The 117819-nt window shown below is 40.6% G+C and overlaps 6 protein-coding genes across 18 annotated transcripts in view; 5 read left to right on the top strand and 1 right to left on the bottom strand.

Annotated features, from left to right (window-relative positions):
- The first annotated feature begins 3135 nt into the window (after positions 1 to 3135).
- ctnnd1 (catenin (cadherin-associated protein), delta 1) lies at positions 3136 to 48326 on the top strand. 12 transcript variants are annotated; one of them, XM_079812370.1, is made up of 21 exons: positions 3179 to 3229; positions 23844 to 23995; positions 26187 to 26258; positions 29489 to 29614; positions 29722 to 30005; positions 30270 to 30545; positions 30637 to 30892; positions 31052 to 31274; positions 32006 to 32198; positions 33388 to 33505; positions 35731 to 35884; positions 36274 to 36291; positions 37199 to 37264; positions 37363 to 37490; positions 38054 to 38204; positions 39828 to 40023; positions 40177 to 40367; positions 40479 to 40526; positions 42061 to 42143; positions 42408 to 42506; positions 46223 to 46321. In XM_079812370.1, the coding sequence occupies exons 2-20, from the start codon at positions 23849 to 23851 to the stop codon at positions 42465 to 42467; spliced, it is 2790 nt and encodes a 929-aa protein (XP_079668496.1). In that variant the 5' UTR covers positions 3179 to 3229; positions 23844 to 23848; the 3' UTR covers positions 42468 to 42506; positions 46223 to 46321. The 12 variants fall into 12 exon arrangements, with proteins under 12 accessions (XP_079668503.1, XP_079668505.1, XP_079668497.1 ...); XM_079812374.1 differs by having other exon boundaries at positions 3206 to 3517; XM_079812375.1 differs by lacking the exon at positions 3179 to 3229 and adding an exon at positions 20176 to 20241.
- Positions 48327 to 57104: 8778 nt separating this feature from the next.
- LOC307123735 (uncharacterized protein) lies at positions 57105 to 58453 on the top strand. The gene is made up of 2 exons (XM_079812409.1): positions 57105 to 57811; positions 57913 to 58453. The coding sequence occupies exons 1-2, from the start codon at positions 57106 to 57108 to the stop codon at positions 58218 to 58220; spliced, it is 1014 nt and encodes a 337-aa protein (XP_079668535.1). The 5' UTR covers position 57105; the 3' UTR covers positions 58221 to 58453.
- A 1595-nt stretch (positions 58454 to 60048) lies between these two features.
- On the top strand, positions 60049 to 65459 carry timm10 (translocase of inner mitochondrial membrane 10 homolog (yeast)). Its single transcript, XM_079812418.1, has 2 exons — positions 60049 to 60286; positions 64774 to 65459. Exons 1-2 carry the CDS (start codon positions 60216 to 60218, stop codon positions 64967 to 64969), a joined length of 267 nt encoding a protein of 88 aa, XP_079668544.1. The 5' UTR covers positions 60049 to 60215; the 3' UTR covers positions 64970 to 65459.
- Positions 65460 to 67137: 1678 nt separating this feature from the next.
- Positions 67138 to 101577, top strand: unc93b1 (unc-93 homolog B1, TLR signaling regulator). 2 transcript variants are annotated; one of them, XM_079812391.1, is made up of 13 exons: positions 67138 to 67407; positions 67776 to 67914; positions 69864 to 70005; positions 70415 to 70568; positions 71276 to 71437; positions 73833 to 73962; positions 74200 to 74293; positions 82694 to 82818; positions 84151 to 84333; positions 85802 to 86075; positions 86207 to 86325; positions 87456 to 87578; positions 99489 to 101577. In XM_079812391.1, exons 2-13 carry the CDS (start codon positions 67795 to 67797, stop codon positions 99738 to 99740), a joined length of 1878 nt encoding a protein of 625 aa, XP_079668517.1. In that variant the 5' UTR covers positions 67138 to 67407; positions 67776 to 67794; the 3' UTR covers positions 99741 to 101577. The 2 variants fall into 2 exon arrangements, with proteins under 2 accessions (XP_079668517.1, XP_079668518.1); XM_079812392.1 differs by having other exon boundaries at positions 67219 to 67407; positions 67783 to 67914.
- A 914-nt stretch (positions 101578 to 102491) lies between these two features.
- cryba1l2 (crystallin, beta A1, like 2) lies at positions 102492 to 109231 on the bottom strand (the record flags this gene model as incomplete). Its single annotated transcript, XM_079812419.1, has 5 exons — positions 102492 to 103103; positions 107613 to 107755; positions 108143 to 108284; positions 108709 to 108827; positions 109163 to 109231. The coding sequence occupies 5 exons, from the start codon at positions 109229 to 109231 to the stop codon at positions 102956 to 102958; spliced, it is 621 nt and encodes a 206-aa protein (XP_079668545.1). The 3' UTR covers positions 102492 to 102955.
- A 6843-nt stretch (positions 109232 to 116074) lies between these two features.
- Positions 116075 to 117819, top strand: part of crybb1l2 (crystallin, beta B1, like 2) — a 4060-nt gene continuing 2315 nt past the window's right edge. Inside the window, exons 1-4 of the mRNA XM_079811852.1 lie at positions 116075 to 116127; positions 117020 to 117123; positions 117322 to 117440; positions 117534 to 117666. Of these exons, the coding sequence (XP_079667978.1) occupies positions 117025 to 117123; positions 117322 to 117440; positions 117534 to 117666 (351 nt within the window). The 5' untranslated portion in view covers positions 116075 to 116127; positions 117020 to 117024. The remainder of the gene's footprint in view (positions 116128 to 117019; positions 117124 to 117321; positions 117441 to 117533; positions 117667 to 117819) is intronic.

The raw sequence follows: 117819 nt of genomic DNA, 5'->3' as shown, positions 1-117819 counted from the left end.
TGTGTGTGTGTGTGTGTGTGTGTGTGTGTGTGTGTGTGTGCAAGAGAAAACCTGGATACTAAAAGTATGTAAATAAAATAAATAAACATGCTTCTGTCATGCACAGAAGCATGACACTAAACTGGAAACAGACATAACACAATAAGTGATACTCCAAACATACTTGATAAAAAAAAACAACTATAATATAATATAAAAAACACTATAATACTGAAACAAAAAGTGTAAGTATTATAGAATCGTCCAAAAAGCACATGCACTGTTAAGGCTAAACAGTCATTGGTCAAAATCTGGAAAAATGTCAAAGATTTTAACAACCATTGGCCAATATTTTTTTTAACATCATAGTAAAATTGTTAGACTTTCTCAATGTAACTTACCTCTCATCTGAGTTTGGGAAGAGCAGACCAGAAAAAAATTTATATAATATAGTAAAAATAAACATTTTACGATCAGATCATTCGTGAAGGTTCAGTGAGAGGTGCATCTGTAGTATCCTCTGATGGACACTAGATGGAGCCAAGAGAACCCTAACCAGTCCTCTCACGACTCGCCTGCTCTGCTCAACATCGTGAGTCATCTGTTGTGCGCACCATGCGGAGTTTTATCTTATTTCATACATCGCCACATTTGGCAGATATAATCATTCTGCAACTGGTCCTAACCTCTCTGCGTCCCCTTCTTGTAAGCTCATTGAGAAACAATGTGTAATTCCTTACAGCTGAGTTTGCATTCATGTTGTGTAGATGGCATATGTCCCCTGCCAGAATCCTCTACCTATTTCTGTCCTGAGATATGAACAATGTTAGATGGTTGCTTCCTTTTATATTTTTTTATCCGAGTCTCCTAGATTCTAGCTCCTCATTGGTGACAATCTATTTGATGATGTTGAGGGATGTTGCATTATGAGTGAAATATGCCACATTTTGAATTTATACAGAAGAGCTGGTTCCATATTTGTGTTGAAGACTCCCCACGTAATGTTAAACAAATCTGTTTGAGCTCCAAACTAGTATAAGGTCTCTGTTGTCTTGCCAGAAGTCGCTTACTTTTTAAAATTTTTTATCAGTCCTTGAAATGGTCATGGATTCCACTCTGACCTTTAATGGTGGCATTCTGAGAGAACATCGGGAACTATTCTAAGCAGGCACAGAATAAACAATTGACCCAAATGGGCATTCACTAGTCACTACTGTTCAAAAGTTTGGGGTGGGTAAGATTTTATGCTCACAATGCTGCATTTGTTTTGCTGCAAATGATCAAAAATGCAGTATACGGAAATATTGTAAAAATGTATTACAATTTTACATAACTGGTTTCTATTTTAATATATTTTAAAATGTGATATATTCCTGTGATGGCAAAGCTGAATTTTCAGCATCATTACTTCACTCTTCAGTGTCACATGATCATTCAGAAATCATTCTAATATTCTGATTTGTTGTTCAAGAAACATTTCATATTGTTAGTGCTATAAACAGTATAGTGTGTTTTTTTGTGTGTTTTTTTTTGTGGTGGAAACTGACTTTTTTCAGGATTTTTTAATGAAAAGAAAAGCATTTATTTGAAATAGAAATATTTTGTAACAACATAAATGTCTTTGTTTCTCTTTTTTAACCAATTTAAGGTATCCTTGCTGAATAAAAGTATTCAATTCTTTCAAAAGCAAAAAAAATAATGATCATACTGACTTTTTAAAAATATTTTGACCGGTAGTATATGTTGAATGGCCACTTTGGGGCCTAAAACTGGATAATGCATGAAATTAGTCTCAGTGTAGAAGTGTGTCATAATAAAGAAAATACATAAAAATAATATATTTTTTTGTTTTAGGTGGATTAGGGTTACATACCCCTTATAATGCAAAATATATTAATAATTTCCAAAAGCGTAAACCAAAAGAAAAAAGAAAATACCAAAAGATAGCAATTAAGCAACTTTGCATCATATTCATTATTATTAAATATTTGATAAAGCCTGATAAATGGAATATTATCTGTTGTGGTGATCCTATAGCCTCATTTGATTTGTGATTAAATTGCTCCCCATACTTGTTAGGGCTAGTTTTAGCAACAAACTGCCCAGTGGCTAACAATATGCCATGTGAACTTTAACTGAGATTGATGAGCAACATCACATGGACAACTGTGGAATTCTCTACATTGTAGCTGCTGAAAGTTTGTGTGTGCCCTAGAGTCAAGGGAGTGACCTATGAACCTATAAGGCGCTATATGATGTGTGCTCCATATATACTTGCAGGTTAACTTTGACTCAACTCCATATTGACTGGTTGTGTCAACTGAACTGAGTTTTAATATCATCTTGATTTCCTGGGTGGGGAACTCAGTGTTCCTGTAATCTCCCACGTTTAAATGGAAGGCTCAGATGACTGATCAGATATGACTGATGCTTCATTGGCTCATAGAGACTGATCATGACTCATTCTGGTTTAAGCTGATAGGAAATGAGTTGATTATTTATAACGTTTGAACTTCAATTTCAAGTTTAAAAGGAGAGACAAAACACAGACAATTTGTATCAACAGATATTTCATTGGCCTTTAAAACCCTTCTTTGCTTGAACAAGACACCCAGTATTATGCTGTAATTCTAAAATAGTCTGTTTCTCAAACCTTCAAGTGACACATCCACCTCAGGAAGTCTTCTGAGCGACAGACAGAAATGATGGACTTAGATGGACCATGGCATTAACAATTCATATGTTTTGAATGCAATGTCAGTTCTGTGCAGTGGTGACAAGTGAAGGTCCATCAAGATAATCAAAAATACAAAAAATAAGGTACAGTACAGCCTTGTACACAAGGTTGTTTATTTATTGTTGTTGTTTTTATTTTATTTAAATGTACTATTGTTTTTTGTTCCCCATAAACTATTCCGTTTTGTTTGGATTCCCTTCACTCGATTCCAATCAATCTAACAATCAGTTGCCGCGAAAAGTCGTTGTTTCGTGGCATATAATATAAAAAATGCAGGTGTCTGACACACAATTCACACGACAACGAATAGCGGGGTTAATGCGTTTAAGTTTAAAGACCCGTTTTTGCGGTGTAATATTACGTTTTTCTTTCGCTTGCATATTAAAACAAGTGTGTGTCCCCGCCCAAGCGGTGTCGGTGAGCTGAACTCCTGTTTCACAGGGGAGGGGTCAGACGCTTCACAGTGGGACGACGAGCAAAGAGAGGAGTGAACAAGGGGAGCGAGATAGATTGGTGGGTTTTTAAAAAAGACTGCTTAAATTTGTTCATCTCAGGTTTCTTCTTTGTTTTGTTTCATCCAGGGGTAACGCGTTACAGGCCACGCGTTAGAAAGCCAACTCTAATAAAATAGGACAGATGCGTCTAGCGTAGCGTGGGGCTGAAACGCCCAAATATAGAGCAGCAAACGTTTGGAATTACAATCACTTCCTACCGCTTGGAAAATCTGAAACTGGCCATAGAGAAGCCCGTTTCGATAGGCCACGACCTCACATCGGGACTTTAACGAAACCAAAAACAAAGGTAGACACTATGGAAACTCTTTTGTTTGCTCTGATCTCTCTGTTGGCTTTCTTTGTTGTTCTCTGGTTTTCCCTGTTTGGCCTCTTAATTGTGGAGTAGAACAAAGTTAGCCAGCTCTCCATGTTAGCAAGGCTAGTGGAGTTAGCTGTCGTGCTAATCCAAAAGGCACGAGCGTGAGGTTCATCGGGACGGAGGAAGATTGTTTCCCTGAAATTTCTTAAAGTTGATTTTTAAATCGAGTGCATAGTCTTTTCCTTCTATTGTAATGCAGGCTTCGTGGAAGAAACATTGCTTGCGCAGCGTTTCGTTGTGTTTTCATCCAACCTTATTGCAGATATCCAGGATAAATAGAACCGATAAAGTTATTGTTTTTTGAGAACTCTTGCTTTGTGTGCGAGTAAATATTTTGATAATGTTAAAGCCACCACTTCAGCAAACGAATCCCGAATTGGCTTCAGTGCCTCATCTTTAATGTGGCGATTACAATAGTTTATAACAGTTACACCTCAGTGAGACTTTTCCTCAGTGTTTAGATTTAATTGTAGATGCTGTCTTTATGATTTTTTTTTATATGTGGACAGTAATGCATTTGTGGGTGAATAAATGGCAGTGAGGGTGAAGTGTTCACTGCAGTGAAGTAAAACAGGTCAAGGCCCATTAACACACCTGGTTTTGCGTAAGTCACCTGACCGTTTTCAAAATCATTGTTTTTTGATAACACGAGTTGCAAAATGTAGTTAGCCAGTGTATTTTGTAGTTAAATCTAATGCATTAGATTGTGACTCTTAATGAATTACTGGCTTAAAAAACTATATACAAAAAAAAAAGATTTCCAAGTGAGAATTAATGTATGAGTTTAAAATTGTGATTTTGTAGCACAGTGAGTATATTGGTTCATTCATATTGGCTGTTTTGTACTCAAATATGTAGTATCACTTTCGCACTTACTGCTGTACCTGGACTCATCACTCACAGGTGCAACGACTATTTCTCAGGTTTACCTGGTTGACTCCGAATAGTGTTTTTTTTTCCCAGAAGAGGGCGAAATTCAGTCAGTTAACTCGTCGGATAAATGCAAAAATCATTACGAAAAAAAGTTTGGAAACCTGTTGAGTTAGTATTTTAGTGAAAGGGTGTGTGTAGGTGGGGGATGGGAAAGGCGCGGTTCAGTGTGTGTGTTAACAGTGACTCTCATTTACACACAGCCCGCGTGAAGCAGCAGGTTAAACTGTGTGGATGTGCGTAACTTCATGTCCATTGAGTCAAATGTGAAACTCAGCGTGAGTCAGTGCCGCTCATGATGCTTATCAGACTCTGAGCAAAAAGCCTCAAAGCAGGAATGTTTGGGATTTTTTTTGATACTCGTCTACCATGACCTGAGAAGGCCGGTACATGTGTACACTCGCCCGGTATGAGACGCCCCCCACCCATCGAGGAGGCTTGATTCTCCTGACCGTTAGGCTACTAAAGAATTTCTCAAAAGCTGTGAGGGGAGGTGTGTCTTTGAAGACGACTCCTCAATGACGGGTAACCAAATAGTTTGACCGCTGTAATGACCGGCTCTAATGTGAGCACCATGCAGGGTGTGTCTTTCAAGCGCGGAAGGACACAGCGCTGTTATTAAAAACACTGTTTAATCATTTCTTAAGTGACGTGCATTAAAAAAATACAGTTAACGTTGCATATCTGTACATGATGTGTGCGCCAATTGAAAAACATATCAGTAAAGTAACTTAAAAAGAGTATATATATAATTTTATTTTTTTTAAATAAAAAGCTGTAAAGAACAACCTGGACCTTGCACGTTTAAAGGTAGGGTAGGGAATTTCGGAGAGGGTATCAATAGCAAGCTAGCTTTGAAAGCACTAGATCCCACCCTCCCTTCAGAGCGCTCTCTAAAGTCACACCTCCATTAACAGACACGAATGTTAAATTCTCATGTCTCAAAGCACATAACAATACAATAATAATGAACCTAAACCACTTACAGAGCTCGTGTACCACCTGACGGCTGCAGATTAATCTGCAGTTGATGGTGTTGACATAGAAACGCATAATTCCGAGTCTGAGGATGTGAACTCCGGATAGAATGTCACGGGTTGCAGTCTTATTTTAATTTTTATATATTTAGGCCACTTCTATGTAGTGTTGTCAAAAAAAATCTGAAATATTAAAAATGTGACGCTTTGAGCGCTGTAGAGCGGAATTGTATACGCCTCTGATGGCCCATTGTGCTCAAGCGCAAATATGTCTCTGTTTGGCTTCAATCACATTTGTTGTTGATATTATTATCATTTATTATTTTAAATTTTGAAAAAAGTTTTGAAACTCTAAAAGAACCTTTCAGGACCTTGGCCACTAAGTGTACAAATCTGTCTATGAAGTTTAGCTAAAGTTACAGATCTTACAGAATAAATTCGACCTTTTGTAATTTATTACATTGCTAACTTTTTTAATTCATATTATTATTTATATATTATATAGTAACCCTAACAGTAAGATGCTTTACTTCATGTTAGTGATGTGTATGGTTACTTTCCTCTACATTTAACCCATCTAAGTTAGTGAACACGCTTTAGGAGGAGCGAGTAGTGAACACACACACATACTGCAAACCGTGGGCATACACACACCCGGAGCAGTGGGCAGCTCAGGGAGCGATTGGGGGGTTTCCAGTCTGACTCTCTAACCATTAGGCCACGACTGCCCCACAACTGTTAGGACAGTGGCTAGTCACAATATATGGCCTCTCATATCTTTTTTCTTAAAGGGATAGCTCACTCAATTTAAATTCTATCATTCACTCACTCACCCTGCGTGACTTTTCTTTCTTGTGCTTTTTTCTTTTTTTAAAGATTTTTGTTTACCAAACAGTTTTGGTGACATAGACTTCTGTTGTGTGGACAAGAGACGAGACATTTCTCAATCATTTATTCCACAGAAGAAAAAGTCAAAGTTTTGAAATATGAGGGGTATTAAACAATGACTTTCCATTTTGGGGGAACTTTTAATTGAAACTTTACATATTGTCAACGCAGCTTATTTAGCAATTAAAGAACGGACAGGATAGATGGTGTGTAAAATTAACTTGAACCTCTTATCTTATTGGAAAACATATTTGAAGAGAACCAACCATCCAGTCTATTTATTACTGTCAAAAAAATTGTTTTTGAAAACTAGTTGATGCCATCGAACCCAGTTTGTGAGAGATTGTTAGTTTTGATTTACTTTTTTTTTTTATAGAAGTTGAATAGGAGATGAAGAAAGTTATTCTTCCAAATGTATATGGAAGTATTATGTACTCATAAGTTGTTAATATGATGATCATTTATTAAAGTTGTTAATAAATGATCCACTCCAATATATGAATTATGTCTGTTGAACCAATTAGATAAAGTGCTTTAGCACTTATTGCATTTCTTGCAAAGGAAAGAGCTGTGTGGAGAGAAAAAGTGCTAGTAATAGTCCTTCCAAGCAAGGAGTCCATGGTTTAAAAAAAGCACATCCTCTTTTCCCTTAGTGGTTACAGCACTATACTTTGGATTTTCAAATTCCAGGCAGTGTCATTACAGGAAAAGACAAGACGCTCCGCCCATGGATTGTTACCTTTTACCTGCAGTAACGTTCTCCGGTTGATGTTTGAAAAGTGTTACGTCACCGGCACTCCCATTTCCTGGTCTATGCGGTGTGACTGCAAGCTGTCTGAATGAGAAGTAAAGGCTATACTGTGTAATGACTGATTAACATGTCCGTGCAGAAAAGGTCAGTAGATGCTTCCCTAATGCTTAGAGACTTTAACACGTACTGACCGTGGCTAGTGTTTCGAGTTATAGTGGGTTAAAACGCATGGCCGATCGTAGATCAGTTGGCTGCCTGTGTACCAAAGTTCACTGAGCATTAGTTTGGAGCCAGGCCAGTGCTGATGGTGTTGCTCTTTACATTTCAGGCTCAGCATTGCCTGAGTCAGCAGGAACCAAGAAGCATGCGTGATGTTTGGTGAAATAGTACTACAAATGCTATTATTGGAATTCTCACACTGGTATGTGCATTTTAAAAGGTGTTTTCCTACCCGAGACACCTGTATTGACTTTGTCTCAAAGTCACTCCATATAAAGGCACATTATAGTCAGCTTATTGTTTTTCTTCCCATAATCCACATATTTGGGGCAGAAGTCAGCAGCTGTTGTCTGAATTGCCTCCCACATGCATATGATGATCATATTTGACTGCCTGCTGCAGCTGCAGTCTGTTATACTGCATGATCTATTTACTTGTCCTTAATGTGTCCTGTTATACTCACTATAAAGTGCTATCTCAGCCCAAGGTGTTTAGACTTTGGATGCTTAGTGGCTTAGGTGTCTAATACCTCTGCTATCCCATTAGAAATGAATTACTCCGGCTTATGTTTAATACTGTAGGAGTTCTGGAATCAAGGGGTTTTGATGATGCGTTGATGATGTGTGTCAGGGCACTTTCTCTGTAATCCCGCCAGAGCTCAGGGCAGTGTTGGTGGGGTTTTGGTGCACGATGAATCACACTTTCTTAATTTGGACTGCCATTTGACCAGATGTGGTGGTGTTTTTTTTTTGTGCCAGTGATGCTGGGTTTTTGTTGCATAGTTCAGCACACTGAACTCTGCAGATATATTGTACCTGTGGTGTTAAATCATGTTATATGTGATTTTTTTTTTTTTTTTTTTGCCCAAGTTTCAGGGTGTTCTAGGTCAGGTCTATTTAGAGAGTCGTCCCATGGCAGTTTTCTCCTTGGAAGACGAGAACTCTTGCAGTTGGTGTAGCGTCCTGTGGAGGCCTATTTGTAATGCACACAGGCTGTTTCCGACACTTGAAAAATGCAGCATCCGTAGGTTGGAAGGCATCAAGGCCATGTTCAAGTCCAATATTTGTGTAATATCCTGTCTGCTAGGAAGCCTTTAAGTTTGTGATTTGGATGACCAGTTTCCTTATTCCTGATACCATCCTACAAAATCGCTGTCTGTGAATTCATTGATTGACTAGTCAGCAAGACAGCTGCCTTCTGTTTCGGACTTGGCTAAAGATTATTTTTTTTTGTCAACCACAATCCACTAGACATTACGCCTATAACACAACACTAGTTGTTTTATGGACTTTATAGTGTCTGAGTTTGCAATGTGTCACTTCCTTGTGTCATTATGGTTAAGTAGTTACATCAAAATTGGCATGAAATGGATATTCACCTTTATTTATACTATAGGCCTATATGTTTTCTTGATTCCTCTTAATGATCTTATTGTATACATTTTTTAAAAAGTTTTGGACCTTGTAATGTTTCATCAAAATTATATGACTCAGTCTTCCTTTGTAACAAAAGAACTTAACACGTACACATAATGTACACAGGCTCCTTTCTTTCAGTCGACCACAAGGTCATGTTCATATCTGCCTCCATCTAGTCAACAACCGATGGGTTGATCTAAATTGATGATCATTTTTACTCTGATGTACATCACAATATGGAAGAAATGGTGTTTCGCTACGTCTGTTAGATTGTGACTTGACTATTTTTTGCAACCTCTTTCATTAGGGCTGGACAATAATTCAATATCAATATATATTGCGGCATAATTTTTTTCAATAATGGTGATATGATTTTTAAACACAATTTCGATATTTCCATACATTACAGTAGGGCTGGGCGATTAATCGGAACCGAAATATAGAACCTCTAATCAACGTAAATTTCCCATAGTCACGTGACTCCGCCCTGTCAGTCACATCAAGTGCAGTTTGCAGAAAGATGCAGTACTCTGCATCTTTCACGGAAATTAGTTACAACAGTTATCTTTGTTTATAGATGCTCACAATTACTATGGTAATTGCATGTTTTATACAGGTCAGTTAATCGTCGTTCTTATTGATACACACAGAGACAGCGCACGCAAGCCCCGAAGCCAGATCACGTTCACTTGCGTCCTCACAAAGCTTTATCATTTGTATGTGTTTTAAGGCCTGCCAGTTTGAACACTGAAGCGATTTTAGACCATCAGATGTGTATTTTGTTGAACTAATGCCTGATATATTGTGACACACGAACACTCACAGACAGTAGCTCGCACTTCACGTGAAGAACGCGCGCAGAGAGCAGCGCGGTAACTCATTGTCAACGCTGCCCTGTGATTTATCAGTAAAGTAGCTTAGAAACTCAACCACAGCTTCATAATTAATAGAGACGGTATGACTAATTCGCACACACAATCACTCCCTCATTAATGCATTCAAATAAATGTAATGTAGGCCTGTGCTAATTTATCTGATGTCCAACAAACAGAAATCTGCCCCATAGACAATAACTGCTGAAAAGTGAACAGTTCTTCAAGTATTTTAAAATCACAAAGAAATGCACTTTTTCCTTACAAAAAAATATCCTACCTTTTTAATAGTAGAAAATATTCACAGTACAAACCTTATCAGTTAACAATGAGGGAAAAAAGGAAAGCAAAAACAAAAAAAAGCAAAATCGTTCATTAATCGTAAGCGAGGTAAAATGTTCAATTAATCTAGGTTTTTATTTTTGGTCAAATCGTTACAGCCCTACATTACAGCATTTCTCACTGACTTGACGTTCAGGGCGCAGCCGTCAGAAAGAGCAGAACACAATTGGCTACTTGCTTGATGACGTACGCCACAAAAACGCAGCCAGTGCTCAGCAGCAGTAGTAGGATCTAACAGCAAGATCCAACGCGGCAAGTTTTAGTTACAAAATGAGTCCACAAGTAAGGAGAAGGCAGAGGAAAGCCTAATTCAGTGGCGTGGAAGTGGTTCGGCTGTATAAGATCTGATATTTAAACTACAGGTCTCAGTGTGATGCGCAGGGTGTAACAATACAATGCATCGATGCCAAGCATTAAAAATCGATACGTGTTGGTAGGCTATTTATGCATTTAAGAGGCACATTTGTTTTAAAACTCTCTCCACATTTTCACACAATGTCAGTCTATGTCAGCGTTACTCAAGGTGTGGGGTGCGCCCTACTGGTGGGGAATAGACAAACGGGAGGAAATTTGGTCTTTTTTTGAGCCCATCTTTACCCTTTTGAGCGGTCCCACATGTGGGATTTTTATTTCGGTGCTCCTAAGATGAGATGTGCTGCACTGGTGGAAACATCATGAGACCTTGACACCACGACTGTCAAGACGCTCGCACACTGTGTAGAGTGGCGTGGGGCTGGCGCTATGCAACGCATCGCCGCAAGTGTAACTGAAAATAGGCTATGTCTTAGATGCTCAAAAACACAATCATCTTAATTAAAACGAATGAGACTAAATGCTCTTACCAGTGCTCAGGTCGGTCTCTCATATTGCGGTCTTTGATCTTGAAATGAGCTGATATAATGCAGCTCATCTGTTGCTTTCGTTGACGTTCAAACTCCGTTAAATGTGCATATAGCTCAGGCCGGGAATTGAAGATTGGATTTATATTCATTTTGTAGAGAGGTGTATGGTAAGACAAACAGCATGTTTTTTTTTTTTCAATCAGCCCATTTTGTTTGTGAGCGCCTTTGCGAGCAGCCTGCCTCAGCTTGTAAAAAAATACATATTTTAGGCTAAACGTTTAAATTAACATTGTGATGCTTGAAATGTTTTATATCTATGGATTTTATTATAAGCAAGAGACAAATCCAGTGTTGATTTGAGAGGCTAAATTGATCAAACATGTGGTTAACTCACTGTCGGCTGCTGGCCGCTGTTACTTTAATTAAAACAAAAGAATGCTTCAAACATTTTTCTAAATTAACTTAATAAAGAAACAAAACGAAATATAACTACTTTGACATTAAAAACAAAACTGAACTATTTTAATGGCTGCAACAATGTGTAGGCCTAACAGGGAGGATAAAAAATAGAAGGAAAGAAAAACACTGGCTTCAGTCAGACTCAGGCTGAAAATTTTGATAAGCTGTCGGACACGGGCTGGGCTAGGGCCTCAGTGCTTGATAATAAAAGCACTCGCTCAGTGCTTGAAACCTACTTTAGCTTTTCTTCTAAAGCTAAATGTAGCCTATTTCCGATTATAAAGCTTTGAAGCAATCCGTGTTGTAAAAAGCGCTAAATAAATTAAGGTGACTTGACATATCATGCATTGTTTTCAACCACATAATGTTTATTTTAGGTTTCAAACATTTAAATACACATAAGTAGGCCTACTAGTAAAACAATACATTTAGAGTTTGTAAAATAGGCCCACACACTGGTGTCACTAGAAGCAGCAATAACAATCCATTCAAAAATAATTTGCTGACGTTTTATTCATATCAGATACACATAGTGTAAGTACCTAAAAAGTTTACTCTATTCTTCTCCCAGTTCACCGGTCACTTACTTGCATGTGTTTCGGGAGAAACTGATAAATTCACGCGAATCCGACTGACAGGACTCTCTGAACGGTGACGCAAACAAACATAGGCGCCCATCTCACGTTATAGATCAAAATCAAGATAATTTATGAAGGTTTTTAAATGGCAAAACACATTCTCTTACACAGAAACGCATATACATTTCCCTTACATTAGTTATTTGTAGTTATTCATGATCCCTCAGCCTCTCTAAAATAATGTGATAAAACAAACAAGTTTATTTTTAAACTGCATTATGGTCACAACAGAACAGAGGAACATAAAAATATATTAAAGTTCTGATAAATAAAATGTATAAAAACTATGAAACGCCAACACTCATAATGTGGTTGAGTGGTGTTTCGTCCGTTTTTATAATTTTGTCAAATATTCATTTATCGGCAATCATAAATGCCGATACCGATAGTTTGGAAAAACTTTGTTGGGGCGATTGGGGACAGGTGGGGCTCGGAACCCTTCACTACCTCCAAAGTGGGGAATGACAGAAAAAGTGACAGTGCTTCACGAAAGTTTATCATATGCTCCTGTTTAAAGCCTAGTAAAAAGCAGCGCACACTCATCTGAAATAGAGCACAAATAGGCCTCTGAATTGAGTCGTCTTTTATTTATTTTTTGTGCTTCAGTAGATAAAGGTCTGTGGTTTTGCATATAAGGAGAATAGAGCGCTGTGAATCGTTCTTTACACTGAATGTTAAAAGAAAATGCTCAATAAACTGTTGCATAGGAGCGCTGCACGCTGTGACCCTGTGTTGCTTCAAGCGCATCATTCTGCACACGGGATGCGCATAAGTGCTTTATGCCGCTCTGTATTGAGGGTATGCACGTGACGTCACCATCAGCTGGAGTGACTGAGGCTTTTATATAGTTCATAGCGATATCGGAATTATATCGTATCGACTGAAATTAAAGGGATAGTTCACCCAAAAAGGAAAATTCTGTAATTTACTCACCCTCAAGTTGTTCCAAACCTGTATGAGTGTCTTTGTTCTGTTGAACACAAAAGATGATATTTTGAAGAATGTTTGTAACCAAGCAGAGAGAGCAACTATTGACTACCATAGTATTTTTTTCCCCTTACTATGGTAGTCAATGGTTGCTCTCTCTGCTTGGTTACAAACATTCTTCAAAATATCATCTTTTGTGTTCAGCAGAACAAAGACACTCGTACAGGTTTGGAACAACTTGAGGGTGAGTAAATGATGACAGAATTTTCATTTTTGGGTAATATATCGTGATATAAATTGTCCATATCGTCCAGCCCTGACTTTCATTTGAATTAACCTTTTTTTGGACACCACAATCCAATTTTTTTGGGAAAGTTCCTCTATCAGAAATCACGTACATGTAACCAATAGGGCTGGGTAAAAAAATATTGATTTCTTGATTTTAATCGATTCTCATTTTTACGAACCAATATCGGTTCTTAAATCCCAAGAATCGATTGGTCTATCCTGTTTCAGTTGATGACATTGTACGGAACATTGTAACATGCCTCCTATCCAATAAATCCCACTAATCTTTGTGCTTTTTTACTTTTGATATGAAACACTGTCTCAGATTTCAAATTACATCCATTTTAATTAAAATAATGCTGCTTTGGCGCTGTTTAATGTGGCGTGACAGATCGCAGTAACGCCTCAGAGTAAGTTTAAAGTAGTAACCGTAAAGGGATAACATTGCGTAATTGAATATTAATATAAAAAGACGTTTCTACAGGATAAATGACAGTAACAGGTTACTTTGTCCATAGCGAATGTGTGTTCCTGCAGAACATTCCTCTTATCTGGTAACACTGAGTTTGTGATGTAGGGATTTAAACTGTCCTTTTGCGTTGTAACTTTTTTTTTTTTGCGCATAATGTATAGCACCGATATACCCTTACAAAAATTAACCATGGTTCTATTAGATAGTAAAGCCATGTTTTTTTTTTGGTGTATTGATTACCATTTGTATAACCACACGAATACCATAGTTAAACTATGGATTGAAGCAAAACTATGGTTAATTTGGTTACCATGGAATAACTACAATAACCCTGTTTAAAGTCCCTGTAAAGGCAATTCTGAGATTTGTTTCTAAACACATTATAAATGTTAGAAATGTATTGCTGAAACACATTACAAAGACTGTGAACTATGAAGTACTGAATTCAGAAGTTAGAAGTTACTTTTAACTCGTTCATCTCGACAGCTGTAATGGTACTTTGCATGTGTTACAAAGTTGGTAATAATGATGAAGACGGACTCGGTGTGACTGGGACTCGTGTTTATTCAGAACTCTCAGATACAAACACAATAAACTCGCGCTGACTGACAGCGCTCTCATAACTCAGTAGTTACTATAAATAACTTTGTTAGCAATCGCTGAGCTCCATCTCAGGTACATTAGTGATGTCCGGTTCGCGAACGATCTTTCTTTTGAACCGGTTCTTTTTAGTGAACCGAATCAGTTCACCAAATCGGACTGAATCGTTCTAAACGGTTCGCGTCTCCAGTCAGCGCTGATCCATAATTTACTAAAGTTACTAACTTTCTGACATGAGTGACAGTCCCTCCGACTAGAAATAGACTAATAACCTGAAGTATATGCTGTAACTACAACAGTTCAGACATGCTGAGAACTGATGTGAAGTGAACTCAGGTCCATCCGTCTCTCTGGCAGCAGCTCGTGCCTGCTCGTGCCTCATAGACCAAGTTAAACCACGCCCCCTCCGCTCATTTAAAATGCAAAGATGTCAGCCAATCACAACAGTGGGCGTTTTTACTGAAGTCTCACAGCAGACACACCTCTTGAAGCATGGCATTCAGCCACAGGGCAAACAGCAATATTGAAAAAATGCCTTTTATTTCTAAATTATGACATTTTATGATGTAAAAGTCATACTAACAATATAAGTACACCTCAGGAAACATTATAAAATAATAGAAAAATGCCATGCCATGGGACCTTTAACAACAGAGTGCATAGTCCATTCCATGACTGTTTGTCTTATATTTAATACTGTAAAGCTGTTTGCTTTAAAGCAGTCTATTGTATAAAGTGCTATTTAAAGTACTGAACTGCAGAGCTGGTGCATTCATATCCACATTGCTATGATCAGATGCTTTCGTTCTGCTGCCACCGCTGTTAATTTTGTTGTGTTTATTTTGTTACTGAGAGGAAAACGTGCTGTACATATTCTAGCGAAACGCTTCTCAGCAGCGGCAGCAAGGATGACGTCGGGATGTTAAGTGAGCTCTCAGATTCAATGCGTTTCCCGAGTATTGTATTTTAACTTGGCAAACAAAATGGCTCCTCGATTTCCTTAGTGGCTTCTTTATAGCTGAAGCCAAAATGAGTCCACACTTCAGCTCTGTATACCGAGGGAATAATTCTATCGTCTTGTGAGCTGGGTTTGCTACTACAAACACTAGCGAGGCACGCACCTTCACCTTGTGCTTCTCCGGCTCCGCGTCAGTTACGTTCTGAGATAACACTGCCATCTAGCGGTTGGGTTTTATACAGTCTGGTTTAAGCCAAACACAAAGCCACGAGTGTTGGACGCAATCGATACAGAATTGCCAAACATAATATCGCGATATTCACGTGTATCTATTTTCTTACACCCCTAATATTCACCATGTATGTTTTCATAGCACTCAGCTGACATGATTGTTTGAAGGACAGCATTGGGCAGGATGTGGAATAGTGTGTGTTGTCAGTAAAAAAAGGGCTCTTATCCGATTAATTGGAAAAATAATCGGCCAACTAATGGATTATCAAAATAATCGTTAGTTGCAGCCCTAGTCACATTTACCTCAGAAAAACCATATCCAGTAACCACAAACTTGTTAGTCAGCTAGAAAATTCACTCTAGGAGCATTTTGATAAATATATGCACCACATTTGATATTCATTATAATGTTTAATGTTCTTCAATATTTAATGCGTGTTTGAAGAAATCAGTAAAGTTATGACAGCCACCATTTAAATGTTTGAATTGGATTGTAATTAAGTTAGTATTCTAACTTTATTATTATAAAAAAACATCCTTGAGTGTAATTTAAGTGTTTGTATACAAATTTAATTTAACCTTCAATATTACCACCAACTGACAATCATGTATAGTTTACAGCATTAGTTGAGAGATTATTTTTCTTCAAGAAAATTTGCCATGTACTGTATCTGATCTATATCTCTATCCATATCCAAAATAATCAAAATTGAAATCGAATCGTGAAATTAGTCGTGAATACCCTGCCCTAGTAACCAATCATGGACATGTTGTTTGTAATAATCGTACCCAAAGATTACAATTAAGGAGTTTTGTTAATATTAATGCTTTCTGCTGGTCATTATCGTGGAAAAAACAAACATCCATTCTGTCATCATGAATAGGGTTTATTTTGTAATGATGTCCAGCTTACTGTACATTAGCACACTTTACAAACGACTTGCTATATGAACAAATGCACCGGAAATAATGATGCAAGTTAAAATGATAATGGACCGAGACCACAGAGTGATACAAAAGTAACATTACATAAATGCAAAAATATTTGACCACGAAATGTTGGGATTGTCTAATCAAAGTCTACTAAGAGCCGTATATTACATATAGTTTAGACACACCCTTCTGTGTTGTACTTTATGAAGAGTCCATCAGAAGTCTTTGTTGTCTAAATGATGCATGCATCGGAGCGAAACGGTCTGAGATGTGAATGAGTCATCGGTTACACACTCTTCAATCAGATGCTTAGGGAAAGAATGAGGACATATGTCATCGAGAATGCAGCGAAAGAGCGACATATAAGGAAAAAGGAAGGGAAATGTGTTCCAGTTATTTTCAAGCTGCCAGAGGAGCTGAGACAGGATCTGACATGCCACAATACGAGCTGGAATGTGTGTGTGTGTGTGCGTGCTCATTCCTCGCTTTCTACGAGAGTCTGTTTGCTTTGTGGGGAGGGAAGTCGAAGAGAGTTGGAAAAACAGTTTCAGTCCTAGTTGAAACCGACTGCTGCGTCTGTGTTTTCAAGGACAATGCGATCACACCCACCCACACCCCCCCCAGCAAACTAAAGTCACCACGGCATATGCACACCCCGCTGCTGTCCCTCTCTCAACCGATTCTCTGTAGTGGACACACATTTGCTATTGTTCTGTTAACCACTAAGCAGACAGCTGCAAATATTTCCTCTCTATCTCTCTCTCTCTCGCTCGTACGCCGTTGTGTGGCGAGAGAGAGGAGAGCGCTCGTGTGCTGGGTTGAGTTTGCTGCCTGAATCATCAGTGGGTACAGCAGTCGGTGGGGCGGAGCTTTTCCTATGCTGCTGTTTTGGACATTTTGGCCTTGACTCCTGCTTGCTTCCATTTCAATCCCGCTCTCATGATAGCCACTGTGTGTTTTGGGGATTCTTTTTCGCTCTTGGATTGTTGTGCTTTTGTGGTCTCCTTAAAAAAAGTTTCTGACATGCACAGTAGTTTTTCTGTTTATACTTTAGCGGATGCATATAAATGCTTTATTTTTGCAGTTGGTTTCTTGCAGATGTAGGGAAGGTTCAAATCCCTGCAGATCCGTAGATAAAGATTCAAAGCCAAGATTAGTCCATTTAAACTGCCATAGTTTTTTTAAAAAATTGAATATTGCTGTATTATACATGATTTATCAATGCACATGATTTTTTTTATAGTCATGTGTCCTCATAATCTGAATCTCTTCTCTGATGACATGTTTTACTGGTGCAAGGGCGGGACAGCCTGTCACTCGCATGACATCACGGCAATGGCAAACCACAACCCTCCAATGATCCAGTCATTTCCTGATGGACAACATCAAGTCCCACCCTACTTTGTTTGGGATAGGAAGCGGTTTCATGCTGACTTTAATTATACCAGGTCTTTGATTCAGTATTCCTATAAAGATCCACCTGTTTTGGAGTGCTTTGACTAGGTGTTATGCGACTTGTGATCCACTTAAAACGAACGGTTATTTACTCACGGGTGGATGACGTTGTTGAATGGAACACATTCTAAGATGTTCTGAAGAATGTTCATGCTGTTCTTTTCTATACCCTTTTCCAAGCACCCTAAATGACTAAAGTAGACTAATGTCCATATGGCTCATGCTTCATACTTCAGTTTTATGAAGACACAAATACTGTCCATATTTACTCAACCTCATGTTGTTCCAAAGTGTTCTGAAGCTGAAATTTAAGCATTTTATTCACTGATAACCTTTCCATCACTCAAAGCTTTTGTCTCTCATTTGTGATTGTGAGGCTTTGTTCCCTATTCTCCATTATGAAAATGCAAAGGTTGCATTGCGAGCTTTGACTTGGAGAGACAAAGTTTGGCTTTCACTGGACACGCACAAACGTGTCAAACTTGAAATCTTTGATTTCTAACTATTCTGCACTATATCCATCCTATTTTAGGGGGGCTGTTATAAGGCTAAATCCTCCCTAAAGCCCGGTGCACACGGTGCGATTTTGGCCGTCTGAGACAAATTTAGCAAATCCTAAGATTCCTCTGATCCTAGGCTGAAATCTGAAGTCTTTGATCGCTAGTTTGACATGTTCTCAGACAGCTGATTAATGACCGTTGTGATCAAATTTGACCTCAGACGAAGTTCTGACAGTTTCCGAAGATTTGGCGCACAGTCCTGTAGGTTGACTTCTACGACGACCGTCATATTGTCTTAGTTTTTCAAGACAAACCATGACTAAAATGAGCGCTAGAGATTTTCTTTTTAGCCACCATTTCAATCCCGCGTGTAATGCAGCTCACTGTCACCGAACTCGTCATTGATTTATATAACTCCGGACGAGTTTTCTTGTATGCATCCGTATTTAACGCGCCTTGAATATTGATGCAGTCTGACATTAATGACAACTTGGATCTTACAGTGTGATCTGGCTTACAGCGCGGGGTTCATGTTCGTACAGTCTGACATGGAACAATCGTAAAGGACTACTATAAATCACACAGTGTGCTTAAAATAGGCCTAGTGCCTTCCCTGGTATTTAGTGGATTGTGTTTAACACACAAAGATTGATCATCAGTTCCATGCACACAGAGATATAGATATTCTCCAATGATTAAGAAAAACGGCTCCGGTATCAGATCTGTATTATTGGCTGGTATTCAGAATTTTCAGTATCTGAATCGGACCTGTTATGACAAAGGTATCGGTGCATCGCTACTACTACGTTAAAAATACTTGGGTTAACTGAATCACGAAGAACACCCAAGTTCTTTTCTAAAGTATAAATCGATTTATTTAACAGTTCAAATGATTTTTAAATATAAATTGAAATGTAAATGTCTTTGCTGAAATGATACATGTTTAATTTACGTTAGGTATTTTACTAATAGTGTAAAATTATTGGCTTATATCGGCCACCCTGCTAATCCATATCGGTCAACCCACTACCAGATATGACTTTGGTCATAGTACAGTAGTAATGGTATGGGGATGAGTAAATGTTGGCAGAATTTAATTGTTTGTGTGAACTATTCCTGTAAACCGTTAACTGGTTGTACTTTCATGCAGGTGAGCATTGGGGGAATTTGGTTATCACGTTTGCCTGTTTATCACTTGTTTTGTGGCAGTTTTGGATTAAAAAAAAAAGTATTTTTCCATTTGGTGCACACTCACACAAACACCTGTTTGTGCATGTTTTTTATGTTTTGATTATCTTTTGCAATGAAGCATAGTAATGATTCATGGACAAGGGCAGGTGCAGCTATGTGCTTGTTTCTTTCACTTTGGCTTTAACTGTAATCTTGAGCATTTGGGAAGTTCAGTTGTAAATGATCGGAAATAGTTTGTTCCCTAAAATATTTTCTCACTTTCTTCCCTTTATTGTCATAATTGTAAGCTAATATACATTGTGCCAAGCCATCATGCCTTCTCTTTCTAGGTAGTTCTTCCCAGGAAGCTTTTAAACCTCAACCTGTAGCTCGGATTGACTCATCTTCCTGTGTATGACATCAGTTATGTTTCAGAGTGCATCACTGTGCTGAAATCCGTGCTCGGATCAGCTCTCCAGTGCTCGTTTTTTTTCCCACCTGCTGTTCACACGCAGCATTTGCACCTCACCCAGATAGCTAGTGTTAATGAGCAAATGCAGCGTGAAGTCACATAAGTTATTTATACAGTACGCTACTGATGTCACGATAAGTTCCAGTGAGAGGTTCTTACAAGAGAGCTATGTTTAGTAACAAATAATATGTCCTGGGGCCCGTTCTTCGTACCTCGCTAACTCAGTTTGCTGGATATGATGACGATTTGACATGATCTTGCATTGTTTGGTTCTTCGAAGCTCATCCTGGACTTGCTGTCATAGTAACAGGTCCGTAAGCTTAAACCTACTCGGGAGCAGGTTTATTTCATGTAAACAGGATTAGATTGCATCTTGAGGTGATACTTAAAATCTGTCCCAGCCACTGCTACTTTATTACAAGAGTGCATTACTGAACCAGGGGCAATAATAATAATTTTAAATAATATAATATTTTTATATTGTATATGAGAATGTATAATACTATAGACACAGCCACTTGATTGAGCGATTTATTTGTGATGGAATAATTGCTTTATATAATTGTTTTTATTGGTTTACACATGTTGTACAGTTAATCTGAGCCGTGCATTGTGATCACGGATATTATGGGAGTGGCTTGATGCAGCGCAAGAGAGGATAATTTGATCTTGATCCATAAAAAACGTACATACTGTCACGTTACAAATCTGCTTCAAATAAAAAAAATTAAATTACAACATTGAAATAAAAATGTAAAGGGTGTACAAATACTGTATAAAATCGTGAATATAAATAATTGGTAATCATGTAAAAAAAAAAAAAAAAAACATTTACCATTTATCTATTATAACTTTTATGTTGGTTTGGCTGTTTCCTTATAAAGGTTCAGAAATTCGTGGGGTTTTTTGCCAGGTGGCTTTTTAATCATGATGTCATTACGTTGCTGTCTTGACGCCAGCCAATCGCTGCATTTAATCCAGATATTTTAATCCAATCCGCAAATCCGTTTGAAGAACCAAATTAGCCAGACATCAGTTATCACGATTAAAAGATCTGGGATCTGTCAAATCATCTTAGATGTATTAAGCGAGGTACGAAGAACGGGCCCCTGGACAGAAGAGTTCAGTTGTTACTGGAGACGCAAGATCGACAAACTTTAAATCCTTGATTTCAAACTATGCTGCGTTATATCCAGTTTAGGGATGCACCGATACCACTTTTTTTTCTTCAGACCAAGTACAAGTACTTATATTTGGGTACTTGCTGATACCGAGTACTTAATACCATTACAGTTCTTCTAACAATGTTTTATTTTTATAAGATGTTTTTCACTTTCTGACTGTAACAAAGTAAATACACAAATTGATGCTGTTGCTGACATTTTAACATTCAACTTGGTGTTTTCCTAAACAAACATGGCACTGCTGCCCATTTCACATAGATGTAACCTGTAACATTCAGTGGATTCCAGTACCACACAACATGGTAGCAGAGCAACTGAATTAAATTAGTATATGTTACCATAGCCATACAGCCCTTTTTGGAGATGAAAAGAAGCTTCTCTGCATTATCAGCTATGAGCCTGTTTCTGTTTTCATCTACAATGTGTGACACCGACTAGTCTCGCACATCCTTAGCTCAATTAAACGTTAGTGCTGCTGCAAGACGACTTGGAAAATACTAGTCGTTTACATTTTTATTTTTTTTTGTATTTAAGGTTTTGCTTTAAATATATATTTTTTACAAAGGCTATGTTTAAATTAATGTCGTGTTAATGTTATATCTTGGAATTAATATATTATTTTGAAAAGTGTATATCTGCAGCAAAATAAAATAATTGAATTTTACCTCAGGTTTTGCATGCGCGTTGGTTTTCTCTGGCGCTCGCGGAGGCTTCAGATAAACTCCACTCGGATGAAGGAGGATTTTGAAAGCTTACACACAGTCATGTCAAACTAGTATAACAATTAAGCTTGCTTAGGCTTGTTATACTACCGGGGTTAGGCTACTCATTGCGCACATCCCTACTAAACAGCCTTTCACTTTCGGCAGTCACTAACGAGAGGTATCTGCCTCACGAGCGGTTAAGCTTGGTTTATACTCGCCGCGTCCGCACTAGCCGAGACCCCTTTGCACTTGGCACCGCGGTGTGCGGGTGTGCACGCCGAATTATGTACCGCGCGGCTCCGCATCCGAAGATGCGTTGCCATAAAGTGGTATCGGGTGCGGTTGTATCGGGGTAGTTTTACGAGTACGAGTACTTTGCAACAGTATCGGACCGAGACCCGAGTACTGGTATCGGTATCGGTGCATCCCTAATCCAGTTGTTTACTATATTTACACTGTTGTCATTTTTCACTGTGTTCTGTATGTACAATTACGTTTGTTTGTTTACATGGGTCAAAAACAATGTATTGATTGTAGCAATACATTTATTGAACCCTGAAATATTAAAGGCACAGCTAAATGGGACCTTTATAACAGTTGGTTTGTGAAGATTGATTTAAAATTTTTTTAAATGTAAAGCCTATTAAATGTTAGTCGATAGCTTTCAATTATACTGTAATGTTGAATGGCTATAATTAATGGCTAAAAATCGAGAGAAAAAATTGAGACATCAGTAGCAGTATTGGTATCGGTTATACTGGCCTTCTTTCATAGTGCTTAGTAAAAAGATGCCATTAATTTAATATTTAAAATATTCTGTCTTTGTTGTTTCTACGTTTATTTTGGAGATTTAAATGTGAAAGTATTACAAAAAATATATTAAACTTAAATGTATGCAGCTTTTTTTAAATATATTTTTTTAAATTGCAATTTTATTACAGGAAAATGTGAAATTTTTTTATTAACTTTTAATACAAAAAATTTAATTAAAAAATATTGAATGACAGCACTAATCTCGGTCGTCAAATATCTTAAAGCATCATGGTCTAAATTTTCTCTTTTTTTCAAATTTTTTTTGTTTAAATTACAACATAAAACCCATTAAAACACAGCCGGACGCATTGCGGTAATAATAATTTATTTTCAATTTTATTGCACTCTGCTGAAACATGTTGGAATCACACATTGTGCAAGGTTTTACTATATTACACATTTTATCTTTAAAATCATATATTTTAATCATATATATATATATATATATATATATATATATATATATATATATATATATATATATATATATATATATATATATATATATATATATATATATATATATATATATATATATATATATGGTAAACTTGAAGTACTATATAAATACATGATCCCATCACTGACTGTGCCATGGTACCGATGCTGTGCTAGTTAGAGTTGGCAGAATTTTCTTAAGCACAAAAACAGTGAAATATGACAGTGAAATGGCCTCCGGAAAGGCCACCACAGTAGAAAGGCCAAGTTATGGCTTTTTTTTTTTTTAGCTGGAGTACTTTTCTTTGGAGCCTTTTGATTTGAATAGACCTTGGCTTATTCCTTGTTGTGTCTGCACTCGTCTACTTGCCTCTACACGATCTCTCTTCTCACACAGCATCTGAATCACTCTCCTATAATATGCGAGCTTGAAACCGGTCTGGTTTCCTCTGTTTTGTCACTCAGTGGTGGCAGCGTGATCACGCCTGCGTCTGAAGCGCTTTGTTAGCACCTGTCTTGCTCGCACTCTTTTCACAGTTTTTACTTTCTGCCTCTCATGTTCTCTCTATCTCTCACATTTCTTTTCTGTCTCTCCCTGTTACCGTTTCTTGATTTAGCTTGCCGCATGGGGCACATGGTGCACACCATCTCAAGCTATGTGTTTGTCTGTTTGACTGCGTGGAGCGCATGTTTCTTTGTTTTCAGGGCACTGGAGTGCGCAAGGCGCTCGGTCTCATGATGCGAGTGTGTAACCCCTGTCCTCTTTCTCTCAGTGTGTATGGAGCAGTGTGAGAATGCAGCATCTCTCCTGGCCTCCGTGCGAGAGCAGGAGATGCAGTTTGAGCGTCTGACTCGAGCTCTGGAGGAGGAGAGGAGGAGCGTGGGGCCCTCCGGTACCCTACCCCGCCCCCTCCCCACCCTGCAGGTAACGCCCTCCCAGCCAATCACGCAGCAGCAGGATTCCCCGCATCATCACCCTGCAATATCTCACCCATGCCGCAGCACTCTGCACCAATGCGTCCTAGTTGGCACCTCAAGGAGCATGGCGATTAACCCATCCTTCACCGTTGCATTCAGTGTCCCCAGAACCCACCATTTGCATCCTTTCCTCTTGTCATCATTCACGTCATGTCTTGTGGCATCACAGAATGCTCTGAAGCCACACTTAGCAAAGCAACGTTTCCATTGCATGTTTCTTCATGTCATCAATTTGTCTCACCACTTTTTTTGTTGTTTGTTTGAATGTCAACCCTGTTGATTCTCACAAACGCATGTCTGTACATCGTACATGTGTCATTAACCTGTCTGTTTGACTTAGCCGAATGAATGTTCTTCAACGAAGAGGAGTTTCTCTCCCGTTTACTCGCTGTCCTCATGGTGAATGTCCCGCTTATCACAGAAACTTTCTCAACACCCAAACCCCCTTCCGCTGATGTCTGAGAGCGGAGAGATAACAAACCGGTTTAGTAAGACGAGTCTCCCCTTGTGTGTAGAGGGTTTCAGAAAGCTCTGTTTTTCGTGGAATTTGCTCAACGTGAACACATCAAGTATCGTCTTAATCTCAGATTTCTCCTTTTACTTCACTGTGTAGACCAGAGGATTTCTTGGATTGGTTGCATGATCTACTTAGACACGCCCCCTCCTTTAAGGGCGTCGACTGTGCGCAAGCAAGTTGGTACTCTGAAAGTTTCATTCCATGCTAGTTAGTTGCACACACAACTTCTTATTTCTGACTCTCAGGTACATCAGACTAACACATCTCACAAAATTGGAAGGAGTACTTAAACTAAAAAATAGATAATTTTGATTTTGTATACTTTAATTTTACCTTTTTAAGTTTTACCTTCAATCAGGTCAGTTTTAGTATGTTAAACTTATTTCAGTTATTTGCCAACATTGTTTTTAAATATTAAGTTTTATCTAATATCTAATATTTTTATGTAATATTTCCACTTATATATTTAATATACTGAAAAAGCAGTAACGACACTGGTTCCAACAGTGTTCTCTTACAGAGAACTTTGGGGGACTATTTATTAAATAATAAACAGGTACTTAAATGTCAAACTCATATAATGCTGCAGTCCAAACATTCTGGCTGCCACATTCATATTCTTTTAACACCAAATTTGAGTGAATTGAAAAGCTTTACTTTTCTGTCATAGCTCTCATATGTCATTTACATTTGTGTACATTTTAAATACGAAGCATGAGAACCAGTGCCGTTTGACATCATGGATGCTCCACATTTGAATTCGACGTGCTCCACACAAATGCAAATGATATTGAGAACTATGACAGAAGGATGGAAGTTTTGATCTGTTCATCGCACAAAGCTACCGCGTGCTTTAGTAGGCTTGAAGAAACCGTGAGTAAATAACACGGTATTTATTTTTGGGAGAACTATTCCTTCAGAAAAAAATCATCGCTCCTGTTCTTTCTCCAGCACACTTTCTAACACACACACACTCGCACGATAAGAAGCTGGTCAGCAGTGTTTGGAATGCCACCATCGTGTATATCGCCTCTCTGTTGACATAGTTGTGTAGATATTAACATGCTGAGCAGGCTCAGTTCCTACCTGCTGACAGGTTCCCACAAGCCCGACTGTCAGCTAGGATTACCATCTACTTTTACGGCTCCCTCTGTGGACCGGGAATAGTACAACAGCCCACTTTTCCCGGTTTGCGCATAGAAAATTTGTGCTTTAAGTGTGAATGGTACTGCATGCCATTGTGTAAAAGCATGAGTAATATTATCCGGTAGTGGTCAACCCCCTTCACATTCCTGGCATTCGTTCATTCATCCATCCATCCATCCATCCATCCATCCATCCATCATTCATTTCCGCAACACTGTCATGTTTCTCTTGTGCAATTGTCTCATTAACTTGAGTTTTTAGTGTCTTCAGTGTTGTTTATCCTTTGCATGGACATTATTAAGATCATGTTTTTCATATGCTGTAGTAGTATTTACTAGAGGTCCTGCCATAATCTGTGCTCATTCTGAATGTTTAGCAATGTTTAGAATGTTCACCGCCATGGTCACTGGCCACTTTGACGCCTTCCTCCTCTGTTTTTGTTTCTGTCATAATTTTTCTCTCTCTGTTTCTCTAGAACGGCCGTGTCACTGGTGATGCAGAGTTAGAGCGGCTCAAATTAAACGAGGGATACATAAACGGGACTCAGGTTAGTAAAATAAATCCAGTTTTGCAAGATGATTATTATTAGGGCTGTCAAGCGATTTTAACATTTTAAATCTAATTACACAATGTGGCGATTTAATCTAATCGCACATCAAATTTGGCTGAGAAATACTCCCAAAAAATCAAATAGACATTACAAACAGTAGCTTTAGAAAAAAATATTTTTGGATGAACTGTTTAATTTTTGTTTTTATTAATATGGAAATATAAAATTATATTATAGAGAAACTGCCAGTAGGTGGCGGTCTAATAATTTGTTTATTCAGGAGTTAAGTAAATTGTTCTCTTTATGAAAATGGTAAATGCATAATGGTTCTCTTTATGGTCCATTAAATCATTGGTTCACCCAATTCGTTCAAGATGTGGATTCAGAAAAGAAATGCCACTGTGTATTGCTCTCAATTGGAGATGAACAGTTCTGCTTTGTCTTTTATATTTTCATTGACAAAACTCAGCAAAACAGACTAAAAACAACACAATGTTGTCTAAAATGACACACTATAAACTTTATTTATTTTATTAAACCGTTTTATAAGATCAGAATTGCATTTGCACTAATGCTTTTCTGGACAGAAAAACGGAACTTGTGAGATAATGCTTGTATGTCATGACGTAAATGTGAGGGCGTTCCAAACGGGGCACTGTTCACATGAATTGGTAATGTGAAAGCTGTCATGTAAGCTCAGCTGAGCTCAGGGGTACCGAATTCGAGACTGCCTAAAGGAGGTGGTCTTTGGAGTTTAATTTGCGCTCGAGCTGTGCCGCTATTCACGTGAATGTGAAAGCAACACTGACTCGGGTGCGCAAGAAAAGTAACCTGCACATACGTTTTATCAGATGGCGATGTATTTGGTTCACTAAAATGCATGTTTTAGTAAAAACAGCCAAGTACCGATACCTGTATTTTCATTGCATTTGTAATTTTTATATATATTCCAAGTATAACATTTAAATATACAAATTTTAATAAATAATTGATATATCTACATTTAAATATATATATTTTTTATATTGGGTAGAGAAACCAAAAGAATACGTTGGATTTATTCGTTAAGCAAATAGGTGTTTCCTTCAGTTATTTTCATGCTTAATTATGCGTGTTAAAATTTATTGTATGAGCTTTTGTTTCTGTTCACTGTTCTTTTTATTGCTCTCTCGCATTTCATACAGCACACATTTTAAGATCACTCCAGTGCAGTGACCCAGTAATCACATGACGTTTTCCTGTAATAATATAGGGAACCACGTTATACATAAATCACAAGGTTTTTATTTTTATTTTTTTACTTGCGCTTCAGAAACAATTTAGTTTTAATCCAACTGATGCATGTGTACGGAGTAAGCGATCAGATAATGATATTGACAGATATCTCTGTTTGTTCTGTAGTCTTTGTTTCTTTGTCTGGACACAAACACTTCCTGTTGAATCCTGGGCGTCCGTATACTTAAAGGTCCCATGGCATGGCATTTTTCTATTATTTTATAGTGTTTCCTGAGGTGTACTTATATTGTTAGTATGATTTTTACATCATAAAATGTCATAATTTAGAAATAAAAGGCATTTTGTCTATACTGCTGTTTGCCCTGTGGCTGAATGCCCTGCTTCAAGAGGCGTGTCTGCTGTGAGACTTCAGGAAAAACGCCCACTGTTGTGATTGGCTGACATCTTTGCATTTTAAATGAGCGGAGGGGGCGTGGTTTAACGAGGCACGAGCAGGCACGAGTCTGCCAGAGACAGATGGACCTGTGTTCACTTCTCATCAGTTCTCTCAGCATGTCTCAGTTCAGGGTGAACTGTTGTAGTTACTAGAATATACTTCAGGTTATTAGTTTATTTCTAGTCAGAGGGGCTGTCACTCATGTCAGAAAGTTAGTAAATTATGGATCAGCGCTGACTCGAGACGCGAACCGTTTAGAACGATTCAGTCCGATTTGGTGAACTGGTTCGGTTCACTAAAAAGAACCGATTCAAAAGAATGATTCGTTCGCGAACAGGACATCACGGAGACGGAGCGATTGCTAACAAAGTTATTTATAGTAACTACTGAGTTATGAGAGCGTTGTCTGTCAGCGCGAGTTTATTGTGTTTGTATCAGAGTTCTGAATAAACACGAGTCCCAGTCACACCGAGTCCTCTTCATCATTATTCTACCAACTTTGTAACACATGCAATGTACCATTACAGCGAGATGAACGAGTTAGTAAGTTTGATTAAAGCATTATTTCTAGATATGTTCCAATCATATGAATAGCGTCAGTGATGCGCATTGAGTAACTTACACAGCGCAAACAAAGACACAACAGCAGTAATCGAATGTAATCCAGTTTATTGTGGGGAAAGCTGGCTAGCCTAGCCCAGATACCCTCACGCTTACCCCCCTTCTGCTTAATCTCACGCCGCGTTTGGTGCCTCCGCTGTGGGCCAGATGCAGTACTGGGGGTCGGGGATGTTGAAGGCCGAGCTTCGGCGTGTGTGAGGTTTATCTCTAAAGATGTTACTGCTGATGTTAAACAGAAAAGACTGTATGCACATTTTAGAACAGATAGACGCGACGAGGACGTACAAAACACTGACTCACAAGATAGAAAACACGAAAACACCGTTCTGTCTGGAGAGAGAGAAGCCACAGCGTGTGCACGAATAATAAATAATTAGCTACACATCAGAAATCAATGATCACAGATCAGAAGGAACTGAAGAAAGACTTCTATTTTCATTTGTACATCCAAACACTGAGAAACTGCCAGTTCACTCGTTCACAAGTAACGTTAATGATCTCTGGAGCGTTTGCATGGGCGTGCCAGATTCTCTGGGCGGAGGAAAGGGAGGAAACCGTTCCTGCTTGGACGTCAAACCAGGAGACTTCAGGATTGGCTAGTCTGGCCTGTCATTTTCTCAAAGGCAGAGAAAGACAGCCAGAACTCGGGTTTACACCGATCAACATTTCTATCCACTTGGGGACAATATTCAGGCTAGGGGAACTCATATTAATGTTGAAAAACCTCATAAAATGAAAATTTCATGCCATGGGACCTTTAAAAGATAATTTTGTGCATAGTTTTACACTTAATTATTTTGCTATTCGAACTTGCTATTGTGTCGTCATTGATGTACACCTGTGATTGCCAGATGGTTTGTTTGTGTGAGTGGACACACTTCCTATTCTTGGCTTATGCTCACTATTGTTCTTTGTTTGTGCGCCTGTGCTACAGTACAGGATGTTGGACCCTGGTCATATTGTTGAGTCGGTCACAGTCGAGGAGGACCCCCATGAAGTTATGCCAATTATTTCACTAGAAACTAATGATGACGGCACCACACGTCGCACTGAGACCACAGTAAGTTTGCTGTAGCCATACAATACAATTTAACTGGTGATTTTATTTTGTCAAGTACGGCCTCACTTCTTTCAAGTTGGAAAGATAATTGCACTTTCTCTTATCAGGTAAAGAAGGTCACAAAGACGACCACCACACGAACAGTCATTCCCTCAGTCTCCGACACACTTTCCCTGGATGGCACTGGTTCAGTCACTGGGATACCTGGTTATAATACCCCAATGGACCGTGTGTACAGGCCACCAGCTGGCCCCATGGACTACCCCACCGCTACTGTCCCCCGTAACTACCACTATGGACCTCCAGGTGGCTATGATGATTACCGCAGCGGCCCTCCATCTGAAGCCTACACCAGCCTCAGCCGAGGGACACGTATGGATGACCGCTATAGGTCTGTGCCTTTCAAATCAGCTTATTATAATGATTTCTGAAGGATCATTTGACACTGAAGACTGGAGAAAATTAGGCTTGGCCTTCACAGAAATAAATTTACAAAAAATACATTTTGAAAGATATAAAAATAGTAATTGGCTACTTATTACAGTTTTTTACTGTGTTTGATCAAATCAGTGTAGCCTTGCTGAGCATTAATTGTTTCTCACTTTTGACCAGTAGTGTAGGTGTACAAATGAGCTCCCCCTTTCTTTTTCTTTAGGCCTGTGGATGGCTACCGGACACTGGACTCCGCCTACCGCACACACAGCCGGCCGCAATTGGACCCGTATGCGGCCCAGCCCCAGGTAGGACGTATGGGCAGTGCTATGGAGATCTCTGGCTTGCAGCGCTTTGTCCCAGAGCCCTACGGCCTGGAGGATGATCAGAGGAGCCTGGGATATGATGAACCCGATTACGGCATGGGGCCACCCATGCATTACAGCACAATGCCCCGGCTGGCACATGCACACCATCCCCCACCTCCACGCCGGACAGGGTTAGTGTGTTCTGTTACATGTTAAGCGAATAGTTCAATTTATTAAGGTTGGAAAAAAAAAACGTAATGTGCTGCTGCTTGTTTCGTGTAGGTCATATGAGGGCACACTGGATGGTGATATGAGTGGAGCTGGTGATATGTATTATTGGGGAGGAGGAGCTCCGCTGGCTCAGGGAGAGAGAGGGAGCATGGCATCATTGGACAGCACTCTTCGTAAAGGCCCCGCCCCCACATCATGGAGGCAGCCTGAACTTCCTGAAGTCATCGCTATGCTCAACTACCGTCTGGACCCTGTCAAAAGCAATGCTGCAGCTTACTTGCAACATCTCACTTTTAAAAATGATAAGGTTAGTGCACATTTACGCAGGATGCTCGTCACAATATGCTGGGTAGGCCCTCCCACATAGCTGTGATTTTATCACTTGGTGCTGGAATGTGACTTGGTGAGGATGGCGAAGTCACTCAAAGTACATGGTGTAACACACAAGTTCCATGTTTCTTTGCAGGTGAAGTCAGATGTAAGACGAATGAAGGGGATTCCTGCCCTCGTGTCCATGCTGGATAACCCAAAGAAGGAGGTCCATTACGCAGCATGCGGAGCTCTCAAGAACATCTCATACGGACGAGATCCAGATAACAAGATAGCCATCAAGAACTGCGATGGAATTCCCGCACTGGTGCGGCTACTGAGGAAGACGAGAGATCAGGATCTTACGGACACTATAACAGGTACACACTCTTTATATATAACAGGTCATTTTTACACTATTAAAGTCACAATTCGCAATCTTTGCTTCTGTGTTGTGACATACAACTTAGTGAAACAGATGATTGAAAAAAGAAATCGATTTGGCAATTCTGGCATACCACCAGAGAGAAGTCTGTCGTTTCACAACCTTTTGATTAAATTACAAGCTCAAAATATAAAATGTAAACGCATGCTTTGATTTGCTCACTATGATATCAGTAACATTATAAAAGGAGGTGAATTTCTATTGTAGTTTTGTTGGATGTATTAAATAGATTACAAGTGACAGTAAAGACATTTATAATGTTACAGAAGATTTATATTTCAAATAAATGTGATTTTTATTTTTAGCTTTCTATTAATCAAAGAATCCTGAAAAACATATCACAGTTTTTAATTTAAATCCGCATATTCGAATGTTTTCTGAAGGATCATGTGACACTGAAGACTAATGGCTGCTGAAAATTCAGCTTTACCATCACAGGAATACACTTTAATACATTAACACATTTTAAAATGTATTAAAATAGATGTTACTTCACAATATTCATTTTGACAGAATTTTTAGTCAAATGGTACCTTGATGAGCACAAGAGACTTCTACCAAAAACATAAGTCATGTCCTTTTTGAAATTTCAATGGCAAGACAATTTTCAGACAAGATGGATTGTCGTTTACATCGGGAAGTAACTGATGGCTCATCCTCTGTCAGGCACGCTGTGGAACCTGTCATCGCATGACTCTGTAAAGATGGAGATCGTGGACCACGCGCTGCACGCCATGTCCGATGAGGTGATGGTTCCGCACTCGGGCTGGGAGAGGGGGCACGAAGGGGGAGAGGAGAGCTGCAAACCCAGGCACCTGGAGTGGGAGACCGCGCTCACCAACACCACCGGCTGCTTAAGGTATATAACGTTAATGCAGGTTTCGCTTTCAGAAGGCAACATTTGTAAACCGACCAATGTGAGGACAGTTGCCTCGCACATTTTGGTCAGAGTGTTACCTGCTTGTTTCGGGATGGAGGTCATCTGTCAAGATGGATGGACGGACAACAGACAGTGGGCTTATTGTGGCTTTTTTTGTACTTGTCGTTATATTACTTTATCATTGTGTGCAAGAATCAAGGCTTTGCCTGTATTTTTTTGTGCTTTGGACATCTGTTCTGCAATATGTTTGTCCAATCAAATTTCAATTAGGCATTTTACATTTCACTGCTGGGTCGGATTGATTCCTCACCACAAGTGAACAGCTCCAGAGTTCGTTTTCAAGTGGGCAAAGACCACATTGTCCAGGTGATCTCTGATCATTTTTTTGTTTAGTTTTTTGGTTGTGAAGAGCGATTGCCGTGTTCATATATGCTTAAACGAACCACACTAAGGGAGAAATCGCACTAGTTTCTGAAACCAACGCTACAAACGAGCCAGGTGTGAAAATGCCTCTAATAAGCCTGGGAATCAAACGCATGACTTTGGTGATGCAATTAAGCCACTGGAACACAGAGAGATGGGCGGAGGAAAGGATTAGGATGTGTTGGGAAAGGACAGTTTCATGATTCAGATTAATGAAAGACGTTATAGGGAGGAGGGGTGTGCCTCAGTGCTGCTAAAGAATTCCTGTCAAGAAAGGTTGTGTGTGTGTGAGGAAGCTGCATTTTTATGTGGAAGAAAGAGGGGAAGTGCAAAGGAAATGCTCTTGAATTGTGTGTGAGAGCAAGAACCTCTGAGGCTGTGAAAGAACCAGGACAAAGTTTGGACAAAAGAGAGAAATGTGATCTTTTGAATCCACTTATTTCCCTTGAGTGCTTCTCTTTGAAAGTGTCCCTCACTTCTCCCACTCGCCTATTAGGCTTTTAGAAAGTACTCCGTTCAGTCCGAGGAGTGGTTTTACACCGTGATTACTTTTAAGTAGAGCTAACAGTGTCTTGTCTTTTTTTAACCCTCTCATTCATTGCTCAACTTTCCTGATGCTGTTTGTATACTCTTGGTTAATACGTTTAAGGTGATGACCTGAAGCTAAAAGTTTCTGTGCATGCCAAACGTTGCTAAACATTAAACAGGCAATGTCCTAATTAGTTGCATGACGTTTCGCTCTCAGGAATGTGAGCTCGGAGCGGAGCGAGGCCAGGAGGAAGCTGAGGGAGTGCTCTGGACTGGTCGACTCTCTCATGTACATTGTCCAGTCACAGATCAACTGTAAAGATGTGGACAACAAGGTAACAACTGAACTTTGATTCTTTAGGTTTCGAAAACTGCACTTTTCATACTCGCTACTCTTTTATGACAGGGGAAGTATGCTTTCGGGAAGAGCAAAGAGGGAAGAAAGCATTGCTGGTCATTATATTATTATTATTATTATTAATTACATACTGAATATTTTTATTGTGTTTATAATTAGGATTGGGAATCAATTACTTTCAATCAGTTCCCTTTTTTAGCTGTTAGAAAATTTGCACAGTAAATATTAGTGGTGTACCGTTTCGGTACAGGGCTTTCGGTTCGGTGTACGCGTGTACCGAACGATTTCCGAATGCAGTTCGGTTAACAGTAACAGTTAACAGTCGGCTTGTTTTAAGCAGCGAACACACTTCAATCCCACATGAACATATTAAGTATTCAGTCCATTTCATCACGAAATGCAAAAGATAAATGCCATTTTGAAGCTCTTTTAATGTGGCGTGACTGATCACTGTAACCTATAGGCGTGTCAGTACATGCGGCCGGTTGGCCGTGCGATGCGAACACAATCGATCATCTCTTCCTAAAGAATAAACATGAATGAACATATACGTTGAGGATACATTACAACTTACTGTCACGTATCATGTGTGTTGTAATCGCTAAATCGTTGTTTCAACGGCGGAAAGACCTCACTGCTTGTAAACTAAACAATGTCCTGTAGCATCACATTTACCTCAGGCAGTCATTCAGTGTCCACAAAATTGTATTCACTAGAGAAATCAACTTTCACTAAATATATGCACTATATAAGCCTATATATTCATTATATTCTACTTAACCTGTTAGTGATGTCTTGATTATTTAATGTATGTTTAAATAAACCTCTCATAAAAATGACAGACACTGTGTATAAATGATTATTTCAACAACGAATTGGAGAAAAAACTATTTTATAATTTAGATTTAGAAGTTAATGCAAAAACTGCCTCATGTGAAGTGTACATGTTTGCATACTATGTTATGAGTGTTGATTATTATACCTAAAAAATAAATAGCAACTGAATTTGGGCTAATAGAATGGGCTCTGTTGTTAACCTTTAAATATTATATTATATTATATTATATATAAGGGGCCCCCTATATAGTTTACAGCAATATCTTCAATAAACTTTGTTATAATTTAATTCATTTAAGGACAGTTTTTTGTTTTTTTCCAGTAAACCAAACAAAAAGCTGAGAATGCTCCGATTGGCCAGCTGACCTTTTGCCTTGTGATTTGGCCATCTCAAGTGTGTGTCGGAAATGTAATACCCTTTACCATTATCGTGAACTTAAGCTTCCAAGGCTTCTCAAGCATTTGTAAATGCACAGTTAGTAATAATATTGTCAGTTTTATCATATCAGTTCGAGCCCCAGTCGGATTCTGAAAATACAGATGATCAAGCTTCTGATCTTTGCAAGCACAACTTGAGCAGAAAGTTTGACAGTGATAAGTAGTCTTTGTATAGCCAGCCTGGTACTCTCCCAGGTTCAGGAAGCTGTCCTCTGTAAAATGCGCTGTGCATGAACTTTTGTACTACTCAGGCACAGAGTTGTATATAAATGGTAACCTCTGATTCATCTCTGACTGCAAAAGCGCATTTACTTTCACATACACGCACACAGCAGCCCCACGCCATGAAGACGACACTTAAATTCACTGAAACATAGTGTGTATGTGTCAATTATTTTTATTTACTCTTTAAAATATTGAGGGGAAAAAAAGTCTGAACAGAATATTACACCATTTGCTTAAGCCAATATTGCTAGGATGACCCAAGATTTCTGCTGCTACTGGTGCAGAAATGAAATTTAAGGCCTGGTTTCACAGACAGGACTTGTATTAAGCCAGGGGTTAGGCCTTAGTTCAATTAGGACATTTGCATGGCTTATATAAATGAACGTTAGGAAAAAAAACATTACTGGTGTGCATCTTGAGACAAAACAATGACATTGACATATTTTAAGATATGCCACTGCAAGCTGCTTTCAGTTAAAACCGCTCCAACATGCATTTTATTCTAGAACTTTTGTCTCTGAAACCGGGGGTAAGTGGATCGTTGAGAGGAATACAAGTCTGCAAATTATGAATTGCTATATAGTTCGTAGGATCAGTCTTTGTTCTTTGATTTTCAACAATTTTATAAAACTATTGCTAGTTGTCCTGCTTCAGTCTCTTACAAATGATTTATTTAATCATGTTTATTATGTCTGTGTGCAGCTGATTGAGAACAGTGTGTGTCTGCTGAGGAATCTGTCCTATCAAGTGCATCGGGAGATACCAGGCTGCGAGCGCTATCAGGAGATGACTCCTGTCAATCATGGTCCCGCCTCTTCCCAAAAGGGCGGCTGCTTCAGCTCCCGAAAGGGCAAAGGTGCGCGTCTGATTCATTTAAGGAAAAACACAGGCACTAGCTGTGGGCCGTAACCAATTAAAATAAGTTAACTTGCTATCTTTGCATTCCAGTACATAATCTATGTCGTGTAAACAAAGCCAAGAGGCCGTGCCTATTCCTAGTCTTTAAATCATAGTACACGCTTTGAAGTCTGTTAAGCCTGTGAGTTTGATTTGTTAGATCAAGTTTGTTTGCACATGAAAGAGATGAAGCGTGCATGGATTTTCCCAAGTGTGTGTGCCTTGTTTGTTGTATGGTGGCTGGGGCACTATTGCAATTTTTTTGTATGCCAAAACAGTCCTTTCCTCTCATTTTCTTCTTTATCTGTCTCTTCTGCTCATTCCGTACATCTTTTTATCCTGTAACAGACGAGTGGTTTTCCAAAGGTAAGCTTTTCTCTCTTTTATTTTCTTTCTTTTTTTTTTTTCTTTTTTCTTCAAGTAAAAGCTTCGCTTTGCTATTATGGGAATCACTTACAGTTCACCTCATTATAACCCATTATTAACCCTGTTATAGGTCAAAGTTCAAAAAATGGATCTGAAATGGGGGAGAATGCATTCTCATGCCATTTCACATTTGTTTTATGAGCTGCACTACTTTTTGTAAAGTAAGAAGGCCTATTAAGGGGACCAGTCACACAAACAAGATTGTTATTGATCGGAAGAAAGTAGATGTGGAATCAGAGTCCAGTGTCATAATCTGATACTTGTTACCGTTTTAAAACCTAGTGAGATGCCCAAAGCCGATATAGGCTGCTACCTCCTAAGGCATCCACACCATTCATGGAACAGAGTTTTTACCCCAAAAACTGGGAAAAGAGGGAAGAGATCTTAATTGTGTGACTGTCCCTTGAAAATGCTTGCAGCATTTAAAACCTTTCATTCGTAACCACATGAGGGTGCCAGAGCACAGCATTTCCAATAAATCCACTCTTTACACACCACCTTTTAATGTTTTATCAAGTAGACGTATTGCAAGACAATTGGCCGATTCTTTTAAGCTTGCACTTTGTCACTTTGGCATATACCACTGTGAAAACCGTCTGCATCAAGTCTTTAGTCATTAAATCATCACAACTTGGGGTTTTCCCTCAGGGAATAAATGTAACCTTTGTCAGAACTGTATCTAAATAGAACTGTCTTTGTCTAAAGAAAATCCCCTTTTAAATCTTTTGAAGATGTTTGCTTCTAAATTGTCATAAATGACATCACTATCATTTAAATGGGAGATAAGATTCCTGTGTGTCACTTCATCTCTATTTCACTTGTTGCTCATGCCGTCTGCTTTGTTCAGGGAAAAAAGAGGATGATGGAACTTCAGATATGATTGACATTCCAAAGAGAAGCACACCAGCCAAAGGTACAATGACAGTCTTGTTGGCTTTTGTTGGCTCTGTATAGTTGGTAATAAGATAATAGATGAAATGGAGGAAACAAAAAACGATTGTCGTTTTGTAGGTTATGAATTGCTGTTCCAGCCAGAGGTGGTGCGTGTGTACACTTCTCTCCTGAAAGAGAGCAAGAACCCATCGGTTCTGGAAGCCGCCGCCGGGGCTGTGCAGAACCTGTGTGCAGGCCGTTGGACTGTGAGTACTTACAAAAATGCTGACATGCTGACAAGTGGTTATGGAAATTAAGCTTGTTCTGAACTTCTGTAACATCATTTAATGAAACTACTATTTTGTATTTTGCCACAAACTTAAATGTAATGCATTAGATTAAAATCTACAGTTTTTGTATATAATATGATTCATGTCCTGGCCATATGATACTAAATTAAAATGTATTGGTCCATCATAGTTCTTGCCAATTAATTGAGCTCAATTACTATTTTCAGTAATGAATTGATGAAACAATGTAACCGAGATAATAGTTATTGTGCATTTTTCACTCACCCTTTTTTTAGTTTTTGATTTTTCCGTTATATTTTCAAGTTCAAGAAAATGTTAAAAAGATTAATAAATTCATGATGTTTCCAAAGTCAATGAGTACTTGTGCTCTCAGTATTGATCAGAATAATCTATTATGATTTTTGCCATAATCAAGCAGCCCTAGTTGACCAGCATTTATTCCTTAATATTTGTTTGACTGGGTTCACGTGGAGGGGAAATCTGTTTCATAATTTGACCTCTTTTCTTATTTTTGTCAGTATGGCCGGTACATTAGAGCTACAATGAGACAGGAACATGGCCTGCCAATGATGACGGAGCTGTTGTCTCATGGGAATGACCGTGTGGTCAGAGCCATGTCTGGAGCTCTGAGGAACCTGGCCATTGACGGCCGCAATCGTGAGCTGCTAGGTGTGTGAGCCAATAATACCTGTTTGTTTGTGTTAGCCTTTGCATTTGAAATCAAATTAGCTATACTTGTACAGTCTCAATGAATGAATTTAAGGCTGTCACTAACGATTATTTTGACGATTGTTCAAGTAATCTGATTTTCTTTCTGGGGGTAATAAAAATAGACCTAAGCAAAGATCTAAGCCTTAACTGACTTTAAAATACATGTATAACATTAAGGCAATAACAGTTGGCTCAAAGTATCAAAAGCCAGTAATCATATTGTTTTATAGAACAACACTGTTACAATACATAATGTACATAAGATGATTATATTATGTATTTTAACAGCTACCTGCAGAGGGCGCCAACAGCCTGATTGTTGTTGTTACACATACAACATGAACAAATCCTTGTTTAATATTGGCCAAATTTTAATTCAAATATCCACTTAATCTTTCATATTTGGACGCTTCTTTATGATAATTACAGTAGCTGTAGCATTTTCCTGAACAAGAATGTGGACCTCAAAACTCCGAGAGAGTGTTTAAACAATGAATGTTCGGACATCTCGGCATGGATGGGAAAAAACATCACCTGCAGCTTAACCTGGCAAAGACCGAGCTGCTCATCTTTCCTGCCAATCCGACAATACAACATGACTTCACCATCCAGCTAGGTTAATCTCTGATCACCCCTTCAGGCTCGGTCAGAAATCTTGGTGTATTCTTTGATGACCAGCTGTCCTTCAAAGACCACATTTCAAAGACAGCTCGCTCATGCAGGTTTGCGCTGCACAACATAAGGAAGATCAGACCGTTCCTAACAGAGCATGCAACACAGCTTCTCATTCGGGCCCTGGTCATTTCTAGGCTTGACTACTGCAATGCGCTTCTGGCTGGACTTCCATCATGTGTGATCAAAACGCTTCAAATGATCCAGAACGCAGCGGCACGTCTTGTTTTCAATGAACCCAAAAGGACCCACGTCACACCACTCTTCATCTCTCTGCTCTGGCTACCACTCGCTGCTCGCATCAAGTTCAAGGCACTGACGCTTGCTTACAGATCCACCACGAGCTCAGCTCCTGCATACTTTGACTCGCTCCTACGAGTCTACACACCCACCAGAAGCCTTAGCTCAGCTAAGGAGTGACGGCTTGTGGTATCATTACAGAGAGGCAGAAAATCCCTCTCCAGAACATTTACATTCACCATTCCCTGCTGGTGGAACGATCTTCCCACCTCCATCTGAATTGCAGAATCACTGACAACATTCAAAAGACTCAACTCTTCCGAGAGCACTTAACCTCATCTTAAAAAAAAAAAAAAAAACGTTCCTTATTTTCCTTCTATTGTCCTCTACGCCTTCCCTACCCTAGCGTATGATCCGATATATACAGATATATACCCAACGGTCTAATAATGCATTTCATGGATTCTTGTCTGTGGAATGCGCCACAGACGCCATATTATGCGCATATATTATACGCATATATGCGCCATATTTTGCCGGTTACTCGACATGGGTAAATTGCAATCGAGAATTTTTTTCAATCGAGTACTCTAATTTAATCGAGGAATCATGACAGCCCTAGAATGAATTCCAGTGTATTTTACTCAATCTCTTCCTCTCGCTCTGTAGGGAAGCATTCAGTGCCTAACTTGGTGGCCAATCTGCCAGGCAGTGGCCAGAGTCAGCCTGTGCGCGGGCTCTCGGAGGAGACGGTGGTGTCTGTTCTCAGCACTATGACGGAAGTGATCGGCTCCAGCGTGGATGCGGCCAAATCCCTGCGTAGCTCCCAGGGTATCGAGAGACTGGTGCTCATCAACAAAGACAGGTGTGTGTGTGTGTATCCGTTTCTGTGTTAATAGTTGACTGGTTACATTGGTGGAAACTGAAAGAGGAATTTTTTTTTTTTTTCTTTCAGCAAATGCTGTTTTATGAGCCGTAGTTATGTTGTTTCACAATCGTCTGTATTTTGCCCATATAGCAACCGTTCAGATCGAGAGGTTCGTGGCGCTGGGCTGGTCCTGCAGATCGTGTGGGGCTTCAAAGAGCTCCGCCGCACACTGGAGAAAGATGGCTGGAAGAAAACCGACTTCATGGTCAACCTCAACCCTCCAAACAACACCCGCAGCAACGGGGGATATGAGGACAGCACCCTGCCGCTAATAGACCGGGGTAAGAACACAACATTCCTGCTGAATGCTTTTAATGTATTTATCAGTCAAATGGACATGCAGGATACAACTTTGTGTCTCTGATCTGACTTTGTTTGGGTCTCTTTATTAGGGGGCAAACAGGACAGAGACATGATTCCACTTAATGACATGGGACCAGGTAAAATGCACATACTTTATTATGCATATACTGTGGGTCTAAAATGAGTCTTTAGCCACATTTGCCAGAGTTGAGTTTTCATGATTCCGATTGGTTTTTGCTTTAATTTGCACTTCAACATGTATACTTCATTTTTTCAAATAAATGCTGTCGTTTTTGAACAATTGAATGCATGCTTGTTGAATAAAAGTATTACTTTCTTGCAAAAAATAAAACATGCAATGCAAAATGCATGGTTGGGGAAATGATTTACATTTCATATATACTATATGTGTGTGTGTATGTATTAGGGATGTCAACGATTAATTGAAGATCGATACATTTTTCGCTAATACATTTTAATCGATAAAACGTATTGCTCATCGATTAATCAGGGTCATGCGTGTGCGTGCTGCTCAACACAGGAGGGAAAATGAAGTAAGCACGCCGGAGTTCTGTTTGGGACCATTTTACAGCTGGAGTTACACCTTCATCATGACTGTTTGCGTGTGCGTTCACAGCCTTTTGCTTTGTGTAAATGAAAGTTGTAATGTTGTGTTTATTTTGTGTAGGCCTATCTATATCTGATTTATCTCATAGATGCATCTGGTTAAGAATTTACGCGGTAGTGAAACGTGGCTGGGATCAGCTTCAGCGCATGCAGCTCCAACAGCAATGCGCAACTTATAATAGCTATTATTGGGACTGTGTTACATAACATTATAAAGAGAGCAATAATGTAATAAAACATTGAGTTATTTGGGTTTAGTTGGCTGTTTCATCACGTTGCTCCAGGAAGAGCGCGCGCACAACATGAGTCACACATTCTGAATAGCACAACTTAGTTTGTGTCATTTTGTGCAGATAAAATGTGTAATATTATGTTTATTTTGTATATATCTGATTAATCTCATATAGGAAGTGTTTGAGTTAAATCTCATATAGGAAGTGTTTGTTTGAGTTCAATAACGCGCTAGCAAAGAGCTTCAGTGTGTTCATTCTGTGCTTCAGCGTGCGCAGCTTAAACAACATTGCACGACTAATAATAACTATGATTGGGACTGTCATATTATATAACATTAATGAGAACATGCTAGGAAGAGCGCGTCCATTCTGACCAGCACGCATCTGAGGCGGCGTTGGTAACACGTATTACTCAGATCATTTAATTACATTACTCATTTCATTATCAGATATAAATCGCATAGATTTATTTTACAATCCTACTAGCCCTTTATTTAGATTTAAAAACCCTTCTCATTCATTTGATGAGGTACATGGCGTTTTGAGCAGCATTTGCTGTCATGCTGTTGCTTTAAGCACCTGCTGTAGACGCATATTGCAGTATTAAGGCTAACAATTAATAAATTAATTGATCGTTAATTTAATCTATGATCGATCATGGGAATTTGTGTAAATTGACATCCCTAGTATGTATATATGTATGTATATGAAATGTATGCATGCATTTTGCACTGGAAAATTATATATTTGTTACAATTTCAAAATGAGTGTGAGACATCAGTCACAAAATATCAATTTTGTCTGGCACCAGATGCTTACTCTACGATAGACCAGAGAGGACGGAGAAACACTTTAGACGACACTCTGGACCGCTCTGACAGAGACATGCCTCAGGTAACGCAAACCTTCAGAGGAAATGTCCACCCTTGTGAAGACAACTTGTGTTCTCACCAACTTCCTTTACAAGCAATTCAGCACACCAGACATCTTAAAACCCACACACTACTCTGTTAATCTATGGTAATTTCACTAATAGTACTAAGCGGGGTATTCTCACCTCAACTAACTAACTCACACTCCCTTCTCTTTCTCTTATCACTTACCTCTTCTTCGATGCCTTTCTCTTATCCTCATTCAATCTTTCTCTTTGACTCTCAGGGAGGAATGTATGGGGAGAGACGGGGCTCTTTGCCTCTGTTGGACTCTTATGATGGTTAGGCCACTCCCCTCCCCCCACTCAGTGCATGAGCACGCATGGTATGTGTGTCCACCTTCTGCATGGGCTTCATGTGTACATTTAAGTGTATGTGCGCTGCTCTGTGTATTTGTGGTTCTAACCCTCATTAACAGTATTTTGTTATTCTGTACTTCGGTGGAAATGGGTTTATTAATTTCCAGTGTTGGGGAAGTTTTTTTTGAAACTAGCTTTCCAACTACAAGCTACTCCAAATGTACAGTACTTGAATTACAGTCAAGCTACAGATGGCTTGCTGCGAGAGTCTGTGTTGCCGGTGTTACCAGTGTTCAGCCGCAACACCGGTAACATCACTTGCCCACCGCGGCACTGTCCCCACCGTCGTTTTCATTTTTAAAGTAATAAAATAATTTAGTTCAGTTAGAGAACAGACACTACACTTAATAACTGAACGTGTCTGCTCAATACAGTGTGAGCCAAACAAGAGTCGCAGCAGGATTCAGGTTTCATTCATCACGAGAGCGAAGAGCTGACAGACAAGGTGGTCACGCAAGGTTTGGTTTTAAAGCGAAATGTAAAAGCGCCTATTTAAAGGGTTAGTTCACCCAAAAATGAAAATTGTCATTAATGACTCCCCCCTTATGTCGTTCCACACCCGTAAGATCTCTGTTCATCTTCGGAACACAGTTTAAGATATTTTAGATTTAGTCCGAGAGCTTTCTGACCCTCCATTGAATATGTATGTATGGTATACTGTCCATGCCCAGAAAGGTAACAAAAACATCATCAAAGTAGTCCATGTGACATCAATGGGTTAGTTAGAACTTTTTAAAGCATCGGAAATACATTTTGGTCCAAAAATAACAAAAACTATGACTTTATTCAGCATTGTCTTCTCTTTTCCGGTTTGTTGTCAATCCGCGTTCACGACTCTGCAGTGACGCTGCTGACGTGTTATCTGGTGCGCCCGTGCTCCCTCAGACACACGTCAGCAGTGTCACTGCGTCGTGAAGGCGGATTTTTTGGACCAAAATGTATTTTCGATGCTTCAAAAAGTTCTAACTAACCCACTGATGTCACATGGACTACTTTGATGTTTTTGTTACCTTTTCTGGACATGGACAGTATACCGTACATACATTTTCAATGGAGGGACAAAGCTCTGACTAAATCTAAAATATCTTAAACTGTGTTCCGAAGATGAACGGAGATCTTACGGGTGTGGAACGACATGAGGGTGAGTCATTAATGACAATTTTCATTTTTGGGTGAACTAACCCTTTAAGTGAGTTTGTCATTGTACTGTTTTGTTGTGTTTTTCATTAAGAATAATAGGCTAATGAACCCACAATTCAAGCAACCTGCCCCCGAATTGGCACTAATTCTAAACCGAAAGTAAAATGAGCACGGCCGCATTGTTATTCATTCATGGCCACACAGTCATTCACAGTGCGTGTCCAATCTGGCGCATTTTCAGTCCATGCCTATGGAAGCTTAACTTTCATAGGAATTAATTGAGAACACCCGCTCTGTTATGAATGCCAGAGCGGCCGTGCGCATTTTACTTTCGGTTTAAAATGAAAGATTTGAAAAGCCCCCGCCGGTGATACCGGTTTTATCTGTGTTGTCACACGTCGATTAACCGGTGGGGAAATTTCCTCACCGTGACATCCCTAAGCTACAGATACTGAAAAGTAGTTAGGAAATAGAAGCTGCTAACAAACTGTTCCTTAAAAAAAAAAAAACACACCGATAGGTCAATTGGTATTATATTTACCAGATAAATATAGCTCTAATATAAATATATATAAATAAATATATATATATATATAACTATAACAAAAACTCAATATATAAAAAACAGAACTGCTCTTATTTTCTGCTCGCTCTCGCAGCGGTGGGGGCATCACATCCGCAGACAGCGCGGGGAAAAAACGACCCGCCAGAAAATAGGAAAAATAGGATACAGGCTTACAGGTGCACCCACTGTGAGCGGACAAGGTGTCAGTATGCTCATCAGGAGATGTTTGAGTCATAAATGGTAAAATAAAAAGGCCATTGTTACGTTTATTTTGGGGAAAAAGTTGCATATAGCCCCTTTAAACATATCTAAAATTAATTTACATATAACCATTTTAATATGGAGAGGCACTGAAATGTAGACCTTCGTGTTTTTGACCTACAGTGTTACATGACGTGAGAACAGTTAGTTATTTCGGTTTGTATATTAGCAGGGACTTTAATCGTAACTTAACGAGAGTTTGACAAACAGAAAATCCTCTCAGGATCCCTGGAATCAGTGTTACAGTACCTCAGGCACTACATTTGAGCATTTTTGTAGCATAAACACCATCAAACCGATGAGAGCTTCGGATTTTCCAATGTTTTTCTATGGCGCTGACACCTAAAGATGTCCGAGTTCCGGTCCCAGCGCAACTGATACTCAACTGCTATTGGCTCATCTGCGTTCGAGGGGAGGGGCTTACCGATAGGTCAATTGTGAGTTTATATCTCACAATTCAGACTTATCTCCCAATTGTGAGTTTACATCTCGCAATTCTGACTTTTTTCTCAGAAATGCGAGATGGAAACACGTAATTGCAAGGAAAAAAAGGTCTGAATTGTGAGATGAGTCGCAATTACCTTTTGTATTTATTCAGTGGCGGAAACCAGCTTCCATACAAATAGGATGACACTCAAACACAAGACAATATTTCACTGAAAATTGGCTTAAATTATATTTTTGTGAATTTATGCATTCTTATAATTTAATATGAATTTATGGTTAATTTAAACAATCAAATTTACAGTCAGCTAAAGTCACAACAAAAAACGCTGTGTTCCTCCCCAAATGAATGAGAAGGGGTTTTTAGTCTAAATGAAGTCGATGTGATTGATCATTTAATTGAATTACTCTTATATTTGATAATTAAATGAGTAATACATGTCACCAATGGCCACAGATCTGTTATTCAGAATGTGTGGACGTGCTCTTCCTGGAACAATGCGCTGAAACGGCAACTAAACCCAATGAATTCACAACGATTTATTAAAATATTGTTCTCATTAATGTTATGCAATATGACCGTCCCAATCAAAGTTGTTATTAGTCGTGCGTTGCTGTTTGAGCTGTGTGTGCTGAAGCTGAAGCCAGGTCTTTGCCAGCGGGTTATTTAACTCCAAGAAACGCTTTGTTACATACAAAATAAACATAATATTACAACCCGCTCCCCAATTGGCGCTAATTGTAAACCGATAGGCCTACACAAAATAAACACAACGTTACAACTTGTATTTGCACAAAACAAAAAACGGCTGCTAAACCGTCTAGCTGTAAAATGGTTCCAAACTCCGGCGCGCTCGCTTGATGTTTCCTCGTGTCTGCTTTTACATGTTTCGCGGTTGAGCAGCATGCACACGCATGACCCTGATTAATCGACGATCAAGTCTTATCGATTAAATGCATTATCGACAATTAATCGATCATCGATTAATTAACATCCCTAGTCGCTACTATCAGTTAGTTACTCCCCAACACTGATATCTCTCTCTCTCTCTCCCCTCATGTGTCCGCTTTGGTCACATGATCTGATGTTTGAGTGGTTTTATCTGTCATCACTTTGCCTCAAAATGAGTGATGTGATTTGTGTAATATGCACAAATTCTCATCGCCGCTCTTCGATGACGCATTACTGAATCATTTTCCCTTGTTATTAGTAAACTTAATGCAAGCGAGTACCACGCTTGACCTTCACGTCTCGTCTGTTTCTCTCCACAGAAAAACTGATCGTGTGCATCACCCGCCGTGAGTTTCCTCCTCCTGCCTACTGTCCCTGCTGAGCCTCTGATCTCATCACTTACGGGACCATTGCCACTAATCGCAAAGACCCTTCTGTAGATTTCAACATTCTCGAGTTGTCACTGTCTTACTCTGAGTTCAATGTGATTAAGAACAGCCACTACTTAAAATGGACACTACACAATGAATTCCTTTCTTGATTTTTGGTCCATACCACTCTTTGTTGTCAAATAATGGAAACACTAGGGACTAAAAGGTCTATTTAGACGTATCCCCGGCTTCTCAAGCTTTATAAACCTATTTTGTTTTTTTTGTTTTTTTGCTAATGCATCTATTAGAACACTAGTATAGTATGGCAATGGTATTTTGATTATTTTGCTTCATCCTGCTTTGTGGTTCACATTGATAAAAAAGGTAATGCCAAATTGCATCAGTCATATGTGGCCTGCAGAAAGTAATGTATATAGAATATTTCTAAGTTTTATGTCTCGACGCATTGTGACGGACATGAGGCCTTTTTTTTTTTTGTTGGGGTCATTGTTTTCTAAAAGCACTAGGTGACCACCAATCCCCCTCAAGTTATCCATCTGTGTTTTTTGTGGATGGTCTCGTTGAGTCTTCAGTCTCTAGAAAGGGGTTGTTTGTGAAAGTGTTGATGAAGCATTACAAAAGAGGCAGAGGGATTTTTGATTTGGGAGAATTATTTTTTTTTAATATATTTTAAACCAGTAGCATTCAAGATCTCTAATGGTAGATGAGTACAGCTGTGCTCTTTGGGAATCTTACATTGCAAAGCGTTCCAGAGATGTTTTGGGATTTTTTTTTCCCCTTTTGGTTTGGGCTTTGAAATTGTCACTGACAACAATTAGTTTCTGTGTGGAAACTAAAGAGTTCCTCCCCTTAATGTTTTAATAAACCACAATTAAATGGCAAGAACTCTGAGACAAATTGTAGCTCTGGTCTTCGATCAGTGCTCCCACTTTTCAATACTTTGTGAATCGGCCCTGCTGGTGGACCCAGTTTGTGCTTTTTTCGCTTTTGTCTGAATATAAATGAATGTGTAAATATGACTGCATCTCACAAATCCACTCTGCATACTTGGAGTGCCTCGCTTGCTCATCGCGTCGTGTGATTGCGTGTTTGTGATAAGCGGTGAACAGGGACGTTCAGCCACCTGCCTCTTGGTTTCAGTGCCTGTCTGTGTAGAGAGTAAACGAGTGTACATTTGAGGATGTATATGCATTGTTTGTTTTGTGTTTTTTTGGATCCATAAGGACAGTGCTTGTTTCTTAGACTGCATATTCGAAGTGCACAGTAAGTCTGTTGTAGATATTTACTGAATAGAAGCTGAATAGCACTAGGGGGTCAGTGGACTTTTTTTTTTTTTTTTTTTCCCAATGCCTTTTTAATCTCCCGTTTGCCAATTGTAATACAACTTTTCATGACACTACAGTCAGTAAAAAAAAGGTTGGAGTCCGAAGACCAGAAGTCCGGGTCCTGATAGAGGAGGCTGTTCGCAAGTTTTGAGGAATCTATCGATTTCAGTGTTGAGGGAGGCAGATACGTTTTTAATTACAAATAAATTGCATCTCTTTCAGGCAGGATTTAGCAAGAGCTCAGATTTTGATTCTAGCTGGATGAGAAAATAAGATAAAATAAAAGCACATTTAACTATATATACCAGAGAATATTTGTTAATTTTAATTATTTTTTTTCCCTCTTTGGTTCTTGTCCTGTTGCTCTTTCTTTTCTATATTTTATGATTGGGGCTGATTTTTGTTTTTCTGGGGTGTTGTGGGTGAATGCATATGCAATCATTTTTATTTTTTAAATAAATGCATTTACAGTTTATATCTTTTAATTAAAGACGAAAGGAAAAAATTCTGTGTCATGTGCTGTCAGTTGACATGCTGTTTCTCTGCAACACTAACAAGTGGATCTTGATTCATAATTCCTATATTTCAACACTTTACCTTTGGTCTTCAACATTGCACCTTTCTTTCGTGGATTCAACATGTAACTTAGCAATACTGTTTTTTTAAATAAAAGAATGATTTTTTTTTTCCCCAAGGTTCTGACAGTGAATTATTGTGTGATTCACAGAGTGTTTTTGTACGTTAACACATTTAATATATAATACATTTAGAATTCTTCACGTGAGGATTTAAAGGGATAGTTCACCCCAAAATTAAAATTCTATCATTTACTCACCCTCAAGTTGTTACAAACCTGTATGAGTTTCTGAACACAAAAGAAAATATTTTGAAGAATGTGTAACCAAGCAGATAGAGCAACCATTGACTACATAGTAGGGGAAAAAATACTATGGTAGTCAATGGTTGCTCTCTCTGCTTGGTTACAACCATTGTCCACAACAATATTCAAAGCCCCGACGGGCTTTTTCTTTCTTTTTTTTTATTTCAAAGATAAAACATTTTGAGAAGATTAATTAAAAATAGGAAATATGTTAGTTTTTAGTTTAGCCATTGTTTTGTCTTGTTTTAATTAATTTTAAGTCCCCTTGAGGACCATAGCTGGCACTGACTTCCTGGTTTAGAACTGCTCAACTAAAGTGCAGAATAATTTTTATAGTGTAATATTACACTAGTTTTCTTAAGAGGTTCCCTGCAAAATTCACTTTGTGCCTACATTTTACTGGCACTGTTTGGTTTGTAGTGTTGGTTGGGTGATTTACAACATAATGTTATCTACTAACATGTAGGCCTATTACATGTTCAAATTAAGTATTGACAAAAAAGTTGTATAAATAGATCAACCTTACATTTCAGCCTATAAACCATTTTTAAGAAAACGATTGAGTAAACATGATAAATGATTACTGGTATTTTATCAGCTCCATGAATAACTTGATACCTTATCCAAATTGTTTAGATTATTTTTAATCAACTGGTTAACATTCATAACCGCGCATAAAAAAGTTCTGATTTTCCCAAACAAAAAAAACAATGAAAATGTAACTCTACCCTCTCTGTCAGTAGGTGGCGCAGTGTTGCCAATTTAGCAATTTTGTTGCTAGATTTAGCAACTTTTCAGACTACCCTAGCAACTTTTTCTTTTCTTCAAAAAGCACCTAGCAACAAATTTTGGAAAGTGACTCTAATCCAAACAACACACGTACAAGCTAGCTCAATAGGCGGAGCTGTTCATTCATAATTCCTTAAAGGGATAGTTCACCCAAAAATTAAAATTAGCCCATGATTTACTCACCCTCAAGTCATCCTAGGTGTATATGACATTCTTCTTTCAGACGAATAAAATCTGAGTTCTATTACAAAAGTCCAGGCTAATCCAAGCATTAGAATTGGATTCATAGTTGCTCTGTTTTTGAAGTCCATAAAAAGTGCATCTGTCCGTCAAATAACGTGCTCCACGTGGCTCTGGGGGGTTAATAAAGGCCTTCTGAAGCGAATCGATGCATTTGTGTAAGAAAAATATCCATATTTAAAACTTTATCAAGTAAACTTTCGGCCGACCGCCTTCCGTGGAAAAGTGTTGAATGTTGAAAGTGAAACTCAAGATGCGTACGTGACGTCATGACGATCAGACCTGATCGCGTTAGTCCTTCGATCGGCAGGGGAACTTTCAACAATTTTTCCATAAATTGAACAGGGAAGGTGGTCGGCCGAAAGTGGGAAGCTTAATCATATGCCCTAACTCCATTTCATGACAGAAAAATAAAAACTGGTCACTTGTTAATAGTAGCTCTTTATGTGAAAAGAAACTTGTTTTCACACACAATATTATTTTTTATTGATCTTTTGCCAGACTTCTCAGTGGCCCAAGAAAACATCAGTCTCGTTCACACCAAGGAGAATTATTATGAATGTGTAAAACGAGTATGTTTTTTGTGTATAAGTTTTAAGTTGATCATCTCATATGGCGACACCTACTGGCGCAAAGATGTAGGTTCACAAATCAGTGACTGACTGAATCTTTTTGGTGAACCGATTCAAAATATTCGAATCACTGAGATCAAAATCTCACCGCTAGATGACGCTACTGAGTAGAGCTAGAGCGAGAGTCGGTTGAAATGAGATTGTAATGTAGTGGCTCACGTGTCCTACAGATCACCTGTGTTTGCGTATGTAAAATCTTTGTTTATTTTGGATTATAATATGGGTATCTTAGCAAGCATTGGTGAAGCACGTGCACTTAACGGATGAAAAAATAGCGGCGGAAATAACTTACTAAGTTAGCGATATAATCAGTTGACACATTTTGTGACCTTCGAGATCGATTAGTATGGCCGAACTGATACATGTATTTGCTATTTAATACAAAATAACATTAAGACAATGCTTTGAATTTAGTTTAAAATTGCCCGATCAGTCATCAAACTTTCAAACACAGTCTCTCGTCTTCCCTCTCTGTTTGTATGCCTATCAAAGCAATGTAAAAGCCTCTGCGTATACAAATGTTGATTAGTCTAACGTTACAGCTGTTGGATCGGAATCAAGAACAAAGTAAGTAAATATATATCTCGCACAATGGAAGAAAGATTAATTTTTCTGGATCATTAACAGGCTTACCTTTTGTTTTGAAGTTTCTAAATGTATTTTAGACTGAAGTTGATGCCAGCATGTGGAAATATCAGCGTCCTGACTTTGCTTTATTCCTACTTGGAGAACTTCAGAAGCAGCAGCAGGGAAACATCTTGTGTGACACACTTCTACAGGCAAAGGGTAAGAGATCACGAACTCTGGGTCTGTGTCACTGGGAAAAGCTGTGAACTTTATTACTTGCATATTGTAAACAAATCAAATGAAGGCATGGGGTCTGTTTCAGAAAGTTGAAGTGAAAACTCTGAGTATGTTAACCCTGAAATGAGGGAAACTCTAGGTTTTCAATTTTAGATTAGGAGGTATGTCAAACCCGAGAAAGCAGGGTAAATCAAGCCCATTTCGGAAAGAGAGGTAACTTAAAGGGATAGTTCACCCAAAAAATGCAAATTCTGTCATCATTTACTCACCTCCAAGTTGTTCCAAACCCGTATGAGTTTCTTTGTTCTGCTTAAAGGGTTAGTTCACCCAAAAATGAAAATTCTGTCATTAATTACTCACCCTTATGTCGTTCGAGACCCGTAAGACCTCCGTTCATATTCGGAACACAAATGAAGATATTTTTGTTGAAAGCTGATGGCTGAGAAAGGCTTCAGATTGGCCTCCATTGGCATTCAGTACACTTATACTCCCAAGACCGATAAAAGGCACTTAAAATGTCGTTACAAAGTCCATATCACCACAGTGACTCTACAATAATCTTACGATGCGACGACAATAGTTTTTGTGCGTAAAAAAAATCAATAACACCTTTATCCAGCTTGTTATTGCCTTCCGCGTGTGCCTCCACGACGCATGCGCGAGAATATGGCGTAGCGCCGGGGTTCGGGATTCCATGAAATGCACACTCTAACCCCATTTTGAGAACTACGCCGAGACCTAAAGCACGATCAATGTAGAATCCAACAGCTGAGATACGCGCGTCTTCCTCTGATTGTAAACAAATCACTTCTGGGTCATCTGTCCGAACGCCGGATCTGCGTCATATTCTCGCGCATGCGTCGTGGAGGCACACACGGAAGGCAGTAACAAGTTGGAAAAAGGTGTTATTTTGATTTTTTTTGCGCACAAAAACTATTGTCGTCGCATCGTAAGATTATTGTAGAGTCACTGTGGTGAGATGGACTTTGTAACGATGTTTTGAGTGCCTTTTATCCGTCTTGGGAGTATAAGTGTACTGAATGCCAATGGAGGCCAATCTGAAGCCTTTCTCAGCCATCAGCTTTCAACAAAAATATCTTCATTTGTGTTCCGAATATGAACGGAGGTCTTACGGGTCTCGAACGACGTGAGGGTGAGTAATTAATGACAGAATTTTCATTTTTGGGTGAACTAACCCTTTAACACAAAAGAAGATATTTTGAAGAATGTTTGTGACAAAACAGATAGAGCAACCATTCACTACCATAGTAGTTTTTCCCTAATATGGTAGTCAATGGTTGCTTTATCTGTTTTGCTACAAACAATCTTCAAAATATCCTCTTTTGTGTTCAACAGAACAAAGAAACAAATACAGGTTTGGAACAACTTGGGGGTGAGTAAATGATGACAGAATTTGCATTTTTGGGTGAACTATCTTTTTAACCTAACCTGGCTGCGTTTCCCAAAACCATCGTAAGCCTAAGTTGATCGTAGAGACCATTGGTGGCAATTGTTCTACGATCAACTTAAGCTTACGATGGTTTTGGGAAACGCAGCCCTGGTCGGGAGCAGGTATTCTTCTCCCCCCTTTTAAAGCTTTAGCAATGTTTAAATATACATCATCCATTCATTTGCGCTGCAGCGATGCTTTTCTTACTAAATATATTTGTCTTATTTCAAGTTCTAATTTATCTAAAAAAATCTTAAATCAAGATGCATTTTCTATATAAGAAATTGATAAATTAATTGCTTTTTACTTAAAGCAAGTAAGATTATCTGCCAGTGGGGTAAGCACTTAAATGTTTCGTTTTGGCATTAATTTGTAGGGAGTTATATTTATGTCGGTTGAGGATTTTATTAAAAAAAATTAGCCATATCCACATGCATATTTATTTGAGCGGTAGCATTTTTAAATGGTAGTTTCATTACCCTAATTAAGAAATGTAACAGGTTGGATAAGAGCACATTTAATAATGCAAAAAGAGCATTCGACTGCTGCAAAAGCTGCTGCACATTGAATTATTTAGTATGTCAAATGTTTGTAAAGTCATGTTGCCTACACCCATGAGCCTTTTATCCTTAAACCTTTACCTGATTGAATTATGACTTGAATTGAATTACTTGAATTCTATGTTTTATACTTATTTCTTTTCTTTTTTTGCCCATGGGATACTATGAAAATTAATATTAGTTCAATAACTTACCATTCTGCCAGTTTTCACCTCTGATATTATAACAGTGATTATTAAGAATGAAACTTGCATATTGACTTGGAAGTATGTGGACATCTTTTTGTCAGGTGCTCTTGCTATGGTGATTCGTAATTTCGGAGCTCATGCACCACGACTATCATGGCTTTTCATAGTCACGTTGCATGCACTTAACTCAGTCAACCTACTCAGAGTTGATTGAACTAGCTCAATTCAGCTGTTCTGAAACCCAAAACTCAGAGTTTCCTCAGAGTATGAGTTTTAACTCAGTTGGCTGAACCTCCTTATTGAAACAGGCCCCTGATGCGATGATTTCCAAAGTCTGTAATTGTTGACAGAGACCATAGAAATGAATGTCTACTGTCATAAATTAATCCTACGTGTTGTAAAAATGTCTTGACTTAAACCTTTTTTTTTTTTTTTACACACACAAAAGCAGTTTAATCAGCACATTTTGAAGAGTCTGACATTGTTCAGAGTAGTACAAGCTAAGAAATTGTAAAAGATAAAAAATAGTCAAGATTTTTTCCAGCAGGATGCAGTTAAGTGCTCACTGAAGAGATGAGTTTTCAGCTGGTTCCTTAAAGTAATGTCAGGGATTCGGCTCTCCGTATAGGATTGGGAAGATTATTCCACCAGTTAGGAGCAGTGGAACGAAAACAATGCTTTTCATATAATCTAAAATCACTTTTCACTTCTTCAGGTGTCTGTGTTCCAGCTCACAGTTGTGTGTTAGCTTCTCTAAGCCCCGTCTTCTCAAGAATCCTTTCCACTTCCCCTGCTCCACATGCAGGGCAGAAAAGGCTTCTGAGCCTTGAGGCTGTAGGATCTCATGCCTTACTGAAGCTAGTTGGGTTTCTGTACACAGGGGAAATGGAGATTGAGAGTCGGCGCGAACATGAGGAAGTCATGGCTGCTGCCCACAGACTTGGACTTAGAAACCTTTTTGAAAAAAAGAGAGTGTGGGTAGACAGAGGAGATGTGGATGTTGGGAGTTTTTGGAAAGAGACTGGTGTACAGACAGAAGACCGCATGAAGAGCCAGGAAAGTGAAATCGTGCCTGAGCCTTTGAAGATACAGAGCAATACTGCTCCAGTTCAACATTGTGGCTTGTTGGAGCCTGCTTTGCCACCATCACAGTTGTTGGATGAAGCTAGTCCAACTAGTTTGGTCAGTAACACCACTGTTCCTTCCCTCGCGGACATGACAGAAGCATCGATATCAAACCAGAATAAAACAAAGGCTAAGAAAAGGTGTAAAATGGCAAAGAGAGAAAGCCAATTAAAAAAATCAACTCGTCAACAAAACCAGATAAAGCTTCTTAATGTTGAAGGGACCAAATCAAACCAAACTGGAGTGGTGGAAAGAAGTAGGAATGTTTCAGGCAAAGACTTCCACAAGCTTTTAGACGGAGACGACGAACAAAAAAGCAGTACTACTGAACAGAAACAGGCCAAATTGGACCAGCTTAAAGTAAAGATAAAACTGAGGAGAATGAGTGGAGCTTGCTGGAAGAGTGACCTCCTCGTTTCCGTCCAAGGTGAGAGTGAGAAGAAGCCAGAAGAAGCGAAGGAGTGTGGACCTCGAACTCGGGTAAGGATTTATATTCAAAATATGTGTGCTATATTTGTTGCCACAGACACACAATTATACTGCTCTGGGTTTGTGTTCAGGGTGTGTGTGTGTGTGTGTGTGTGTGTGTGTGTGTGTGTGTGTTATTCTCACTGTTGTGTGTGCGCACTTAGATGGGTGAAATGCAGAGCACAAATTCTGAGTATGGGACACCATACTTCCAAAATCACTTTCATTCATATATACAGTTTTTTTTTGATAAGTAAAAATGCAGCCCTGGTGAGCATAACTATGCTTTATTTGGTTAAATGTATTACAGTATATGTATACAATTATAGAGACACTTTCTACAGCAAAATTCCCTATGTATAATTTTATTTTTTACTTTATATCTGACTAAAGAGCTGCCCATCTATTGTACTTCCTGGTCAAAGTCTTGGAACTCTCACCCCACCTACGGACCTGCCTATTTCACACTCTAATTCCCCCACGCATGCCTCTTCAGATAAATGTCTTCATACTTCACATCCCATTTCTGTCTCTTCTCCTTTGGATATACCAACATTATCTTCCAGCCCTCCCCAAGCAGATGAATCTGATGAACATATTGCAATGCTCTTGGAGGATATGTTCATGATGGGTTTAAACATCCTGCCGTTGGTCCCATTAGACAGAAATCTGAATGAGCAGGATCAGCTGGGTCCTCTTCAGGAACAAAAAGGTGGGCACAGGGGCACGGAGGCCTCTACTCAAGGTGCTTGTCTTCTTGTGCAAAGTTGTGGTCCAGAGATGAGGGAATCTGATGTAAGCAAGACAGCGACACCAATTGGTTCTCCAGGACAAAGAGATGAAGGTAAAGTATAATCTTGGAATGTCTTTGGTTCATGTTACTTTAGAGACTCTGCATGTGTGTGTGCATGATTTATATCTTGTTTTCTTTATCCCTGACTTTACTAATTGTTTTTTTTCAGACCACCCAGGCTTTCACAATCAGTCAAGATCCAATACAGTTGAGCTCCCGACTCAGTCACCTGAACAGGACAACTTGAACAAAGTTCAGAATCTAGCAACTGTGTCAAGGAACTCTACCCCCTCACTTAGAAAAGGCTTGATTTTAACCCCAAAAGCCACAGCTGTCCCAGACTCTGTTGCAGCAGGTGAAATGCCAAGCCTTATGACCAGCATACCTGATGACAGGCCAGATTTCAAACTGCTACAATGCCTTTCCCCCCTTAAATCAGAGAAAGGAGACAGTGATGTTCCATCAAAACAAGAACTATCAAAACCATCAAACGGGCAGGACTCAGAAACACGAAACGTTCCCTTGTGCATTTCTGAATCACCACTGATGTTGAAATTCCCTGTAAGCTCAGCGATTGATTCCTCCTACCCACGTCCACAGCGTGACCTCGATGCCTGCCAAAATCGATCATGCCCTGAACTTGCAGAAATGCAAGAATTAAAGACTTCCTTTTCACACAATGATTTAATCAGCGAAAGTAGCTCCAACATCGTTCAGCCTGATGTGAGTGAAGCTAGTGAGTGTCCTAAACAGAGAAAGACGAGAAAACGGAGGCGTGCGACTCGAAAGTCAAAAGTGAAAGGGGACACTGAGTGCCAAAACCTAGAAAATGAGGTTGAGGTTCAGGTTCAACCAAGGATATCCAAGCGCAATAAGCCCCGCTGTGTAAACATTAAGCCATCAAATTCTGACACATATGGAGTCAGTACCCGATTGACCAGTGCAAGCAGTAGAGTAGCTGCAGGTGTGAAGAGAAGACGAGAAATGTCTTCACCTCTCACCAAACAGCATCAACATGTAGATGTTTTGCCTATCACTGGTGTTGTAAAACGTGGTCGTGGCAGACCTAAATCTTCTGTAGCTTCCGTGGGTAACAAGGCAAAGAAATTGCCCACTCCAGGCCAAGAAGATTGTGAAGTGAAAAAAACTAAGACAGACAATGAGATTGATCAGGGTAATAAGCAAGAACCAAATACACAGCAGGAGAAAGACTCAACAGAAATGGAAGAAGCAGATGTTAACAGCAATTTTGCACAGGCAATGCCAATTTCTCACTTAAAATCTGCTGGCCAGGCGAAGGGACCAAGTATCCTTGATCAAATTTTCCATCAGGCTCTTCCAAGTGTTGCCAGTCCCACATATAAGAGTTCTCTGAATATTGATAAGCAGCTAACATCAAGCCTGCGAGACATGTCTTTTAGCCTTCAAACATTCCAAGGAGGGAAAAGTGAAGACCTTAATAGTAAATTAGTGGCGAGTAGCGGTGAACCGATCAATAAAGGCATTTGTGGGGAGAAAAAAGCAGAGATGTCTATACTGATAAACGGAAAGGAAGACATGGAGGTATCTGACAATCATGCGAGGTCATGTGGAGACGTGCCAGATAATGTGAAATATTTAGTTAAAGACGGAGATATTTCCATGGAGGACAACTCGAGGAGAGCAGCCACTGTTTTACAGAATAGTGATTCCCAAAATGAGACGGGAAAAGACATTCAGGACCATACAACTGAGATTTCTGTCTTGTTAACACCTGTTGAGGATATTGATGATGCTGCCTATGATTTGTCATCCAAAAAGTCGGACTGTGTTGTTAATACCAATGAAGTGACAGCGATGGAGGGAGTAGAAAAGAACTTCTGTTTGAATCATGATAGTACACGAGAAGAACATCTCAGAGATGAACAAAACTCGGAAGCTACAGTTTCTAACGAGAGTTCATTTGAGATGACATCAGATGGTGCACATGGTGTTGACACCCAGGATATTGGCCGGGTGGCCGATTGTTTGGTGAACAATGAAAAAGAGGATCGGATGACGGAAAAAAATATGGCGGGAGAAGAAACTGAAGTTTTCAGAGCACATGGATTTGTAGAGGAAAATGCTCTGCTTGTGGCGAATGAAGGACATAGCCAAATCACCAATGGGTTGGAGGGGGCCCAAGATGCTGAGATGATCGATGGACAGACCTTTCTGGAGGAAGAGGAATTGAGTCAAGGACACATCGCAACTGCTAAGATTGCAGATAATTCATCAAAAGGAGGTAAAAATGCAAACTTTAGAATTATAATTCAACATTTTTGTACATTATTAATAATCAATATTCTTGATCTTGCCGTTTTGCCTTCATATCTTGTCTTCAAGAAATAAGCACAGATGCTCCTTCTGTCCAAGCTGAAGGTTCAAACGTTCACAGCCCCAATGTGTGCGGTGAAGATGTTTCGATGGTGCTGTCCATTGGGGCCGATTCAGAATCAAAGGATGACTGCCACTTAGATGACGAAGATATTGAAGTAGATGTTTTAGGAGAGTCTGTAGAAGAGTTTCCATTTGGGCTTTTGGCAGCTAGACAGGTTGTCACTTCGCCCATTGAGGGTCTTCTGGACCAAGAGGATGAGTTGGATACCACTGAAGAAGAGGAGGTAGATGTCACTGGAGAAGAGACGGAATGAAATTTTATGTTCATGTTACGCATACATCTTTCACATTTTGAAGTCAAAAGCAGATGTTTGAAAGTTCTCAAAACCCAAAGTTTAATATATAAAATGGTGAGAATTCTTTTTTGTCCGTTTGAAGTTACTAAAGTGAATTGGACTGTCAATTTATTTTTGAATGTCTCATGTATAAAGTTACATATAAAATTATGTAAATTAAAATAAATGTCTATATTATATAAGTTCATTTCACTTTTGGGTTTGTGCTTAATTATTTGATATATTACCTTATACTTCGGGACTGTTAAATGCTTGAATCTGATTGGTTGATGAACGTTCTACACACAGAGAAATAGGGTGTCAAAATTGTACCTTTAGGGCAGGGGTCTCCAAACTGGCCTGGAGGGCCACTGTCCTGCAGAGTTTAGCTCCAACCCCAATTAAAACACCTGAACCAACTAATCAGTGTCTTACTTGGGCCTAGTAAGACACTGATTAACTGGTTCAGGTGTGTTTATTTGGGGCTGGAACTAAACTCTGCTGGACAGAGGCCCTCCAGGACCGAGTTTGGAGACCCCTGCTTTAGGGGTACAACAGCTTGTCGCTGGGGCAGTACCCTTAAAAGGACACATTTGTACCTTTTTTACCACAGTTTTTTACACTTAAGGTACGTATTTGTACTCTAAGGTACTAATATGCACCTTTTAGGAGTAAAACAGGTACAAATATGTCCTTTTAAGGGTACTGCCCCAGCGACAAGCTGTTGTACAATTTTGACACCCTATTTCTCTGTAAGGTGTGCAATTATTTTCGGGGAAACGCACGGCTAAAGTAGTTCCAGGCAGGTCTTGAACCCGCATACAGTCCCATATCAATTTGCCAAATGATTTTAGTTATTAAGGTCTTATATTATATATAAGGTCCTCACAGCCTACAACAGCAAAATAACCAAAGCCCACAATGACACTGACTAAGCAAATAAATATAGTGAACAATAGGATAAAATGGACAAATTATTTTCATGTTTTTTGCTACAAATTTACATTTTATTATGTACGGAAAGCACATACTCTCTTTCTCCCGCTCTCTCCCCCATTCAAACGCAAAATATAACATACAGAATAAAATAATAAAATATAACAATATTTCCCAAAGTAAAAGAACCTCAACATTTTAGGTAATTTGAAAAATTGTGATGTAGGCCTATACATTTTTTAGCTGTGCTGCTTAGCTATAAAACTTTTTATCAGATAGAATTCGTTTTTTTGTGATTGTAAATTAATTTCTATAAAAGTATTTTTAAATATCTGTATCCAGTATCACAACTGGAATTCATAGGAATTGTTTAAAAGAGATGAGAACCCTGGTAATAGCTCAATAAACGTCAGGCAAGCAAAAGTATAAAATACTGTTAAAATAACGCAATAAAAACAAAACAATATTAAAAACGGCATTGTCATACATAAAATTGCTACAAGTACAAATTACTACTAAATTAATTTACATATATATATATATATATATATATTATAATTTAAATCGCCCCCTATACCCTCAAATGGGGCATATTATTTTAGGGGACAGCCATTTGTAGTGGTGTCCGAAACCAGTGGACGTTATTGAGCACTCATTCAATCCCACATTGCGCCGCTATAACGAGTGTACAGTCGATAAACACACAGCGGTTGTCCGAATTCACTCGCTCGTTTTCATTCACTTCTTCTAGTGAACTGTAGTGGACTAACGTAGGGAATAGTGATTGAGGGTTTAGGGGGCGATTTCGAATTCAGCCTGTGTTTACAACATTAAGTGTTGTTGAATAGAAAACTTTATTGTCAGCGGAAGTGACAATTACATTGCTGGATGGAAAGGATACACGTGGGTACTTCCTCCGGTCAAGCGCCAAGCACACACTGAAGGTTAAGCAAGCTGTCAAGAGCTCTTTGTTGAACGGGACCCACGCGCTGTCCGGTGGGTTTTGAGCGAGGGTGAACCGAAAGGGCATTTGCAGAGATGGACCCCATGAAAGCGCAGCAGCTCGCCGCGGAGCTGGAGGTTGAGATGATGGCTGACATGTATAACCGGTAGGAATCTCTTATGGCTTGTACGTTATGTGTAACAGCATGCTTTCTGTCGGATTACTAACATAACGTTTTCGATATCTGACATAAGAAAACATATGGAGTTGTGTAGTAGACCACGCAACTATTACATAGTATATTGTAGCAACGCTTTAGCCTACTACAATTAGCCTAATGGCTATAGGCAGGATAACGTTATACGTTTTATCCTTTCATTGTAAGATATTATTTATAAACAAGGCCTTGCTTAAGAACGCTTCGTTTAAAGCACAATCAAACTTAATACGTTCTGCATTAATCCATATGTAACCTGCATGTAAGTTACTGCTATCATCAGAGTTCTTGTCGTTTTTGCAGTGACATATTTTATACATTCTGGTATCAAGCAGGTTCACGGTCTTCAGTTTTTCTTAATTTTGCATCCATATCGGTAAAGTCACAATACCATGCATGTACTTTAAGCTCACATACAGTTTACAAATCATATTATATTGCCAATATGTACACAACGCGAATGTTCTTTTCTGGCTACAGTTAGATCCGTTAGATCAATATTTTTGCTTGCATTAATGACAAACCAAAAAGTATGAGGATTTTTTTTTTAAAGTATATAAAAATCTCACCAACTGTTGGCCTATGCCATTGACATATTACACAAAACTGACCTGCTATATGTTAAAGGACAAGCACTTAAAGTGCAACAGCCTAAAATGTGTATTTTAGGAGGTGTGATTTTCTTTTTTTAGGACATAAAATGTTTCCATGCATTCCTTTCATTCCTGTTATGTACTGTATGTAGTAGGGCTACGTAATGATTATTTTCATAATTGATTATTCTGTCAATTATCATTTCTCTTTCTCTCTATAGTTCCCAACAAATGTATTGTTTAGTGTAAAACATGTTGAAGATTAGCGAACAGGCTGTCGATTTGTTAAATTAGCGACATTCATTAAATTTGACATTATAAATAGTTTCTTCACAAAAAAGCTGTTTATTCAGCATAGTAAAGCCTCCCCTCCATTGATATCCATTAGATAAATGGCCTCTTGTTTTTTTCCCCTGCATACCAGCGTTAGCGTTAGCTGTTATGCTTTTTTTGGCTAAAGGAGGCTTGCCTTCCAATTTGTTCAGGCTTAATTGAAAACTACAGGTATGTGTGTTGAATCAGGAGCTGAGTTTGACACCCCTGTGATCTTGACCAAAAATGTATGCACCCCTTGATGGAAATAAATGTTGTGATGTTACTTCCATCAAGAGGTGCTTCAATTTTTGGTCAAGATCTTGTATTGACAATGCAAGAGTCAAGCCCTCTGTAAAGTCTACTCCAGCACATCCCAAAGACTCAGAGGTGCCACTGCCAATTCATGTGTGAAAATGATTCTTCATGCTCTCTCCCAACCATTCTTTCACAGTTTGAGCCTGATGAATCTTGACATTGTCATTCTGGAATATGGCCATGATTCCTACATGGTTGTTTAAGAACTGAAAAGCTACACTCTCCATCAAATACAGTTAGAAGAACTGTTGCCAAACATAAAGTATAACATGCTAGAAACATAATAATCACTGCAATAATGATGCAATCATTTTATTTTATAATGTTTCCTGAGGTGTACTTATATTGTTAGTATGATTTTTACATCATAAAATGTCATAATTTAGAAATAAAGGGCATTTTTCTATCCTGACTTTAGCCCTCTGGCTTGAATGCTCTGTTTGAAGGGGCGTGTCTGCTGCGAGACTTCAGTGTAACGCCCACTGTTGTGATTGGCTGACATCTTTTCATTTGAAATGCTTATTAATACATGTGGAACCCCTCTCGAATACTTTTACTATGTTTTTTTTACTATTACAGCTGTTTAGATGAACGAATCGTGAAACTGTTGATTATAGCATTATTTTTAGATCTTTTCCCATCACATGAAGATTGAGATTTTGAATTTGGGGTTTTCACAAGCTGTAAGCCATAATCATCAAAATTATCACAAATAAAGGCTTGAAATATCTCACTTTGCATGTAATGAGTATATATAATATATTGGTTTCACCTTTTAAGTTGAATTACTGAAATAAATTAACTTTTGCATGATCATTTTTCGAGTTTCACCTGTAATTTGCTACACATCTGAAATCACTGATCTCAGATCAGGCATTAATGAATTGAACACTGTTACTTACTGTTTGTGGCGATGCTGTAGAATCCATATTGTAAAAGTATGTTTGTAAAGCCTGTGGTGACATTGCAATGTAAAAAATAAACTGAATCAAAATTCTCTGGGCAGGCAAAGCAGAGAAAGGGGAGGTAACCTTTCCCCGTATGACGACATTTAGGTTAGATTCCAGATTGGCCCTTCTGAGCTTTCATTTTGTCAAAGGCAGAGCAGATACCCAGGGCTTTGTTTACACCTATCGCCATTTCTAGCCACTGGGGGACCATAGGCAGGCTTGGGGAACTCATATTAATGTTAAAAAAACCTCATAAAGTGAAATGTTCATGCCATGGGACCTTTAAACATTTGCCTATTAAAATCCAAACTGACTTTTTTTTGGGCCGGGCAGTGTAAGTATATATGTTAACCTAATATGATATAGGCATAATGCTTTTTAATGAATAAACGTAAACAAAATATAAATATTTTAATAAATAAATGTATTCTTCTTTCTATGGCTTCCATATTTCAACAATTCAATTACAATGACATATTTAGTGACTAGTATCACTATGTATGCCCAATAAAGCTGTTTAATGAACAGATTCAAATCTAATTTAAATTTGGTTTTATGCACACTAATCTGCAGCTAATAGAGCAATTTACACCTGCTCAGTAAAGCACATTGCAGTCCTACTGTATGTTTACTAGCGATTATTACATCAAATATAGAACATTTATTCGCAAGACGAACACGCTAATCCACAAGAAACTGTGTGCGACGTAAACTGTAATGGACTGTCATAAAACTCTGAATGCTGACCACTGATGTCACTGCCATTATATGATAGGCTGAGGGGCCTCACATGATCCAAGTTAGCCGTTACTCTTTTTTTCAATGCTTTTTTTTTTCATCTCCCAATAATAAGACAATAGACCTTTTTCATGGTAGTGCCATGACCGGTATGAAAGCGAGGCTGTGAGGGATAGACTTGCCGTGTTTTCAATGGCATCCACTGTATAAAGCTCCAAGATCACGTATACTTTTCCACCTATACTGTCTAGCTCCAACCCCAATTAAACACACCTGAACCAGCTAATCTGTCTAACTAGGGCCTTGTAAGACACTGATTAGCTTGTTCAGGTGTGTTTGGGGTTGGAGCTAAACTCTACTTGTCTGGCTATATTACCAGACCAAGCTCAACCTTTTAATATTGAATATAGGTCTGCTATGTATTTTCTACTGCACAAGAGGAGTGATCAACCAGCATAATTCAAATGACTCTGTATGCAATTGGATAGTCCTTCAACCAATCAGACCACAAGAGGCGTGATCAACGGGAATCAATCCATCGCTTCTCTATGGCCCTGTCCCAAATGGCACACTTCAGGTGCACTTTCGGTCTTGTGGACTTGCACTGGCCGCTGCGTGCGCGTGTCTGTTAAGTCCACGAGACCGCAGGGTGTCCCATTTGTCATTTTAGGTCTCAGCCTTTGAGGTCGATATGCGCTTCTGCCGAGCCCGCACTGGTGCTGGTTACGCAGCGGACTTCTTCCCGGCAGTCAAAGCGGCATTACGTCGTGAAAGTGCGGACTCGGAGGAAGACCGTGAGGGCTTAGGGTGCCATTTGGGACAGGGCCTATCTGTTATTGTGTTAAACCCGCCAATAGCACGTCAGGTGGATAAGCCGGTCTGTGATTGGTTCCCACAAATGTGTAACAGAAGCAGGATAAATTAATGTATAGGTTTCCAGCCTGAGCTGCAGGGCAAGATCAAATCACCGGCAGATCAGGCTGGGTTTACCCAGTCTAAAACTCTGCAGGACAAGTGGCCCTCCAGGTCTGAGTTTGGCGACCCCTACACTAAAGGGACATGGTGATGGGGGAAAAAATATGAAATGGGAGATAAATTACATATTTTAATGCTTTTGTGTTCTCTCAGAAAAGTTTTGCCAAGAAATTTTGCGTTCATTTGCAAAGAACTCAAGTTTCTTGGGGTTTCCGTAGCCCTGTTACCCATAACAAAAACAAACAAATATGCATGAAATAAGGGATGCAATTGTTAGAAACTACTTTCGACTGGTTCATATCTGATGATCATGATAATAAAGTTTGTATTCAGTGATATAAACACTTGAAATTAGTTTGATATTGACAGCTGTTTGATTTGATCCAGGTCAAAACCAAGATGTGTGATCTAATATGATTTCAGATTCCATTATTTCTTTTGAGCAACCCTTTCTCAAGATTTGATTCAATCCGAAATCCGATCAGATTACTTTTGAACAACTGGGCCTTGGTCTGTCATCTCATCTCTCTTGTCCTGTTTCCTTTTGCAGAATGACCAATGCGTGTCACAAGAAGTGTGTTCCACCTCATTACAAGGAGGCAGAACTTTCAAAGGGGGAAGCTGTGTGTCTGGACCGCTGTGTCGCCAAGTACTTGGACTTGCATGAGAGACTTGGCCGTAAACTCACTGAGCTTTCTGTTCAGGATGAGGAGGTGATGAGGAAGGCTGCTGCAGGCACTGGATAAGACCTAATACAGACTCCAAAGGTGGGGCTGAAGGCCTTGGATGGGGTTTGTGGGCACTTTGGACATCCATTACTAGGAAATCAGGCAGCGTGGACATCAATATAAATATTATAACATGAATATGAACAATATTGCGACAAATATTGATTTACTGTTAGACATGCCAAAAGATTCAGACTTTTGGAAGGAGGTGGGATACAGTTCACTCCAGGAGTTATTAATAGTTTGTTAGCATGAACATTATTAACATCACAGGAGTAAAACGTTATCTTGTTTGGGAGATTTGAGTGTTGTGAAATTGTGTCCTTGTGAAATTGTTGGTGACTTTTTTTTATGTTGACACTGGTCGTTGTAATTTCTTACATTCTGAGTCATTTTACAAAATGTACCTTTATTGCGTAACAGAATTAAAATGTTTACCAATCTGTCTTACCAATCTTCTGACCCTTTATTCATTAAAAAAAATAACCAAAAAGTGTGGTTACATTATGTTTGAGATTTTTTTTTTTTTTAATGTTTTTAAGTTTCAACATGAATAATTTAGAGTGACACGAACTGTTGGACTGTCAGTATACTAAAAATAATTTTTGGGGTGATGTGTCACTGAATTCATCTTTTAGCACCACTACACTATGGAAGAAAAATGCTTTGGTAAATCATAATTATGACAAAGTCATAATTATGGCGTTAGTTGAAATTGACATAATGTTCATATGAATGACAAAGACTTCAAATTATGACAAAAGTTTAAATTGTACCAATATCAATGAGACATTTCCTGTTCATTTTTGGAGCTTGACAAACATGGGCTGCATCTGAAATCGCATACTTCCCTACTAAATACAGTCACAGTCATGTGAAAAATAAAGTACACCCTTTTGAATTCTACTTTTGGACACATGACTCTAGAAGTGAGGTGCCCAGGTCCCGGGGCTGCAAAACAAGCCAAAAAAATTGTCTTGTCCAGTCTTTTTTTTTATATTGTACTGCATGAACATTCAACATGTTAACTGAGGCCTATAGAGTCTGAGATGTAGCTCTTGGGTTTTTTCTTCAAACATTGCACGGTCTGACCTTGGGGTGAATTTGCTGGGATATCCATTCCTGGGAAGATTGGCATCTGTCTTGAATGTTTTCCACTTGTGAATGATCTTCATCACTAATTGGCCAATTGATGGCAGCAACAATTGCTTCTCTAAGATCATTGCTGATGTCTTTCCTTCTTGGCATTGTGTTAACACACATCTGAATGCTCCAGACCAGCAAACTGCCAAAAATGCTGCTTATATAGAGGTGATCACGCTTGCTGAGGATCAATTAATCAAAGACATTTGATTAGCAGCGCCTGACTGATGGAAGCAGTAAGGGTGTATTTAGTTTGTCACCCATGACTTTTCCATGTTGGCCTAGTTTTTGTTAAATAAACTATGACATGGTGTAATATGTCATGTGTTGTTGTTCATCTGAGGTTGTATTAACCTGATTTTAAGAACTGCCAAGAACCAGATTTTATTTTTTTTAATTATGTCGATATGTAAAACCATACAATTTTCACATGACTGTAGTAGGCAAAAAACCACAACAACAACAAAAAAAAACAGTATGTGAAAACTATTTCCGAATTCACAGTACTTTTTTTTTAAGTACCCAGATGACCTACTTCCAGCAAGATTCAGAAGTGAGGCAGACGATGGACACTTTACTATCCCATGAGGCCATGGGAGAAAATTTGTAAATGTCAGTGAAGCGATTAAATTGATGCTGGTAGGTTACATGATAATGACAACCTGCCGAATGTAGTTCATCTGGATAACATACTAAATAGAACATACTTTTATTAGTTGTTGTGAAGTAATTACTTGTTCAAGGAAGTACCACTACCTACTTGAGAGTATGGGATTTTGAATGCAGCTAATGTCACTAAAAACTAACATTGAATGGAAAACAGCTGCTTGAAGATTATTCCATAAAAAAAAAAAAACATCCACTTTGGATCAACATGAGGGTAAGTATTTTTTTAAAGTTATGGTAATTTTCCTACTTCCAAAGGCACTTTTATTTCAAGCTCTCATTGTACATTAAAATGAGATAGCATGTGTAAAATAGTTTCTTATGTTGATGCAATGTTAGCTTTTCCTCATTCATTTCCTTTCACAAACATTGAGCAGGAGAAGCAAAGCAGACTGCCTTCCAGTCGGTTTGTGTCATACTGTATGTGCATAGGCTACATATCGAGACACTATCTCTTTAAGAAAATGGGGAACTAGGGAGGACACTTTCGTTTCCTTCTCTGTTTTCTTAATAAAACCCACACGCAACTGTTTATAAGGAGAAAGTTTTATTAGAGACTCGATACAAGTTTCTTAAAGTTGAGTTTTAATCAAATAAAATAGTTTGCAGAGGTTGTCGCTGTAGCGAAGTTCATTGTTACCACTTTGGTGAGTTATATTTGCTCTTAGTTAATGCTTAATGTTTGCTTCGAATGACGGCGTCGTCAAGCTTCACTAGATATACAACATTGCCTATAAATGTCTTAAAATGTCGCGGTGTTTACAGCGAATTAATTGGTTTTGTAACGTTACACTTGTTTTAGATTTTCTGCCCACAAAATGTGGGTTTTTATTAACTCCAAATACAAAATGTATGTATTATTTTATATAATATTACAGCCATACAATGGCTACATTTTCATATTTTTGTCCTCTTCTTTGCTTCACTAGCATTTATTGTGATTTATTTTATTTTTGAAATCGTAATTTTTTTACCTTTCATACACATGATCTCCCTGCATTACTCGTGTGGTTAGAGAGCAGTGCAGCCGCCAGATGGCAGCAGTGATCACTGAAGATAACGTGTACAGCGAGGCTGAAGTGAACGACGCGCCCCCTGCTGGAGGAGATGATCAAGTGCAGCTGCCCGGTCCTGAAGGAAACATACAAGGACAGGTAGCCTCAACCATGCTAACATGCTCACGTAGGCTACGGCAGGGGTTTTCACACTGGGGTCCTCCAGAATGTTCTATGGGGTCCCCAGAAAATAAAAAGACAAAGCAAAAATGGATAAAGTCTACCCAACATTCTGTTTCATTCAAATTTTCTCTCTCCTTTCTTGCCACATACATAGGCTACTTTCCAGTATATATGGTTGCTTTGTATCTTTCTAGTGAGTCCCCTTTATCTTGCTCAGTGGGGTTGTAAGGCAGTATGTAAGCTGCTTGCATAGATTTATTGTGAAAGATGCTTATACAAATAATTTTTAATTGAAAAATGTTTTTCTTCGGGTTTTAAATCCAACATTAAGTAGGTTATAGCCAATTTATTCAGTTTGGAAACAATATTTTGTATTTATAATGTCACACAATTTATCTAACAGTTTAAATGTTTTTTCATAGGCCTAAATAAAAATAGATAGCTTTTAGGAAGTGGGTCCCTCATAAAAGTTCATCATATTTGGGGGCTTGGCATCATAAAGTTTTTAAAACCTTTTGACACTTTCGGTATATTGACGACAAACTGCTTGAAACTTTTTGTTAGCAGAAAATAATTTAATAATTCTACAATTATTTAACAATAGATTAAAGAATTAACCTCTGTTAATTTAATGATTCTATATGGTTTCTAGAACTGTGTTCTTCAATATAAACAACAATTGTTTATATGATAATAGAACATGAAATATGATGTAATTTTACATGTACGTCTTTTGAGTTAGATTATTTTAATATAATTTTAAGCCATCTTGCATCCTCCTTTTTTTTCTTTAAATAGATATTAAATATAATATTTTTCTCAAAATGTATATGCACGAATCAAATTCGCTGATATTCGTATAGTGAAAGTTCAAAAGTTCTTATATACTTATTGCAATGTTTTACTTTACAAATGACCGAATTAAAGATAATTTAAACATTTACACTACCAGTCAAAAGTTTGGAATAATTCATATTTTTAAAATGCAGTAAAACAGTAATACTGTGAAAAATGATTACAATTTAAAATAAATGTTACATGTATCTATTTTAATATATCTTAAAATGTAATTTATTCCTGTGATGATCATTGCTCCAGACTTCAGTGTCACATGATCCTCCAGAAATCATTCTAATATTCTGATTTGCTGCTCAACATTCATTAATATTACTATTATCAACATTGAAAACCATTTTGCGGGTTAATTGTTTTTGTGTACCATCATACATTTTTTCAGAATTCTTTAATAAATATAAAGTTAAAAAAAACAGCAGTTATTGTGTGTGTGTATGTATGTGTGTATGTATGTATGTGTGTATGTATGTATGTATGTATGTATGTATGTATGTATGTATGTATGTATGTATGTATGTATGTATGTATGTATGTATGTATGTATGTATGTATGTATGTATGTATGTATGTATGTATGTATGTATGTATGTATGTATATATATATATATATATATATATATATATATATATATATATATATATATATATTAGTAACTTTATAAATTAAACTTTTGATCAAATTAATGAATTAATTGTTATAATTAATTTGATAATTTATTAATAATATAATTATCGATGATTAATCAAATTAATTATCCATCCTCGCTGCATAAGTTTTGCGTGTAACTATATTTGATCAAAAACAACTTGAGTGAAAAGTTGAATAAGGATAATAACAAAAAATCAAGTTCATATAGTCAATGTCATGAATGTGCTAAATACTGCAGTCTCAAATATTCCATCTTCACTTTCCATCTTCACTTTTCTTTGTTTAAATTTGACAAAATCCTGACACTTTGTCTAAGTGTAAAGGAAATATAAATTGAATACAAATTCAATATAATATAAATGTGTTGCGTAATACATTTTCAATGTGGTCTGAGACTTTTGAACCTTTCTTCTGCTAACAGGTGGAGGAGTTTCTCGGCCCACATCCTGACTACGATGAGGAGGAGGAGGAGCGCAAGTACTACAGACGAAAGAGGCTGGGTGTAGTGAAGAACGTGGTGGGGGCCAGTTGCGGAGGAATGATCATCTACAGCGTTTACATGGGTCAGCCATTGCGCATCACACACCACAGGCACACGATATGATTCAGTCGAGCGATGACCTCATACTCTACAAAGTCTGCGCGCGCTGTTGTATAAAAAGATTCCACTGTAAATACGACATTGAGTAGGACTCTACTTGTGTCACACTGTTGTTTCAGTGGGATTTCATTATGCACTGTCTGCTCCCATGCAATGCCAATGAATATGACATGCTTTGTGGATGGCATACTTGACTGACTCTTCACTCATCTGGTCATTTTTAGCAAGTTCATTGGCATGCGCACGCTCAAAGATGTCTCATTTGGTCTGTGAAATCGAGGGACAGCTGACGAATCTCTTGTCTAATGCCAAAAGTAAAAGAAGGTTTTGGGAGTGTTGAGCCTGCTTTTTCACAAATTGTTTCTCTGTAGGTTTGTTACAGATGCAGTTAATTCTGCACTACGATGAGACGTACCGAGAGGTCAAGTATGGCACCTTAGGGCTGGAGGATATCGACAACAAAATGCTGATGGGCATCAACGTTACGCCTATCGTCGGCTTGCTCTACACACCAGTGCTCATTAGGTAGAATGATGTCCTTGCATTTCTGTTTAGTTCGCAATGCTCATGCAACCTACATTATTCGGCTTTGCTCATTTAGCTTGGTTCTTTGGATGTTTGTTTTCTATCTGTTTCTATTGTTCTATCTGTTTCTTTAATATGCTTTCTGCTAAAAACAGGGACCAAACTCACAAAGGTGTCCAATATTGCTGCGAAAGTTATAGGTCTCCCAACACAACCTCACAGAACTTAACAACAAAGCGATCACACACATTGCAATTTCAATAGAACAGGACTCCACACATCCACTTAACGAATATTTAGCCCTACTGCCTTCAGGGTGCAGGTATAGGGATCTCGCTTTGGAAGAAGCCTAATTCCCTCAGCCATCACCTTAACAACAGACATCGCTGAGTGTTACCTTGACTTTAAAAAAAAAAAAAACATGTATGTATTTTGTATTATGTTGGTTATGTTGTTGTGTGGGTTAAACAAGTGCAGTGCTGTGGAAAAGAATTTCCCCTTTGGGGACAATAAAGTTTAAGTAAGCAAGTTTGTCACCCAGCTACACAGTTATTAGCAGCACTTCTTCATCTACTGTCCACTTAATGCTTGAGCAGTTTTGGCACTAAAGGTCTTCTCACACCCATGGTGGAAACTAAAAATGATGTGTGATGATAATTACAGTCTTTCCCCTCTAATTGAAGTTTATTTCTCAAATTCTTCCTCAGATTTCTGGGGACTAAATGGATGATGTTCCTGGCTTCAGGCATCTATGCTCTCTTTGTTTCAACCAATTACTGGGAGCGATACTACACTCTTGTACCATCAGCTGTGGCCATTGGTGTTGTCATTGTTCCTCTGTGGGCATCGTTGGGAAACTACATTACCAGGTTAGGGTGTTCAAAAACGTTAAAACATTTATTCAGCAAGGATGCTTTAAATTGATCAAAAGTGACAAAGAAATGTATAATGTGACAAAAGATTTCTATTTCAAATAAATGCTGTTCTTTTGGACTTTTTATTCATCAAAGAATCCTGAAAGAGAATACTATATTAGACAGAACAATGTCAACATTAGGGCTGCACAATATATCGTGATTATCGAAATATCGCAAATGTACATATCACGATATGCATATCGCAACCGCACGCAATATCTGAATGATTTTAATAGGCTACTTCAACATTGTGAAAAGTGTACGTTTTAGGTCGACGCATATAGCAGAGAATAGACTGGGCACACGACTGTTACTTATGTGACTTGCTTGACATTAAAAAGAGTTATTAAACACAATAACTTGCGAAAAACAACTCCTTGCAGTCTCGCGCTGTCTGCTGTCTGACACACACCGAAACGTGCACACAAGCCGCCTCTCTGAAAGCGTGTGATCCCTTCAGTTCTGTTTTGTGCCTTGTTACACACTCGAACCGTCAAATACACACACTGTAATGTCAAAATGACTGACGAGTGTTTATGTAAACACAGTCGGTTATGCTTTAAAGGACAACTCCGGTGAAAAATGAACCTAGGGGTAATTAACACATGGTTACCGAGTAGATCGTTCTCTGGGATGCGTTTTCATGAAAATCGAATGTAAAGAGTTTTATCTCTAAAAACAAATTAGCTTATAACGCTAGTATATGGGGCATATAATAAGTAAAATTAAATCGCTTGTTAATACCACTAACAAGGCTCAAAATAGTCTCACACTAACACGGTAGCATAATGAGGGTCCCTACATGCAAACCGAAGCTTTGAGAACTTTGTAAGTGTACAAACAGTTTAATAAGAAGATACTTTATAAAGACAGTACATTACGCGTATACAGACAGGAGCCATCTTGGAAAGCAGTCTCGATTGAATGTGAATGATATCAGTTGGGGAAAGAAACCGAATGTGTGTCAATAGGATCCGTGCATTAGGTCTTAAAGTGACAGTACAGCTTTATTATGTATCAGTGTATATTTAATTAATGTGAAGACTACTGTTTTTAGTTCTTATTTTTAATAACAAAGATAAATTAAAATAACAAAAATAATGGTCCACCCCTAGTTCAGGTGTCTTTGTTTACCTGGATGTTCTTGATGTTAAGTTTTAGGTTAATATAACTGTATATTACCAAGTCGAGCAAAGAGTTTTTGGTATTTAAATATTGGCATTACATTTTTTGTTTGTTTACATTGATGTTAAAATTATATTGTCAGATTTGTGACATTAATTTTTGCTAAAACACTGCTGGTCACTTTCAGAAGTTGTAGTGATGCTTTCTTTTCCCAGAAAGAATGTGAAACACATAAATGGTATCATTCTCAGTTTTTAAATAATTTTTAATATATATGATTTAAATAGATTTTACACACTTAAAGCAATATCGAATCGCATATCGAATATCGCATTATTTAACAAGGTATTGCATATCGAATTTTTCTTCAATATCGCACAGCCTTATGTTGCCTTAGTCAACATTGATGATAATATTAAGAAATGTTTTTTGAGCAGCAAATCAGCATATTAGAATGCTTTCTGAAGGATCATGTGACACTGAAGACTGGAGTAATGATGATGAATATCACAGGAATTTATTAAAATGTTTAAATACATTAAAATAGAAAACAGTTGTTTTAAATTGTAATAATATTGTGCAATATTACTGTTTTAGTGTTTTTATTGTATTTTTGATCTAATAAATTTGGTGAGCATAAGAGACTTCTTTCTAAAACATTAAACAATCTAACCAACCCTAAACGTTTGAACGGTACTGTACGTGTCATTAATTTTAAGCATATTTTTTGGCATTTACAGTATTTTATTGAACTAAAACTGCAGGCACAACTGTGATGCAAGATTTATTGTTACCATATGGATTATTGGCTAATATTTGAGATTTTTTTTGTTTTAAATGTATCTCTTTCAGTTGATATTGTGTATATATTTTGAAGTTACTGGCCTTAATGTGAAATTATTACTGGTATTTGTTCATTGTTATCGAGCAGAATTGTAATATTGGTGAATCTTTAGCTGTGTAATATTTTTTTAAACAAACAAAAAACTTATCCTAGTTCTGTTTTGCAGTTACTGTAAGCCATTTGTAGGTTGATTTCCAATGTGAGTTGGTAGACAGGAAATATTTGGGAAATCTGCTTGCTCATTATTTTTCAGATTATTTAGCAAGCGTTTCTCAGCTGTATATACCCTCACATTGTCTTAGCATGACCAAAAGCTCACTACTCAGTTATTCAGCTATTTTCTTTCAGTATCTAACTTCCCACCTGTGTGCTTATCAGAATGGCCCAGCAGTACTATGAGTATGTGAACTATAAGGACGAACATGTCCAGGAGCAGAAGAAGCCCCCCAAAGGAGCCTTCCATTCTTACATCATCATTTTCCAGTCCGTTTTCTACATTTTTTTCCATGTGAGTTAAGATAAGCCATTTCAAGGCACTTCTAATGTGTGTGAAAGGCTGTAAGTAGTAATAGTTAACCTGTAATTAGTTGTGCTCTCCACTTTGCCATCATAACTGAAGAATTTATATGTATTCACAGCTGCGTGTGTGTGTGTATGTGTCAGATGCCGGCTGCATATGTGGGTTTGTGCATTAACATGCAGTTATTTATAGTGTTCACTCTCTGTCTCTCTTCTCTCCCTGCAGCTGAGTTTCGTGTTTGCCGAGTTCCCCATGGTGCTGTTCCTCAATAACTATCTGAATGATTACAATCATACTCTCTTCAAAGTCACACAGTGTGGTAAAATGCTCTCTTTCTCGATTGTGTCCTCTTTTTAGCTTTACACGCTGCCATTTTAAAAGGCTCACGAGCAGATGCTCAGTATGACATTTCCATAGCATTAGTTCTCATATCCTTTTATGGAGTTTTGACATGCTTGATTCATGTAGAATCAGTCATGTAGAACTAGAAGAGTCAAAAACAACTTTATAAAGTATTCAAGACATTCTGAAGTGCTGCTGCTGGTTTCACTTATATGTTTTGTTGGATATTTCTGGGAGTTCTAACAACTATAAAAAATATCTATGAAACTACCACACCATACATAAGGTATACATAGGTATCTATATACACTATATTGCCAAAAGTTTTGGGACGCCTGCCTTTACATGCACATGACATCCTATTCTTAATCCGTAGGGTTTAATATGGAGTTGGCCCACCCTTTGCTGCTATAACAGCTTTAACTTTTCTGGGAAGGTTTTCCACAAGGTTTAGGAGTGTGTTTATGGGAATTTTTGACCATTCTTCTAGAAGCGCATTTGTGAGGTCAGGCACTGATGTTGGATGAGAAGGCCTGACTCGCAGTCTCCGCTCTAATTCATCCCAAAGGTGTTCTATTGGGTTGAGGTCGGGACTCAAGTTCCTCCACACTAAACTCGTTCATCCATGACTTTATGGTATCCCCAAACTGTTCCCACAAAGTTGGGAGCATGAAATTGTCCCTAATGTCTTCGTATGCTGAAGCATCAAGAATTCCTTTCACTGGAACTAAGGGACCAAGCCCAACTCCTGAAAAACAATACCACACCATAATCCCCCTCCACCAAACTTTACACTTGGCACAATGCAATCAGGCAAGTACCGCTCTCCTGGCAACCGCCAAACAGACTCGTCCATCGGATTGCCAGACAGAGAAGCGGGATTCTCGACTCTCCTCTAGAGTCCAGTGGCACATGCTTTACAGCACTGCATCCGGCGCTTTGCATTGCACTTGGTGATGTAAGGCTTGGATGCAGCTCCTCGGCCATGGAAATCCATTCCATGAAGCTCTCAACGCACTGTTCTTGAGCTAATCTGAAGGCCACACGAAGGTCTGTAGCTTTGAAGGTCTGTAGCTATTAACTCTGCAGAAAGTTGGTGACTTTTGCGCACTGTGTGCCTCAGCATGCGCTGACCCCGCTCTGTGATTTTATGTGGCCTACCACTTCGTGGCTGAGTTGCTGTTGTTCCCAGTTGCTTCCACTCTGTTATAATACCACTTACAGTTGCCCGTGGAATATTTAGTAGTGAGGAAATTTCATAAATGGACTTTTTTTTGCACAGGTGGCAACCTATCACAATTTTTTTTTTTTTTTGAATTTTTTTTGAATTTTTTTTATTTCACACACTTCATCATTTTAAAGACAAAATTAACAATTAACAATAGTTTCAGACAATACCACGCTTGAATTCACTGAGCTCCTGAGAGCGACCCATTCTTTCACAAATGTTTGTAGAAGCAGTCTGCATGCCTAGGTGCTTGATTTTATACACTTGTGGGCATGCAAGTGATTGGAACACCTGAATTCAATGATTTGGAGGGTTGTCCCAATACTTTTGGCAATATAGTGTATATGTATAAAGGAGCAACAAAACATAAAAACGTCCGGTTACGTATGTAACCCTCGTTCCCTGAGGAGGGAACGGAGACGTACGTTAGTGACTAACGAATGGGGTTTCGCTTAGAAGCCAATCATCTTCATCGTATTCAACAGCGCCCAATGGCAGTGCCAATGCCATGGGCATGCGGAATTTGCATGCGTAACTCCGCCCCACCTCGTGGGTATATAAGGAAGTACGCTGCGAACATCGCATTATGTTACTGCTGCAGGAGCCAAGACTGAACTCCTCGCGTTCCAGGCAGCACAGCTGACGTGGCTAAGGAAACGTACGTCTCCGTTCCCTCCTCAGGGAACGAGGGTTACATACGTAACCGGACGTTCCCTTTCGTTCAGTCACTACGACGTACGTTAGTGACTAACGAATGGGGGAACCTGTAAAACAGCGCCACTCAGCTGTCATCCAGTGCCCTGCGTAAGTGTGAGATCCCGCCACTTAAGGCCCTAGGACTCCCACTTATCACAGGATTACCAAGGTACACTGGGAAGCATATCCCAGTGAGGGAATGCCAAGATGCCTACCGTAGGGAGGACTTAGAGAATACACATATGACCCGCTGAGGGTTGCATATGGAAGATCTCTAGGGTACCAGCCGAAGGTGGATTTTTAACCCTAGGGGTGGCAGGGACTTGCCAAGGGAAAGACACCTGCTCACTGAGGAGGCTTATGGTGGGAATACTCGTGTGGGGGTCGCCGGAGGGGAACCATGCACACGGAGCACCTGGCCGGACATGAGGGTCTGGGCTCGAAAGGGCAGACTGAACTGATGTCGGCGTCGACAGTGCTGGAGGAGCTCAGGGCTCTCGGGGAGCTCACCTGAGGAAAATATCGCACGTATCCAGTCATGGGAGTGGAATGGCGAGCAAGCGAAGACACCTGAGCCTGGCCCATTACCGGCCACCCGTAGGGGCGAGTACATAGTCGGACACTGGCTCCACTCGGAGATTGTAGAATCTGGCGAATGTGTTGGGTGTCGCCCAGCCTGCAGCTCTGCAGATGTCTGTTAGCGAGGCGCCATGCGCTAGAGCCCAAGAGGAGGCCACACTCCGGGTGGAGTGTGCCCTCACACCAAGGGGACATGGTCGGCCTTGCTGCTGGTTTGCCAAAACAATGGTGTCCACTATCCAGTGAGACAGCCTCTGCTTTGAGAGAGCGCTTCCCTTCCGCTCTCCACCATAACAGACAAAGAGCTGGTCTGAGGTCCTGAAACACTGCGTCATGTCTACGTAGGCGCGGAGAGCGCGTACTGGACAGAGCAATGCCAAGGCTGGGTCTGCCTCCTCCAAAGGCAGCGCTTGCAGGTTCACCACCTGATCTCGGAACGGAGTGGTAGGAACCTTGGGCACATATCCGAGCCGGGGTCTCAGGATCACGTGAGAGTTAGCCGGCCCGAACTCAAGGCACGCTTCGTCAACCGAAAATGCTTGCAGGTCCCCGACCCTCTTAAGCGAGGCCAATGCGGTCAGCAGAGCCGTCTTCATAGACAAGAGCTTAATCTCGGCCGACCGCAAAGGCTCAAGGGAGGCCTCTACAGAGCACTTAAGACTACTGAGAGGTCCCAAGAGGGAACGAGAGGAGAGCGAGGAAGATTCAGTCTCCTCGCCCCCCTCAGGAACCTGATGATCAGGTCGTGCTGCTACTTACCTTATTGTCTCCCAGGAGATCGTGGTAGGCAGATATTGCGGCCACGTACACTTAAGGGTGGAAGGAGACAGCCTTCGTCCCACCCCCTCCTGGAGAAACGAAGCACAGACCCGATCGGGCATTTCCAGGGGTCTTCCTGGCGGGAAGAGCACCATGTGACGAAGAGGTCCCACTTCAACGCATAGAGGTGTCATGTAGACTCTGCCCTAGCGGAAGTGATGGTAGCGACCACCGCAGGTGGAGGCTACTCAAACCAGCCGCGTCCCGTCCAGAAGCCACACGTGGAGCTTCCAGAACGCTGGACGCGGGTGCCAAAAGGTGCCCCGTCTCTGAGTGAGGAGTCTCAGAGGAATAGGCCAGGGAGGGGCTGTCGCAAGGAGTAGCAGTTCTGAGAACCAGGTCCGGCCGTGCCAATGGGGCGACCAACATGACCTGCTCCTTGTCCTCCCTGATCTTGCACAGTACCTGTGCGAGAAGGCTCACTGGGGGAAACGCAAAATTGCGTAGCCCCGACAACCAGCTGTGCGCCAGTGCATCCGTGCCGACCATAGGTCAGGGAATAATACAGGGAGCAATGGGAAGAGTCCTGGGAGGCAACAGGACTACCTGTGCGTCGCCGAACCGTTCCCATATCAGCTGGACCGTCTGGGGATGGAGTCACCATTCTCCAGGAAGTGGCTGAAGCCGTGAGCTCGTAGGCTGCACGGTTCAGGACTCCCGGGATGTGGACAGCATGAAGGGACCTCAGATGCTTCTGACTCCAAAAAACGAGATGGCGGGCGAGTTGAGACATACGGCGGGAGCGTAGACCGCCCGGCCGTGTCGTCTGTCCTGACTAGTACATGTTGACCCTTCAGCAACGCTCGGAAGCGGTGCAGGGCGAACCGTACTGCCAGCAACTCGAGGCAATTGACATGCAGAAGGCGCTGGGGTCCTATCCAGGAGCCCGCGGCTGCTTGTCCATTGCACATGGCACCCCAGCCCATGGATGACGCATCTGTTGATACAACAAGATGCCTGGAAACTCGTTCTAAGGACACTCCGGTCCGTAGAAAACTGAGGTTCGACCACGGGGAGAGAGTCTGTAAGCAGGCCCGAGTCACTTGAACCCGGAGCGTGCCAGACCGCCATGCCCATCTCGGGACTCGATCGCGTAGCCAGTGCTGAAGCGGTCTCATATGAAGCAATCTGAGCGGCGTTACCGCGGCTGCAGATGCCATATGCCCCAGGAGCCTCTGAAACCATTCAGTGGAACCGCACTCTTGCCCTCGACTTGTCGAAGGGAAGTCAGCAGAGACTGCGCGCGCTCGCTCGAAAGCAGCGCGCACATGGCGACCGAGTCGATCCATACCGAGAAAAGAGATCCTCTGCACGGGGCAAAGTTTGCTCTTCTCCCAGTTGACCCGAAGGCCCAGACGGGCTAGGTGATGGAGCACCAATCTCTGTGTCCGCAAACCTGCTCTCGAGAGTGACCCAGTATGAGCCAGTCGTCGAGGTAATTCAGGATGCGAACCCCGTGCTGCCGAAGGGGCGCAAGGGCTGCCTCGGCAATCTTCGTAAAGACGCGAGGGGACAGAGATAGCCCGAATGGTAGAACTGCGTACTGATATGCCCGCCCCTCGAAAGCAAACTGTAGGAACGGTCTGTGTCGAGGTAGAATGGAGACATGGAAGTAGGCGTCCTTCAGGTCGATCGCTGCAACCAATCGACTGGACGAACACTTTCGAAAAGGCGTTTCGCTGTCAACATCTTGAACGGAAACCGGTGGAGGTAACGGTTCAAGACGCGCAGGTCCAGGATCGGTCAAGCCCACCGGTCTTTTTGGGTACAATGAAGTACGGGCTGTAACACCCGGAATTCACCTCGGCTGGAGGGACAGGTTCGATCGCACCCTTCGCCAGTAGGGTGGCAACCTCCGCTCGCATGACGGGGGCATTAGCCCCGATCATAGTGGAACGGACTCCCCGAAAGCGGGGAGGAACCTGCGCGAACTGAATCGCGTAGCCGCACCTGACTGTCTTCGCGACCCAGCGGGACAGCCCTGGAATCTGAAGCCAGGCTCCCAGGAACTGCACCAGCGGGGTCAATCGGACTACAGGTGTACCCGGAGTGGGGCAGCGATGCAGCGTTACCGACCCGGACAAGGGAGGCTGTTGGGCGTCCCGGTGTGGGGGTGCGGTTAACGGCTGCGTCCTGACAGAGGAGACCAGGGAAGGACGCGCGTTCCACTGGGGTCTGCTCTGCCAGGAGGCTGGCGACAGAGAGGGATGCGAGTGGCGGGACCCGTGGGAGGCGCGCACTGTCATCACCGGTCTCTGGGTTCTCAGAGACAGGAACATGAGTTCTTCCCAAGCGCTGCTAGCCCGGGGGCCAGCAGCGGAAGGATTTTCCCCCGGCCCTCCACCGGGGGAAGGAGAGGCCCTGCTACCATCCCCTGGGAAGAACTGGAACCCATCTCTGAGTTGTCCACTTCCAGCGTGGCGTTTAACCAGGCTGGGGAGCGGACTGGGCGTCATCCTCAACCACCTCCACGGCGCGGCCCGGGTGAAGGCTGCTGCTGGGGCCGGGCGGGAGGAGGGAGGGCGCCCTCGGCGGCGAGCGGACTGAGGCGACTGAGCCGGCGGCTGGTGCAGCAGCTGGCCGCCGGGGCAGTACGTGTTACAGCCTCAGTCTGCTCTGGGGCGGCCGAGAACTGTTGGGCGCAGTTCCCAGCCGCGCCGCCGAAGAGGCCAGCCTGGGATATGGGTGAGTTGAGGGGGCGGGCCCACTCAACGTCCTCCAAATCACCAGGTAAGGCCAGGTGTTCTCCCGGACCACAGCTGTGGACATCTCCCGACCCAGGGAGCGTGTGGCCACCTTCACCGCCCGGGGGCGGGATCAGTCGCGGCACGCAGCTCAATGAAGAGCCCTGGGTCGGCTCCACCCTTGTGCATGTGCAACGGGGCGGCGGCCTGCCCGTAGCTCTGCAGGACCACGCCACCGAAGTAGACGAGCCCACAGGCTTTGGGAGGGTGCTTAGGACAGCCACACCACGCCACGTCAAGCCCTCTGTGGACACCGTAGTGCGCAACAGAGAGTTCAACAGTGGGGGTGAGGGGGCCCCAGTGTACCCTAGGCCGCGGCCCCATCAAGGGCAGAGAAGGTGGAGGAGGCCACCAAACGATCGCGGGAAGCACGGGGACTTCCAGGACCGCGTGATCTCCTCATGCACCTCGGGAGCGAAAGGCATTGGGGGCGGGGCCCAACAGCTGTCGGGTGCCGTCCCCAAAAACCAATCGCGCAACCACGAGCACTCGCGACTGGGCGGAGTTCCACACCAGCGCGAGACTCGCGGCTGCCCGAGATAACATGGCTGTCAACCTTAGGTCGGATCAGGCAGCGCTGACACACCCGGAGGCGGAGCACAACTCCTAATCGTCATCCCCAAAGGACTCCAGCCCACCTTGGGATGCGGCGATCGACATCTCACTGCTATCTGGAGCGTGAACGAAACGAACGAGGCGTCAGAGACGGGCCGCTGTTTCAGTCCAACACTCGCGGGTTTAAGCAATGTGCAAGAGGGGGCGTGGCCCGAGGAATGATCGTCGGGGTTCTTAATACCACGGCACCGCACTCAGGTCGCCCTGGCCACCAGCCAAAGTACCGCCTCACTCGGAGACGGTAGATTGGGGTGTGGCAGAGGGGACTCTCTCTCCTCACGGAGATCACTGAGTCTCGACCGCAACATCGCGATGGTCACGTTCCCGCAGTGGGAACATGACGCATCCACAAACACTGCCCGAACGTGCTGAAGCCCAAACACATCGAGCAGTGAATGTGCCCATAGACAGCAACGGAGATCGATCGCACCCGGAAGTGCACGGGCGAACCGTCTTGAAAAAGACGTGCCACGCGCAAGCTCTTTTTGTGAGAGGAAAGCTCTGCAGAGTGCCGAAGCGCCCAGGGAAACACACACACAGCTGTTGCAGATCACTGCACAGATCAGCAGGCAGGCAGCATGAGATCGCTGGAACGCGCCGTAACACCAACACCCTGGAGAACCGCTGGTCTCTCGAAGACTGAAGAGAAGACTTCAGAATTCAGGCTTGTAGGAGTGAAGAGATCCTCTTGGCTCCAAAGCAGAAACATAATGCGATGTTCGCAGCGTACTTCCTTATATACCCACGAGGTGGGGCGGAGTTACGCATGCAAATTCCGCATGCCCATGGCATTGGCACTGCCATTGGGCGCTGTTGAATACGATGAAGATGATTGGCTTCTAAGCGAAACCCCATTCGTTAGTCACTAACGTACGTCGTAGTGACTGAACGAAAGGGAACAAGAAAAACTCTGACACTGTGGAAAAGCAATATCTCACCTCAGCAGCTGTTGCTTGAACACCAGCTCTACAAGACTTGCAAGGAAAATGAGTAACTCAATGACAGAAAAAGAACAATCTCCTTTTGCAGTGGCCCCAAAAATAATTTATATAACCCATTCTTATAAATGTGTGAATTGTATCGCATCACATAACAAACATCATACAAAATTGTATTTATTCACTGCCATTCTAAAGTTTGTCAGTAGGGGACAGTTCACCAAAAAAAATAACATTTTCCAAATACTATAAATAAAGTGGTAAAAATTCCAAACTGACTGTTTAAAAACCTTATCAAAACCATCTTGAATGCGTGTTAGTTCCATGTGTTAATAATGAGCTCATACCTCGCAAAAACCAAATCGAATGTGTCAAGAATATTTACAGTCAGTTGGATCTGATGGAGAAAAAAAATCTGTCATTTGGCAATTAGAAAATTCACACTTCTGACTTGATGCAAACCAGAGCGTTAGCACATCTGCCCTTCAATGTTCGGCTATGTCTTGCTCTCAACAGAGATGACGTTAAGACTTTTTTAAAAATAGCCAATCACGCCAAACCACTGCAGCACTGTTTAACGTGGAAAGTGGCCACTTGCCATATTGTATAGTGAAAAACACGAAAGAAGCAGCCTGAAGTCTATGCACCTCATGCATCCAGATCAAACTCTAATTTAAAATGGCTGCATCCTTGTTACATTCATTATTTTCTCTTTTCTCATGTTATCCTCTCTCTCTCTCTCTCTCTCTCTCTCTCAGGAGCTGGTGGGAAAGGGGTGATAGAGAATTTCAATAAGACAGTCTTACGCAGTTTGCCTCGCTCTCTGCTGCTCATCGAGGTGGAGAGTGTGCTCATGGGAGCAGCCTTCCTCGCCATGCTTATTGTAAGACTAACGTTTTCATTATTATCACTATTATGACATCTCTCTTCTCCACATAATCTTAAATACCCCCCAAAATTAGGAGTAAACCAGTGATTAAAACACTAGAAACAGTTTATATCCAACAGCAATTTTACCTTGATAGTCCTCTCACATATATTGAGCCAAAGTAAGTTTAAGGCTTTTTTTGGGGGGGAAATCGAGTGATAATTTAAATAAAGAAGAAAATGAAAAGTGAAAATCTTTTATTTAGCCTCAAGTTATTCCAAATCCATAACATTTTCTGGTAACACTTAGTTATAACAGTAAATTATGCATAATTACACTAACCCACTAACCCAACACCAAATCAGTTACATTGTTACAGTGTAATTATATATTTAAGTACTGAGTAATATTAATGAACTATATGTACTTACTGTAGAGTTAGGGTAGGATTAGGGTTTGGTTGAGGGTTAGTTGCATGTAATTATGCATAATTTACTATTGTTATTATTATGGTAAGTACATGTAACATATGTAACAAGTACACTGTAAAATAAAGTGTTAACCCAAATCCTAACCCTAAATATAGAGTAAGTACACTTATAATTTATATTACTCAGTACTTATTGGTAATTACACTGTTACAAGGACACCTTCAACTAAAGTTTGACTGACTTTCTTTTCTTTATGAAATATTTGTATGTAGTGAAAGTGAACGAGTCGATGACTATCAAGCTCCAAATTGACGAAAAGCACCATAAAATTCTCATATCAAGTGGTCCATATGACGCATGCACTATATTCCAAGTCTTTGTGGGATGAACCAACTGAAATTTGATCGTTTATCACTTAAAAGCCATAGCTTTAAAATCAAATACACTGTAGAAGCATTAGATGCATCACATCAGTCACGTCAGTTATGTTTGTTTTTGAATTAACTTTTTACAATTGAAATTAAGTATGTTTTATTTGATATGAATATTTTGAATTAGTTTTTATATTTTCCATTTAGTTTTTAATCTATTTTATTTTTAGTTATTTTAGTACATTAAGTTAAACTAAATGAAACTGAGAAATGTTGCCTTGGCAATTAGCTGAAATAAAATAAAATATAAAAAAAACTAACATTTTATTTCAGTTAACGTTTACTTTATTTTAAGCAACACAGTTTTTATGGCTTTAGTTTTAGTTTACTATAATAAACCTGAATTAAATTATCTAAAAATCTTGCCCTCATTTGATATCATCAACATATATTTAGGTATAAAGTGTTTTTTAAATTGAAGAAGATTTTTCATTTTTGAGTGAACTATCCCTTTTAACAGTGTGCTCCCAATGTTCCCCTAATAGTTCCTCGTGTTGTGTGGAGCTGCATATCGGCCCACAGAGGAAATTGACCTTCGCAGCATCGGCTGGGGGAACATCTTCCAGCTGCCCTTCAAGCACTTACGTGACTACCGTATCCGTCTGCTGTGTCCGTTCTTCATCTACTCTGGCTTTGAAGTGCTCTTCGCCGTGCAGGGACTCATACTGGTGAGAGAAAATAGACTGTGAATCTGTAGGCAAATATACAGGTAAAATCTGAATACCAAAAGTCACACAGTGTCGGCTCTCAGCACTGAATATTTTTAGCTTAACAAGACCATTCTACAATATTAAAGGGATAGTTGGCACAAAAATGAAAATTCTGTCATTATTTACTCATCCTCATGTCATTCCAAACCCCTGAGACTTTGGTTAATCTTCAAAACACTAATCAAGATAATTCGGTCACACTTTAGATTAGGGTCCAATTCTCACTATTAACTTACTATTAACTATGACTTTTGTCTCAATAAATGAATAGTTAGAAAGGTAGTTGTTAAGTTTCGGTATAGGGTAGGATTAAGGGATGTAGAATATGGTCATGCAGTATAAGGCAATAAAGTAATATGCATGCTAATAAGTGACTATATATTAACAGTGACATTTGAACCCTAAAATAAAGTGTTACTGATTATTTTATTAAGAAACCTGGGAGGTTTATGTCCCTCCATTGAAAGTCCATGTAACCAAAACTTGTAAGATTCAAAAAGGTCTAAAAAAAAAAAACACGTAAAATGAATCCTAATGAATCAAGCTGTTTAATCAAAGTGTTAAAGAGATATGATCGCTTTATATGATGAACAGATTTAATTTAGTTTACTTTTATTCACATATAAATACACAGAGCAAATCATACATAGTAAACGTGGAAGTTCGTGTAATGTGTCACATGCTAGAACAAACCTCATTGGTAGGGTCTAGTAGAACAAACTACATTGGTAAACCAACAAGGATTGTTATAGCGCATGACACGCACAAACTTGCTCATTTACTGTATGTATATGTATGTTTCGATCATTTTTTAGATGTAAATAAAAGTCTTAACCACTTAAACTCTGCGGACCCTGTACAGGAATTACATCATCAAGTATATACTTTAATTTTAAATGTCTGTAGAGGAACTCTGACCTCATATGTGGTACCATTTGAAAGCTTAGAGTCTCTACATTTTGGAGACATGCATCACTTTGACATGCATCACTTTGCCCCCCCCCAAAAAAATTGTATATTTAGACCACTGTGTGTGGGTATGGGAAGCTATTAAATTTGGGTAGGCCAAATCCAGGCAGAAATCCCCAAAAATGGTCCCAGAGCTTAAGAGATATGACTTGAATTAAACCACTCGATTGATATGGATTCGTTTTATGACACCTTGATGATCTTAAGTTTTGGTTAGCTGAACCATCAATGGACGGACAGAAACCTCTCAGGTTTCATTAAAAATATCTTAATTTGGCACGACATGAGGGTGAGAAAATAATGACAGAATTTTAATTTTTAGGTGAACTATCCCTTTAAGCAACTACAAAGCAAGTAAACCAATTTGCCTGGTATTTAGATTAATTGTGCTATTAAAGTAACAGCGCACAATTACTCATTACCTTTCTTCTTCTTCTTCCCTCCCTCTCTTTCTCAGTCATATGGAGTGTGTTCGGTCGGGATGGAGAAGCTGTGGTTGTTGGTTATGGTATATGGTTTGTCATCCTCCATCTGTTCGGGCCTGGCCCTGGTGCTGCTGCGCTTGCCCAGGCCGGTTATTCTTCTGGTGGGAGCTTTCGTGCACTTTGTGCTAATCATAACCCTTATGTGCTGGTCGCCACAACCCAGAACACCTCACAATCTTCCATATCTGTTGGTGCTCTCTGCCCTCTGGGGTCTGGGCACTGCTTTCAACAAGACTGGACTGAGCAGTGAGTACAAATGGCATTTATACATTTAAAACATACAGGAAGTAGCCATCTAGACTGAATCTGGGAGAGGTTGGATTGGATTGCAATCACATAATGTCACAATATGACATTTAACATAACGTTGTGTGTAGCTCTGCTGGGGATGCTGTATGAAGACAAGGAGCGACTAGACTTTGTTTATACCATCTACCACTGGTGGCAGGCCATCGCCATCTTCATCGTCTACCTTTGGTCTGCATTGCCTATGCGGGTAAGGCCTTTAGGTTTTGTTTGCATACTTTGCACTTACTGTAACAGGATGCCAGACAAACAAAAATAACTTTAATTTACAAATCACAGAATCAGGTGGTTGTTCAGAAGTGATTTAGTTCAGTGTATTTAGTATAAATTACTTCCAAAATGTTATAGTTCCAAAAGAAATAGTTCTGCCTGTTTAAAAAAAATGCTAAAATCAAATATTTTTTAAAAGTAACTTAACGGTTCAGTGAGGAAGTCAGTTGTAAACTCAGTAACAACTTGATTCTGAATAATTCACTGAGTTTGATTCAAAGGAGCAAGTTCAAAGCCATTTCGTGTAACTTTTTGACTGAAGGCGCAATCACATTTACTGCTGGTCAACATTGTCTAGTAGTTGTTTCAAAACGGAATCCACGTGATTGCCAATTTCGTGTGACGGCAAAAGATCCTGTAGTTTTGCACATCGGGTTCAGTCAGTTATATGACATCGCAACGTTGACCAACAGAAAGCTGCTTTGTTTGCCTTTATCAAATGACTTGTGTGTTAGTTGTGTTTTATACATCTTTACACTATTGACAATAGATAATTTCGCTAATGTGACCGCACTTTAACTTGTTAAAGAAGGACCAGTGCATAAGAGTTTTTGTTTTGTGAATTGGACAGTAGTGTTATCGCATACAGAACTCTGGCATGCACTGGCATTAAGATGAGATTTGATGAAACTGCATGAAACTATTGTCACACTTTTTTGTGGAATTTTGGTGGCCATTTTAGTCGCAGTCTGGAGTCCTGTCTAAGGTGTGGTCACATATATTTTAGCAAAAGTCTATTGTCGCTAGTGTAGCGATGTATGAAGGACAGCTCACACAGAAGCTACTTTCAAACCAAGAATCTTTCAATTGGTCATTCGCATGGCCAACTTGAACATGAGTGAACACTGCCTGGGGAACTTTTTCGCCTTTACACGAAACTCCTGACCACAGAGATTTCTATTAAATGACTGGATTTCGTCTGCAAAATTCCGCCGAGCATCGGTATATGTTACTGCACCCTAATATGTGGAGATTTTAACATGGAATTAAAAATCAATGTTTAAAATGATGATTAAGTCAGCTGCTCATTTTCTCTGATCCCTTTCTAAGGCCAAGCTCGGACTGCTGTTGCTGGCTCTCATAGTGGCATCTTTCTGCTACGTGCAGATGGAGCGTCGCCTGGCGAAGAAAATTCCATTTAGGTTGCCGCGAATTCCACGTCCACGACACAAGGTAATTCAGCTATTGAAGACGGCATGAAACAGAAGTTACGATAGCATTGGCTTCCCTGTTGTGACGTACAATGCCAAGCCAAAATAAAAGTCACTGTTTGGATTGAAATAGGCAAATTCTTAAGAGTCTATGATTGGATCATTATTGCAGTGATTATTATGTTTCTAGCATGTTATACTGTATGTTTGGCGACAGTTCTTCTAACGGTAATTGATGGAGTGTGTAGCTTTTCATTTAAACAACCATGTAGGAAGATAAATCATGGCCATATTCCAGGATGACAATGTCAAGATTCATCAGGCTCAAACTGTGAAAGAATGGTTTGGAAAGAAAGAATCATTTTCACACATGAACTGACACCTCTGAGTCCATGTGCTGGAGTAGACTTTACAGAGTGCGGAGTGCTTGACTGCTGCATTGTCAACACAAGATCTTGACCTATTTCCATCAAGAGGTGCATCAATTTTTGGTCAAGATCTTGTATTGACAATGCAGGAGTCAAGGACTCTGTAAAGTCTACTCAAGCACACCCCAAAGACTTTCAATGAATTTAAGGATTAGTTCACTTCAAAATTAAAATCCTGATAATTTACTCACCCCCGTACCATCCAAGATGTTCATGTCTTTCTTCAGTCGAAAAGAAATTAAGTTTGAGGAAAACAATTCAGGATTTTTCTCCACACAATGGTCTTCAATGGCAACCAAAATGTTGAAGGTCCAAATCAATGCAGATTCAAAGAGCTTCAAATGGCTTCAAAACGGCTCTGCACAATCCCAATTGAGGAATAAGGTCTTATCTAGCGAAACCATCTGTCATTTAAAAAAAAAAAAAGATATATTATATATGTATATATATATATATATTTTGGTGTCCGCATCAAATTATGTTTACAAAAGTAATTTTATATACATAAAAAACATGTTAAATGCAAGTAAACTGTCTACTTTACTATTTCAAATAACTTTTGTCAAAATAAAATGTCAACATTTAGGGGAAATAATGTTCCAAAGTGTAAAATTGTCATTCAGCGTAATGGTCCGGAATTTGATTTTGCCATTACATCTTTAAATAAATGTATGAAATAACAAGTAAAAAAATATATTTGTTTTCTTGGCATTTTCAAATATGTGTTGGCTGTGTTATATTAAAAGGACTATGTCTTACTTATTTTTTTAAGTATTTAAATAACCAGGGGACTTTTGTCCCGAAAATCCAGTTTGTAAGAGATCATTCAGTGTAACAGGATCAAGAAGCCATTCTGAAATCATATAAAAAACAGATAGTCATTCGACAGTCTGTGACATCATCAAAAGGCCCCCTGAAGACCATGTGGTGCTGCAGAAAAGTGAATTGATTGCTCTTAAATATTTGATAATTCCACCTTTTCATGGTGTGGTATCTAAGTTACAAAACCGCACGTCATTCAGTGAAATGCCAAAAAAACATTTATATTGTTAGAATTTTTTTAAAATAAGTAGATGTTGTGAATAATTGTGATTAACTTTACTGGTCAAGCTCATTTTTTGATATAGATGGCCAGCTTATGGCCTGCAATATAAGCTGAAGTAGAATTTCGTCATTCAGGGTAATGCTTTTTTCATTCAGTGTAACAGATATATTTATGTAAAAAATTAAACAATATACTTATTCTAACCTGTAATCATTAAAATATATAAAATAATGTGATCATACAAAATTTTATTCTATTTTAAATGATTTTCACTTCCTTACAAAAACTTCTTCCTGGCAAATAGGTAAACCTAGTGGTTTGAAGGATAGTGGCAAAGTATAAAGATTTAAAAATTACAATTAATTAGTATTTGTGGGCTGGACTTTGATACTTAAATAGAGTCCTTTAATATGCCATCAAATGATTCCTGTTTTAAATATGCCTAATAAGATTTTCTGATACATAAATATTGTTACACTGAATGACATTTTAGTGGGTGTCTTCTGTAAATCATGGTAAAAAATGTGTGATAGTCATTATTTTTTATAAGAAAATATAAAATTAAACAGGACACATTCTAATGTACAGGAAAAAAACAAAATTTAAAGCTGTATTACACATTTATTTTTTTGATGCTTGAAAACCCCTATTTCGTCTTTGACCCATAGATGTATCTTGTGCTGCTCTGCGATACACCACGGATTGCACAATCACGTCGGAAAGGTCACGCTAGACATAGGCAGAAGTACCGCCCCCATGTTTACAAAATGCACATGCGAAGACTAATACAAACATCCTTTAGCAAAAAAAGGTTAAACAACGATGTCGGAAGATTTTGAAATTGTTTTTTTTGTAAAGGGTGTTTATATTTGTCTTCACACGTTCGCTTGGGGCGGTACTTCCGCCTACGTCTAGTGCGACCTTTCTGACGTGATTGCGCAATCCGTGGCACGTCGCAGAGCAGCAATTTAGGTTAAAAAGTATATTGAAAATGACCGATAGTTTCGCTAGATAAGACCCTATTCCTCGTGCAACGCCTCTGAGGCCCTTCGAAGCTCTTTGAAACTGCATTGATTTGGACCTTCAACATTTTGGTTGCCATTTAAGACCATTGTGTGGAGCAAAAGTTTTCCTCAGAAACAGGACATTTTCATTTTAAAGTGAACTAATCTTTTAAGGTCTGGACTTAGAGATGCCAATTCATGTGTGAAAATGATTCTTCATGCTCCCTCCAAACAATTCTTTCACAAAAAAAACTAAAAAAAAAATGTAGGGCGGGACTTGATTTCGTCCTTGGGAATTGATTGGATCGGGAAGTTGGGGCATTGCTGACTAAATGGTGGCAGTTTTCAGTCAGATGGAGGATATTTAGTCCCACCCTCCACCGATACACACAAAATGAAAAGAGCAGATGGCATTTTCGAGGGGGAGGGGAGGTTAACGTTTTTGATTAAGGATCACAAGTGCACATACATTCTTAAAAAATAATGATGCACGGATAAATAATTTATAATAAACACTGCAACAACAAAAAAACAAGAATTGTCCATGATGACTTTAATGTGTCACTGCAGCGAGTCTGTGGGAGATTTATAGTGAATGTATTAAAGAAACGTCTCGGTTACGTATGAAACCCTCGTTCCCTGAGGAGGGAACGGAGACGTACGTCAGTGACTGACGAATGGGGGTTTCCCCTAGAAGCCAATTACCTTCGAGGTGTTTAACAGCGCCCAATGGCGTGCCAATGCCATGAGCAATGCGGAATTTGCATACGTAACTCCGCCCCACCGCGTGGGTATATAAGGAAGTACGCTGGCAACATCGCATTATTCATCTGCTGCGGAGCCAAGATCTGAACTCCGCGTTCCAGCAGCACAGCTGACGTGGCTGAGGAACGTACGTCTCCGTTCCCTCCTCAGGGAATGAGGGTTACATACGTAACCGAGACGTTCCCTTTCGTTCAGTCACTCCGACGTATGTCAGTGACTGACGAATGGGGGTTCCAATATAACCGCGCCACTCAGCTGTCGTCCAGTGCCCTGCGTAAGTGTGAGATCCCGCCACTTAAGGCCGTAGGACTCCCACTTATCACAGGATTACCAAGGTACACTGGGAAGCATATCCCAGTGAGGGAATGCCAAAGATGCCTACCCGTGGGGAGGACTTAAGCCGCGTTTCCACCGAAATTACCCGGAACTATTTGTACCAGGAACTTTTTTCCCAGGAACTTTTTCTCCCCCAGACCTGCTACAATCTGCGTTTCCACCGCGGTCTAAAGTACCGGGGAGATTAGGCAAATTAGTCCGGTGACGTGGGAATGCGCGCGACTGCTTCTCCCAGTCACCGACGGACAGTTATCACTTTTGCGCGATACTGTCTGCAACAATAACAAGTGTAGGTGATGCAAGCAGCGCTGCTTTTGCTGATTATGTACACACATTACCAACACTGCTTATTTAAACGTGCACTTTCACCTGGTTTGACCATTTTAATGCAAAATGGGATGATGGGCAATCCAAAATCTGAATGTGTTGTAATAGCTCAATTCCAAAACAAAACATTTTCTATAAAAGGATAATGAGGTTTCAGTCATGACAGATGTGTGAAAAGTTAATTGAATGAAAACAATAGACTGAATTAAGCGGTTGAAAGATTAGGTACTAGACTGCAAGTATTTTATTTTTTATCACAATAACATCTCTTAACATTCACAAAAAAAAAAAAAAATCACATGACTAGTATTACAATATGCTTCATTAAATGCATAATATTAGAGACTTCTTCCTCAAATTTGAAATGAAGCAGGACCACACTTATGGCTTCACTTAAGTTGTGGTTATAAGTTATTATACTACATTCACATAGTTATACATTTAAAAATATAATATTTGGGTTTTCTAGATATGTTTATGTGCATATTCAGAAAGACTTGCGAGCAGCAGCCCTTTTATTTGCTTCCTACACTATATGAATACAATTAGAATGTGGTTATATAGTTAGAATGTGGAAATTAAAGACACAGTGACATTTTACACATTTTACTTTATTTTAGACAGATTAGTTCTTACAAAATTAAAATAAAAGTGTGCAAAGACAAATAAATTACTAGAACAATAAAATGAAAATATAAAATGTGAAAACAACAATATAAAAAAAGTGTATTTTTCAGTAACCTGTCCAAGAGCTGTGCCAACACGTACAATATATAAAGTACAAATGTGGTAGTGCAAATGCTTCATTCAAGCGGCTGGTCATTGTGGCTACTTCTTGAACAACTGGACAAACTGTCCAAGAACAGACAGAAACCCGGTCTGAAAGTCCCTCTGCTGCCGTCTGCTTTCTTCCGCTTCTGACTGGTGGAATGCCAACTCTTGCCTCCTCATCTCTCCTCGGCCTGGCTCTCCAGTAACAGCTGCATATATTGGTCAGTTCTTGTCCATGCTGCAGGGTTAGCATCCTCCATGTCCCTCAGTGCATCAAGAAAGTCACAGTCCCTTTTCCTTTTCTCTAAGTAGAAAAATTGCACAGAAACACATGGAAATTAATACACAAGGCAACCATGAAACAATAGAAACCATCAATTAATTATTTAAAGTGTTTTCACTACAAATAATGAACAATTGTTTGCCCAGCTTGAACAATGCCCAGTGTGCAATTTTTATCATGGGCAATTTAAGTTTACAATTAAAAACAACAAAACCATTAAGGATTACACATCAGTTTTTAAATATATACACATTTTTGTCAGCTTTATAACGTACTGGTGACCGCGGGGGAAAACACGCTGGTCTCCGTTGCCTGCGATTCATCAGGGCCACTCGTTACACCTGGAAAAGCACGTTGAAAAAAGTTACTGCAACGTGTTTAAACACTGCAACGAGTTTAATAGATGATACCAAGATGATATATTTACCTTCAACCCACTCGGATTCCGGGATGGTTTCCAACAACGCACTAGACGAGTCTTTCGTTACCGCTGCGCCAGAAAAGGACGGTCTGTGTCCCAGCAACGCGTCCAGGCGGTCATACCACTTGTTGATACGCCGGTCGGAACCGCTCCGGTTGTTATGATCCTTTAATTTCTTGTAATCTTGTCTAATTTCTTCAACTTCTCTCTGCATTGTTTTCCAGTGTGACTGGAACCGAGTCGATATCTTCAGTTATACCTTTTCATTGCGGGTCGCCGTTTCCAGTTCCCGCTGGATGTCCTCCTCCGCATATATGCTCAATAAAGCCTGAACCTCGTCGTCGGTCCATCGGTCGAATTTTTTGTTGAACTCCATTGTTGCAAAAAAAAATATTTACTGAACGCAAAACCCACCTCGCAAAAGACTTGTAAATATGGCGGTGGAAAAAAAAATAGCTGCGAGAGCTCAACCAATCAGCATGTTCACCGCCCAAGTCCCACCCCCGAAAGTTCGGGAACTTTTGAAAAGTCCCACCTCGCAAGCAGGGCCGTTTGGAGGGGGAAATATTTACCCGGAACTTCATTTAGACCCTGGTTCCTGCGGTCGAAACACACCGAGTTCCCCCCCAAAGTTCCTGGTTCCGGGGTAAAGTTCCTGCGGTGGAAACGCGGCTTTAGAGAGTACACATATGACCCGCTGTGGGCTGCATATGGAAGAACTCTAGGGTACCAGCCGAAGGTGGATTTTTAACCCTAGGGGTGGCAGGGCTTGCCAAGGGAAAGACACCTGCTCACTGAGGAGGCTTACGGTGGAAATACTCGTGTGGGGGTCGCCGGAGGGAACCATGCACACGGGGCACCTGGCCGGACATGAGGGTCTGGGCTCGAAAGGGCAGACTGAACTGATGTCAGCGTCGACAGTGCTGGAGGAGCTCAGGGCTCTCGGGGAGCTCACCTGAGGAAAATATCGCACGTATCCAGTCCGTGGAGTGGAGTGGCGAGCAAGCGAAGACACCTAAGCCTGGTCCATTACCGGCCCCTCGGGGGGGCGAGTACATAGTCGGACACTGGCTCCACTCGGAGATTGTAGAATCTGGCGAATGTGTTGGGTGTCGCCCAGCCTTCAGCTCTGCAGATGTCTGTTAGCGAGGCGCCATGCGCTAGAGCCCAGGAGGAGGCCACACTCCGGGTGGAGTGTGCCCTCACACCAAGGGGACATGGTCGGCCTTGCTGCTGGTACGCCAAAACAATGGTGTCCACTATCCAGTGAGACAACCTCTGCTTTGAGAGAGCACTTCCCTTCCGCTCTCCACCATAACAGACAAAGAGCTGGTCTGAGGTCCTGAAACACTGCGTCATGTCTACGTAAGCGCGGAGAGCGCGTACTGGACAGAGCAATGCCAAGGCTGGGTCTGCCTCCTCCAAAGGCAGCGCTTGCAGGTTCACTACCTGATCTCTGAAGGGAGTGGTAGGAACCTTGGGCACATATCCAGGCCGGGGTCTCAAGGTCACGTGAGAGTTAGCCGGCCCGAATTCTAGGCACGCTTCGTCAACCGAAAATGCCTGTAGGTCCCCGACCCTCTTAAGAGAGGCCAATGCGGTCAGCAGAGCCGTCTTCATAGACAGAAACTTAATATCGACCGACCGCAAAGGCTCAAAGGGAGGCCTCTGCAGAGCACTTAGGACTACTGAGAGGTCCCAAGAGGGAACGAGAGGAGAGCGAGGAGGATTTAGTCTCCTCGCCCCCCTCAGGAACCTGATGATCAGGTCGTGCTGACTTGCCTTCTTGTTCTCCAAGAGATCGTGGTGGGCAGATATAGCGGCCACATAAACTTTGAGGGTGGAGGGAGACAGCCTTCGCTCCAGCCCCTCTTGGAGAATCTCAAGCACGGACCCGATCGGGCATTTCCAGGGGTCTTCTTGGCGGGAAGAGCACCAGGTGACGAAGAGGTTCCACTTCAACGCATAGAGGTGTCGTGTAGACTCTGCCCTAGCGGAAGTGATGGTGGCGGCCACCGTAGGTGGCAGGCCACTCAAACCTGCCGCGTCCCGTCCAGAAGCCACACGTGGAGCTTCCAGAGCGCTGGACACGGGTGCCAAAGGGTGCCCCGTCTCTGAGAGAGGAGGTCCTGTCTCAGAGGAATAGGCCAGGGAGGGGCTGTCGCAAGGAGTAGCAGTTCTGAGAACCAGGTCTGGCCGTGCCAATACGGGGCGACCAACATGACCTGCTCCTTGTCCTCCCTGATCTTGCACAGTACTCGTGCGAGAAGGCTCACTGGGGGAAACGCATATAAGCGTAGGCCCTGGGGCCAGCTGTGCGCCAGTGCATCCGTGCCGAGCGTGCCCTCGGACAGGGAATAGTACAGGCTGCAGTGGGAAGAGTCTTGGGAGGCAAACAGATCTACCTGTGCGTCGCCGAACTGTTCCCAAATCAGCTGGACCGTCTGGGGATGGAGTCTCCATTCTCCAGGAAGTGGCTGAATCCGTGAGAGCTCGTCGGCTGCACGGTTCAGGACCCCCGGGATGTGGATAGCACGAAGGGACCTCAGGTGCTTCGACTCCATAAAACGAGATGGCGGGCGAGTTGAGACATACGGCGGGGGCGTAGACCGCCCTGGTGGTTGATGTACGCTACTGTGGCCGTGTTGTCTGTCCGGACAAGTACGTGTTGACCCCTCAGCAACGCTCGGAAGCGGTGCAGGGCGAACCGTACTGCCAGCAACTCGAGGCAATTGACATGCAGGAGTTTGCGCTGGGGTCCTGTCCAGGAGCCCGCGGCTGCTTGTCCATTGCACATGGCACCCCAGCCCGTGGCGGAGGCATCTGTTGATACAACAACATGCCTGGAAACTCGTTCTAAGGACACTCCGGCCCGTAGAAAACTGAGGTTCGACCACGGAGTGAGTGTCTGTAAGCAGGCACGGGTCACTTGGACCTGGAGCGTGCCAGACCGCCATGCCCATCTCGGGACTCGATCGCGAAGCCAGTGCTGAAGCGGTCTCATATGTAGCAATCCGAGCGGCGTTACCGCGGCTACCGATGCCATATGCCCCAGGAGCCTCTGAAAATGTTTCAGTGGAACCGCACTCTTGCTCTCGATTTGACGGAGGCAAGTCAGCAGAGACTGCGCGCGCTCGCTCGTAAGCTGCGCGCACATGGCGACCGAGTCGATCTCCATACCGAGAAAAGAGATCCTCTGCACTGTGCAGAGTTTGCTCTTCTCCCAGTTGACCCGAAGGCCCAGACAGGCTAAGTGGTGGAGAACCAGATCTCTGTGTTCGCAAACCTGCTCTCGAGAGTGACTCAGTATGAGCCAGTCGTCGAGGTAGTTCAGGATACGAACCCCGTGCTGCCGTAGGGGCACAAGGGCTGCCTCTGCAATCTTCGTAAAGACGCGAGGGGACAGAGATAGCCCGAATGGGAGGACCGCGTACTGGTATGCCCGCCCCTCGAAAGCAAACTGTAGGAACGGTCTGTGTCGAGGTAAGATGGAGACATGAAAGTAGGCGTCCTTCAGGTCGATCGCTGCAAACCAATCACCGGGACGAACGCATTCGAAAAGGCGTTTCGCTGTCAACATCTTGAACGGGAACTTGTGAAGGTAACGGTTCAAGATGCGCAGGTCCAGGATTGGCCTCAACCCACCGGTCTTTTTTGGGTACAATGAAGTACGGGCTGTAGAACCCGGACTTCATCTCGGCTGGAGGGACAGGTTCGATCGCACCCTTCGCCAGTAGGGTGGCAACCTCCGCTCTCATGACAGGGGCATTGGCCCCGACCATAGTAAAGCGGACTCCCCGGAAACAGGGAGGAACCTGCGCGAACTGAATCGCGTAGCCGCGCCTGACTGTCTTCTCGACCCAGCCGGACAGCCCTGGAATCTGAAGCCAAGCTCCCAGGAACTGTACGAGCGGGGTCATTCGGACTACAGACGTACCCGATGTGGGGCAGCGATGCAGCGTTACCGACCCGGACAAGGGAGGCTGTTGGGCGTCCCGGTGTGGGGGTGCGGTTAACGGCTGCGTCCTGACAGAGGAGACCAGGGAAGGACGCGCGTTCCACTGGGGTCTGCTCTGCCAGGGGGCTGGCGACAGAGTGGGATGCGAGTGGCGGGACCCGTGGGTGGCGCGCACTGGCCTCACCGGACTCTAGGGGCTCAGGGATGGGAGTGTTAATTCTTTCTTTGACCAGATTAGGGTGCTGCTGACCCGGGGGCCAGCAGCTGAACAAAGGATTCTCCCCCGGCCCTCCACCGGGGGAAGGAGTGGTCCTGCTACCATCTCCTCGAAAGAATTTCCCATCCCTGAGCCATCCGTCTCAGGAGCGCCGCTTGGCCTGGCATTTAGCGGGGCGCGGGGTGGCCTGAGGGGACTTGGACGCCTTCCTACGGCTTCCTCCGCGACCCGGCCCGGGTGAAGGCTGCTGCTGGGACCGGGTGGGAGGGGCGTGAGCCTTAGGAGGGCGTCCTCGGCAGCGAGCAGGCTGAGGCGACTGTGCCGGCGGCTGGGTGGAAGCAGCAGCTGGCCGCCGGGGCATTACATGTTTGAGAGCCTCAGTCTGCTTCTGGGCGGTTGAAAACTGTTGGGCGAAGTTTTCAACCGCTCCGCCGAAGAGGCCAGCCTGGGATATGGGGGCATCGAGGAAACGTGTCCGCTCGGTGTCCCGCATATCGGCCAGGTTTAGCCACAGGTGTCTCTCCTGGACCACATTTGTGGACATCACTTGACCCAGGGAGCGTGCGGTCACCTTCGTCGCCCGGAGAGCGAGGTCGGTGGCGGCACGCAGCTCATTTAAGAGCCCCGGATCAACTCCACCCTCGTGCATGTCCCTGAGGACCCTGGCCTGGTAGACCTGTAGGATCGCCATGGCATGCAAAGAGGCGGCAGCCTGCCTCGCAGCTCTGTGCGATTTCGCCACCAAGGTTGATGTGAATCGACAGGCTTTGGAGGGGTGCTTAGGATCACCTCGCCAGGTCGAAGCGCTCTGAGGACACAGTTGCATCGCAACAGAACGTTCAACCTGGGGGACCCCAGTGTACCCGTTGGCCGCGGCCCCATCAAGGATGGAGAAGGCGGAGGAGACTGCAGACCGATCACGGGAAGACAACAGGGACTTCCAGGACCGGGCAATCTCCTCATGCAGCTCGGGAAAGAAAGGTATTGAGGGCTGGGACTGACGTGAGTCAGCGCGGGCCCCCAGATACCAATCATCGAGCCGCGAGCGTTCGGGACAGGGCGGAAGGTTCCACTCTATCCCTAAACTCGCGGCTGCCCGAGACAACATGGCTGTCAGCTCTGGGTCTGACTCGGGCAATGCTGGCGCGCCCGAAGGCGGCAGCACAGCCAAGTCGTCATCCTCAGAGGACTCGAGCCCACCTTGTGATGCGGTGACCGACATCGCATCATCCTCCGGAGCGCCAAACGAAATGCGCGGGGGAGCCGGAGCTGGCCCCGCGATTTCAGCCTGGACACTCACGGGTTGCGGAACGCTAGAGGGGGGTGTGGCCCGAGGCATGAGCGTCGGGGCTTTGTTCCACACCGTAACCCTCAGGTCACCCTGACCACCAGCCGAAGTACCGGCCACGCGGTAGATTGGGGTGTGGTAGAGGGGACTCTCACTTCAGTACGAAGGTCTTTGAGTCTAGACCGCAGAACCGCGATGGTCATGTTCCCGCAGTGGGAACATGACTCATCCACGAACGCTGCTTGAGCATGCTGAACGCCCAAGCATACCAAGCAGAGATCGTGCCCATCAAAGGAAGTCAACGACCGGCCACACCCAGAAGTACACGGGCGAGACATCCTGAAAAGGACGTGCCACGTGTAAGCTCTTTTAGAGAGGAAGCTTCGCAGAGACGCCGAAGCGCCCAGGGACCACACACCAGCTGTCAGACGGACCACTGCGCAGATCAGCAGGCAGGCAGTATGCGATCACTGGAACCCGACGTAGATCCAACGCCTCTGGAAAGCTGCTCGTCTCGAAGGCTGACAAAGACTCAGTTGAAGGCTTGAAGGAGTGAAGAGGTACTCTTGGCTCCAAAGCAGAAACATAATGCGATGTTGCCAGCGTACTTCCTTATATACCCACGCGGTGGGGCGGAGTTACGTATGCAAATTCCGCATTGCCCATGGCATTGGCACGCCATTGGGCGCTGTTAAACACCTCGAAGGTAATTGGCTTCTAGGCGAAACCCCCATTCGTCAGTCACTGACGTACGTCGGAGTGACTGAACGAAAGGGAACAACCTTTTTGTACACATTATTGTTAGAAGTTGAATTTATTCTGTAAAATTAAACTAAACATTTCTAGGTTCAAAACAACTTTAATGACTGCACCTGTCAATTACAGCAAGCAATCATTTTGGCTCATCAATTTGTAAAGTTTTTTGTATTTTGCTGAAGCACTTATATGGCAAGAAATTTTGTTATTAGAAATTATACGTTTCTAAAATGTCCTTTTAGAGGCTTGACTACTGTTCCAGGTGGATAAATAATTTTACTTCCATATCGCTCTCATTGCTAATGTCTTGCATTACTATCCCGTTCCTCAAAGGTCAAAGGTTACCGATATCTTGAGGAAGAAAATTCCGATGAATCAGACACGGACCTGAGTGATGCTGACGACGATGAGAAAGAAGAGGATGAGAGAAGGTTGGTTGAGGAGGACAAAAATTCAGACGGCGATTCCCAGGGTTCACCGGGACCAGAGAGGAGCAGGGTTAGGGACCGCAGGAGGAGACAAGACAACGCTGCCTACGAGCAGGCGGGAGAGAGAGAGGACTATGTCCAACACATGAGGGACTAGAAAAGGAGAGGTGAAAGATGAGGGGAAGTTGTAAAATCTGAATAGCCCGATTGAAAGGGAAGCAACGGTATTGGAAACGTTTACTCACTTTTTTATTAAATAAGATGTTTTTTCTTTGAAAAGGAAAAGTGTGGGCCATCAATGAAAAAATTAAGGTCAGAATGTAGTCCACAGACGAAGAAAAAAAGTAGAAGTGACACAATCGTTTCATTGAAATGGGAAGTGAAAAGAGGAACTGCTGATACCTTGTAAGGTTAGGTGGTTTGTTGCCATAGAAATGGATATTCTCCATTTTGAACTTGGTCAAGGTGATGCGCTCGAGCTGTGTATTTCTTTCGAATTCCTTTTTTATTTGTGTGCACTAATTCTTTTTTCACTTCATAGCTATTTTCCTCATTGTAACTGAAGAATCAAATGGCTCTCCATTAAAAAAAAGTGTTACATTTTATTTTCCTATATGATGTTATAAAACCAATTTTAAATATTGTAATAAAGATGACAGATTTTATGTGATTTAAAATGCTGTTTTTTGAATGTGCTATAATGTGAATATGATTCAAAGGATAATACTTAAATTTAGTGTACAGTTTTTCGGTATGTTTCTCTTTTATTTGAATTGGATGTAGGTGCTTTATGCAGTTATATTTTTAGGGGCTGTTCACAGAAAACATGTTTTTGCATTTCACTTCTCTACTTCTCCAGTGTTTTTTATGTAAACATAGGCTAGGTGGACTATATTTTTTACACGTTGCCCTCACGTCTCATGTCTTTTGCAGTGTCTCGTGCATTACATAGCATCCTAAAAATGCAGCACTCAAGAAGTTTAACAGACATATTTTGTGTTTAAAAAGAGAAACACAAGGCTGTGGAATGAAAAAAAATATAGATATGTGTTTTTCAGAAGCTGAAGAAAACTTTTTAGAAAGCCATTTTAGGTGCGTCACATTTACCGTCAGTAAAACTTTGTGAAGAGGCCTCTGTCATTGTGTTCATAAAAACCCCATTCTGTTCTTTCAGATCAGTTTTACTGTCAACAAACAACATACAGTTAGTGGATTTTAATAAACAGTATTCATTTTCAATGGTATTCAGTATACACCAATATTCTATAATGGAGGTAGAGCATCAAGTAAACAAAGGGCAAATTATGTACGAAAAATATATAAAACCCTTTAAAAACATTAAACTGTCAGTAAGAACAATTAAAGGGATAGTTCAATGAAAAATGAAAATTGCGCCATCATTTACCCACCCTTTTACCCACCCTCATTTACCAACAAGTTGTTCCAAACTTGTATGAGTTTCTTTCTTCTATTGAAAATAAAAAGATATTTTGAAGAATGTCAGTAACCAAACAGTTGATAGGCCACATTACCATAGTATTTTTTTCCCCCTTACTATGAAAGTCAATGGGGCCCATAAACTGTTTGGTTAGCCATATTCTACAAAATATCTTGTTTTGTGTTCAGCAGAAGAAAAAAATCATACAGGTTTGGAACAACTTAAGGGTGGAGTAAATACATTTTCATTTTTGGGAGAAAAACTAACACAATTGAAATGATTTTCCAAATTTACTAACGAAACTAAAGCATGATAAATATAGTTTACCCAAGAAAGCTTGAGTAAACATTGGAAAATACACCAATAATAATTTTTTAAGGCACTTGACAGGAGACACACAACAGCTTGCGGGACTGAACAGTGATGTGTTTATTTCTTTATACATTAAACTATGCATTAAACGTTTTATTGACGTGTACTGACACAATCTGAAAATTATATTTTTTCTTGGGTCATTTCTAACAAATAATATTAATAAACTAATATTAAACCTGGAGATCTGGACTGGAGTATTTTATTTTTTTTTTATAATAGTTTGTCAAGACTAAATAAGAATTTAAAATGTTACAAAAGTACATACCTTCTTTCTTTTCGAAAGAGTTATTAAATGTCATTAAAAAAAGAAATTTCCATATGACTCCACTAAAGCTGGATCTGCATTTATATTTGCACGTTATTAAAAAAAAAAAAAAACATAATTCTTTACATTATATATTAATATGCTACTTAATCTTTGAGAGCAATGTGGTGCGGAGGACCTATTTAATGTGTAGTTTGCGTACAGGGAGGTGTTGTGCCGAATTCTGACCCCTGCCAGAATATTATCCCCTAGTATAGGTAGGTTTAGGATTAGGTGTTGAGATGTGGTTATGATTAGGAGTGGGGTTAGAATTAGGCAATCAGGTACGGACTTCAATAAGGGAGTTAATAATTTGGCAGGGAGTCAAAAATTCGGCACAACACCTGCACCGTTTACTGTTATTAGACAAGTTTTCACACACAAAATCTGATAGGAATCAATGTGATTGGGAATTTTGCATGAGGGCTAAATAATTCCCCATGCATATTTTGTAAATGGCTTGTCACACGACATTGACCAACAGAAAGACCTTTAAAATGCAAAAGATGCCAGATGCGAGTGTAATAACAATGCTATTTTCAAAACTATTTCATCGAAAGGTTTTACTTAACATTTTTCCCTTGCTCCCAGCATAGGCCTTGTTGTGTTTATAAAGCATTTCCTAGATATTATATATGAAATGATTCTATTCTATTCTATTTTATAAATTTTCCCCTTTTTATACTTTATTTATACTGAGGACAGATACAATCATTTACAGTTGGTTAGTGTCCACTTACAAACGATCAGTTTACACACGTACAGGCAAAAAGACCAAATATGCTAGTTTGAGTTGAGTATGCATTTATTAGTCAACCGTCATCCTCCTCTCCACCAAACGGTCTAACACACACACTCCCATCTGTCCCCATATGGCACTCCAATGTCACACAGCATGACATGTTTGCATATAAAGATATACATCTTGCCTTGATTTACTGACTCCCCTGTGTTCTCCACTGTGCTTCTTTTGTATAGAAAATTAGTCTTGTATAAGTGCTTCTGCTTAACCTTGGATTGGTGTGGGGATGTGCACTTTAAAAATATGACTTTTCATTAAAAAGCATTGATGCGTGTCTGTATATGCATGTCATTGGAATTGTTTTTGTTTGTGGAAACTACTTGCAACCAATGAAGGTTTTACAATTTGCCACACTGCACCTCATAAAGTGACTGCTGCTAGACTGATTGATCGCGGCTCCTCTGCTTCCTCACTCAGCACACTTTCCTTTTCCTTCCATTTTCCCCTTAGGCATTAATGTTGGATTCTGCGGATGGACTGGATCTGAGGGGTCTGGCAGTGGGAGCCCCAGTCCTTGCAGTGCTGGTAGTCTCCGCTGTGCTTGTCACACTCCATAACGTACTGCTGTCCTCGATAGCCAGGGTACTCGTAACACACAAAGCTGCAGGGAAACAGAGGATGCCAGGAGTGTGAGACAGATGGAGAGGTCAAAAAAAAAAAAAAAGCAAGGAAATGAGATGTGGCGACTGCATAAAATACGACAAGCTGTTTGGAAGGGAATGTACAAAAGTGTTTTAATAAAAGAAGAGTATCTTGAATCAAATTCAGCTGGTTTCTAATGCGCATTAAAAATGTAATAATATTAGAGCTGGGGATTGACACAAGTTTCACAATTCAATGCAATTTGATTCGATTTCGATATAGATTAAATCAGTTACGCCATACCAAAGAGTCCCAAAACAAGGAGAGGCAGAAAACATTCAAGGACTTAGACAACCACCATGGATTCTCAGGGATCGGAACAAGAGCAGACGGTAATCAACTTATCAAAAACATCACTAGCCCCTGATTGTGTCAGTGTGTTGTCTAAAGGACTCTCTTTCTCTCCCGCTTACCATACAAATGAGTTTAACACCAAGGTGGATCTATTTAGATTCTACCGAAGCCTCCACCTCAAAGTTTGGTATTACCAAAATAATCAGAGAAATGATAATACAGCCCAAAGATTTCCCTTTAGACCAAAATCGTACTTTATGCCTCCAGTTTCGAATGCGACCTTGACTGCTTTTACAATAAAGGTGGACTTTGATATTGAGAGACTGTTTCGATCATCTGATCAAAGAATCAGGGAGAATTTGACTAAATCCCAAAAGCTGGCCATAGATCACTTGGCAAAGAATGAGTCTATAATTATAAAATCCGCAGACAAAGGAGGAGCAGTTGTGGTAATGGACAAAGACAAAATTATGTTGAAGAAGCCTTACGGCAACTGAACAATCAAGACTATTATCAGCGGCTGGCTATTGTCCAATCCAATAGACAACACGAAAGAAAGACTAAAAGAACTGTTGCTCACAGCCAAGGAGACTGGGTGGATTTCAAAACAAGAGCATGATTTCCTTCTTTGTCAACATCCTAGGATACCCACCTTCTACATGCTCCCAAAGGTCCATAAAGTCTCTCGAATCTCCTCAGGGCAGGCCTATCATATCGTCTAATGATTCTCTTACAGAGCCAGCCTCGCAATTTATAGACTTCCATATCAAGCCATTGGCTCAACAGCTTCCTTCCTATATACAGGACACCACTCATGTGTTGAAGGTCTTAAGTGACATTAGAGTTCCAGACAACTGTTTTTTAGTTTTCAGGATGTGGAGTCCCAGTACACAAACATTGCTCATGATGACGGACTTAAAGCGTTACAACATTTTCTAATGAATAGGCCTATAGACTCTTTGCCTCCCTCTGAATTCATTATTCAGCTAACTGAATAGACACTTAAAAATAATGTTTTCATTTTCCAAGACCTATTGTATATTCAGGTTCGGGGAACTGCAATGGGTGCATGCTTTGCCCCTAACTATGCTAACCTCTTTTTAGGTTTATGGGAAAAGGATTTTGTCTATTCTAACAACTACAGTGACAAGATACAATGGTGGGGGAGGTACATTGATGATATTTTCTTGACATGGAGTGGTTCTTATAAAGAACTTTTACAGTTTTATGATCACTTGAGCAACAATGACAGGAATGTAAAACACTCCAAAACGACCATTAACTTTTTAGATTTAACCATTTCTAACAGTAAAGATGGGAAGCTTCATACTACTGTATATCGGAAAACAACAGATAGAAACACCATGTTAAAAGCAGATAGCTTCCATCCGAATTGGCTCAAAAATAACATACCTTTTGGCCAGTTCCAACTCTTAGACGTATTTGCGATACCGGCAGTGAATATGAAGTTCAAGCAAAAGTTATGTCCAATCGATTTTCACAAAGGGGCTATCACTCAGAAATTTTACAAAATGCCTATAGAAAAGCCCAGTCCATTCCTAGATCAGAGCTACTCCAGAAAAAGAAAAAAACGATCATCTTCTAAACAAAACCAGGCTTATTTTGTTACAAGATATCGCTCTTTGGCCAATCCCATAAAAAGGATAATAGATTCAAATTGGAAACTTATTAAAAGTGACCCTGTGCTTAGAGAAGTATTTTCAGCACCTCCAAAAATGTGTTTTAAGAGGGCTCCAACACTACACGATAGGTTAGTTGGCTTCATAGACAGGTAAAAGGTACTTACAAATGTGGGTCTTGCAATCATTGTTCTAACATTAAAGAATGTAAACAATTTGGTGATTTCAAGACTAATAAGATGTATAACATAAAAGCATTCATTAATTGTAACACTACTTTTGTGATATACAGGTTATCATGCAAATGTGGATGCTTTTATGTAGGCCGGACCAAGAGCACAAAAATGCTATCAAAAAAGCCAATTTGGATTATTCTATGGCAAAACACTTCCAAAATGCGCATAACAGCAATCCAGAAGGCCTAATGGTTGAGGGTTTAGAAATGATCAAAAAGAACATTTGGGGTGGTGACCGATTAAAATTACTTTTACAGAGAGAAACATTTTATATATACGAATTACAGGCCACAGTATACCCGGGGTTGAATGAAGAAATAGATTTCAGTCCTTTCTTGTGATCCTTTTTTCTCTGTATATGTATCGATTTGGGCTTAATTTGTAATGTAGCCACCTAGTGGACTCTCTCTGTATGTGGGCATTCACGACGTATGGCCACCTAGTGGATTGTTGTTCTTTATTATTGTCTTTCTTTCTTTCTTTCTTTTGCATGTGAACATTTACAGCCTGCCACCTAGTGGATTGTTTGAAATTGTATGAAATAGCCCGTAAAATAAAGGCTTTTTAATAATTTGAAGAAGAGTGCCTTGGATTTTCCTTTTTTCCACATTCATTAGTGCCAAAACTGTATTTGTTGTTGGAATTACGTAATAAAATTGACAGAATTTGAAAGCTGAGATGTTGTTTCATATCAGAAGTAACAAAGTGTATAGCGATTTATTAGATGGGAGGCGCGCTACAAAGTTTTGTTCATTTATCAACTGAAAACTATGGAAGCTTGTTTCCGCCACAGAATAGAACATTTTAAAAGATAATTGCGACTTTTTATCTCACAAAAAGAGTTTACATATCACAAGAGTTGCGTGATATATATTAAGAATTGCTAGCCTAGAAATCTAGACGCACCCTAGCGGCAGCAAATGTAATTTGCAGCCAGGGTAGTCTAGCAACTCTCCGTTGGCTTGCGAGCTGGAAAAACCAAACTCTGGTCAGGCCAATCACATCGTGTATAGAGTCAGTGGGCGGGCTTAACATAACAACGGCAGAGTTGCGGCGGTTCCGCATGCTACTTGAAAACAATAAGTAGCTAGCAAACAGCAGTCTTTCGAATCGGCTTAGGCCGCGACTCTGGAAGACTTGGAGTTAAGCTTTTCTTTGAGAAAAGAACAAAGAACTGCACTGAAGTCATTCTTAAGAAAGTGTTCAGAGTTTTGCCAACCAGATACGGCGAAAGTTTAATCTATCAACTAGCTCCGCTTCACCTTCTTCATTGCTCTGGTTGGTTGTAGCGCTATTGTATTGCGTGCAGAGGGAATTTGAAAGACAACCATTTATCCCGCCCCTGGGATTGAGCCCTGCCAATGGTGTGTTCCCAGACCCAACATCTTGATGTGGGTCAGGCTTGTCAGGCTAAAGAATTGCGTAATATAAAGTCAGAATTGCATGATTTTTTTTTCTTCTTGCAATTGAGAGTTTAGATCTCATAATTCTGACTTTATATCACGCAATTCTGACTTCTGTTCTCAGAATTGAGAGATGTAAACTCGCAATTGTGTAATATAAAGTCAGAATTGTGGGTTATAAAGTCCAATTCTAAGGGAAAAAATACTGACTTTTTTCTCAGAATTGCGAGTTTATATCTCACAATTCTGACTTTATATCTCGCAATTGTGCGTGTTATAAAATCAGAATTGCGTAATATACTGTAAACTCGCAATTGCGACTTTATATTGCGCAATTCTGAGATTATTTATTTTTATTTTTTATTCTGTGGCGGAAACAAGCTTCCGTAGAAAACAGCTTAGACGGATTCTTGGGATTTAAGAATCAATATCGGTTCTTCAAAATGAGAATTGTTTAAATTGAGAAATCAATATTTTTTACCCAGCCCTATGTAATGTGTAAAAACATTTTCATCCGCCATGTAAAAACAAGACTCAGATCATTAATAAATTATCACTGTGTTTAATTATCAGTTTCTGTGATGATGCGCACTGAAATATTGATATAACATTACATAACCGATGCAGTATGGCTGTTATGTGATGCATGATCTCTGTGTGAGTGCTGATGCAGTCAAACAAAGATCTTTTATCTGACGGTATGTTGCAATGGACTGTTTTGTGAAAGCAGAATCATTAACACTTCACAAGTACAAGGACTGGATACTAAGGAATGTGAGCTAATGACGCTGGTCTCATCTGTGTTGTGTGTATTGTCAGCGCAGCTGTTGAGCATGAGAAATGTTCAGGAGAACAGTAGTTTGGCACTAATTGTGTTTTGTCGAGCATTACTCACGCGCCACACTGCACATGCATGGAGCCCACTTGCTTGTCGCCCCAGCCCATGGCCTGCAGAGACGGGTAATCGTCACACAGCTCTACATTGCGGCCCAGGAAGTTCTCCTTCTCATAGATGACCATGCGACTGCTCTGATGGGCCTACAAATGGAGAGAGAGATTGGAAGGAAATGGGGGAAAAAAACTTTAAAGAGATGGTTTTGATGAGAGATACTTCAAAAGTCGAGCACTTCAAAACATCACATTCACCATCAATCTCAACGGTCATTTTTTCTTTCAGCTGCATGTTGTATAGGGCGTTTAATAACATGTTCTGATTTTGATATGCAGTTGCTACGGTGTTTTTTTCCTGCTGCTACATGGTTGCTTATCTAAAAAAGTCCACATAGTCCCTCGATATGGCTCAGCTCTGTCTTCCATTGTGAGCCTATGAGATTTTCTCTTCTCGTTTTATTTTCAGTCAGGTAAAACTAGAAAAGTTTGAGAATAAAAGTCTTTGAGGGCATCAGTATGTGCTCACACACTCACAGCGCTGCAGACGGGGCGCAGGGACATCATCCTTTCCACATGGTAGCCCAGACTGCCGCTGTAGGCATCCCAATGGGGATATTCTCCTTTTTCCAGGACAAGCTGCTGCCCTTGGAAGTCGTGGTGCTCATATCCCACCCAGCTGCACACAATTAAAGGGAATTAAAACATTCACACTACCGGTCAAAAGTTTGGATTAATTACGCTTTTTTATGTCTCTTCTTATGCTCACCAAAGCTGCATTTGTTTGTTTAAAAATACAGTAAAAACTGTAATATTGTAAAATATTATTACAATTGAAAAGATAAGTGTTTACTATTTTAAAATGTAATTTATTTCTGTGATGGCAAAGCTGAATTTACTTCAGTCTTCAGTGTCACATTTGGAAAACCAAAATTGTTATGGCAGCTCAGTTATTCTCATAACTATTTCCCAAATCATCATCATCACATTTTACAAATCATCTCAGGATGAAACACTTAAAAGCTTTCAAACACATCTAAAAGCGTAATTTCCTTACTAACTGGCAAGATTTTGCAATCATTAACACAGAGTGGGCGACTCACGCGCCGACCTCCACGCGAATAGAGCGGATGTTGTCAAACCCACGCTCCTGGATGTTTCGGCACTCTGAGGTGAGTTCCTGACACTTGCCTTGGAAATGCTCCTGCTCGAACACGGTCACCTGACAAACACAGACATGCACATGCCACAGTTCCATTATCTAATTTGGAAAAACTTGAAATCTCTCTCTCCTGCACACAACCACAGGCCTCCTCTCCTTTCATTCTGTCCTCTATCTGTTAAATAATACAGAATTCTGCACATCTTGGACAAGAATAAGCAGCAGCAGCAGCAACCGTACACAGCGCATTCATCAAAATCAATGCCCAAGCAGAAGAAGCTTTTGTTAAATCATTGATGGTTTGGCGCCTTGTTTCTCACTCTTAGACAAAGAATCAATAGTTTGTTTCTCACTCTTTCATTGTGCTTCTCCCATTAGAGTGAAAAGGTTTTTACCTTAAAGCAAGGAGCCATGTCTATCCCAGATGTTGATGGGTTTGTTTGGATCTTAGTAACTTTGTTCATCTTCTTTCCTGCACAAGAGGGAAGGCTGAAAACTTCTTCAAATGTATTTTACTATAAAACAAACCTACTGAGATAGTGTATGACGTACATGTGGGCATTTTAGACAATTCCTATAAGGACTGCTAATGGAATGTTTTATAATAACACAAATACCAATTGAATTCAAATATTTATAATTCTTAGAATATTTATGTATAAGTTTTGATAAAATTATATTACACAGCTCTCCAGAATACTTAAAGTCCCTGTAAAGTCAAAACTAAACATGTGTTCTGAGTTTCTCACACAACAGATAAATGTGTTATTAACCACCCAGCCAAATTTGAATCATTAAAAAATCCGCCAAGTACATAAAATAGCTTATCAAAAACTTGAAAAAATGAGCAGCATTCTCTGCTCTCAAACGCTGGGGGTGTGTCCGCTGTTGGCGCCGAAACCACGCCCACTCGCGGGAAAGCTGCCGTGGCACACAAGACAACACTCACTGATCACGAGTGTCGACGCACCAGATGTCGGCGGGACGGGAGGACTAAGGCCGGGGCGGGTGATAGTCGGTTCTGGAGCGGAATACCAGTTGTCTCCGGTGAAAGTTTGTAAAACGATCCGGTGTATTGTCACTGCAGACTCAGAGGCAGGCGTCGGTGGTGATCCTCAGCTTTCCATCAAGATGGCTGTTCACAAAATTAATCCACCTCTTCTTGATCATCGTGTTTGTTTTGTAAGCTGTTTTGTAAGTTGTAGACTATAGTAACTAACAGTACTGACAGTTACTCGCGATCGAGCGGGCAAACTGATGCGAATGTGCTCTAGTTATGATCGTGTTAGGGGAGGAGCCAGGCTCAGTGGCTCCAGTGCGTCATCGAGCCACCGTTTTAGCCCTGCCCAGAAAATCCTGAACACAGCAACGGTGAAAAACTGTTTAACGGTCTAAAGGCCTGTTCACACCGGGACGATTTTCGCACGCGTTTATCGCCGACGTTTAACGCCTCGGGACTAAACAATGGGCGCCAATGTGAGTGTTCACACCGACGCGCAAAACGGCAGGCGTAAAAGCGTCATTTTTAAAAAAACGCCTCGGGTTCGTTTTTTTATTTTGACGCGGCGCGTAAAAAACTGTCCGACCAATGAGATCGGCGCTTTTGTTCACGTGCCTGGAGCTGCTGAAGTGACAGTAAAACACGACTTGGTGGCGCTCAAGCACAAAACAGTCTTGCCGAGCACACATTGATACGACGAAGAAGTAGTAAGTAGACAAAGAAGAAGATGAACTGCTAATGCTGCTTGCCAGTTAGCAAAAAGTGTGTGAATGGTTTTGTCCATATACATAATATGTCTATGGTTTTGGCAAGCACGTAAATACTGTCTCTCTTCTCCTTCTGTGTGACAAGCGAGTGTCAGAGGCTTAAAGTGCCGCAGCACCATCTTGTGTACCGGGAGCGCATCGACTGAATTTGCACGTTCACTCGGCGCAGCGCCAGTGAAAATCGCTTGGGTGTGAACACTCAAGACGCGCCGAAAAACGGCACGAAAAACGCTGGCGATAAGCGCGCGCGATATTCGTCCCGGTGTGTACAGGCTTTAACTTGTGAATTCAGTACTACATAGTTCAGTCTTTGTAATTTTTTTCAGCAATACATTTATAATGTGTTTAGAAAAAAAATCTCAGAATTGCCTTTACAGGGACTTTAATTCTGATAAGGATTTCATGTCTCTTGTATCACTTTTGTGCAAAATTTTGGCAGTGAAAGAAAAAGGAAGACAATCATTCAGATATTACTTGTCCATATTTAAATAGGCTTAATATATTGCATATATATATATATATATATATATATATATATATATATATATATATATATATATATATATATATATATATATATATATATATATATATATATATATACAGTGAGGAAAATAAGTATTTGAACACCCTGCTATTTTGCAAGTTCTCCCACTTAGAAATCATGGAGGGGTCTGAAATTGTCATCGTAGGTGCATGTCCACTGTGAGAGACATAATCTAAAAAAAAAAAATCCAGAAATCACAATGTAGGATTTTTTTAACTATTTATTTGTATGATACAGCTGCAAATAAGTATTTGAACACCTGAGAAAATCAATGTTAATATTTGGTACAGTAGCCTTTGTTTGCAATTACAGAGGTCAAACGTTTCCTGTAGTTTTTCACCAGGTTCGCACACACTGCAGGAGGGATTTTGGCCCACTCCTCCACACAGATCTTCTCTAGATCAGTCAGGTTTCTGGCCTGTTGCTGAGAAACACGGAGTTTGAGCTCCCTCCAAAGATTCTCTATTGGGTTTAGCTCTGGAGACTGGCTAGGCCACGCCAGAACCTTGATATGCTTCTTACAGAGCCACTCCTTGGTTATCCTGGCTGTGTGCTTCGGGTCATTGTCATGTTGGAAGACCCAGCCTCGACCCATCTTCAATGCTCTAACTGAGGGAAGGAGGTTGTTCCCCAAAATCTCGCAATACATGGCCCCGGTCATCCTCTCCTTAATACAGTGCAGTCGCCCTGTCCCATGTGTAGAAAAACACCCCCAAAGCATGATGCTACCACCCCCATGCTTCACAGTAGGGATGGTGTTCTTGGGATGGTACTCATCATTCTTCTTCCTCCAAACACGTTTAGTGGAATTATGACCAAAAAGTTATATTTTGGTCTCATCTGACCACATGACTTTCTCCCATGACTCCTCTGGATCATCCAAATGGTCATTGGCAAACTTAAGACGGGCCTTGACATGTGCCGGTTTAAGCAGGAGAACCTTCCGTGCCATGCATGATTTCAAACCATGACGTCTTGGTGTATTACCAACAGTAACCTTGGATACTGTGGTCCCAGCTCTTTTCAGGTCATTGACCAGCTCCTCCCGTGTAGTTCTGGGCTGATTTCTCACCTTTCTTAGGATCATTGAGACCCCACGAGGTGAGATCTTGCATGGAGCCCCAGTCCGAGGGAGATTGACAGTCATGTTTAGCTTCTTCCATTTTGTAATGATTGCTCCAACAGTGGACCTTTTTTCACCAAGCTGCTTGGCAATTTCCCCGTAGCCCTTTCCAGCCTTGTGGAGGTGTAAAATTTTGTCTCTAGTGTCTTTGGACAGCTCTTTGGTCTTGGCCATGTTAGTAGTTGGATTCTTACTGATTGTATGGGGTGGACAGGTGTCTTTATGCAGCTAACGACCTCAAACAGGTGCATCTAATTTAGGAAAATAAGTGGAGTGGAGGTGGACATTTTAAAGGCAGACTAATAGGTCTTTGAGGGTCAGAATTCTAGCTGATAGACAGGTGTTCAAATACTTATTTGCAGCTGTATAATACAAATAAATAGTTAAAAAATCATACATTGTGATTTCTGGATTTTTTTTTTTAGATTATGTCTCTCACAGTGGACATGCACCTACGATGACAATTTCAGACCCCTCCATGATTTCTAAGTGAGAGAACTTGCAAAATAGCAGGGTGTTCAAATACTTATTTTCCTCACTGTATATGTATGTATATATATATATAAATATACACACACACACCGATCAGGCATAACATTGCTAAATTCCTAATATTGTGTTGGTCCCCTTTTGCTGCCAAAACAGCCCTGACCCGTCGAGGCATGGACTCCACTAGACCCCTGAAGGTGTGCTGTGGTATCTGGCACCAAGATGCTAGCAGCAGATCCTTTAAGTCCTGTAAGTTGTGAGGAGGGGCCTCCATGGATCGAACTTGTTTGTTCAGCACATCCCACAGATGCTCGATTGGATTGAGATCTGGGGAATTTGGAGGCCAAGTCAACACCTCAAACTCGTTGTTGTGCTCCTCAAACCATCCCTGAACCATTTTTGTTTTGTGGCAGGCGCATTATACTTCTGAAAGAGGCCACATCCACAAGGGAATACCGTTTTCATGAAAGGGTGTAACAAAGGTGGTACGTGTCAAAGTAACATCCACATGGATGGCAGGACCTAAGGTTTCCAAGCAGATCATTGCCCAAAGCATCACACTGCCTCCTCCGGCTTGCCTTCTTCCCATAGTGCCCAGGTAAGCAACGCACACGCACCCGGCCAATCTACGTGATGTAAAAGAAAACGTGATCCATCATACCAGGCCACCTTATTCCATTGCTCCATGGTCCAGTTCTGATGCTCACATGCCCACTGTTGGCGCTTTTGGCAGTGGACCGGGGTCAGCATGGGCACCCTGACTGGTCTATGCAGCCCCATACGCAACAAACTGCGATGCACTGTGTATTCTGACACCTTTCTATCCGAACCAGCATTAACTTTTTGAAAAACAGTAGCTCTTTTGGAGATGCTCTGACCCAGTCGTCTAGCCATCCCAATTTGGCCCTTGTCAAACTCGCTCAAATCCTTACGCTTGCCCATTTTTCATGCTTCTAACACATCAACTTTGAGGACAAAATGTTCACTTGCTGCCTAATATACTAATATATCCCACCCACTAACATGTGGCATGATGAAGAGATAATCAGTGTTATTCACTTCACCTGTCAGTGGTCATAATGTTATGCCTGATCGGTGTATACACACACACACACACACACACACACACACACACACACACACACACACACACACACACACACACACACACACACACACACACACACACACACACACACATACATATACATATATATATACACTAAATAAAATGTTGCAATATTGTTCCTGCATTCATTGCTTGTTTTTTTGTTTTGTTTTCTAGCTACACTGTGCACTATTTTTCTTATATTGGCTATATAGGCTTAAATATGTGTAGGCCTATGTATAAAGGACTTCAAATGACAACTCATTTGATGTTGGCCATATAGGCTATTTTATTCTAGGCAATATCTCAAACGCAACAGTCAAGCTGACCAAGTTTGACTTGTTGACAAATTACTTGACTATTTCTCTTTATAGGTAAATTACCATAAAACAGTGATTAAATATATTACTCTAACTTTATCTTACCTGAATCTCCACCTCTCCTACTTTACAGCTATGATCGTCAGTCCCGTTTGGCGAGGAGTTTTATGATTATTTGGCGCTTCTATTTTATAGCGACCATCACAGCTGGGTGCACGTCGCGACGTTGTAACTGATGGAAAGACCTGTAAGGGGCTGTGTGTGTGTGTGTGTGTGTGTGTGTGTGTGTGTGTGTGTGTGTGTGTGTGTGTGTGTGTGTGTGTGTGTGTGTGTGAGAGAGAGAGACCATTCCCCTCATTGTGAGTCCAGAGTAGTGGAGCATTTCGCGGCGTCAGCGCATTGGATGGATTTGATGAAGCCGTGAGTGAGTGAGCGAGCGAGCGCGCGCGCCCGTGGAGCACAATGGAGCTCAAGCGGCTGTATTCCTATCGGTCAGCACTGTGCATCGTATGGTACACAATGAGCGGCCTATAGGTGGAGAATACAGGGATTTGACCCACAGAATGGGGAAACGTCCTCTCTTTCAAACCACAGAAACATATCTGTAGTTTGTCTGGTGTCTTAAGGTCATGACAGCTTAGTAGACTAATCTTCGGAAAGCTCTGTTTTGGCAAATTCATAATAGGCCTATACCAGATGGGTAGCATCATTCCCAGATGCATGTAGGCCTACTTATTACAGTAATAACAATTACAGGGTAATAACTAGGTACTAACCCTGAACCTACCCCTAAACCTAACTGTAACCCCTGTAGTTACCTTAAATTACCCAGTATTTTCTATACACTGTAAGTAGAAAGTACACATAGCCTACTGTAAAATAAAGTGCAACCAACAGATAACTATTTTGGAATAGTCCTACCCAAAATATTGATTTAGTGCTGCCTTTTTTAAAGTTTAAAAGAATATGTTGGCCCTGTTGTAAGTTTTGGGATTGTTTTTCTTTTCTTTTCTGTGTTATAAAGACATCACGAATCATTTTCGATCTGTTTAGTTTTTTCCTATCATCTTGGAAAAAAAGATATTGACATTTTGTGAAATTTTTTGAAAAGACTGTATTCACGTAGGATTTTTCTAACATGTTTTTAAGCTACACGTATTAGGCTATCTTAAATTCAAAGAAGCTTCAATTTTAATTGGTGCAGTTTTGCTTGCATATTGGCCTACTCCAAAAAAAAATTTTTTTCACAGTTTGCAGCACGGTTGCCAGAGTTGTAACACAACATACGGACTGCATAAGCAGGTTAACTGAGACAAAAAACTTTTATTGGCATCAAATTAACTTGCATTTTATGAAAAATATAACACATTCAGTGTATGTTAGGATATTCGCCAAGTCTTCAATTTGGTGTCTTAAGGTTTGGCTTTGGTGTTTCATTATATTGACAAATGCGATTTTGTAACAGCATAAGTGTACTGTGGCAGCAGGCGAATGCAGTTTACAAATAAGACAAACCCATAATAAACTTCTTGGCACCAAATTATGGAAAATACCATAGCATTATCAGTATAAGAGTGGAAAATATGCCAATCTAAGCCTTCGATTTGGTAGGTGAGGGATTGGCTATGGTGTTCATCACCATCAAATGTGATTTCACAGTGTCCTGTGAAAGTGTCCAACAGCTTAATTTTGTCGTCACCAAGTAAAGTTTCAGAACTGGACAGACACCCACACAAGGTAAGCTTACACGGTTATGAAAAAGACTTCTTGAGTTATAAAGAAGTATACTACTCTGTCCTCTTTCCCTCTGTCTCTCTCTCTCGCTCTCTGTTTGATGATGGGGTGATTTCTTTTCTGTGTGTGGGTTGGTGAGCTCAGCGAGTTTGTTTCTGTTGGCCTAATCCCCCCATGCTAAGCGCCAGCCTATAAAAGGGACACATGTTTGCTTTCAATACACACACTGACACACTGATTGAGACAGACAGCGGCTACTGACTAACACACAGGTAAGAGAATGGGGTCTGTGAGCAAAAACAAACTTAGAGAAAGTCATTCCCACATTTAATTTGGTTGAATAGTCTACAGCAAAGAAACTCCAACATGAGAATGTAAGAATATCTCTAACAGTTTTGACACATTAGTCACCGGTAGAAAGCAATTAAAATGTAATCCTTATTGAGCATAGCAATTTATACACTGTCAGGGTGAACTGTAACCTTTCAGTCATTACATAAAAATTAATACAGAAAAGAAAAAAAGCTATGTCTATGCTGCGGGTATGAAGAGAGTGTGTGTGAGAGAGAAGGTGAAATTAAATGAAAAGCTAGTTTATAAAATATAAAAAAGTAGTACCGAGTTTTATATATTTATTACTCACAGAGTGTGCTTTTTAAATTACTGTTATTTAAGTACTGGGTTGGCTGTTAGTTTAATTGTTTTAAGCCTAGTGAAAATCTGTGACCAGGCTAATGAAATATCTTACGCAAATATTTTTTAGAAAAGGCAAGAATTATATCAGTCATTTTGACAAGATTTCATTCGTATTCCATCAGAAACCTTAGAGGTCTTTTTCCATGTTTAAGTTTTAATATTCAGCTTGAACTGCATCATAATGTACCATTTTGTCCGATATTTCTAAATGAGTAATCTCAGGCAAAATATATGTTGCGTATGAGCATTGCACATCTATAAGTGAAAGTGGAGTGTTTCAAAGTGAGTGGGAGAAGAATTCATTCAAGGGCTATGAATGTACTCGATTTGAGAGAATGGGATTCATTAATTGCTTCTGAGCAATATTTAGCACTTGACATCACTGCATGTCCAACAATAGATATTTCCAGCAAGGAGGCTGCAAATTATTCACATTTCTCCACTCATGCACATGTTCTCTTATTGTAGTCATCATGTCCACTGGTGGAGAGAAGTCCAAGCCCGCCTCCCAGCCTGATGGGAAGGCTCCTCAGACTCAAAAGAGAACCGAGATGGGAGTGGGACACTACAAGGTATTTAACAATTTACAGATGCATAAAAGTATGACGGATAAATGTATGATGGCAAACAGCTGATCAAAACTCAGTTTCCATAGAAATAGATGTGGGTGTTGTGTATGCAGTATTTTTAAGCTAAGCTAAACTAAACTAACTTTAGTTGCATAGCAAGCGAAAATGACCCGATTGTCTCCTCCCTTTCCTCTCTTTCAGATGTATGTATTTGATCAGGAGAACTTTCAGGGCCGCATGATCGAGATCTCCAACGAGTGCATGAACGTGTGTGAAATGGGCATGGATAGAGTGCGTTCCCTCCGCGTGGAGTGTGGCCCGTGAGTCTTTCTGTGATGCATATCAGTGACTTACCAATTGTTCTGTATTTCAACACTTCATCCGTTCTCTCTGTCCTTCTTTCTCCAATTTAGCTGGGTGGGTTGGGAACAGATGAACTTCTGTGGAGAGATGTACATCTTGGAGAAGGGTGAGTACCCCCGTTGGGACTGCTGGAGCAACTGCCACAGGAACGACTACCTGCTGTCCTTCAGACCTGTCAGAATGGTATTCATCCCTTTTATTCATTATACATTTTTGTTTGCTAAATCTTCAAAACATTAATCAGTTTGTTTCATTGAGCCATGGTTCTCAATTGGGCAATGCGAGTTTGATACTCATACCTATTTTGTTCCTTTCCATAAGAGTGGCAAAAAGGCT

Source organism: Gobio gobio (assembly GCF_949357685.1).
Source record: "Gobio gobio genome assembly, chromosome: 3".
Classification (NCBI taxonomy): domain Eukaryota; kingdom Metazoa; phylum Chordata; class Actinopteri; order Cypriniformes; family Gobionidae; genus Gobio; species Gobio gobio.
The sequence above is the reverse complement of the archived record's forward strand: the minus strand, read 5'-3'. Positions and strand labels throughout refer to the sequence as shown.

What these genes read in the sequence shown, in the direction of transcription:
- ctnnd1 (XM_079812370.1), top strand. Translation starts at nt 23,849, where the DNA reads ATGGAGCAGTGTGAGAATGCAGCATCTCTCCTGGCCTCCGTGCGAGAG. An exon ending in TCTTACGGACACTATAACAG is followed by an intron (nt 31,275 to 32,005) that starts GTACACACTCTT and finishes ATCCTCTGTCAG; the next exon opens with GCACGCTGTGGAACCTGTCA. An exon ending in ACTTAATGACATGGGACCAG is followed by an intron (nt 40,527 to 42,060) that starts GTAAAATGCACA and finishes GTCTGGCACCAG; the next exon opens with ATGCTTACTCTACGATAGAC.
- LOC307123735 (XM_079812409.1), top strand. Translation starts at nt 57,106, where the DNA reads ATGGAGGTATCTGACAATCATGCGAGGTCATGTGGAGACGTGCCAGAT. An exon ending in AGATAATTCATCAAAAGGAG is followed by an intron (nt 57,812 to 57,912) that starts GTAAAAATGCAA and finishes CTTGTCTTCAAG; the next exon opens with AAATAAGCACAGATGCTCCT.
- timm10 (XM_079812418.1), top strand. Translation starts at nt 60,216, where the DNA reads ATGGACCCCATGAAAGCGCAGCAGCTCGCCGCGGAGCTGGAGGTTGAG. An exon ending in ATGGCTGACATGTATAACCG is followed by an intron (nt 60,287 to 64,773) that starts GTAGGAATCTCT and finishes TTCCTTTTGCAG; the next exon opens with AATGACCAATGCGTGTCACA.
- unc93b1 (XM_079812391.1), top strand. Translation starts at nt 67,795, where the DNA reads ATGGCAGCAGTGATCACTGAAGATAACGTGTACAGCGAGGCTGAAGTG. An exon ending in CCTTCCTCGCCATGCTTATT is followed by an intron (nt 82,819 to 84,150) that starts GTAAGACTAACG and finishes TTCCCCTAATAG; the next exon opens with TTCCTCGTGTTGTGTGGAGC. An exon ending in CCGTGCAGGGACTCATACTG is followed by an intron (nt 84,334 to 85,801) that starts GTGAGAGAAAAT and finishes TCTCTTTCTCAG; the next exon opens with TCATATGGAGTGTGTTCGGT.